We start from the raw sequence: 144,179 nt of genomic DNA on the forward strand, positions 1-144,179 counted from the left end.
ATACTATGCAAATTTGGCTCCGTTTTGCATCCCTCCCAGGAGCTACAACCAAATGGAGCCTGCTCTTACATCCTGTGTGTGTGTGTGTGTGTGTGTGTGTGTGTGTGTGTCAGAGAGAGAGAGAGAGAGAGAGAGAGAGAGAGAGAGAGAGGTGTTGGGAGGAGGGAACCGTGATGAAGGTGTGTGTATGTGTATATCGGGGCAGACAAAACCATCTATGTGTTTTGCAGATGATAATAAAGCAATTCCTAGGTAGTAAGGAAAGCTGTTCCCTTCTTCTGGTCTAAATTGTTCAGGAAAAAAGGAATGGATAAATCTCTCAGGGTAAGCTCTCTCGGAGGACGGTGTCTAATTTCCCTTTCACTTGATTAGCCTCTGAGTCTGCTCACCAAAGGCTACAGTGGCCAGAGTTTTGTTAGTCTCCTGCAGAAATGAAGGCTCCTTCGCTTGCTTGCAGGAGGCCGAGACCTCGGAGTGACTAGCTTCAGAGCCCAGAGTCACCGAAGAGGCTCCCCGGAGCAGCGCTGATGAATTCTTCTTACACAAAGACCAGAGGTTAGCCATAGTTGCAATTAGTGATTTGTGTTAATTGGCTTATCCCGGATTACATATACTCTATTTCTCTTCAGTAAGGGCACCGTGTGAAGGTGACCACATGCTAAAGATTTTTCAGGAACAGCTGCAATTTTACATGCTGTTTTCCCCCTCCTTATATTTTCCAAAGTACACTCATACTTGTCAAACCATATGTCCCATTTTTATGTTTTAAAAAATATGTTCCTTGTAACTATCAGATTATTTATTTTGCCATGGAAACACTTCTAGTCCCTGATAACCCAGAAACCAGAAGAAGAAGAAAAAAAGGCCTTACTTCTATTTACTTCACAGATTCGGCCCCAGCTCCACCCAAGCCTATCAATCCTGAGATTCCAGGCTGGAGGATTTCAATATAACTTGCCAGGTAATATCAGTTGCACTTTCTTTCTCTTCAATGAGCAAGACTGACCACACCGCTATTCATTCGTGCCTCTGATGATTCGGGTGTGCTTGCTTTTACTGGAATGCCCTCACATGCCAAGGAGGGGTTATTTGTGGCTCCCCACCGGCTAACACATGTTACCATTTGGGCTACGCAAGGGAATATGCGTAGCTCAGTGGAAACTCTTCCCCATGGTTTGGTTAATACCATACATTTGTGATGAAAATCACTGCATCCCACTGAAGAAGCAACATATTCTTCTTGGGGGCTTTCAGTAAAGATGGAGAATACGTGTTGTGGATGAGAGGAGATATACCATATTGGCCTGGCCTGTGCCATCTGGGAACCTGAAGACTGTTGGCAGAAGGGTCTGCACAGACAGGCCTGCTGGTGTCTCACCAAGGGCTGACACAGTCACATCAGGGCTCACCTGGGGTTCACCTGTCAGTGCTCAATGTCTAGTTGAGTACTCGGCATTGAAGGCCCTCAGATACCACATAAAGGCCAAGTTCCAGGCACCCACATGGAGTGTAGACCACAGAGGCAGCAAAGGCCTTCTCCATCTTTACAGATAGAATTGACTGTGCAAGTGGTTACTTCCTGAGGTAAGGACATAGGTCTTGGGAAAGCCAGCAGAGACACGATTAGATCAATTCACTCCTCAGAAGCCTTCAGTGGTCCATCATCCACTCGAAACTCCTCGGCTCAGCATTCACAGCCCCAAATACTCTGATCCCCACACACTCTGGCGACACTGCCTCCCACTATCCTCACTCACTTGCTCCCTGGGAAGCAGTATGGAAGTATTCCTCATCCTCTGACATGTCCCGAGCGCTCCTAGTCCCATAGAACTCTGCCTCCCTTCACGATTTCCTGTTAAAGTTCCTGTGTCTAGATCTGATACCGGGAGTGGGAGCAGGCCTGGCATGGGGAACAAGTTGGAAAGTGAATGTGAAAGAGTGGAAGATGGTGCCGGTAAGAAAAAAAAAGGTGCTACAGAACAATTTCATCCAGGTTCTGTTCTAAGCATTCCATATTTAGACTTTCCTTTAATATCTGGAGTGCTCACCATTCCTAAGTGAGTTGGTTTAGTGGGCTAGCATCATCCCCACTCCAAAATGGGGACGACCCTGAGCCCATAGTCTTTGCTTTTTGGCTTTCTGGTTGACTTTTACTGTCCTTGGGAGAACCTACTAGTCCTGTCTGAGTTCCTCCTTGGAATGGAGATATGAAAGGGACAGGAGTTCTGCATGGACACCTAAGTGACCAGCCCCAATGCCATGCTTCCAGGCCCTGCTTAAGTCACACCAACTTTACCAGGAATTCTTGTTCTCCTTGGGAGGAATTAATTTCTCCCTTCCCTTAATCCCATAGCATTGTATTACTTGTGATAAAGTCTCTACTTTAATATGGCTTCTACTTGATCTCCTTGACTGAGAGCTCCATCAGGGCACGAACCCTATCTATTCAGGTTTGTATGTCCTGAGTATTGCTGGACACATAGGAGACCCTAACACATTAATTGAATTACTTGAATTTAACTAATTTGTACAGAGAGCTGGGAACGTTCTAGGTCATGTCATGTGATAGATCTTTGAACTCTGTCCCCAGAGATGGTTTGCGTATGTGTGTGCGTGTGCGTGCATGTGCACAAACTTGTAGGATGGAGGCCCCAGCTGGAAGAGGAATTTGGAACAAAACTTTATGGAGATAAAACCAACTATAGGGATGCCTGGGTGGCTCAGCAGTTGAGCATCTGCCTCCAGCTCATGGCGTGATCTGGAGGTCTGGGATTGAGTCCCACATCAGGCTCCTTGCAGCGAGCCTGCTTCTCTCTCTCTCTCTCTCTCTCTCTCTCTCTCTTTCTCTCATGAATAAATAAATAAAATAAAATAAAAAAACAGCTATGACTGCCACTTTTCAGGGAGCCTGGGGTTCTGCTTCTCAAGAAACTATTCCAGATTGAGGCATAAGCTTTTTCTTGATTCAGTTGTTGCTTTCCTCCTGGGGGCCTCAGAGTCTGATCACTCTTAGCACAAACAGAAACTTCTCAGGACCATCATGGTAAAGACTGGAGTTCTAGCTGAAGCTCCTTCTGGCACCCCCCCGCCTTCCCCCTGTGCTCTTGGCACATCTCTCCTGTGTCTCTTTCCCTATCAACTCGTCCCTAAGTCAAGTTTCTCCAAAGACTCCTGGGGCAACAGTACTGAAGGTCCACCGGCCTTTTGATGCCAAAGTGGGCTGTGGCTGCACAGTCTGCCTCTTCCTGGTGAGCTCTGGAGGGCTATGATACTCGAGTGTGCCATGGGGAAGGCTGTGAATGTGGACTCTGAGGGATCCTCCTTCATCTCTTGGGCACAATTGTCATGCATTTGACATCTCAAAAATGACATATCTTTATTGAAAACACTTGTATCAGGCACTGTGCTAAAATCTGGGGGGAATAGAGCTGAGATGCAGCCCCTGTTCTGGAGGACCCCTTAGGGGGAGACAGATGCACAGGCAAATAACTGTGGGACAATATAACAAGTGCAATAGTCAACGTGTGAATCAAGACACAAAAGAGGAAGGGTGACCGAACACAGGATGTTTGGTGTTGGAACTAAAATAAATGCATTGCGTGTCCAAAAACAGGGTAGCATTGATATGCAGTTAGAACCAGAAGAAGCATGTTGCTAGCATGGAAAGAGTTTATCTGCAGAAGTATTAACTGGGGAGCTGAAGAACGCCAAGTACTGAGTACGAAGTCAGGTTGAGCCCTGGCTGTGCTATCGAGGACCTGGGTTCGAACCTAACTCACCATGTCCCAGTTGTGAGCCTTGCACAAGTCCCTTATACCTTCTTCAGAACTTCAGTTACTACTTTCCTAATATGGGAGCAATAATGCCCACTCTGCAGCATCCATATGGGAGTAAGATTAAGACATGGAAGGAAATGTCCTCTGGAGTCACCACAGTGATACACACATGATAGGTAGCATTTTTATATCATGGGAAGGGAGGGAAAAGAATAGAACCTTGAAGTGTGAGGCAGGTGGGTCCTGTAGACTGGGGTTCCACTGGGAGGAGTTTGTGATTAATGTGGATGCTGAAGTTTCCCAGACGCAATGGGCCTGCAGAGTGTACCGCGTAAACACATCATCCTTGCCTTGGTCTGGGGCGCTCAGAGTTTCCATGCTGTAGAGTTGGCAGTATGGCTGTTGACAGTTTAAGAATGGTTGCCTCTCTTGGAGATTGAGTAGCTGTTGAAAACTAAAGTACAATTTGATTTTTGCTGTCAGATAGAGTTAGACCAGGAGAAATTTTCTGTAAAACACATGTGCAGTTTGGGGATGATTTGTGATCATTGTGGCTTCAGGTTTTACATGTTTTGCACTTGCCATGTTGATGTACAAATTCAATTTCAGTTCTGACACTCAGAAGACACAGAGGCCTAATTGTGCGTCATACTCTTTATTAAACTTGTTTCCTGATGATGCCGAGAGCTTGGAGCTACTGATTTAAATGTGTTCAGGTATTACTGGTAACAATGAATGGAGATACATCCAAGGGGGTTACTTGCCTAGGGTACAAGCTTGCCCTCTGCAGAGCAGGGTGCGTGTGGGTTTGTTGTCAGGCAGAGGAACCCAGCATCCGAGCAGAACTGGGTGGCATGAGGCCCCAAGAGACCAAAGCCATAGAATAGGGGAAGAAAGTCTGAACTTTAAGCAAGTAGAGAAGCAAACAGAGGGTTATTGTACCTGAAGCTTACAATGAAATGAATCAAGAGGTTAAAAGGTGCTAAGATTCATTTTAAGTGTGAGCACAGAGTGTGACATGTGTAAAGGAAAGTAGAAGGGGGAAGGGAGGGGGGATTTAAGCTGTGGGGAACACAGGAAGCATGGGGGGCTTGCTCTCCTTTTAGAGCCACTGCACCTGCAGGGGTGGACCTGACTGCCTGGAATACGGGTGGAGGCGGATCTAGTTCTAGAGAGTGTTTGAAATTTCTCCAGGAGAAGTACATCCTTACACTCAGCATTAGTTCAGCCAATATTTCTTGAGCATCTATTATGCAGAAGTCATTATCCTAGACTTTTGGGATACATCAGTGATGAAGGAACCCCCAAATCCCTGCTGCTGTAAGTTAGCATTCTAATAGGGTATGAAGATAAAGGAAAATAAGTCATAAGCATAATAAACAACTAAAGTATGCAGTATGTTATAAAAGGACCAGTGCTGTGGAGGAAGAAAAGAGAGTTCAGGGTTTGGGGAGAGTATGGGAGTGGGCACGGGATGGGGCCAGATGAACTTTGCATTAGAAAACTAGGGGAAGCCTCTTTGAACAATGACTTGATGTAGTAGGGGAGTGAGCCAAGGAGCCTTCCGAGGAAATATTGGTCAGGTCTGAAAGAATAGCCAGGAGTAAGACTCAACTGGGCGATTTGGTAAGTAAAACATTTGGGCTGGAGGGGAGTGAGTGGGGAACCTGGATAGCAAATCAGTAAGAAATGAGGTCAGAGAAGCTGGGGAAGAGGACAAAGTGCTACAGGGCTTATAGGAAATTATAATAGGGATGTTGGCTTTTACTTTGAGGTCAAGCATTGACTAGTTGGAGCATTCTTTCTTAGGTACAAATGTCCCTAGGACAAATGTGTACCTTGGGTGACCAACTGCTAATTAGGAAAGCATTTGTCAAGGAATGTCCATCTTTGTTGATAGGATGGAACTAGAACTTTCAGAGCTTCCTCCCTGTGCTAAACTGATGAAGAGGAATGGAAAGGTAATCCTGGGATATCTAACCCAAACTCATCTAGCTCACTTGCATTCATATCTCTGGAATGAAAGCGTTGAAGTCCCATTTAGATTTCCTTTCATTATTGATCTGCATATGGCAGGGTGCCTGTTGATGGAATGTTGCCTCTGTAGTCCTCTTGCAACTGTGCTTCTCTCTCCCCTCCCTTTCAGGTCGGGAGGCACTGGAGCACTCCAAGAGGGACGGGGTGAAAAAGCGTGAGCACCAGAGGAAAGAACTGGCAACCAGCCTCTGGCAGTCCCAGGAGCCTAGCAGGTCAGCACCAATCGTGTCTTCCTCCCTCTACCCGAGATGATCTCCACACAGCCAGGGGGAAGAGACAAAGACAAATAAAGGACTTTGGACCTGCTGTTTACTTTCAAGGTGTTGCATTTGGTAGCCTGTCAAAAGATAATTTCCTAGGAGGCTTGATCCAGGAGGACAGAAAATCAAACTTGGGGTTTGTGGGGGGATCTGGATGTCTGGGGGAGGGGGGCAATTGAATCCCCAAATGTTACTGGCTGGACAGCTCATTCTTAACCCAAGTCTGGAAAAATGTTTTTCTTTTCAAAAAATGTGTTGGAAGCCTCTTGCCTTGCTTATCTAATGTTGTTTTAAGGACAGAAAATGCCAACTACATGTGTGTCTTTAGGAAATTCTGGGAAATGAAATAGAATATTCCAAGTCAAACTTAATGGTTCCAAGTTGAGGCCAGGCATTCTCTTGGGAAATCACCTTGTTCATCTCTTTGAGATTAGGTAGGACTGAATCCCTCCCAAGCTGGAGGGTGTGAGAGCTGTGTGTGTGTGTGTGTGTGTGTGCACGTGAGCACACGCATCCGCAGGTATATAATAAAGCCATCTCCCAGACTTCCACAGGCTTCCTCACTGGGAAGACTTGCCTCTATCCAAACGAAGCTTCTTTTGCTCATAACCCCTAGTAAGCAGAGTTTCTAATGGAATAAATGCAAAGCAGTAGCTTCAACCTTCCTTCGGATGGGCCTGGCTTCATTATATGGAGTCGAGATAGACGATAGTCTACACACTATTATTTGAGACACTCCTAACCCCATGTATTTCCTCTGTGACCTATTACAGTGCCCCAAATAGCATTACAAGCAATTCATTTCTTTGCTCATTGAAGCCTCATTAAGAGACAGGCTATTAAAATGTAAATATCTGCCAGATAGTAAGCTTCAGGTAATGCCTTTTTGCTCTGTTATGACAGCTAGTTTGGGCTGATGAGATTCTTTAGGGAAGAAGTCTTTGAAATCCTGCAGAGGTGGATTAGAATCTTGGTTCCACTATCTAAGAGCTGTGTGATTTCGGCAACTTCTATAGCATCTCTGTTTTCTCTTCTGAGAAATGGGGGAAAATAATCCTGGCCTTCACTTTTGCCTGAAGATGGAATGAAGAAATGAGAATAACACATTTTCCACAGTGCTTGAAACATAATAAATAAATAACATCAGTATTATGGTTAAGTGCTTTGGGATGGAATCTAGGATGATTGGGGGCAGGGTTACTGGGAGCAGTACCAAAGCTCCCAAGGAAGAAAAGACCTCCATCCTTCAAAACCTTTATTTTATTTCCTTGGCTGGCCCTCCCCAAGAGCCCCGTCTGGAAGGTGTATGCAGGAAAATGAATGAGTAGAGAAGGAAGGATTCAAGTTTTTGTTTCCTCCACGTCCCTCAATTACTGTTCCCTGAACATTACCATTTTTCCTCTCTCCTTACTTTATCATGATTTTCTTGACCTACTACCCAGAGAACACTGAAGAAAGAAACTTGGCTTTTAGCACGAGGATCCCATCACGTGGGCAACGGGGCAACCAGATGCCATTCTGAGTGCTGCATCAGAGTGGGTGAGACTTGGGCCTCATAGCCCTGGCACAGCCCAGACTCCATTGTGCCAAGGCTCATGCTGCGTGATCACGCTGCTTCCTCTTCTGAAGTCTGCTGTATCCACAGATTTAGGAACCAGCTTGATGGAAGAGAGTGGCCACTGGGGAGTTTTGGAGCATCAATCCGTGCATGCCATCTGTGGCTAGCTTTATATAGTGCAGGGGAAAGGGACAGATCGGGATAGAATGGTTGGCTTTGTTTGACTTTGATGGGAGGGAGGGGGGGCAGGAGGAGTGAGGATGCTAAAATTGCCTGGGAGTGGGAGATGATCATCCGTTCTCCCCCACTTTTTTCCTCCACTGTGTTGGAACCAAAGTAGCCTCCAGTTTCTCTGGAGAGGAAAGCAGAGGCAGTCACATCTGGCGATCTGATGGTCATAGGAGATAGCGATGTGGGCTTGAACTGGTGGATTGTGAGACAATATAAGAGGTTGCTGTTATTGCTGGATAATAGGGAGAAAGATAAGAGGCAGGATGCTACTGCTGGGGGTCATCAGGTCATCCCCTGTCTCCACAGGTATGAAACAAATCCAGATAGCTGGAGAACACTTGGGTGGAGATCTCTCTTCTTCATGTACTGCAGGAAAAAGGCTGCACTCTGCAGGGCTGTGTTTCAAGGGGATACGTTTACTCGATAATCTTAGGACCATTGGATCTCAGCTCTGCAAATGAAAGTATTAATTCTGTGCCACACAGGAGATAACTACTCTGCCTTTTTGGTCAAGAGATAACCCAAGATAAAGAGTTCCAGGAACATGCTTGAGATCTAGTGGGTAGAACTGAGCATTGCACCTGTCCTGAAATCCCAGCTCTTACATCTCCCTTTCTGAGTGGTTTTCTCCACCACTGGGAGTAGTAATCGCTCTCCCCTCTTCTTCAGGCCAACTGGATACTTCTGCCATCGTACAGGGTACGATGCCCTCCCTATTAGACTGTGAGACCTTTGAGGGCCATGTCTATTCTATTCATCATCATATCTTCTGTACCCTGCTCTGTGCCTGAAGGAAAACAAGTGATCTCATCTCAAACCTTCCCCAGGCTTGTAGGGTGGGGAGGGGAGTCCACGGCAGAGGGGCCCCTGGACTTCCATCAAAGTTTAGAGCAGCTCGTGCTAATGACATTTCAGCCTTTCGGGAACATTCTCTCTCTTTCAATAGATTCAGAGTCAGAACTGTTGTTGGTAAATGACCCAGTGAGGTTTCCCTGGAAGGTTATCTTGAAGTTGGAGGGTTCTCTTGGTCTCTACAAGAGAGCCTTCACCAGGATCAGTTTATTCTTTCAACTTTCTAACCCTACTTTGAAAAGAAAGGCTTCACATTAAAAACTTGATGGAAGGGGTTCCCATTCTCAGTCCCTGTTTCTAGAAAGGATGTTACTATTCTTTGAAATATTGCTTTCCTTATTTTTTTCTCCTTTCCAGAAGGATTAGTGAATCTCTAAGTCCTGGCATGTGCCTCATGTTTTAGTAGGTTTCCAAAAAAGATAATTATACTCAAAGTGCAGCAACATCTGTGAAGGTATTCGGTTTCTAGATCAGTATAGGTAAAATCATTCTCTCCTTCCCCATACTTGCTCCTTCTGGAACTATCAACTGGTGCGTCTCGTTGCAAGGAGACATGTGGTTCAATCCAGAAAGAGTAAATTATATCAGTTTGCAATGATGTGTCTTTGGGCCTTTCACAGGAACTCAAGGCTCAGTCAGTATGGAGTAAGAAGCTGGTGTTAGTATGAGGGGAACATGCTCTTAGCTTAGTGCCTTCACATATTACCCTGGTGATCTCGGGCAAGCCCCTTAACCTCTTTAGACCTCAATTTCCTTACCTGCAAGTACTGCGATAGCAAGTGCTAGAGCCACCTTGCAGCACAATTGGGGATTAAATTTACATGCTTCCCAGGGGCACCAGGGTGGCTCAGTTGGTTAAATGGCTGACTCTTGGTTTTGGGTCAGATCAAGATTTCAGGGTCCTGGGATTGAGCCCAGTGTTGGGCTCTGGGCTTCTGCTCCCTATCCCCCACTCTCTCTCTATCTCAAATAATTAAAAAAACATTTAAAAAACACTTGAAAAAGATTTAGATGCTTCCCATAAACCTGGTTAATGCTCCAACAGAGAGGGGACAGTGTGTTACTTAGGAGGCAGTGTGCAATGGTGTACCCTACATGGGTTTGGATTAATTCGTTCAGCCATAAGCTTGGATCCCAGCTCTCACCTATTTATTAGCTCTGGAAGCCAATGACCTTCCCTATGTTTCATTTTCTTTGGTTATTAAATGGGGATAATGATATAAATGTCTAAGAATTGGTGTGTGGGTGACTGGTGGTAGCACATGCCCTCCACCGATGTTTCTTTCAGGTACCATCCCATTTGTGCCTGTCACTTGAACTTGATTCCACTAACTCTTTAGATCATAACTCTTTCTGTTTGGTACAGACTAACCAGTTGTGGGTTTTGGGGATGCTTTATCAAAATCTACAGGGCATTCAAGTGAGTTCTTCCTATACTCTTTTAGAAAGCACATTCTAAAGCCCATTTCTTGGGCTCACTATTATTCCATAGGTCTAAATTCATAGACTTTACAAATCATAGGGATCTCAATTCAAATTCCTACAGAGGCCAGGAGACAACCTAAATGTGTGAACTGGCCCATGTAGCAGACACTAGGAATAATGAGGTCTACAGTATTCAATTGTCTCCATCTAAGGGCTTTCAAATTAAGATTTAAAAAAAATAAAAACAACTAGAAAAGTACTCTTCAAGACAAACTGCCTGATTTGGCTCAAAGGAGACTAGTTCGAGACTCATATTTTACCACTCTTCAGTTGTTTAGGTTAACCCTAATGTTGGAGGGGCTAGAGTGATTGGTACTCCTATACACCGCTGCTGGGCACACAATTTGGTATGACCATATCTTATAACACAGTGTGACATTATTCTGTAATTAAACATTCACTTTCTCTATCACTTTGCAACTGTAATGCTCCATATACCCAAGAGATACTTCTCTAGGGGGATACCAAGATGTATGTATAAGAATATTCAAAATTTAAAAAAAGGGGGGCTCCTGAGTGTCTCAGTTGGTTAAATGTCTGCCTTCTGCTCAGGTCATGTTCCCAGGGTCCTGAGATTGAGCTCCACATCCTGCTCTCTGCTCAGCGGGGAGCCTGCTTCTCCCGCTTCTCCCTCTCCCTCTAACTGCCACCCACCCTGCTTGTGCTCATGCCTCCCTCAAAAAAAATTCATAGTAACACTGTTCCATAACAAAACTGTAAACAACTCACGTACCCACTGATGGAGAAGTGGGTGAGTGAACTGTGATAAAGTTGGTCATATGTGGAATAATATCTGGCAGATAAGAGGGATAAACTACAGTTCTGGGCAATAATATGGATGAAACTTAAAAATATGATATTAAGTTTTTAAAAGGTAAGGCACACATAATTTATGTAGCATGATGCCAATTTTATATAGTTAAAAACTAAAACAAAACTATGCTTTTTAGAAATGCATCTAAAAGAAAGCAGATGGTTTCCTGTAGCATGGGGCTTGGGGTGTGGGATGGGGAGTGTATGGAACCAGAGAAGACTACAACACTGAGAGGTACAAGTTTCCGTGAAGGTTCTAATTTTTTTGTGTTGTCTGTGGGCACATGGCTGCTTCTTACATTATTTAAAGAAAAAACAAGACAAGATAAAATATTCTTTGTACCTTTTAGAATGGTGTCAGAAACAAATGAGTACTTTAATGGAAAAGTGCTTTGTAAACTCTAGCATACAACATAAACGTAAGGGGTTATTATGATAAAGAGATTGCTAACACTGATAACTCCTTGCTGCATTCCTGGGGCGTTATTATGGGTTATGCATTTGGAGGAGTGTGTGTCTGGGCAATTTGCAAGACCAGACTCACTCCTTCCAACTTCTTGCCATTTCCTCCCCTTCACTCTCTGTACTAGTGAGCATGCTCCCAGGGAACAGACACAGACACACAATCAACAAAAACAAAGGTCAAATTATAAAAGTAAATCTCACACATAATTGCACTTGCCCCTTCCCTACACACACACACACACACACACACACACACACACCTATGCTGTAATCCAGCTAGACATGACTTCTGGATCCTCTGTTATTTTGGGTTATTGATGACACTGTATTTCTCTAATAAAGCAGGTAATAATCACTTTCTGAACAATGATTGATTCTGCTCCCCTATTTTTTCTAGGTTGCAATTAAATAGCCATGCAAATAGTTATATATAATATTACTAAAGGAGAGATGACTACTTTAGGTGAGAGAGAGAAAGATGTTTGGTTACTCTCTATTAGGCATCTGTCTGCCATGTGCCAGGCACTGTACTTGGGGCTGGACATATGGTATGAAAGCAGCCAGCCTTTGGCCTAGGGGGAGCTCGCTGGCAGGTGGGCAATGGGATCACTCTAAAGGTGGTGAAACATCTTGGCTAAGGGGTCTCCTCGGTGTCCTGAAAAAGCACCGACAAAGGAGCCTTATCCAGCCTAAAGAGTGAGGGAAGGGAACCTAGAGGAGGTGAAAGCTAGCTATGAAGTAGGTGAAGTTGGAAAATTGAAAGGATGGACAGCAGGGGTGCCTGGGTGGCTCAGTCAATTAAGCAGCCAATTGTTGATTTCAGCTCAGGTCGTGATCTCAGGGTCCTGGGATGGAGTCGCACTCCAGGCTCTGTGCTCAGCAGAGTGTCTGCTTGAGATTCTCTCTCCCTCTGCCCCTCCTCTCCATTAAATAGATAGATAGATAGATAGATAGATAGATAGATAGATAGATAAATATTTTAAAAAAGAGAGAGAAAAGGTAGGGCAGGCAATGAACAATACATTGAGAACATAGAATACAAGAGTAAAGAGAGAGTATGGCTACTGGGGGCCAGTGGAAGCTCCTGATGGGTGGACTAGAGGGTGTGTGGTTGGGGGAGAAGGGAAGGGGTGAAGCCCGTGAGGAAGGCAGGAGCCAGTTAATGAAAGGCCAAGGCCTTTGGATTTTATCCTAAAGTCAATGGGGAGTCATTTAAGGATTTACCAGGGGAATGACATAAGCAGATTTAAGTTTTAGAAAAATCACCCTGGCAACAGTATTGAATTTTAGGGGAAGGGACCAGAGGCAGCAAGACCATTAGGCAATGGTTTCCCTATTCTTTCCAAAACATTGTCACTCCTTTGGGTCAGGGCAGGGGCCTAACCAAAAGATTCTGTGGGAAGTCATCTTTTATTCATTGCTTAAAATATCAGGTACGAGGCTGCCTGAGTAGCTGGGAGTAGAACAGTGAAGTTCTATTTCAAGTCTTCCTACTGCTTTGCTATCTTGACAAGTTCTTCCCTGGACCGCAGATTTCTCTTCCGTTATATAAGGAAAGGCATTTGCAATGCTTCTTTCTTCTGGAAGGAATACGATGGCAGTTGCTCCTGAAGGTGTCTGAGTTTGTTAGAAAATGGAACCACCCACATGCCATTTATTATTCCTATTTTGGAGAAACATTCAACGTTGCACTCAGGAAAGGAGGACTTCTAGGTATGCTTTCTTTCTCCAAGCCGGGTCACCAAATTCTCTTCCTGCCTCTCCTGATGGCCTCTGCTTCTGGCTCTGAGAACCGTGGGTCCCCAGGGCTTTGTGAAGTCGTGTCTCTTCTTTTTAATAAGATTCATGGTTAATTAACAAATCTTTGGCCTTACTAATAAAACAAGTTTGGGAAGAGATCATTCTGCTTCATGACTCCCTAGGACATCAATGAGGGGACAACAGCTTGAATTGGCTCTTTGGGTCACTTTCTGATGTTTGAAAATAGCCCCTTCCTGTGATCTTTGGCCCAAATGCTGGATTTCTTGAGGTTGGTCTCATTTACAGTGGCTGTGGTATCCACAAATTTTCCTAGTCCAAGAGGACTCCCTGGTCACATCCAAGCCCACCAGCTGTGGTGGTAACCTTGGAAACCAGACACCTCAGGGTGCTTCCCCAAATGATAAGATGTGGCACAAACTCCCATCTCTCTGGCATAGTTTAGACCACTTTTCCATGGAAGCAGGAGCATAGACAAGTGGACGCGGGATCATCTTGGTAGCCTAAGGATCCTTGTGTTGAATTCTTTGGAGTCAAAATAATAGCATGATTGGCACAGAAGGTTGGTTTTCAGAGAAAACATATCTAATATTTAAGGAGTCATAACCATGTGCCAGGCACTGTTTTTGAGCAATTTACATCTATTAACTCATTCAATCCTCATAATAACCCTATGATAATCGGCACTTTACAAAGAGGTGATAAATGACTTGTCCAAGGCTCTTCAGCCAGGACACGGAGGACTTGGGCATAAGCTTCCTTCCCGTTCTACATTCTTCACCTTGGCATGAAATTGTCTCCTGTATAGACTCACAGGCCCAGGATTTTGAAATGACCTCAAGTGATCACATGCTCCAGTCCCTATCTCTAGGCAATTGAGGTTTTGTCATATGTTTTCTACTTACAAAGCAACGAAGGCCCAAGGGGTTAAGTAACTTGTCAAAACATGGAGATATTAAATACTTGGAGGGAAGGGAGTCCCCCTTAAAGGGTCAGAGGAGCGCCACTCCTTGCTGGTTCTTTCTCTTTTATCACATGCCAAGCAAAACATGCACTCCCATTCCTTCTTCAGCAATTCTGCTTTTCTTCCCACCCAGGAGTCGGCTTCATTTCCCCTGATTCTCCCAAGCAGGCCACTCAGACCCAGCTCTGGGTTTATATTTGTTTTTTAAAAAGGTTTTTAGAGCCCCACCTGCCCCTCTTTATGACTTATCGACTCTAAAAGTCCTCCGAAGAGGACTTGGCCAAGGATTCCCTCTGTCCCACGACGAGGCCCCCGTGAGGCAGCAGCCCGGCCCCCGAGTGCCAGGGTCTTGTGGGAGGACCTGCTTGCGTGATGGACTGGAGGTGCCAGGCACTGAAGGAAACTGAGTTCCTGAAAACTGTTTCAGTCAAATTTTTACCACCCACCCTTCTATTTTTGCTGCAAATCAGAGGCAAGTTTAGACATCCAGGATCTAGATGAAGTTATTTTTTCTTTCTCTTCATTCAAGGCAGGTAAGGCATATCCTTTCCATCTAAAGACAATGGCAAACCAGCTTCTGCTCTTCATTCTCTTTCCCAATTAAACTCCAGCTATCCTTCACACACACACACACACACACACACACACACACACACACAGAGTGTGTGTGCCCATCCTGATCTTATGGCTCATATCCCTCTCGGATGGGATAAGGTCAGTCTACAATTGCTGGCAAGGCCATCTTCCAACTTTCTGTGTCCAGCACTTTGCGTCGTTGTCTCCCTCCAGGTACTACTCTCTTGTCAAAGCTACTCCAGAAGCTGATTGTGCCAGGAGGCCTCAGGTCCAGGGGAGGGGTCATCCATGCTCCTGGCTCTCTGTCCTTCCTCTTGTGATCTGTCAGGGTCCTCAGCACAAGAGAAGAGCAGGAGAAACTCAGACTGGTTACCTGTGCTTCACACTCAGGGATATCTCTGTTCTATGAAGCAAAACCGAATTCACAAAACCAAGCTTGTGTTCCTATGGCATTACTCAATCCCATACCCAACCCGTTAGTGGGTCCTACCTCCAGAATAACTCTTGAATCCACTTGCCTTTTTTCCAGCCCCCCCACCCCGCCGCCCAGTCCCCACCTTAATCCAAGTGACCATCATTTCCTGCTTGGACAACTGCCGTAGTCTTCTAGTTGGTCTTCCTGCCACCATCTGGAACCCCTATGATTCATTCTCCACCCTGTAGCAAAGTGAGCTTTTTCAAAAAACAAATCAAATCAGTCCTTTGCTTCAAAAGCTTCACTTGCTCTTAAATAAAACCCACCTCCTTAGCATGGGGCATCAAACTCTGTGCGATCTGACCCTACCCTAGCCTCTTCTCGCATGTATCCCATCCCGTATGCTCCTCTCATTATGCACCAACCGTGGCGGCCTCCAGTTGGGTCCTGGCACAGGCCAGGCTTGCTACTTTCTGTCCCAGAGGCCTTTGTGCTTGCTCTCCCTGCTTCCTAGTGCTGCCATACCCATGCTCGTAACATGGATTCCCGTTTATCCTTTTGGTCTCAGATCCAACATCATTTCACACTAGAAATCTTCCCTAATGACCAGGTCTACGCTGGTTGCATCTTGGGCTTCTATCTATCAGATCATTCTGTGTGTGCCCTTCATAACATGTGTGCCCACCTAGAATTGTCTTGTTTAGCTATTGGTTTATCTATCGTTATCAGGCCCTGTGATCATTTTCTGTATTTAGAAATAAGGTTAAGAAAGGCAGGGCCAATGTTTATTTGTTTCCCCGCTAAATCCCTTAGGTGTAGAGCTTAAGCATTCACTAAATATTTGTTGAATGAATGAATGAATGAATCATTTTGACTCTGGACAAATCGAAGTTCTCAAGTTTTGGAGCATCTTTTACACTTTGGGTCATCTATTACACAAGCCAAAAGTTTCACATAGTCTTCTGCACATGGGGACGTGTGTGTGTGTGTGTGTGTGTGCGTGCGCGTGTGTGTGTGAAGTTCTATAGAGTCTGGAGATGCACTTGCTCCAGTGTCTGCCCAGGCACCTCTGTCATTGCCCCCAGGCACCTCACCACCTCCCTCACCTGTGGACTTGATTTCCTGCTTGATAACACTCCTTACAGGAAAAATGAATTTGTTTCTGACTCCGGCAATGAGCATGATTAATGTGTTCTCCTTTGAGTTCAAGACCTCAATTTAAATCCTTTCCTGTTCAACTCGATCAGGAAAGGTTGCATTCTGGATCTGTGCAGAAACAAATCCCTGCACTCACAAAGAGTCAATTATTTCTTGTGCCTTGAGGTCTGCCAACTGAATGGAGCATCCCCGTGCAGTGTGGGATCTGAGTCCACACAGGCGGAGGAGACCTTGAATTTGCTCTTCTTTCCCATTGCCATGGACATCAAATAGATTTTTTTCCTCCTGTCACAACTTGTTCTTAGGTTGTGACTTCTTCTTCAGGCTGTCCCTTAGAGTTTGTTGGCATTCATAGCTGACTCAGATACTATGCATCTGGGTCGTAAAATACGTGAAATTCAGGGAACTCATAGATGTCCTAGGACATTCCAGTGACATGGGAGCTCAGAGGCTTAGTTCAATCTCCTAATTTGTACTCGTGTTTTAGGCTGGAGTTAGGCTGCCTGTGTTTAAATCCCAGAAATGAACTCTTGGGAAAATGGCTTATTTCTCTGAAACTCTGTTTCGTCCTCTGTAAGATGGGAATGGTGATAATAATCACCTCATAAGGTCATCACTAAGATTAAGTGAGATAATATGGCTCGGAGAAAGCTCTTAACATCTTTAGCTATTCTTGCCATGGCAATGGAAGAGGACACAGAAGCAAAAGTCCCCAAAAGTCAATCCATTAATGGGAGTCATGACTGTTAGAAAATAAGGCCCTTTGAAGCAGAAATAGTCCGTCTTATCATTTCTTCACTTTGGTTCCAACATGTGAAAAATGGATATAAAAGCATTACCCACCTCAGTAGGTTGTTCTCAGATTTAAGGTATCTGATAAATACGAACTACTTGGGATGGTACTCAACACACATTAATCACTAAATAGTAGTAGTAGTAGTAGTAGTAGTAGTAGCAGCATTATTGGTCTATCATATTTGTTGCTTTTTTATTACTTTAATAGTTATTTTAGATTTTCTAGAACTTAGTACAGGGCTTAGAATCTGGTAGCCTCTCAATAAATTTGTAATGAATGAGTCTCTGAACCAGGAGAAGCCATGCCTCGTGGCCACCAGTTCCATGGCCTTTTCTCCAGATCACACGGCCTCAGGCCTTCCAAAATGGTGCTATTCCCGTGGTGGAGTTAGCTTAACTCAGGTTTAAAATATTAATTAGCACCCCCGAACTTCCCAGGCATTTTCCCTGCAACTGTTCTGTAGCTCAAAATCAAGCCTTTGCCTTTGAGATAGACCACTGTCAGCTTCCGGGGGCAGACTACATTGGTGGCCACCTACCTTATCAACTGCCTGCTGCCTTCTGGCTACTTCCAGTAAATATGATTCGCTCTCCGTTCCCTTTTGTGCATTTGGTCAGCACTCTTGGTTAATTCTGACCCATAATTGTCCAAACTCCTGTCTCCTTTCTGTCTTTTATTTTTACCTCCCCCTGGCTAATTCCGTAGCCGCATGTGCTCTGTGCTTCATCTCTCCCTTGGGTCCTGCTAGACGGGGGCGTTGTTGCTCTGTCTGGGCTCTTCTAGCTAGCTCTGACCAGACCCTAGCCTTCTCAGTCACTCTCCTGGACCCCTGTTGTCTCCTCCGTGTGCCCTTATTTCTCTGACCGTGCACCCGTTGGCGTCATAATTCCACCCCTGGGCATCACTCACTCTCCTGACCCAAGCCCTTCCTACCCCCACAAGCCTAAATATCACTTTCCTCCCAAATTCACAATATGCCATGTGCACAGAAAAAGGCAATCCCCATCTGGCTCTGGGAAGTTTTTAGAGATTTTCACTTAAAATATTTAATTGCTTAAAATCCCATAATTCACAGTCACTTTGGAGAGGGGGAGAGCTTTTGCTATTTGGATCTTTCCGTCTTTTATCTTCCACTCTTGCTATTCCAAGTGTGCTCGGAGGACCAGCAACAGTGACGTCTTCTCAGAGCTTGTTAGAATCGCAGAATCTCAGGCCCCACTCCAGACTTACTGAATTGGAAACTGCCTTCCAACAAGACCTCCTCGATTGAGTTGTCTCCATGTTAAAGTTTGCAAAGTGCAACCACCTTTCTCAAACGTCATGGTGAAGGAGATTCCCCAGGGTTCTTGTCAAAATGCAAATTGCGGGGTTCTACAACCAGAGAGTTGACTCAGTGGGTCTGAGAGGGCACCCAGAAACTTGCCTTTTGTCACACACCCTGCAGGTGGCTTTGATCCAGCTGAAGACTACACTTTGGGAAATGCTGCCCGCGTCTAAAAGCATCCTGGGTCTCATGTCTAGCTTTTCGAATGTTGTGAGCAAAGGGTAGGCATTCACTTAAATCTTTATTGCATCAAATTGAATGTCTCTTGTTTATCCTTGCTTTTTTTCTGGACTGAAAAAGGGGATCTGAAGGCAATCATTTTAGTACTCTGGCTGCTGGTTGAGTATATTAATCCTGTGTACCTCGATTAAGGAGCTAAATTCCTGGGGCTTCCCTGAGATCTTTATTAAACCCCTATTTTTGCATGGGTTCATTGTTCTGCTGAGTTCTCCAGTTTCCTGCCAGGTAGATAATGATATCAAATAATCTGACCAGCGCCCTACCTGGTTTTTCCAAAAGCCTACCTCAAAGCTTGTGGGTGTGAAGGAGCTTCTCCCAGACTCAGGGTGTGTGTGGCGGAGAGACTCCAGGGCGGCCCCGTGATCCCTGCCTCCTGGTATTCACAGCCTTGAATGAGTCCCTCAGCTCCAGGGCGGGTGGAACCTGTCACTGCCTGCTAACCCGCAGAATGTGGCACGAGTGCTGGGCTACCCCCTGTGTAATAACCAAGCACATAACGTGATGACGTTACATTACATGAGACTCCATCTCCATATTGACTCTAGACGCTCTCCTTGCTGACAATGAATAAAGTGGGTCATGTTGAGGAAGGCCTCGTGACGAGACCTTGTGGGTGGCCTTTAGGAATCCCAGCATAAAATAGTTGTGCGGATACGAAGGCTGCCCAAACCAGGTGAGCTGGGAAGCAGATTCTTCCTTGGCTGACTTCTGGGTGAGAGGCCAGCCCTGGCCAATGCCACCATGACTGTCACCATGCCAGACCTTAAGTCAAGGACCCAGCCTGGTCAGCCTTGGATTCCTGTGAGATGGCAGTGCATGTTGTTTCAGCTTACAGGTTCGTGGTAACTGGTTCCACAGCCCTCCAGGAGGAATACTCTGGTAATGCCCACTAAGTTGACCTGCAAGAAGACAGCTCAGTTGGTTGGATTAGCAGGAAATGGTAACCAGTAGGCGTGAGGGTGGCAGCAAGAGGGTGGCCTGTACCTGGTTTTCGACTTCATAGTTCTCAGCAAATGAGTGAGATTGCAGTGGTCCGTTGAGAGTTTCCCTTCCCTTCCCCAGGGGCTATTTTGTCTGTCCTTCCACAGTGCCTCAGTTTCCACCCCTAGCCGTAATCAAACATGACGTTTCCACTTGGGTTAATAGAACCAAGGTGACAAGTGATGCATGACAACATTTAATTAATACCCATAACCTGTTTAAAGACTGGGATAAAAACTGCTATATAAGTGAAAAGTGGTTTTTTTTTTCAATTAATTTTTTCGCGTGGCACACATCATTTCTCTAAGCCTGTCAGATGTGTTAGCTTTCTTCTGAAATCTGCTGATTCAGGCTTCCTTGGGAAACCAAACAAAAGGAGATACACAGAGATGTAAATGCATTTCCCATCCACCAAATAAATAGAGTTTAGAGCAAAAAGGTTATCTTTCTTAACCCCGTGAAGACCGCACCAGATGCAATCTCCCCCTGGCTCGGGATGCCAGACCCTTGCTCCTGTGTGTTTGTGTATGAGAGCAATCTTGATCAATAATTCATTGTGAAATGCTTCCTCTTTCTTGGTACTCCCCTTGCACATCCTTTCAAGAACACTCCAGTCACTGTGGTATGTATATTTAATTGGTTCCAAGACAAGACTTGTTCACCTTGAAAGCAAGTGGCTTTCAGAAGTGAAGGTCAGAGGATAGGGAGCAGAGTAGGGTCTGTCTTCAGCTCTGCTTAGATTTGCCAGAAAGGAAAGGATGGATGCCGCATGCGGCGCCTCTCTGGTAGGACTCTGGAGCTGTGACCTGGCTTGACAAAAAAATAAATTTGGAATCTGCTTTTCAAGTGGAAAAGGTTAAGTGCTGCATAATGCCAGGTGAAAGGCTTTGTCGTGGGCATTTTAGGCTGGGGCATAGCTTGCTTCTCTCCAATCTTTTGTCATCATGTCCCCTGCTGATGAAGAAGACTGTCTGAGCGGGTCCCGTCTCCTCCCCGCCCCTCACTAGAATGCTCTGCAACGAGAAGGGGAGACAAGAACTTGAAAACCCAAGTTCTCCAAACGTGGTTTTATGACTTCCATAGTCAGCCTAGGACTCTGAGGTGGTGTTTTACATTATGGGTTGCGTTTTAATGATACACAGGCACAAGGGGGGCGGGGAGTAGCTGGAAGATTTGGGGAAGAGGCTGCTGGAGAGAGTGAACCACTGACACATTCCTCCGCATCCTCGCCCTCCTGATAAATGTTTCCCAGTTGCATCCATCACCCACTTCTAGCCCAGACTCCTACTGTATCCCATCCCAAGAGGCAAAGTGAACTCTGTTCTGGCAACGTCCACCACTGCAAATGCACTCAGAGCCCCCATTCCTCGCTTTCAGACTCAGAGTTGCCGTTGAAATAAAGCAAACATTAAAGGCAACGCAATGCAACCACACTTCCCAGGCTCAGGTATATTTCTGCCCATGTCACTGCTGGAGTCTTCCAAGGCCTTGGTCCCAGCCCAAGCCCCCTGCATGCGTAGGCTCCTGGAAGGCTGTATGTGGGATGAGAGACAAGGAGATGTCAGGGTAAAAGAGAAAACCTCGGTACGAGAAGGCCCCGTGGAAACTGTGGTCTGCTGATACAGTAGCTTCGTTCCGTTCACAAAATGATGCAGCTCAGAGAAGAAGGAAAGGCAAGATGTCATTGACTCTTTTCCTCTCCATCTTTCAGGTTAGAAAACTGAGTCTCGTTTCCCCACCTTTAAATGTTTCCTTCTATAATGTAAGAATCCGCACCATAAGACATTTTGCAGGTTTTCTCCAAGAGTAATCAAGCAGGTATTTAATGAGCATGATTTGATTATTTCAAATTCCACTAGACGATTTATAAGAAAAGAGGCATGTGGTGGGGTGCACTCCCTGGAATCCAGGTCCTGCCCCCAGGGCTGGGAATGTTGGGGAGAGTCACACCCAGGAAATAGGACAGCGTAAGACAGAATGGAATGGAAACCAGGAAGATGCTATAGTTTCTTACTGTGATTATCTTAGATGTTCAAGGTGCCGAAGAGTAAGACAGACGCCACAGTTAGCTAAGTCTTGTGGAGAACAGAGGATGGAAGACAGACACAGGTTAATTCCCAAACCAATCGCTGGGATGGAGCTCCTGGCTTCCCGGGGCTATTTTTTCTTCTGTATTCTCCTCCTGCATTTTGTCTTTGCTGCTTTCGTTCTGTGCTTCCAAACACAAAGTTGTCAGTTGTCAGTAATTTGGGGCAAATGGCTCCTGTCTGAGCATTTTTTTTCCCACCTATGAAAATGAGAACATCAACCAGTCTTCCAACTCCAATAGAGTACATGTCTCAAAAAGCAAAACCAGGTCCAAAAGAAAGGAGAGCCACCAGTGCAACTCTAGAAAGCATACTTCTCCCAAACATTGGATGAGTCCCCTCCCCTTCCCTCTCACTTCAGCCCTTTCCTGCCCCACACACCCTCTCCGGATGGTAAGTAAAGCTTGGCTGGGCTTTCTAAGGTCCACAGAGGTGTTGTGAGCCTAAGGTCTACAGGGAACTCAGGATTAACACAAACTCTCTCTCTGAATTTGTCTCTGTCACTAACTCTCTTTGTGGCTCCTGGCAAGTCATTGAATGACACCCTCTGGTCTCCGATCCTTCTGGAGGCCAGATGACTCTCAGTTCCCCAGCCTTAGAGCTTTGCCAGCCTTCCCTTTGTTACTGAAAATCAGCACAGCCCTCCATTTCTGCCTAACTGCAGAACGTCGAGCCCCCTACCAGCTTGTCCCCTCCACATTTTTTGAAGGGAGGCTTGTCTGAGGAATGCTCATGTGTTCCACAGACCCATCCTCTTTGGTCCTCATCATCGGCACAGCTATCTTGCTCTGGATCTCTGCTGTGTGGATTGTCCTTACCATCTTGTAACTGGTTTGTTTCCCCAGACTGCTCTCTCTCAGGTTGACATGTAGAGCAAAACTGAGGTTTGAGGGCAACAGAAGGAAATTCCAGTTTAGAATAGAAAATTTTAAAATAGGATACTAAGCAACTTGGGGTCTATTGCTTATAGCATAGGAGTCTTATTCTGGAGCTCTCGAGGGCACACACTCTCTGTCTCTCTGTCTCTCTCCCATGTTATTGGGGTTAAGTACTTGCCTCCCACATGAGTATCTTTGTTCACATTCTCTATTGGAGTCCAGGCCCTTCAGAGTTCTCTGAGGTTTCAAGGGGTGGGGAGAACAAATAAGAAATTGATTTCTTCATCACTGGCCCCCTGAAACACAGTACTAATTTCCAGAAATAAAGATCCATCCACAGTGAAAGCAGAGGCTGACTTTTGCAGAACAGATGAACTTCCCTTGTTTCAAGCGTCTCTGTTGGCTATATATATATATATATATATATAACCAAAAGTTTCATAAGGTGTCTACCTCCTATCGACAAAGAGCTCTCAGACCCCATATATGAATATGTAAATATCTAATTTTTATCTAATATGAATAATTTCTTACATGGCTGAAATATTAATTTCTTCTGCTTCTGGCCATCAATGATTCAGGAATATTGAGGTTCTTTAACAGAACACCCCTTCAGTGCACGGCTGTATATCATCCTCACAGGATCTTCCTGGCTCTGAGAGCCTATAAACTCCTGATTTCTGTGAGGTTTTCCATTTGGAAGAGTCTCTTCTTTTGTCTGTTTTGGGGCGAGCCTCCTTCCCTAGGGTGTGTAGGGAAGTGATAGAGGGTGCTTTCTTGGGAGTCACTCTTGGCTTCTGTGCCCAGTGTCAACCTAAACAAGAGGCAGACATCCAGGCTGCCATGGTGGAAATCCATTCACGGTCTTGGCGGTGGGGTGCCTTGGGAGCCCATCACTTGCCTGCGCTCATTGTCTTTGCTTTTTACCTATTTTGGGAGCAGTCAATCTTAGCCTGTATTTGCAGCCCCAGCAGGGAGCCCATTTCCATCGAAGAGAGAGGACTCCTTTAATAAATCTAGCTCATTTGTGCAGGAGTGGTACAGCCATTGATTAGAGGGCTGATTGGAACTGTGACTTTCTTAGGAAGAAAATTAAGAAAACAGATTAAAGGCAAATGATGGGCAGCTTTGTCATCTTGGGAAGGGGTAAGGGTGATTCTCCTTATACTCTATCTCACCTATGCTGATGCAAGTTTTGAAATATTCTTCAAGATGAATTAACTCCTTCGGGTCACTGTGTTGCCATCCTATACAAATTTTAGAACTGCAAGGGATGTTGGTGGTCACTTGGCTCTGGTCCTTTATTTCATACATGAGGAAACGGAGCATGAGGGGACACGGACATGACCTAGGTCACATGGGCTCCTGCGTGCTGTCCCTCCAGGCGACAGCAAATCGCTGTCCGTGATACAGAAAAGTCTAAAACAGAAGTAGACTGGGTCTAAAGGAGAAATGGAAAGTTGAAAGTACTGATGGTTCTTCCACCTGGTATTGTGGTCGCTCCAACCTGGGTTTCGGCACTAGAGGACAGAAGGACAAAAGAAGGTGGGCGCTTTTTGGCAAAGGGGCTGCTCTGGAGCTGTGGGGCACTGCTGACCTGGTTTCACCCACACTTCCTGCTTGAAACTTGCCCCTTGCACCCTCTAGTCTACCACCGCTGTGGTCCTCCTTCATTCTCCCCCCACCTTTGTCACACATTAGCGGAGCATCTTTTCCTTTTCAAAGTGTTTTGTGGACACTTGGAACCTCAGGAAGCTTCTACAGTTGCTCTGCACAGAATGCCTGGGTGGCTCAGTTGGTTAAGTGTCTGCCTTCAGCTCAGGTCATGATCCCAGGGTCCTGAGATCGAGTCTTGCTCAACGAGGAGCCTGCTTCCCCCTCTGCCTCTGTGCCCTCTCTTATTCTCTCTCATAAATAAATCAATAAAGTTGCTCTTCACTATAATTTTTTTTATGCTAGATCCAACTATAAGGTAATGAGATAAATGAAAAATAAATGTGAGCTTTCCAGTCATGTCGTATGGTAAACTTTCAGAGGGAGAGGAGCTGCATGCATTTGAGTTGGTTGCCCTGAGTGTGACAGATTTTGGCCCTTCTAGGTACTCAAAGAACATTTGTTGACTGACTGACTGAATGGAATGTATGGACATGAGATTAGCCACTTAGAGGTGTCTCTTTGAGAGCTCTACAATGGTGCTATTATTCTTGCCCCTATTATAAGGACTTCAAAACACTGCCTTTAGGTTTAATTTACTCGTCATTCCACATCTTTTACAACAACAAAAAAACAGTTTAAAGTTGACAGTTTGACTTTAAGGCTTAGAGAGCACTCTCACATATATTATCTATTGTTCATAAATAGCCTGCAAAGGAATAGCTACCATTTCCATGTCACAGATGAGGAAACCAAGGCTGAGAGAGTCTATGGACCTACGTTAGGCATAGGGCTTATAAGTATCTGAGTGGGAAATAAATCTGGATCTTCTTACCTTTTAAAAAAGATTTATTTATTTATCTGAGAGAGAAAGAGACAGAGAGCATGTGTGCAGATGTGAGTGCGGGGAGGGGCAGAGGGAGAGAGAATCCTCAAGCAGACTCCCTGCTGAGTGTGGAACCTGACCCAGGGCTCAATCCCCCTAAGATCATAACTTGAGCCAAAATCAAGAGTCAGAGGCTTAACCGACTGCCACCCAGGCATCTCTAAATCCACATCTTCTGACACAGAATCCCATGTCCTTTTCATTGCAGCACCCCGACTCCACATGGCAAGGACTCATGTCCCAGGCGTGTACTCCAACTTTATCCTCCAGAGCTCAGAAAGACTTCTGCCTGTTACCAAAGGCCAAATCAATTCACCCTCAGAAAATGAAGATTTGCTACTGTTAAAGTTACACCGAATTTACTGGAGTCCTAAGATCATACTCTGGATGAGTTAGTTCTGTAAAAAGAGTCTTTTGAATAATGACAGCTCTATGGTTAGAAAAATGTAATTTCCCAACCACATGTATGATTTTTTATAGGTATGAATATGTGAAGTTGTGTGTGTGTGTGTGTGTGTGTGTGTGTGTGTACCTGTTTGGGAACTCTCAGAACCAGAGAATGGGGACTTTAATAATGTACCCTATTTCAGATCTATATTTTCTATTAACCCATGCAATTCTCTCACATGGCAGCAGATGAGTTAGCGGAGACTCAAGGAGACAGTGGGAGCACCCAGATCTCCTTTCTGACTCCCAGTCCACAGCTGACTCCTCTGTGATATAACATCCAGCCTTTATTGCTCCAGGGAGGATAGCGGGGTGGGGGAAAGAGAAGGAAGGAGGAAGTTCTAAGCGCATCTCCCTGCTTGCCCTGGGTGTACGCAGTGCTCCCCAGTTTGGCCAGGATGCCTGAGTTCTGTTTGCCTTCTGCTAATTGGGCGAGGGCTGGCGCAGAGCCTGTGGTATGTGCAAGAGAGGAGTGAGCAGGAACAAGTCACCCTGATTCTGTTTATATTGGATAAAAGCTTCGATGCTTGAGAGTAATCTGTATCTCAGCTCTATTTACTTTGCAAATAGAATAAAAGCCTTACTGCTTGTGCATAAGAGAGACGGGTACTAGGGTGAAAGGAAGGGGATAGGGAAGTAGGGGTGGAGAATGATTTTGGTGTGATGTAGGCAGAGAGGTCTTAGAGCGGGAGCCTTGCTTCCGTCACTGTGCGTGACCTTGTGCAAACCACTTTCCCTCTTTAGGCTACAGTTTTACTGTCTGCAAAATTTTGGACTAAAACCAGGGCTCCCATATTGGCAGCCAGCTGGCACAGCTCAGCCTAAGGGCATTTTTTTTTTAAGCAAAGTGTTTTACAAAAACAATTTAGGCTGCTCTCACACTCCACAATTCATTGGCCTCCCCACACCTTGCCGGATTTATGCATAGATGTTACTTACCCATTAATATAGACATTTGAGATAGACACAGTTTGACTACTTACTTTAAAAGGACCTAACATTATTTGATTCTATTGATAGACTAAACCTGTTGATAATAGAATCCTGATGACCTTGAATGTAGGAAGTAGCATAGTGCCCCGGCTAAGGGTTAGGGCTCTAGAGCCAGTTGGCCCGAGTTGGCATCCTTGCCCGCCACCCGCTAGCACATTACCATTCTGATCTGCTGCCTCAATCTCCTCATCTGCATAATGGACACACTCCTGCGAGGATTCAATGAATCGATTTCTCTAAAGAGCTCAGAACACTGCCAGGCACATTTTATGACGGTCAATAGTAGTTGGCTGTCACTGTGATTATTATTAGGTCTTTTTATGAAATATTTACACAATCTTGTCTTGAGTCACAAGTAATCTTAAAATGTTTGGCTAAAATTTCCGGGACAAAAGTGAACTGAACGTCTGATATTATGACATGTGCATATTACAAAACACACGGGGCCAGAGGTGGAGGACTGTTTCAGAAAGACTCTCTAAACTAGTTCATGTAAAGAAATATAAAACCATTTGGCTCCCATAATTCTTTTTATCCACAAACTTTCATTTGCCAGTGTCTCATTCAATCCCTGAGACGCCGGGGAAGACTGAGCATGAACAGAGCTTTCCTAGGCCCGCTGGCTGCCTTCTTGAGTGCTCGGTCTTGATCTCCATGGAGGGCTGGAGCCCCCATCTCTCCAGGGCCACCAGTGTTGGCTTCATCTCTGTGGCTGGCCTGGCCTGGCATCGGGGGGCTCCGAGAACACTGGTGTCACTTCCATGGGAGCAGCAGGTGGGGGGAAGAATAAGAGAAAACTCATCAAAAATAGCAAGTAGCTCCGCATCCATTTTTCATGTGGCATGAAATAAAAGTAGATAAGATTAGGAAATGAAGGTGAAAATGATGTGCATGAGCTCTCTGCGTGTCACTGCATCCCTCTCAGGGCTTCAATAATAAGCATGTTTATTTGAGTAGTCAATTCTAAACTTCAGACTCCTACCAGACATATTTATAACCCCGTTAATGTGGCCAGACACAGTAATGTGTGCAGAATCCGATGACTGAGCGATGGTTCTGGGAATACTTGCTTCGGGCCTTGACTCCCTAAGGGCCCACGCCAAGGGAGCAGGAGGCTTTTTTTGGAAGCAGGACAGGAACAGGGGGGCTGGGTCCGCGAGGGTAGCGTTAGTAGAAATTCTCCCTCTGACACCTGTGGTCCTTAAGCTGAGGGAGCGGACAGGATGTGTCTTGGGCACAATGACAGGCAAGCAATTAGCCTCACAGAGAAGAACCACAGTCCTCAAGAGAAGGGAAGGAGGACAGGGAAGGAAGAAAGGGAGGTGAGAACTCCCAAGGAGTGGACTGCTGCTCCCAGCACAAATGACCCGGGCAGGCCCCGCCGTCACCTCTGCATTGTGTCCCTTGCTCAGGAAAGGCCACAGGCCGCCTGACGTCCCCTCTGATCCTGGAGTCAGGAGCTCCATGAAGTGCGGGACAATGTCCTCCTCCACAGGGGCTGTGGCTCCTGGAGTTTCCCAGGCTGCACAACCGGCCCTGCTTCTCCCGGGCGGACTCTACTGTGCGTCCTGTGTGTTGGAGTCTTGGGGTGACCAGCGGTCTGTGTGGGTCAGGGTAGGTGCAGCACCTGCCCCTGCCTTGTGGCTCCATCTAGCGGGACTTCTTGTCAACCCCCTCTCGTGTGTGTGTGTGTGTGTGTGTGTGTGTGTGTGTGTGTGTGTTACTGGCACTTGGGGCAGAGCTGCTCTTCACGATGTGCCAGTGTCCCTCGTGGCACAGCAGAGTGAGCATTCCCACTCCCCAGGGCCATGAAGTAAGGATGGGAAGGGTGCGGGGCACGCCAGAGCAGTGCTTCCGCCAGCCCTTCCTCTCTCCTCCCTGGGGGAGGGCAGCGATCTCTTGCTTTAGTTGAATTTGGGTGAAGGAACCAGACTCAGCCCTTCTGTGTCTCACTTTCCAGCCAGCTCACCCTCGGGGCCCGTGTGTCCTGTCCTGCTGTCCCCTGAGCGGGCCCTTCCTGGGGGCCGATGACTTGTACGCTATAAGCAAACCATGTCGGGGACGAGCTTGGATCTCGTTTTCCATGCAGCTTATCAAAGAAAGAGGCAAGAGTTTGATCTCTAGCCGTTTTGGGAGCCTTCTTTCTTCTATGCTGGAGACGGGGGAGCAAGGGCATCCCCTCTTGAGCACCCAGAGTACCTCAACAAATGTGCCTTGGGCTTCCCCACTTTCTACCAGAGTGTCTTTGTCCTCCTCTGTTCGTGGGAGACTGGCCACTCTCCCCTCAGTTGCCAGGGAGAGGAAGGAATCTTTAAAAGTGATGTCAAGACTTGGGCTCCTGGGTGGCGCAGTTGGTCACGTGTTCAAATCTTGATTTGGGCTCAGGTCATGAACCTGGGGTTACAGGATGGAGCCCCTTCTGGGGCTCTGCACTGAGCAGGGACCCCACTTGACATTCTCTCTCTCCTTCTCCTTCTGTGCCATCGCCCCCACTCATGTGCTCCCTCTTTCTCTCTCTAAAATAAATAAATAAATGAGATGTCAGGACAGTTGAGTGTCAGGTACCAGTGAGAGGCTTAGCCTCTGTCCTGCACAGACTTGAGAATTCTGGTTCCAACCTCTGTTCCCCCCACACAGAGCCTCCCTAGCCCACCTTCCCCACCCCCCCACTGCCTCCAGGGGTAAGGAAGAGCAACCTGGGTTTAGTGGGGTCAAAAACTCTTTTCCTCATTCTGTAGTTCTGTAGGTGACCTCAGGAGCAGACTCTTCATCTGGTAGGGGACACAGATATGATAGAGTCAAAGGAAGGCCTGCCTCTTCCTGGGTCCTCCGGGAGTGCCCTGCCCAGGACAGAGCACAGCTCCCACCACCCTGCACCCAAGGTGTGTCTCTAACGGGGAGCAGGCAGAACTGAGTGGCGGTTGGAGAGGGATGGGAAGTTGCCCAGCCTAGGGCTCCAGAATGATTTTGTCCAGTCCAGGGCAGGAGAGCCCTGCCACTAGCAGTGTTTCCTAGAAGCAGAGCTGCAGATGGAGGATCCTGGTTCAAATGATTTTTTTCCCTCCAGATTTATTGAGATGGAATTGGCATATAACATTGGGTAAGTGTAAGGGGTACAAAGTGTTGGTTTTACACACTTATATATTGCAATGTCATTACCACCATCGTGTTAGCTAACACCTCCATCACATCACAGAATTACCATTTCTTTTCTGTGGTGAGAACATTAAAGATCTACTCTCTTAGCAACACTCAAGTATACAGTGCAGTATTTTTGCCTATAATCACAGTGCTGTGCATTGGACCCCCAGAATCCATTCATCTTCTAAGTGGATATTTGTATCCTTTGACCAATATCTCCCCTTTTTTCTCACCCCCTGCCCGCCCATGGTAACTACCGTTGTACTCTCTGGTCCTATGAGTTCAACTTTTTGAGATTTCACATGAAAGTAAGAACTTGCAGTATTTGTGTTTCTCTGGCTTATTTCACTTTAGTGTAACACCTTCAAAGTCTATCCATGTTGTGGCAAACAGCAGAACTCCCTCTCACTCTTGGCTGAAGAGTATTCCATTGTGTGTGTGTGTGCGTGTGTGTGTGTGTGTGTGTGTATACACACCATGTTTTGGGAGGCATGTTCATGGGGGAAGGGGAGTGGGGATGGAGCAGGAGGAAAAGGCTAAGCAAGATTATGTTCTCTTCCAGATACTCACTTCAGCTCTGATCCCTCAGGGAATCTTTGAAGTACAAATCACCTACAAAACGTGATGCACCTGAGGCAAGGCTTGGGGTTTTGTAGCTCTGGAGATGGTCGAAGAGCATAGTCTCAGAGTTAGCGAAGCTCCGGCTTAACCAAAGGCAGATCTGCAGAGAAGTGGGTACATACCCAGCCAAGGCACAGCGGTAGGAATGGCTGCATGCACAGGTGAAGGGTGGACGCAAATAGCATCCATTCTACTGGGGGGTGTGGGGGGAATTGGGGGGGGGGTGGTAGCAATTTGAACAGCAATGGCCAGAGAGTGTCTTTTCACATCGAGCAGTCCCAGGAAGAGGGCTAAAGGGTCTTTTGGGTGGAACTGTAAACTGCATACAGTTATGGCTCTTATCAAGAGCAGCCAGGCATTCATGCTTGGGCCACCGTGGGCACACACAGCCCGTCAATATTTTCAAATTGTATCTCTAAAAATCTCTTACAGTTGTCATTCAAACATGGCATTTGGTGCTCAACTGAAATTGCAGCATTTATAAGTCAATTCGATTGTCTTGCTTATAACTTAAAGCCTACAGGCTTTACCCATGGCAGGGAGGGTCCAGTGACTTCTGGGAAGAATCTTAAAAGGCAGTCTTCTGCTGGGAGGGTGCAAACCTTACATGGTAGGTCCTCCCTGGGACCCTCACTAATATGAGCAGACTTCTCTTTTGTGTTTGCCTGACCAGGGGAAATGCCAGGCCTAAGTGATGTGAGGAAGCCAAGACACTATGGCTGCTGTGCTGGATGCTTGCTGTTTCATAGATGTCTCCTATGTATGCAGTCTAATCAGATTCAGGGAGTGACCCAGAGCCTCTGTGGCCAATGGCATCTCCTATAAGGATCCCATTACAATTATATCTTTCTCCAGTGGTCTTTTATTTGTTTTCTAGAGATAAGTTAATGGTAATGATATTTTCAGAACCAGACTGAACAAAAATGGAGGTGCAGTATTCATTTTTTCAATGTGCTGACTATCTCATTTGGCTGCCTTCTCTCTTGCAGTGTCCTAGGGCACCCAGAGCTCTTTGGGTTTCCATTCCACTTCATCCCCAGTAGCTGTGTTGCCCCCTCATCCATTAGCTGCCTTATGTAAGGTTTTCCCTTATCCTATCGGAGCTGGTCTGTCCTGTGTCCTAGTCCCTTAGGGTCTACTTTCTGCTAATATGATGATACGTCACAATGTGTTTGCATTCGAACAAGACCAGCTCCCAAATAAAATGCTCCCTCAGCCTCCGCTCAGGACTCTTGCCTTGGTTAACATTCTGCGAAACGTGGCTGTGGAAAAGAGATATGCAAATGTAGTTGTTTGCAAATGTAAATCGAATAAACATACATATAAACATAAATATACATTGGGCAAACCATTGCTCTAGAAAAGAAAGGGGGGAAAAGAAATGTTTTCTTGTGAGGGGTGGGAGAGGAACTAGAACCCAGTGTCCAGAGGAAGATGTCTGAGGAGAGAACCTACATAAGAACAGGGATAAGAAACAGAAACTGAGAAATGGGATGTGAGGAGGCTTATTAGATAAACCAGGAAGGTCAGGGGTTATGGGCATGACATATATAAAGGGAAAAGCATGACTTGGGAACCAAAGAAAAATAGATATGACATTTTCAGTCTAAGACGTAGGAGCTGTGTGACCTTGGGCAAATTGCTTAATTTCTCTGAGACTCTGTGTTATCTTGAAGATAGAGATCTTGTATATTAGGAGGATACTAATAACCACCCAATGGGCTATTAGGCGATTGGATGAGATGACGCGTGAAACTGAAGAATGGCTGACACACAGAGGGGACTAAATAAATGTTGTTTTATTTCCTTTCCCTCCTCCCTGACCTTCCCCATTAAATTCAAAAGTCACAGTGACCTTCATTTCTTTTTGTTGTTAGTGGTGGGTGTTCTTTTTTTTTTTTTTTTTAAGAGTTACAGAAATCTAGGTAGTAAAATGCTAAATGTGAAAACCAGAGAGAGACTGGTGGTTTTTTTTTTTTTTTAGGTTTTTGTTTTTGTTGTTGTTGTCGTTTTAAAGAGTTATAGAAATTAAGTTAAGAAAATGCTAGATTTGAGAACCAGAGAGCCTGGTCAATCTTTTTCCAGAACAGAACATTGAGGAAAAAATAACTTCCACTTGAATTTGGAGTGGTTTTTGGAAATTGCCATCAAGATGTTACCCCTTAAAGGAGTTTAGGTAGATTGGGCAGGAAGCAGAGTGGAGCTTAGGTCAGAAAGGAGCTAACTGACCAAGCTGGTCTCTGAAGCTAGGAAGAGTGAACTCCAGACATGAGGTGCATAAGGGTTGGAATCAGATTGTTTGTGTCCAGTCTCCTCTTGGCAACAAACTGCTGTATGGCCTCAAACGAATGGCCTAATCTAGGTCTCCGTTTGCTCATCTGTAAAATGAAGACAATTAAAGTCTCTATCTTGTAAGACTATTATGAAGGACACACGAGATAGTATGCCCAGTAATCATCGTACATTGGTGGGCACATTCCAAATGCTAAAACTATTAGCTATTTTTATTATTTACATTATTCTTGGGCATTGATGAATCATATGTAACTCTTTCTTGGCTGCATCATCAGGCCATAGAGCAATTCACCGATTTCAATTTGCAGGTTGAGTGCGGAACTTGTTGAAGAATCACCAAAGAGAGGAAGTTCTTGACATGAGGATCTGGAGTGGGAAAGGAAAGAAATCAGAATACACGGGTGGTAGAAAGGAGGATGAGTAATAAATTCCAGTTTGGACAGCCAATGCTTCTTTATCTATTTGTGCATTGACTAAACAAATGTGGCTGTGTACACATCATGTGTGAGGTGCTGGGAATGCAGCAAATAACCAAGAGAGTTATGATCCCGAGAGTGAAAGAAAGAGTAAAATTGTGATCAGGACCGTAAGGGGCAGGAAGATGATGTTAGAATAAAATATGAGGAAAAATCCTTCTGCAGAAGTGACATGAGAGCAGAGACCTGAAGGATGAATAGGAATTAGTTGAGTAAAATTTGGGGAAAGAGGACATCATATACCAAGGCCCTGAGGCTGGAAACACCTTGGTGTGTTGGAGGGCTGAATTAAGACCAACTTGCCTGGAGCAGAATGAAGGAGGGAGGACCATGTATGAAAATACCGCTGATGAGGCAGTCATGGGCTGGATCATATCAAGTCCTGGAGCCAAAGTTAAACAAGCCAATGAGAAGTGAAGAGGTAAAGAAGATGCCTTCTGTTTAGTTTTATTTACATGGCTAGATTTACTTCCATCAATCTTTTGAGTGTTGCCCTCAAAGGTTCAGCCAGCTAGGTCCTTGAAGGGAGGTGAGGATGGACGTCTTCACCGCTGGTTCTCTAGCACACACTGAGCCCTGGGCTCCACGGGTGATGTGGTCAACACATCAGCTGGTGGGAGATTCTCATCCTCAGGATTGGATATGAATGGTCCCCTAAGATGAGTCACAGTGTCCAGACATGGAACAGGGAGCAGAAGGAATTAGATCTGAGGATGTTTTCATATCTCTATTCAAAAAGATCTAAAACAATCCCAGAGAATATTTTAAATCCACACAGAAAATACATCAACAGAGTAGCCAGCAATTGTTAAAAAGCTTCCTCTGTATCCATAATTTGATTTGGAATGACCACCTCACGGTAAGTGGCATGCAATTATTCAGTAACAGATTTACGGAGCCATTAGCCATCAACTGTTTAACCACTTCTTTTGACAGATAGCAACAACAGTCCTAATTTACTGAATACCTACTATATCCCAGGCATGGTAATAACTGTTTTACATATATCCTTTTATTTAATCTTTATAGCTATCTTGCAAATTAATTATTATTAACTTATGGATGAAAAAACTAAGGACTAGAGTAAGTGAATAACTTAAGAAGAAATAGCTCATAAAGAGTAGAGCTGGGCTTGAACCCAGGTTGACCTGGTTCTCTGGGTATTTCTGCCATATTGCCTCCCAGAGGAAGACCAGCAGCCCAGGAGCTTGAGGCACTTACAGGAAATAGAGGTTTGAACCTAGGCCATATTAAAAAAAAATCAAAGAAATAGGTAAAATTAATTTTAATTGTATATTTTATTTGACCTAATATTTCTAAAATATCGTTTCAATGCTGAGTCAATACAAAAGTTGTCAACAAGATATTTTACATTCACTTTTTAAATTTATTTTTCGAGCCCAGTGTATACTCGGTGCACTTAGGATGTAACACAACGGCCTACTCACGTTACAGTTGCTTGGCACTTAGTAAGCCCTTTGGAAATTTTCTGTAGTTCCTACCCTTCAATCACAAAATACTGAGGATATCTACTTGGAAGTCTTTTAATGATCCACATTAAATCCAGGAAACTTAATGTATACAATTTAAAAGTGTATTTCCATTTTGCTTTGTTATGCATTAATACAGTCAGAAGGAGGCATATTTTCTTACCTATGTTCCATAGATCATAATTCAGAAGTGATTTTTCCTTTTCTGACTCAGGGGCACAGGAGACCCTAAAGCCACCTAGATGGCAGGGTGAATAGAGCCTGGAGAAAGAGAGAAACATGTTGCCTATTCACTGACATTAAGAGTTGATGGTACATTTACCAATGAGAACAGAAGCAGATGATAACCACTCAGTCCTCTGGGCACCAAAAGAAGAATTAATTGGTTGTATGGATCTTATTAGCAGAACAATTGGAAAGGAGCAGCTAATTTCTTTAGGAGGGAGAGCTGGTTCCAAGTAGAAAACAGAATGAATAGGGAAATGTCATTTTTATTAGATGATTTGCTTTTTTTTTTCTTTAGAAATTATAGCAGAAAACCAGGGAGTTGGCTGAGATTGGACACTGAGCTTGAAAGTGATACTTTGGTCTCTTAACCCAAACTTGCTTACTGGTTCTCCTTCATTCCCTTGTTCCTCCACTTCATTTGTGAGCTGATTTCATGATGGAGCAGAAATGCCAATCAATCGTTTGGCCATCAGTAGGAGAGCATCCCCAATCTACATTAGCCTGCTGGGCGGACTTCCAGAGCATCATCTACTACACATGAATTATTACCGAAACATTACTGCTGTCAGCACATTCTGCTCTATACAACTTCCTATTATTATTTTTTTGGCGGACAACACTGAAATTTTAAACAGTTCAATCTTGCTTAAGTAATGTGAATTTGGTGGCTCTGGAAACAACTTTTTGCCTCCTTAGTGACGATCCGCCCACGGCAGCAGTTGGGCCGAGACACAGGTAGAGAGTGGGTCTGGCGCAGATGGAGACCTGCAGACAGCTTTGATTTGTTTTCCTCTTTCTGAGTTCATCCACTTCCCAGCATCACTTCTCTTTCCCTTTATTGTCAATGGCAAAAATGGGGCTTTTGAGCTCCTGATGTTTGGGTAACAGAGTAGAAGCAGATGGTGATAAATCAGCTTGACACCAGCAGGGTCATGGAGCGTTGCTTAGGTCTTCTCTCACCGAAGGACTTATGTGCTGAGCTACGCGGAGTATCACTGGGCTGTCTCTGTGATTCATTTGGACTCTATGCTATGATGGGGATAGTAGATCGAGCTTGGAAACTCCTGAATAGAATTAGACAGTTTTTATCTCTTTTAAAAGTCTGTCATTAAATGGGTCATTTATCATTCTGGAATGCGGTGTGTGTGTGTGTGTGTGTGTGTGTGTGTGTGTGTGTGTGTAGAGTTTGGGGAGCATAGGGTTGGAGCCGAAATTCAGACACTGATACCTGGCAGGAGAAGGCTGTCAGGTCAGGTGGGTCAGCCAAAGTCAGGTTATACCTGGCAAAACACAGCAGCAAGTGAGCAGACGGCCAGATCCAATCATATGAAAAAAGATGCAAAAGGTACAGGAAAGAGAAAAATTTTAAATCTCGGGCAAAATGTTAAAAACCCGTGGATATGCTAAAGCTCAGAGATGGAAACTTAGGAAGGAAAAGCAGGGTTGTGTGTGTGTGATGTCAGTAATAAGGACTCTGGTTGCTGAGGCAATCTTTGGCCTTGATACCTGCCCTCATCCCCTCTCTGTGTGGGCGGGAACAGGGCAGGCTGGTCTAGGCCTGGCAGGAGGAGGTGGTAAGAATCCCTGCCTGGGGCCCCCTGGGGAGGCAGGCCGAAAGAGAGCTGATTCTTGCTACTGGTGTTTGCATCCTCCTGCTCCCACCCAGAAGGTTGAGGGCTTTCACCCAAGACAACTAACTCCAGGAACTGTGGCCTTTCCTCTCGATTTCTCTTTGGAACCCCACATACTTAGTAAGTTTAATCATGATGATGCTTAGACAAATATTTGGATGATAGACTTCTTCTCTGTAGGGTCCCGTGATTTTGCAGGACACATTTTACCTACAAGTCAGCCCCTGTTTCCATTGCTCTCTCCCTCAGGTAAAAAGGTTCATCTAGTGAAGACTCTCACTCTCCAGCTCCTGAGCCTGTTTCAGGAAGATGGGCAGGACCTGTGGAAATAGTCATTGCTTTACAGTGAGTTGATGGTAGAGAGAATCCATCTAATTGAGACCTTGGATCAAGAGGTGCAGCTATGCAAAAAAAAAAAAAAAAAAAGAGGTTCAGCTATTCAGAGTCCTAGTCTCCCATGGGCTCTCTCTCCTAAATGGATCTTGGATCCTAGGACCTTAGGAGTACCTGGGGATTGAAGTCGGCCTTCAAGTTCTGGAGCTTCTCAGGCTCTTCCCAAGTAGATTTGTCCCACAGGGGAGGCCTCTAGAGTCCCTGAGGCTTGCCTGAATCCTGAATCCAGCCCCATTCCCATGGGTCACCTCCAGGGCTGTTATCAGGGAAAAAAGTCTTTTTGAACTTGAAGGGAACTTTTCCTCTGGCAGTTTTCATCGGGAATGTGGGGGAAGGGGCATGGAAGTGGAGTCTATTCTCTAGATCAGCACCTACTCTAACCCTCAAGTCCAAGGCAGACCATTGCAGCTTATCATCACCTTTGATAATCGTTCTGATTTAGACGATGAGTATTTATGTTTTCAATGCAAAAGCATAATAACATTCTTTGCCAGCTCATCTGGTTATTGCCTTGGTAATCCTAGAGTCTTTGTGTAGTGCCCTGGAAAATGAGGCTGGAGGCAAAATTTATGGCAAATGCTTTATTGTGTGTAAGTGGAAGAGGCAATCTGAGTGAAGCAAGATGGAGGTAAAAAGGAACCAAGGCAGGGCAGGAAAAAAATCAAATGCAAGGCAGTGCATGGTGAAGCAGGCCATAGTTTCACCAGAAAACACAGCTGCATGTCCCAACCAAGATCCTGGAATTAAGAGTATATTTGCTTAAGATAACTTTCACTTTTGGAACACCTGAGTGGCTCAGTGGTTGAACATCTGCCTTCGACTCAGGGCGTGATCCCAGGGTCCTGGGATCGAGTCCTGCATCGGGCTCCCTGCTCATTGGGGAGCCTGCTTTTCCCTCTGCCTGTGTCTCTGCTTCTCTCTGTGTGTCTCATGAATAAAATCTTGAAAAAAAAGATAATTTTAAGATAATTTTCCACTTTTGAATGCTCACCAAAAACAAAACAAAACAAAACAGTCCTTTATGTGTATTACCTCATTTGCTCTCCATGGAAATGGGATTCACAGCCCTGTTTCATAGCAGAGGAAACAGATGTAGAGATGCTTGAAGGTAGTTGACATTTTTGAACCCAAGGATTTTGACTTTAGGGCTTATATACTCAACTACTCCATCATACTGACTTTCAGTGCAATGAAGTGTTTTTATGCATTAAATATTCGTTGGGTATTTATCAAAAACAGCAGCAGCTATGGCAAAGGGATTCCTAACAACCTACCGGAGGTTTATTTAGAGATTTTTCAAAATTAACATGCTTAGGAATTAAATTCTACCAGGAAGGTAGGCCTACCTAGGTTTTGGCTTAGGCATGTGTAGGTTAGAAATGTCCCATGAGTGCGTGAGGATGGAGAACCATGTTTAGATCTCTCCACCTAGATCTAAGGAAGTAAAGGTAAAATAGATATCCCAATCTACTTTGTAATGGGCTAGAGAAGGTTACTCCTAGCCTTTTGGGGTAAATTTTACACCCTTTTTCTTAATCTTCTGTTTGGCAGCAGCCTTTTGGTACTGCTGATACTGTGTGTGTGTGTGCATGTGTGTGTGTGTGTGTGTGTGTGTGTGCATTTCTTTCTGGCCTCCCTCTGTTTTGCTTACTACAGTTCTCTTTGGATAAATAGATATTCCCTGGAATGTCTCAGGGAACATAAATTGAGTATGTTGGATTTGACATAATATCACAAATATTTCTGTTCATATTGGAGTTCATTATTCTCCTTAAAAATCTACATGGCTCTTAACACACAAGCCCCTCAAACTTTACTTGAGAAGTTATTTGACAATGTTTCTAATATTTAATAAATGTTATCTAGACCCAGTGCTGTTCTCTAGTAACATATTACAAAGAATGTCTTAAATGGCATTAGTAATACATTCTTGACAGATGACTCTGTAACAAGCTGTTCCTAAAGCAGATTCATTATAACATAGAAATAATGTTCAAACAGCAGATTTTATTCTCATCAAATGCACATACCAGAAGGAAAAACAGTTAATGATTGTGGACGCTGACGTGTGTGTGTGTGTGTGTGTGTGTGTGTTTGTGTGGATGCTTGTGTCCAGAAGACATATAAACATTTCATAGCTATTGAAAGCCTCCAAAAGAGGTGGGGAGAGGAATCAGATCCTTGTAGGTAAATCCAGCCACCTATCTGGTCATCCTTGGCAGCTAACCTCTTAAATCACTAAAACTTTGAACTAGAATAGATCCCATCATTGTACGGATGAGAAAACTAAGACTTACCTTTATCCTCCATCTTCTAACAGCTAGCCGGGCCTTGATGGTAAATCCTTAAGGTGTTCAGGAGAATTCTTTGAGGCTCAGGCTCCGCTTCTCGGTCTGGCTCAGTAATCTGTTTTAAAAATGCAGACAATTCCTTGGACCCTGAATTTAATGTGCAGGAATACACTTTTGGGCCGTCTTGACACTATCATATGAAGAAATGGATTAATAGGAAAATACTGTCCTCAGTTTTACAAAGGGGAAAATGTGAATTATAAAAACTATAGGCAAGTGATCTATTGCTCACTGTTGGAAGAATGCTAGAGCATATTATTAAGTGGATGGTCTGTGATCACAGAAGAAATAAAGAGGTGGTCACCAGAAACATCCACGATTTCCTAGAAGTAAGTCATGCCAAATAACCTTAGTTCCTTGTTTGACATCTTTATTAGACTCTCAGACAGGGATGGTAATGGTAGGATAGGTAGTGTAGACACACAGAATAAGAATAGACTAAGAAAAAAAAAAGAATAGACTAAGGCTGGAGACAGAGTTCCCTGTGACCTAGAAAATCCAGGCTGTGCGTGGATTTGCAGCTGATAGAGCAACACCATTCAAGAGAGAGTTGATCTCTAGAACGATAGCCATAGGGAGGGAGGTCTCCAGGCAGCAACTTAAAGGGCTTCGTCTACCCCTGTCATGTTCTAAGTATTTATCAATGACTTGAATGAAATATTGAGCATGTGCTTATCGAATTTGTGATGACATGAAGCAGAGGTCAACTGATATGACAAATGATATAAACAAATTTCAAAAGATCTTGGTATCTGGAAAGATGGGTTGAAACGAACAAGATAAATTTGACAAAGATAAAAGTGGATTCTGGGTTTTAGGTCTGAAAGAAAGCTTAATTTCACAAACAGAGAATGAGGACGGATGGGTTTGAGTGTAGTGCACCAAAGAAATATCTGGGAGGGGTTTGGCTGATGATAGACTTTACCAGGCTTTGTATATATGATGGATGTTTATATAAATATGCAATATATAAAATATATATAGTCACACATATATAAGCTTTAAGTACCACGTCATTTATTTATATATGAATAATGAGAGGGTTCTACCTACAGAGCAAATTATCCTCATCTCTCCTAGCCAGAGGTCCCTTAGAGCACTGTGGTCAGTTCTGGACTCTCTGTTTGGGAAGAACACTAACAAAGAGAAGAATGGAAACCAAAACACTCTGAACAGTGTCTGGACGTCTTGTCTACAGAAGATTGATTGAGAAAGTTGGTGATGCATTTAGGAAGGGAACACTTGGGGAAATAATAACAACCGGGTTTAGACATGTGAGTCTCATGGAAAAGATGGATTGGATTATTCTGCAGTGTTCCAGAAGGCAGCGCTGGGGCCTATGACTGGAGATGAGGAATTGGAGAGTGCCTCAATGTAAAAAAGATTGTAAAAAAGTGGTATCTATATGCAGGGGAGGCCGACTCCTGAGTTAACCAAATCTCATTGACAGGCTTAAAAACAGAAGCTAGGTGACCCCCTAAGGATCAGGATGCTTGAGAAGATTCTAGCACAGAATGGGTGGGTGGGCAAGGGAATCTTCATGATGATTTCCAACTCCAGGATTACAATCTGGTCTCCAGGCCATGTACCCTTTACTAATTCCTAAGTGGGGCAGGGCACTAATTATGGGGGTCCCTGGTCACATTGCCTCCCCTTCTCCTTCCTGTCACTCTGTGGGAGCAGACTGAGAAAAGGAGAACAGGCTTAGGGAAGATTGGGTTTGTCAGAAACATCTCTTTCTTCTAGGATCTTGGCTCCGAGACCTATAGAAGGCAGCAGTGGCTCCAAGCAGCCCAGATGCCAGAGAAGATTCCTATACTTCAAATGAAAAGGAGGATGGCCAGTCCTTTGAAGTACATGTATCAAAGCTTTAATAAGAACTAATAAAACTGTTATGTGGAGTTCATATCTCCTGAGAACATCAAGTCAAAGACTACCCGAGGATAGAAACTGTTATATAACTATTCTTACGATTTTCATTTTTTCCAAAATTAATCTTTAATTAAAAGATCACAGTAACTATTTGGTTATTAATTGTAGAAAGTTCATTAAATTTTAATTGATCTGTTCAAAAATGTTTTTTGTTTGTTTTTATAGCAATGAAGGCATTGCAGAGTGGCTAAAACTCGCACACAGGATAAGGCCACCTGAATGAAACACCTGGACATGGACAGGTGGATGCGTGCCCTGGGCTCCTGGGAGTCCTTGCTGTCCCAAAGCTTCTGACAGTGGCAATAGTGAATTCTTTCATCTGAGAAGGGTTAACATTTCCAGAATGACTGTACACAGATAGGGACAGGCCAGTTCTAGGAGGCCCCAGATGTCCTGACCACTTGTCTTTGGAGCAAAAGAGTGAAGGTTAAAGGGTATGACAGGTAGTCTGTACACCCAGCACCAGCGACAGGGAAATAATCTGGTACCAGGCACTCAGTCAGCCAAGAGAGATTTTGTGCAAGGAGAGGAAGCCTAGGAAAACCAATGGGGTTTTGTGCCAAGTACCAGGCTAGGAAGTGGATATGATTATCCTCAATTCCCAGCTGAGGAATTTAAACACAAATATTACATCCAATGGTTGCTCAAGGTCACACACATTTTAAACAGCAGTGCTGGGATTTGAACTCCAGCCAGGTTCTCCTGCCCGATGGGTTCTTATGACACTACGTAGCCTCCAGGGGTATATATTCTCAGTCCACGAAGGGGCAGCCAATGGGACCGTTTCCAGGTTGGGGCATATTCACTCACCTGTGAAGATGTCTCAAACACCAAGCAGCCATCTGCCATCACTGGTTCCCCGAGGAGAGAAGGCGTGGTGTGTGCAGCCAGGCAAAGAGGGGTTAAAGCTAGAGAGGAGGAGGGGAGTAAGCTCTCACAGGGACAGTGGGGTGCACTCACAGCCGAGCGGAGCCACGGAGAGGCCTCAGGCAGGGCGCAGAGCGACGGAGCAAATGGCAAGGGTGGACCAGGATCTCAAAGCCGTCTGGAGAGATGGAGACGGAGAGCACGGCTGCCTGGTCTGAACCACTCGACCAAACCTTCAGACACACAGACACCCCCTTTGCCCTGATGAGCCAGATTTCCTTGCCAGCAACTTTCCCGGGTCAAGGAAGTGGGAGGAAGAAAAGGGGAAGCTATGAGCATCGAGCTGTGTGAGATGGTTGTTAGAAAGCAAGCCAGGGCACGATGGATCCTGCTCTTTCCTAAAAAGCAAGAAGCCGCTCTTGGTTCTATCTTTGTTTTTGTTTTTTTAATATTTTTTAAAGATTTATTTATTTATTTATTTATTTATTTATTTATTTATTTATTTATGAGAGACACAGAGAGAGAGAGAGGCAGAGACGCAGGCAGAGGGAGAAGCAGGCTCCATGCAGGGAGCCCGATGTAGGACTCGATCCCGGGTCTCCAGGATCACACCCTGGGCTGAAGGCAGTGCTAAACCACTGAGCCACCGGGGCTGCCCTTGGTTCTATCTTTGATTCATGGAGAAAAATCTGAGCTTATGTCACTTGGCTGTTTTCTGTGCCTAAGGATGAAAACCTGCTACATCCTTGGGAGAAAGCAGGAGTGCAGGCTCTGTTCTTGCACAGCAGTCGGGGGCCCCTCCCTAAGCAGCGCAGCAGGAGAAAATCCCAGGGAAGGTGATTCCCCATTAATCCATCGCCTCGCCCTTGGCCAGGATTGGAGCTACGACCCCAGGCAGAGGCACATCTGGGGCTGGACGGGGGGCCTGGGATCCTGCATTTTCACCACTCTCTCAGGTGCTGCTGCTGTTTCTGAACCACATTTCGAATAGCAGGTGGTCAGTCTGCAGAAAAGGAGCTCGCATCTGAAGCTCTCACGTATCCACTATCCACAGTCAGGAGAGTACGTCTGTCTATCGGACGGAAAGGTGCAATGGGCAGCTTGCACTTTTGCTTCTGCTCACAGCGAAGGTGCAAAACAGCTGGCGAACACTCTCTTTATGTCAATGCTTTGAATCTTTCAAATTTCCTAAGTGCTAAGGGTCATCTGGGAAAGAGTGAACCATACAATTCTTCAGAGTCTGGAAAACTGGTTGATTCCTGAGCGTTCCTTGCAAGCTTGGCCCCATGCCGCTCTAAATGACTGATTGCAAGGACCAAGGCAAAACCCCCTGGTTTTCAGGACCAACACGGGTGGAAATAATGATGAAAGGTAAGAGTCTGGAAAAAGTTTCCAAGTTGGGTCAGTTTTTTGGCAACATCTGCTCCTTCTGTGTGTTCCATAGCCTCTCCCATGCTGCTGCCGGGGGAGCAAGGCACATCTGTTTCCTGGGCTATTCTTTGTGCTCAGCTGTCTGTTGTCAGACATCGACTCTTCTTGAGTAGATGCCATGGTCCAAGTGCATAGTGTGTGCTACTGTGTGAAGAGTCCCAGAGGGCTCCAGTGCTGTCAGGTGGGCTGTGACTTAAGGACCCATCTGCCTGGGGGAACTACTTCTGAGCTCATTTGGAGCAGAGGCTGAACCAGACTGTACTGTGAGTACAGTCCCTCCTTTGCAAGCTTCTTGGAAAGATGGCAGCCTTCCCTCTCTTGGTTCTGCTTGTCACCCCCACAATCCCAGGTCATGGAAATTTTCCTTTGTAGCTCCCTAAAACTATGTATTTTCCCTCACAGATCTCAGTGGGACCCCTCTCAGCATCTGGCTTATGTTATCTGTAAGTGTGACAGATTTCGCCAAGAAGAAATTCCTGTCTGCTCTCCTGGCACAGAAAGGTGTCTTGGATGATGATCCTTCAACATGGACGGGCCATGAGAAAGCTGACAGCCTGCAGTGCTAAGAATGCTTCAGGTAGTTACCACCCAATGGACCTCTTCCTCTCTCGGGGCTCCTCCAGCTTTCTTTGACATTTATTATGAGATAGGGAGCCACTCTGCCCTCATCCTTAACATCCTTGAATATCTAAACTCCAATCTTCGGAAAGAGCTGGAAGGAGGAACTTGTGACTCAGTATAGAAAGTGCTAGAGGCTAGGGTTCTAGACCAGACTCGGCCAAGTTGTGAGGCCTTCAGTGAGCAGATTGCTTGACTCTTTATGACTCTGTAGCATTTCTTTAAATTTGAGCCTATTGGACTTGCTCGTTCATTTATTCATTCACTTAATATATACTAATTTAACATGTATTTTACATCCGGGTGCTATAAAAGGCTCTATAGCAAATACAAAGGGAAGAAAAAAAAACCCCACAATGTTTTGAAGCATCCACTAATATATGCCTTTCCACTCAAAATATGCCAAATACCAGCAGCATCGACTTCATTTAGAAGCCTGCTAGAAATGTAAACTCTTGAGTCCTCCCCCTCTGATTCTGATATGAATAAGAAACTGCATTTTAACAAGATCCCCTAGGTGATTTGTGCACTGGTTAAAGTTAGAGAAGTACTGACTACACAGATAATGCCGCATTCTCTGCATTAGCACACATCATTTCATGATACACAATCCTCTCTTTAAGGAGCTCATAATCAAGGATGAGAGAAAGAGATCCTGACAAATCCCTACTCTACAATGTGGTGAATGTCTTTATAGAGATGGGAATAGAATACTACGGAAATTCAAAGGAATGAACGATTGATTATGCCATTCATTCATTTATTCTAACAATACTTAAACACTTGCTACACGCCTTATACTCTTCTGCCAGCTGGGAAGTGCAAATAATACCAGAAGCAAGAATAGCTTCTTCCTTTTAAGAAAAGAGCAGGATCTGTTGTGTCTCACCTTTGTTTCTCACAACCACCTCATTCAGCTTTCTATCTTCAAGGAGCTTACCTTCTGGTGGTGAGAAACATGTAATGAGCAACTTAAAAATATATTATATATGTATATATATGTATATTATATTTGTATATATGCATATATATGTATGTGTATATATATGTGCGCATGTGTGTATGTGAGTCCGGATTGTGATGAGTGTTGTGAAGGGACATTAAAAAGAAGCATAAAAAGGATGATATGATAGTGACTGGTGATGGGAGAGTGGGAGCTACTTGTGGGTTGGTCTAAACAGGCCTCTCTGAGGAGCTGAAGTTCAAATGATGAGGAACCAATTATGGGAAGATCTGATCTGTGGGAGTTGAGATAAGAAGGCTATATAGGGAGGGAGGACAGCAAATGGGAGGCTCCATGGAATGGACAGATATGACTTCTTTTTGGTGCAGCAGGAGCTCAGGAGAGCTTGACAAGAGGCGAAGGCATAGCACTACTGGGAGCCAGCTCATGTAGGGCCATATGGGCCATGGTAAGTGTTAGACTGAATTTTACTCTGAGTGCAATTACAGTAGTATGCATGGATCTATACTCCAAACACTTCCTTTGGGTTGTTGTATGGAGACTAGACTGTAGAAGGTAAGAGTATAAACAGGGAGAGCAGGTAGGAAGTTCTTGAAGTATTGCGAGTGGTGATAATGGTGACTTGGACTAAGATGATGGAATAAGGTGGGTGGTTTTGGGAGTAGCACGGAAAGTATCTGGAAAAGATCTTTTAGAGGAGGTTATGGGGTGATGAGATGGACTTTAAAGAATAAATTGAGATTTACTAGACATTTAAAATTCTAGATTTAGAAGACCAAAAGTATGGAGGATTGCATTTAGGAAGCATACGGTTCACTTGTAGTATTCTTCTGACCCAGCCAAAGGAAAAAATAATACCCAGAAGCACATATTTCTCATGGATGTGCAAATCTTCCCTTTCACAATGGTAGCCCTCAAACATGTAGTAATTTTCCTGGTTTCTGAGCAGGTGTCCCCAGATCCCTCTACCCAATTCCATAATATGAAGGTCTAGCTAATCACTTGGGAGAGAAAAAAAATCTCCTCTCTCTTCTAGTAGACCAGGCATTGGTCCTGGATATGCTCATGTACACATTCTTTGGAAGACGCAATTTTGGTCTCCTGAGCAATATGCTTTTAGCCCCAAACTCCAGAGCTGTCCCAGAAACCACTCCATCCAAGCAGGAAAATAAATGTGAATATCACTAACTCAGCAGCCTGGCAGCTGCAGACGATCCCATTATGTCAATCACCATCAGCAGTTCACTGTAACTGGCGGGCTGTCATCCTCTTGGAGATTAATTGCTGGGAAACTGTTGTATGTATTAATAGATCATTTATTCAGATTGATCTCTCACCCATTGATCTTTAGTCTCTGCACATGACCAGGTTTCTTGTGATCTGACTTCTGGGGCCAAACTTTACTCTTAAAGACTCTCCTGGGATTTGTTAGAAAGCACAGGAGCCCCATGCAGGCTCCAGGACCACTAACGACAGCTGCAGTCAGTCTTCTTCCATCTCTAGAGAGCCAAGGTATGCTGCTGCTTCCTACACTCCATAATTTTATTTTTAATACCTTAAGTTCCAAATCTGCACTCAAAGCACTACTGTTAGGCTGTGATCTGAATCCTCCCCTGAATAGCTTTAGTACTGTATCCCTTAGAAATTTGAGCTACTTTCTCATTTTTTGACTAACCTGTCATCATTGGACCAGATACAGTACCTGAACTCACCCTAATCCTTCAACTGGCCAACTCTTACCCATCTGTTATGGGCTGCATGGTGTCCCCTTGACCAAATTCATATGTTGAAGCCCTAACACCCAGAACCTCAGAATGTAGCTGTATTTGGAGTTAGGGTCTTTACAAGATAATTCTGGTAAAATGAGGTCATACAGATGGGCCCTAATCCAATATGACTGATGTCCTTATAAGAAGAGTAGATCAAGTCATAAACATACGTACACATGCAAGAAAGACCATATGAGGATACAGCAAGGAGACAGCCATCTGCAAGTCCAGGAGAGAGGCCTCAGAATTAAACCAACCCTACTGATACCTTGATCTGGGACTTCCAGTTTCAGACGGTGAAGAATAAATCTCTGGTTAAACTACCCAGTGAGTAGTACTTTATCATGGTAGCCGTAGCTGATGAATATGGCATCTTTCAAGTCTCACCATGAATAGCACTTTTTCTGACAGGATTTCCCTAGCTCCTGGATTAGCTATAGGTCATCCCACTCTCTGCTCCCATTTCTCCATCTTTTCACTGCCATAACATTCATTATCCTACATTATAGTGTTTATTTAATTTTCATTTCTAAAAATCTGTCAGCTCCAAAGGCCAGGGACAAGTTAATCTTGTTCAATGTTGTATTAAATATGAGAATCCTAATTATTATAACAAATAAACCTCCAAGTCTCAGTGACTTAGCACAAAAATCTATTTTTTATTAATATCACAGTCTAACATGGGTCCAGGGCTCAAGGGCCTGTTTCCATCTGGGGCTACATCTTCCTCCTGGGTCCCTGAAGAGCTTCCAATTTAGCTGGTGGCTGTGGAGTGAGAAAGTCATCATTTGTGGGACATTTCTAAGAGTCAGACCTGAAAGTGGAGCCTCTCACTTCTGCTCACATTCTATTGGCCAGAACTCAAGTTACAAGACCTCACTAGTTGCAAGGGAGGCTGGGAAATGTAGTCCCCCTGAATGCCTAGGAAACAAAGGAGAAAATGGACATTGGTGAACACTAGCAATTTATGCCTTAAGTGCTGTATCTCCAGCACATGCCATAGTGCCTGAATCATAGGTACTTAATAAATATTCTTATCAATCAAAATCATTAACCTCCACGGGTCACACACTTAGCCTTAGGTACAACTGGGATGGGATGGTTTAGAATTGTAGGTGCTACTCTATATGGGGTAATTTTTAAACAAAATTACCTCATTTGTGCACACTTGAAAGATGAAATCTCCCAGCCTCAAAAAAAAAAAAAATCCCCGTAAAAATAGCAATCTGAAAGAAGGCAGTTATTTCATTTCTAACATTTTAACAAAAACAGGCTGCTCAGTATGTGTTTTTGCTATCTTGCTACAGTTATTTGACTCTAAGTTATTAGACTCTAACCTCCTGGAGAGCAACACATTAACCATCTGGGTAGCCAGCTTCAAGCCCAGTGTCTGATACATCTTCAACTTCCTTTCAGCCTACATTTGTTGAGCATTTACTATATGCTGTGCTAAATGCTTTATATCCCTTAACTCATTAAGTTGCTCCATGAAGTAGCAACGATGATTGTCTATTTTTTATATATTGAAATCCAGTGCTCAGAGAGAGTTTATGAGAACTTGCTGAGGATCACAGAACTAGCATGTAGTCAAAGTAGGATGCAGAGTTGAGGACCTGAGATTTCAAAGCTCATGTTCTTAACCACTATTCCAAGCTGCCTTTCCTGTGTATGCTCACTGCCTTGAATGGAAGTTTGCCATGGCCATCCGAGCTAAGTTCTATGATCTTGTGAGGAAACAAGGGCTGTACATCATGCTCATGTTCCTATTTTTAAGAGTGTGTAACTTTTCACTTCCTTGGGAGCAGGAAATGGGTTGCCTTTGTAGTCCACAGAACACTTGGCACAGAAACTTCTGCACAGAAGATTCTCAACGTCTGTCTCTATTCTATACAAGGTTAATAGACCAGGACCCAAGGGAGGAAAGAACTGGTCAACCTGCCATCCCTGGTAGGTAGATCCTTCCCCAAGCACCACTCACATACTGTCCTTATCTCCTGCTCAGCTGCTGTACACAGAGCTCTTCTTGGAAGACATTTTTTCTTTATCTATATACAACAGGGACAAGTGGTGGTTCCTAGTATCCTCTGGGAGTGAAGGACTTCCATCCTTCTCTGCTATTGATGATGATGGTAGAGAGAGAAAGCCAGAGGTTTCTGGTGGCATTTCCAACTTAAGGATAAGACAGAAAGTGAGTAAACTTTGTGGCAAGTTGAATCCTTTCAGGAAATAATAGCTTTCTCTCCAGTCATCCTCTTTCATTCTTCTAAGCCCCATTGCATGAGAGTCCCATGTCCCATTCTTCCAGGCTGTGGATTTCAGAGGTAGCAGTGCTTGGTTTCCAGTTCCTAGGAATCAGAAGCTGAGGCCTATCCTAATCCTTTCTCAGATCCTTCTCGTAGTCTGCTTCAGAAGGGAAAAAAAAATCCATTTGGATGTGGGTAAACTTCCCTTAGTTTTTAGTTCATTATTAATTTTTTTTTGTATCTTTGAAAATGACATTTTTCCAAGGGTATTTTATCAGTGGGCTCTCTTGGCAAATAATACACTAAAAAGAAAATAAATAAAATAGTGTTCTTTTTGCATGCATTTGGCACAAGTGAAGACCCTCTACTGTGTGAGCACTTGGTTGAATTATTTCTGCCTACTTGCTTTCCTGTTCCCACAACAAACAAGGCTGCACAGCTTCAGTAAGTGGATATGGGGAGGTCAGGGTCCTTTGTCTCACAGATCATCATGGCTCGCTCTTCTCCTTTGGGTGAATGGGATATAACTTACACAATAAGTATTGGGGGTGTTTCAGTGTGGTAGAGCCATATGTAGGTGATGATGATGATTTTTTGGTAGAGTGAGAAGATGGAGGGCTTTCAGCCTCTCTAAAGGAAACCTGATTTTGTCTTTGGCTACTCATTATAAAAAGAGAACTGGCCACCATCATCCTCAAAAATGTTTCCAATGCCCCCCGAATTCAAGTCTTACTGCTTAGCTCCTACAACTGGCAGGAGCCCCTTGCGGATGGCAAATAAAAAAGGGGGCTGAAGAAAGACATTCCCCAGTCACCCCAAAGTTCATTTCCACTTCAGTCTGAGGGCCAAGGGGAAGCTCTGTCTCTTCTGATTTGGTTCGAATTGAGGCCATCCATCCCAGGTGAGCTGCATTCCAGGCCTTTTTCTTGCTGGTGTCAAAAGCCTGAATGTGGACTTCAGGAAGGCTTGAGGGCTGTCTTGCCTGCTAACACTGATTTTATGATATGCTAAACATAACATTCAATAGCTATTACTTCCACTGTCAGAGAAACAACTTGAGCCATCTATCTTCCTCCTCAGACTATATTACATTTCTCCCCACAAATGACAACGCATTATAATATCTTTTATTATAATATTACTTATTTATCGCCAAAGGTTTTCCAGCATTAATGCTGAGGGCCCTCATCCTTTATCTGCTTTTTGGTTTGTTTGTTATGAATGTCACACTTTATTTATCAAGATGGGCTCTGTTCAGAATTTGTGGAGACAGGACTCCTCTGATTTACTTCTTATGCAAACCTGAGCTTTTATCTCATTAGGTTTCTCAGCATGCCGGGAGGACAGGATGGACAAGATGTTCTGCTTTCTTGCTTTGTCAAAGGATCCAAAGGGGAAAGAGCAGGATTTAGGATTATGACACTTGAGCCTCAGAAGAGAGCTCCTGGGGTCACATGTGGCAGTGCCCCCTCTCTTTAGGCAGGGCTACAACCTTGACCATCCTATTTCAGTAGGTTTTCTCTGCAAAAGGAGCTCCCAAAAATTGTTCTTGGTAATGTGTTCCAAAGTTCAGCAGTCTTCCTTTCCAAGAATCTCTTCTTCCCCACCCCCAATTAAACACACTCCCTTAACTTCAGTAAAAAAATGTGACATTCTCCGGAGATCTTATTTCTGTAAGAAGGGTACTTCTTACTCTTGTAAGAAGCCCCTTGTAGAAAATGCTTTAAATGGCATACACTTGGAGGCAATCATTTGTTTTACAAAGAATAAAAAAAAAATGCTTCCTTGAAGAATGATTCCTCTAGTTCTCTTAAGTGACTGTGTATACATCATTAATGACTGGACAGAAAGGCTTTTTTTTTTTTCCCCAGTTGGGGGTAGGTGGATGTGCAGGCAGAGAAGATAAAATTAAAGTGCCCGCAAACTAATGTTTACTGAAATTCTGACAAATGCTATTATGGTCCTTGTAAAAAAACAGAGATGTTTCTACATTGATACATTGATATAAAAACATCACTTTACATTCTCCTTGGATAGAAAGAAATATGATTCAATAGGACTTGGGAATGAACGTTTGCCCTGCTTTTCTCTCAAAATTTCTCCAGCACCTAAAATCCAGTGGTGACTGAGCCCAAGGTCAAAACTGGCCCTGAACAAATGGCTAAGAGAGAGGGACAGAGAAGTGGTTGTTGTTTACCTTTATTTGTCTACCTACCTTTTCTATTAGTGCTCCCTTCGCATTGTAACCTAAGACCTAACCTACCCTGTCTTTCCTCACCTAGGCACCCTGTACCAAAATAACCCTATCTTTTATGTCCTGTCCAGTATGTCTCAGCTTTGCTAGGTAAAAACCCGAGAGGTTGATGGCTGGTTACAGCCTGAAGCCAAAATCCTTATCAGGCTGGTTCATGTTTTAATAACAGATTTTTGGAAAGCAGTATTATTATTCAAATAATGCTACCATTAGGGCAGAAATTCAGACATCACTGAGTACTTACTGGGGAGATACTTTGGACTAGGGCCGAAAGCACAGGGGACTCTAAGGAAGTGCTTCAAATCCCTCCAGGGAATGGACTCAAATTCTCTGGCCCATGAGACCAGCTCCAAGTGTCTGGCGGGCTGGTCCTTGCCCTTGCTCCACATCCCGAGGCTCCCCTTTCCTTCAACAAGCCAAGCATAGGCCCAACGTAACAGCGCGACTTTGGGAACATGCAGAGCGGGATGTTTCATATGCACACAAAACAAGACTCCATGTACTTTTAGCTGTTTCCCCTAAAACAGATGATGAGCTGCAAGGCTTGTTCTGAGTGGGAGAATGGCTCAGATGACTCAGATGGCTTCCCATTTTTTGCCACATGCTTGCCCACCTTCCTCAAAAGGGAAGAAAATAGTGTGGCAAGGAAGTCCTCCCTGATTATAGAGGATTTCAAAGGGACATTGGGGAGGGATAGAGCAGGGCAGGGCTGGGGTGGGTGTTACAGGGCCGCTTGGCTGACTGGCAAGAACTTGGGTGCTGTTGGAAGCTCATATTGATCTGCTCTCAGAGTCCTGCACTCTGCATGGGGCCCCCCGAGCTCGCAGTGGCCAGTCACCGGGCACTTGATCACTTGATAAGGCTTGCTGAACTCTTCCTAAAGTGGAGTAGACCTCTTCCTGAAATACAAGTGTAGACTGGGAGAGTAAAAAAAAAAAAAAAAAAAAGGGATGCTCAGACTTTACATTTTACTAGAACTGACCGCTTGCCTTATATCTCACCCTTTAGTATTGTTTTGTGCAAAAAAAAAAAAAAAAAAAAAAAAAAAAAAAAAAAGAAAAGACAAAATAAAGACAGTGAGTTGAAAACAAGGGCTGGGGCAACCCCGGTGGCCCAGCGGTTTAGCGCTGCCTTCAACCCGAGGTGTGATCCTGGAGACCTGGGATCGAGTCCCGCGTCAGGCTCCCTGCATGGAGCCTGCTTCTCCCTCTGCCTGTGTCTCTGCCCCTCTCTCTCTCTCTCTCTCTCTGTCTCTATGAATAAATAAATAAAATCTTTAAAAAAAAAAAAAGAAAACAAGGGCTGTATGTCCAGATGAATGGACTTACTTTCTTTGAATGTCCCAGGTTCTCCCACTTTCCAGTAGCACAACTGTTTTCCTTTTTCCTCCAGCTTATTAGGATAAGTTCAGTTGGTTTGGGTAGATTTGTTACCTCAGACCAGCTGAGGCCCCTTTGCATCCCAGGCAGAAGGAGAAGGGATGAGGCCATCTTGCTCCTAGTGGCACTTGGGCGGCTCTTAGAGTGGCCAGGGCCCTGCGGTGCGAACTCCTCCTGGATGCTGCTTTGGATCATTAATGGGCTGAGTTCAGGATGACTTAGAGAGAATGCAGTGTTGAGCACTGTCATCATTTTAGTACAGTACTTAAGACGACAAATACCATTATTTGTAGGCTAGGGTTTGTGAAATGGTGCCATAACTCTATTTGCACATCATTTTCTTTTTTTTTTTTCTTTTAAGATTTTATTTACTTATTCATGAGAGGCAGAGACATAGGCAAAGGGAGGAGCAGGCTCCCTGTGGAGAGCCCTATATGTGATTCGATCCTGGACCCCAGGACTATGCCCCAGGCCGAAGGCAGCCACTCAACCACTGAGCCACCCAGGTGTCCCTGCACATCATTTTCTATGAACACATAGACCCATGGTCATGTTCTATGAAATAATTTGTAAGCTCTGTGGGGATGGAGAGAAAGATCCTTCTGAAAACCCAGCCTCTCAGGATCAGAGTCTGCCATGGGTACAGCCCACTGATTCTTCTTCTTCTTCTTCTTCTTTTTTTTTTTTTTAACTACACAAGTGATGCATCCCCATTGCCCCTGGGTGATCCTGACTGATCCCTTTAACACCACACAACTGGCTTCTAGGGGGAATGAGGTTGACTAGATGCAGCGGACATGATTGCTCACCAACTTTACTCTCTCAGTGTCATGGGCAAAGGAAAAATATAGTGAAGATGGTGCTTCTACTCTGGTTCAAAGAGCTCCAGGCCCCATCTTCCTCCCTTCTCAAGGACCTACTTTCCCTAGCTAACTGATTGGGGCTGGGATTTATTGATGCCCACCTTCCCTCTATACCCATAGTTTATGCTTTCAATATTTTTTGCTTGGATTAATGTGAGAGTCCTCTGGCTGTCCCCCCCACCACACACACACCCTGCGCCCAGTCGTGCACCTATTCAGTTCATTCTTTATAATTTAGACACAGTGACTCTTTTATTTATTTATTTTTTTAAATTTTATTTATTTATGATAGTCACACAGAGAGAGAGAGAGAGAGAGAGAGAGGCAGAGACACAGGCAGAGGGAGAAGCAGGCTCCATGCACCGGGAGCCCGACGTGGGATTCGATCCCGGGTCTCCAGGATCGCGCCCTGGGCCAAAGGCAGGCGCCAAACCACTGCGCCACCCAGGGATCCCACAGTGACTCTTTTAAAATGTGAATCTGACCATGTTGGTTCCTTGCTTAAAATTCTCTTCACTTCAGGATAAAATACAAAGTCCTTTGCAAGCCACAAAAAGCCCATTATGGACTGTTCTTTCCAGTCTTACCTCTTACTGTCCTCCTCATCCTAATCCCATGCTGACCTACTTGTAGCACTCATTCCTCACCTGGGAATCTTTTCAATGTGCTCCTTCTTCCCTGTAATAGTCTCTCTGAACCTGCTTTCCCTTATTTGGCTAACTTCTACTTGACTTTTAGGGTTAATTCTGAGATTTCCTTCATTCGGATGCCATTCATAGTTGATTGCCATGGATCAAGTTTAAGATCAAGTGTTTGTTCTTGGGGTGTCTATAGCCTTTGGGCTTGCTTCTGACATAGCAGTATCTCCCTGTTTTTTATGTGTTTTCTTTGCTTGCCTGTCTGCCTACAAGAAATTCAATTTTTGAGTCAAGGACTATGACTTAGTCATCTTTTTAACTCTGGTATTTGATCAATAGAGTAGGTTCTTAGCAAATGCTAGATGATAACTGTCTCACATACTAATATAGGTAACTGGTCACAAGTAAGCTGCTTCCTTCCTTCCCTCCCTCCTTTTCTCTGTTCCTCCTTCCTCTCTCCCTCTTTCTTCCTTCCTACTTCCCATTCTGTTTCTTTTTTCTTTTCTTTTATATTCTTTTCCTTTCTTTTCTCTTCCTTTCTTCCTTCTTTCATTTCTCTCTTTGTTTGGAATGTTTTTCCCTTAGTGCTACATATGGTACTTCACTAAATTTAGCAGGGGGTCATTTAGTGGATAGATATCACCCCTGCAGTCTCTCCCAGGTAAGCCTGTTTAGAGATTTAGAGCCCTTCTCTAGCCCCCTCTCTGATTTTTCTACTCTTATCACTAAGATAAGATACACACACACACACACACACACACACACACACATATTTGGTACACTCTTGGCATATATGTACATATATATATGATATATATGATTATATATACTTATATCATCTATATCTCATGCCATGGCCTGGATATCCCCATTCTCTCTTGCATTCTCTAAATATTCCAACAAAAATTTGGTACATTCTGCTCCTCCTTTCCCTACCATCACAGCATCAGAATCCTTTGTTTGTTTCCCATGGTAGGGAGCAATGGTGAGCATGGCAGTTAGAGGAGTAGGGGTGAACCCAAAGTGCTACATCCACTAGGTGGGGTTTGGTAGGGAATCGTTCTTTTCCCTTTCTGTTCTTCGTCCTTCTAAGGCCGGGGAATCCACAGTCCTTGGTGGTCATTAATGTTATCCATTAATATTTCCCAGACTCATGGTAGGATTGCACTTACTTGGCTAAGCAGAAGTGAAAAAGTTGCTTCAGACAGAAGCTCCTAGAGCTAAGATGTGGTTCACCATTCTCAGATGGTCACTGCTTTGTCTCAGAGTGGGGACAATGATGAGAAGTGCCCCCCTGGCAAACGTACCGGACATGTACTAGTATTGAGAAATAAAGCTTCATATGTAAAGCTGCTGAGATTAGCAGGTTATTGGTCACCACAGCATAACCTGGTTTCCCCAGCTGATGGAGTTACTGAAGTGACAATTTCCTCTTCACTAGAATTCTCCTTCTGGGGATTCCATAGGGAGAGGTGGTTCAGCATTATGGACACTGACACTTCTGCAGCTCTGGCTGTCCCTGATCTAACCCCTGTGGGTGGAGGGCCATGATTTTTCCTCATCTGCTTTTCCACGGCATTCTCATTAGGAGAGCCACGAGCCTATTGCTTCACCACAGCAGACATCTCTTGCTTGATTTCTGTAGCATCTTTCCTTTTTTCTTCTGCTAAGATCAATTCCTACTTTCTTTGGGGAGCTGTTCCTGCCCCATGATAACCTTATGCCTACGATGGGTTGCCCATCAGCATCAGGTACCCCTGAACACAAAAATGGGCACATGATCTGGGGCTGACCATTTGTCATTTCACAAGCAGTTGGCATAAAAGATGAAATATGACCCAATTTGGTTTAATCAGAGAACGTGTCTGCTTTATTAAAGTGGGAAAGTAAGAGGCATCTCTTTCCTTCAGGTTCTAAGATAAGAAGACTTGAATGCAGAGTATGCTTCTTGCTGTACAGAAGAACTCCATCTGCCTTGGAACAGCATTGTCAACACACATAGAACTAGAGACGAGTAAGAGAGAAACCTGCTGATTTTGTGAGTTAATAGATCCTTCCCACCTTGTTCCGAAATTAATCTATGTTGTTTATCTGACAGTAGCAGAAAGAATTCTTACTAATTTACCAGAAAATATTAAATCTTCTTTTTCTGAGTGATCCTATTTATCCATTTCCCTTCCTTCCATGCATTGGTTTTAAATATACGTGTGACCCAATTCCTTGGACATGATCATCCTGGTGAACAGACACTCAGGCCTGAGAACCTCAGAGATATGCAACTGTTGACTTCACTTAGTAAGAGGTTGGATACAGACCACTCTCAACTTCCTGAACATTGCTGCATGACTGGACCAGAAATAAGTAGAGAGAGGCCTCTGAGCAGAGAAAATATAGTTCATATAACTCACATTCAATCTCATGAATATTACTCCAAGGATCATCTATTCAGGAAACTCAGAGTTGATTTCCTCTCATTATATTTACAATTATAAGACTTTCTCAATATTCTCCTACCATAGAATAGAAGTGGAATATCAGGAAAGGTGAAAGAGGGGGTGCTTTGTGTCCTATTGACAGGAAGTGACATTTGATAGCCAATTCAGAGAGAAGTCGGAAAAACCATAAATGGCAAGCAAAATGCTTCAAGGTTGGGGCTGTCAAATGTCAGGTCCAAAGCGTGTTTTACCCAAGTGGAGACCAGAGCACATCACTATTTATCAGTGAACCACACATCACTGCTTCTAGGCTTTGTGCAAAAGCAGATGCTCCTAATGTTACGCTGAGTCAATACAATGTTCAATTACCTTTGGTATCCTTGATTTATTAAGGCAAAGGTCTGTATAATTCATTCCAAAAAAATACTGATACTATTAATTGTTTCAAATGCTGACCATTCAAAGAGTTAAGTCCCAGTTTTTCTAGCAGATTAATTTATGTAGAACAGCCCTTTCTTTAATGATGCGGGGTCGATGAGGTGTACTGTATTGTTTATCAATATCCATAATTTGCATTAGGGATATATTTATTTTGTTTGTATGCACACTTCTTAGTATGTGATCACATTTGTGTTTTGTAAATACTAAAACACAATACAAATGTTCTTTGTCACCATGGTCCCTAGAAGCTCTGAAGGACACTGACACTCACTGGCTCTTCTCTAGGAATCTCTAGGGAATCTCCATTCTCAAAGTTTTATGTACATAAAGCTCTTCCAGGGAACTTGTTCAAAGTGTAAGTTTCTAAGGCCCTTCTCAGATATTCTGACTTAATGGCAGAATTAAGGTTAGAACCCAGAAACCCACGCTTTAAAAAAGGACCCCCTTCCCCCAGTGACTCTAACACAAATAGTCTGAAGTCTACCGTTCTATAAATATTGCTCTGTGATTCTCTAGAGCCTCCAATTGCTCTCAAATGCTTTCCTTTTTCACAATGGGCTTGAGGAGAAATTTCCCCTCCTGTACCGTGTCTAAAGTCAGGACATAGATCTGAATCCTTGAGCAAGGCCTAGAAGTCATAAAATAAAATAGGATTTGGTTGAGGTGACTGAAATAAGTTGAAGTAAAAAAAAAATAAAGACTTCCTAGGTCATGTTTTAGATGGTGGTATATTTAGAATTATTATCCATTATTTATGTGGCAGATGATGTTCATGAGATGCTTGATGAGTCCATGTTAATAGGCAGTGTCGTTGCTGAAGGGGAATGTGACATTGGTCTATCCTTTCTCTCTCTGGCTTCCCTCTCATTCTCTCTCCTGTTGAGCCCCAGCCAGTTCTAATAGCACTTCTGGTTTGGCACCTTGTAGTAGGAACTTGTGATAGCGAAGTGAAGTACAAAATTCAGTCTTTGATTTAGAGACTGGTGACCATCTTTCTGAATCGTGCCCATTGTTTAATGTAGTTATGGCTACCACTGCCATTCCTTCACCACCCTCTGTGTGAAGCATTTGTCATATATGACCTCATAAAATTCTCATAACAGCCTTGCAAGTAGATGTTATCTCTTTTAAAATGAAGAGGCTAAGGTTCAAAGAGGTTAAATGATCAGCTCATGGAAACACAGCCAATAAAGAGTGGAGCCAGGTGACCCTGAGTGCAACTCCCGGGGCCTCCCCACCACTTGTCAGAGTACTGAAGCCCTCAAAGGGAGAAGAGCATGCTAGTCCTTCTTTGTCTTGGTCTGGGTCTGTTTAGTACTTTGCTCTCATGATGGTCAATGATGCTTCTTGCCTGCTTTTGTCAGATTTAGTTAATCTTCTCTGGGTTCTTCTAGCATCAAGACCCAGACTACTTACTAAAGAAGCTCTTTTGGTAGAGTGAGATCAATCTTAACATGAAGATTTCCAAGAACAAAAAGCACTTGATGCATATTATCGTAGGTCTGTGGATAAACCGCATTAACTTCACAACTGCCTTTGCTGTGACAAATTACTTTTTTTCCCCTTCTTTGACCTGGATATAGCCTTTCAAGAAATCCAGACCTATCATGTGAGGTTGGCATGTCCTAGGAGAAAGGGGAAATGCAAAGTTAAGCATGGTCTGTCAAAACAAGGGGCAATTGGGCTTGAAAATCCCGCTCTTCAGGGGCAGTGATATCCTGGTTTAGTGTAATGAAAGTCCTCATACCCAGTGTCCTCTAACAATCTGACTTTAATGGGGTTACTATAGCTGGGGTAAAGCATTTTATATGGAACCAGGTTTACATTATCCTACTCTTTAGAGATCTTGCTTGCAATGCTGTTCAAATCCTTTAATCCATAAATAGGATTCCAGACAGCGCTGGGCTGCCTTCCAAAACTGTAATCTTCCAGTATATGAATTATTACCAAAAGATTAGGGTGTTTCTAGTAATAACATTTCAAATAAATCAGCTTTCATGGAGGAACAACAAACTAATATTGGAAATAACAATATAAAGACATTTATATAGCCACTTGCTAGAATAACTTCCCTAACCAGGGGCTTCTTTTCTCATTTACATTCATTCTGTTTGAAAAGTCTTTTTTCATTTATCATCAGCTGCTGGCTTTAGCCTTAAAGCATGCCACATGTTCCCCGAGTCCTGGGTCTCCTAAGTCCCGTCTTTGATGCTTCTGAAATCATCAGGTGTATTTACCCAGGGATGGTCAGAGGTGTTGACTGTTGTCCCCAGAAACTCCAGATCCCTTTGACCTTTCTCTCTTTGGTTCCGGGCAAGTGTGGAGGGGAAAGGTATAAGTAAATTTCAGGCTGAGAAATACTTTTTGGGGGCTTTGTATCAAAGATTGTGAATGAGACTTGGGAGTAGAAGAAAAGATTCCTTGCCCAGCTTTAGATATTGAATGATACAAAGATCTCTGCTGAGATTTACCCTGAATGCATCTATCGTGATGAAGACCCCAAGACTGTGTGATATGAGGTAAGAACACGTGCTTTATCTCTGGATGAATTCTGGCTTCATCACTCACCAGTCTTGGGCACTTGGAGAAATTCCTTTGCCCCTTCTCTCCTCCTTATCCTCATCTGTAAAATGGAGATACTTCCTACTTCATGGGGTTATGGAGAAGATTAAATGAAATACCAGTGGCACCATCAACACAAATACAAAATTTTCTCTCCTTTTTACTGTTCCTTTGAACCACTTGAGTTCATTCTAAGGTGGTTGATGGGAAGTAAAGAGACTCCCTTTTTTAGTGGTGACAGATGGCTGTTTTGAGAAATGCCTCCAAGCTAGAAGTAGAGATGCCAGGTTCAACTCCCATTTCTGTGGCTCACCTGCTGTGACCTTGAGGGAGCCATCACACTTTCGGATTCCCATTCCGTCTTTTATTAGGAGAAAAGTGTCTGGCTCCTCCTTACCTTGTAGGATGAGAGACTAGTAAAGCCTATATTCTTATATGATGTCACATTTTAGGAGACATTCCATAGTCATAGAATTTTAATGCTAGAAGAGGTGATCTAGGAAAGGAGGGAATTAACATTCATTAAAAGTACTCACCACGTTCAAAGTGCTTTATATGCTTCACCATATTTAATCCCAACAACCCCATTAGGGAGGTGGAGTTATGCCCACTTTACGGAGGTGGAAGCCAAGGCTCAGACAGTGACTTTTAGGTAGCGCACCCAAGATCACACAGCTAACATATGGCAGGGGCGGAGCTCAAACCCAGATCTATAGGACCCCAAAGCCCATGGTCTTCTATTTTACCATGTTTTATCATTCGTAATTCTCCTCTTACAGGTGACAGACCGGGACTCAAGAGATATTAAATCATTCAACCATGGACTTCTCTGGTTGGTGAAAAATCCAAGACTAGAGCCTAGTTTTCCTGCTTGCTATTCCTGAGAGCTCCCCCCTCCAGAAAGTATTGGTATAAATTCCCTAACCTAACCCTCTATCTTCCATTACTATTTCAAAGGTGTTTTTGTTTTCATTTTGGATAAATTTTCAACAGACAGAGGCACCTAACATTTTAGTTCTCAGACTCCCTTCTTATATGAAAAGGTTAGAATAGTTGATTTCTTTGGTTCCTTCTAGCTCAAAAATTCTATTATTCCTATGACCCTCCATTCCCCATAGTAGTTAATGATCTGTAAAGAAACACTTAAATGCACAGGTTTACTACCTTCTCGCTCTGCAAGCTAGAGGGAAGCCAGCTATTATTTTTCTTCTTCAAAAGGGAGATCTGAGACCCACATTGCTTAAGCAACTAACTCAAGGACATAGCTGATCGCTGGCTGAGCCAGGCCGGGAATGCTTGAGGGAGATCTGTGTTTTATTCACCCTTTAACCTCGATCCTTAGCAGAGGGTCTGGGACATAGTACGTGCTCGTTTAGAGGTGAACAGACACACACTCATGCATTAATGGATGAATGAGGTGAACCCAGGCTTCTCAACTTCCAGTGTAAACTGCCTATAGTAGCTCTCCCCCTCCCTCTCTCTCTTTCTCTCTTTTTTCCCCAAAACCTTTCGAAATGGGGGCAATCTGCCTCTTTGCTAAGTGCTTCATGTATTGGGCTTTCCTAAAACAGAGTAGACCTGTAGTGTGCATTTCAGAGCAGGAGGGTAGCAGGTGTGAACACAGAGTGAGGAGGATGAATGAGTGGATTTGCACACACCACCCAACTACTGTGGCTCAGTTGTAGGCAGCATTAGTGTATTATTAATGGGATGGGAAAGGGGACGCCCAGAGAAGAGATGTTTGCAAATTGTCTCCTCAGATTAAAGGATCTTTGAAATGGAAAGCATTAGCCCTCTGATTGAGCCCTGCACTTTACATTTTGGACTTCTAAATGAAAAGGAAAAGAAAAGAGGGGGAAAAAAAAAACCAACCCACCACTGTGTTTTTGGAAGCTTGTGTCATTTTTTTGTTTCTCTTTCCAGCCCTCCGCTTAGCTGCCCCCAAAGGCAATGATGAATGGAACGTACTCCAAAGGGGAGCCGGCAGGCACCCGGGGCCTGGTGCTGTTTCTGTCAGGACGGCTCAAAGGGAAGGCAGCGCCACACAGCACGTCCCCCTCTCCTCCCTAAACAAATGTTGTTTTTACTGAAGTGGTGACAGTCTGATTTAATTACAGGGAGAAAGGGAAAGGGAACGTTCATTCTGTCTAGTGGGAGAAGTGAAATTGGAAGCTGTGAGTAGGATGGGAACCAGAATTTGCCAGTCCCCGGGGCCTCTTGCTCAGTGATGCTTTCTGCCTCGGTTTCCCCATCTGTCTAAACAGAAACCAAGCTCTCCTAGCTGTTTCAGGCGGTGTGTGGAGGGAGTACTTTGTACAAATTGATTTGAAGGCAGAAAGTGTGGGGAAGGTGGAAAAGAGGTATGAAAGGTGCTGTGAAGGCCAGTGGTGCCAACTTTGTGCGTTTGTTCCTTCCTTATGAAGTGGGATGGGCTGAGTGAATGTGAGAACTGAGACATGGTTCTTCTTGGGGAGTGTTAGGGGTGAGCCAAGTGCCCCCCCCTCCCAATCACATGCAGAGGTACTTTTGCTTAGATGACACTTAACTTCAGGAAAGCAGAAGGATGGACTTGCTGACTTACAGAAGACCTTCCTCAGGCCGTGACTGTGGGGCACCAGGCTTGGGCAAACAGGTCTTGGCTTTGGGAACTGAACACAATGCATCTTTGTGGAAAGCACCCCGTCCTTCCCTTGGCCTGTGGCATAGGGATGGTTCCACTCATCAGTGGGCTGGCCTCTTTCTCAGGCACTGGCCTGCTCTTCTGAAGCAACTATTGTCTCCTTTTCTGTTCAGCTGTCAACTCCTTGCCCATGATGCTGTTGACTTCCAGCCTGAAAAGAGCCTTTTCCCAGTGGGGCAGTGAGGTGAGTCTCATCGGAGGGAGTTGTGGTCCTTCCTCTGTGCCAGAGGCAGAGCCGATATCTGACAGTGATCTTAGCTGACCCCTGTGGAAATAAGGAGATGGGAAGATGAGTAAACTGATAACTCTTATCTTTATTTCTAGACACGTTTAGGGTTGGGTGAAGAGGTTCTGTGAGGCCAAAATATGTCAGCTTAGGAGTTGCAAAAATGCAACCCCATGAGAAATCCACCCAGGGTTAATTGGACCATGCATTTATTTTTAGAAATTAAGCAAAAACCCCAAGATAGCATGTAGCATCACCTGGAGGGAAGTGTTAGGACTAGAAGTCCAGATATTTAGGTTCTGGTTTCAAGTCTGGAGCTAACAAATTAGCTTATGTGAATCCAACATGCTGCAATGCTAGTGGATAATGGTAAATGGCTTGACCAGTGGATGAGCTTAGGTGACTCTGTATCTGCTTGAAAATTGTTCTGCTCATAGACATGTAACATTTTATGCTGTCTAAAATAGTGGTAGCCTTAGATTTGGGAAATTGTGAGGTTTCTCTGGACACATTTTTCACTGATGTAAAAAGTATTTACCCTAAGTTTGCTTTTTTGTTTCCAGTTTATATTAAAACAGGCTAGAAAGAGAGAATGTAGAAAGAAAATACTGTAATTCTGTACAAATTGGAGTTTCAATGATCATTATTAAAGAAATACTCCCAAACAATGAAAAATGATACACGGCACCCCCAATACCAGTCACTCTTTCTCCTTACTCCCAGGGTGACTCAGTGTGAACCTTGTTTGGAAGTTTCAAGAAAGGACAGACTAGCTCCAGAATTGCTGTGACATCTGTCTTCGGGTTGCTGGTGATGGAAGCAGGCAGAAATTCTGGCTTGGGAAAGATGGCAAGGTGAAAAGTTCATGAGCTATTTGAAGCTGAAAAAAAAATTAAAAATGTGTATCCATTAGAGGAAAGAGAGGAGGGAATTTCTAAAATTGCTAATGGGACTAATTTACCTGTTCTCCTTTGAGAGGCAGGTTGATCCTACACTTCAGGATGTTATGGATCTCTTGCATTTTCCTGCTGTCTTATGAATTTTTTTTGTCACGTGGCTTCTCTTTTCTCCTTTGTTTTATTCTTTGGAATCCCTTTTCTTCTACCCAGGCTTCTGGATAATCAGCCCCATGATGCCAGGTGACTTGCTCCGTTCAGCATAATTGAGTCTTCACATTCGCTTGAAACTTGGGCCCCTTTGGAGCCAGCCAAGCCTGGTAATTAAAATGTCCCCTTCATCTTTAATTGCTTCATTTAACATCTAGTGCAATGGTTTAGGAGCACTTGTGCCCTCTGCAGCGATCTGGAGTGCCCTGGATAACTGACAAGCAGCACCTCTTGCCCTTGGCTCAGACGTATCCGTCTATTTTGGGGTTGCGTATCTGCAAACCCCAGCCCTCCTTTGATCATGTGCTTTTCTCACTTGTTTAGGAAATGTATTTTTACTTTTCTCTGCATTCCTGGGTGTCAAGTGGGGCCAGTCCCTGCCCCAACCCTACACAGAGAGAGGATATGGCGTCTGCCAGTAAACCTTACCATCACACAGGTCACACATTCTTACCTGAGTCACCTGAGTCAGGTGCAGGGGGATAGGGAGAAGCTCTGGGCTGGGAAGAGCAAGGTCAGATTTGGAGTATCAGTCCTACTGGTTCCATCCACCTGCATCTCATCGTGAAGTTGGGCAAGTTCCTTGACTGAGTGCCCTCTAGCCCCACTTTCCTCACCACGCCATGTGGTCACTGTAGGGACTAAATGAGGCAAAGGAGGGAGGTTTGATAATAGAGAAATGATGAAGAATTGAAGTTATGATTTTGGCACAGAGGCAGTTGGGACCTTGAATGTGATGAGAAGAGACTATGTCTCACCTGTATCCTCTCAATGTGGCTGGAGGAGAGACGTGACTATTAAACACCCGTAGACATGAGTTGTATGTGGCAGGAAGGGGTGATATTGGTTACTGGGGAGACACTGCCACAAGAAGCCTTCAGTTCATATTCTCTACCTCATTTTCTCTAGATTGTTTTTCCCAAAGAAAACATGATTGGGTAACAGGGGTAGTTATCTTCCTATTGGAGGGATTCTATGATGTCACAGTGCCCTACTGAAGAAGGATGGGTAGCAATAGCTCTTGCTCATAATTTGAAGAATTGCTCAATGTAGCAAACCAGGGATGCATTTGCTGAAACACTTTCCCATGTTAAGGAAAGTCAAACAAAGTGACCTTGAGTATCCTTTGGGAGCAGAGAAAGTAATGTTGGTGATACTGAGCCTGTCCCTACTGAAAGTGAAGAAAAAGGTCAATGTATTGCTATGTCCACCAGTATTTTTTTTAAATGAATTTAATGATGCTTCGAATCTAGCAACTTCTACCTCTTAAGCATCAAAAAATATTAGGGCTTCCTCTTGATGTATGTGTGTGAGTGTGTGTTTGTGTGCATACATGTGTGTAGGATGGGGTGTGGGGAGAGCATGAGATTCTGTATGGGATGAGCTGTCATGAGAAGACAACTCTAAGAACTGGATCTTTTGGATTGAACTGTTTTTTTGTGGGGGGGAAACCTACTCTTGGTGATTGCCAGATTTGGCAAATAAAAGTACAGGGTGTTCAGTTGGATATGAATTTCAGATAAACAATGAGTTCATTTTTAGTATATGTATGTACAATGCAATATTTGGAACATACATAATAAATTATTTGTTGTTTATCTGAAATTCAAATTTAGTTGGCATCTTTCATTTTATGTGGCAACCTTACTTGGGCTGGGGTGGTAGACATTATCAGAGTCTCTTTGGATTGTGAAACAAGCATACAGCTATTATTGTTCTTCCAGGATTTGCAGTGCCAATGAGATCCAGAAACTTGAGGGTAGAAGGTTCAAGGCCTTGTACCCAATCAAGTATTTTGAAAAATATTCTGCTGTATAGTTGAGAGCAATAGGTATGCTGAGAAAATCACCTGGTTGTTCAGCACAGGGTCTCAGAATTTTGTGTTTACTCAAGATCTGTATTTCTTGCCCTTTCATTTGAAAAGCATTTATTGAGCACCTACTGTGATCCAGACATTGTGTTTGGTCTCCGGTAACTACAATAGAAAGCCAGTTGTAATACCATATTGTTGGACTATTTAAGTTGGAAGGAAAAAGAATGGACTTACTCAAGAAAGCTTAAAAAATAGAAGAATAATTTTTTCTCTTAGATATTGCATGTTTATCTCAGATTTTCTCTAAATTTCTATTCTGTTCTCCTTTCCACCAGCCAGATTTTTCTACTTACTCATTTTTCCATATGGTCTCAAATGGCTACCCTGGTACCTAAAATTACATAGCCTTCCAGTGCCAAACCGACTTCAGTATTGGCAAGTATCTCCATGTATCTTAGTTTAAATCCTTGAAGAAAATTCATTAACTAACTTGTCTTGTAGGTAGTAGTCGTAAGATGCTCATCAGCTTATGGATTCATTACTCTCATGTCAAGTGTCCTCTCATAGTTCAGTAAGTTGTGGTCAGATGGGGGAGTGGGCAAGAAGCTCCGCTGAATTGTCTAGTACATTCCATTCCTTGCTTTCTCTTCTTCTCACACATTTAGTTCCAGACACATTTCTGCCTAAATAAATAACTATCTTTAAAGCTCAGTAGTGAAGAGTGTAGACTCTGGAATCAGACTGACTGTGAATCTTGGCTTCACCGTTTTAGTTTTATTATGTCCTTAAGAAAGCTACTTAAACCTTTCTATTCCTGAGTGTCACTGCTGATAAAAAGGATATAAGAACAGCAACCATGTTGAAGAGTTGCTGCCATAAAATACATATAAAATATTGAGAAGGGATCAGAAGGTGAATGCTTAATAAATGGGAGCTATTATTAGTGGTATTGTCACATATACGGGCACACGTCTGGGCTGCCTCTTCCCATTAGGAGACTATGTGATGTCACAACCTGCTGCTGCATCCAGAGTTAATGTCAAAAGGGCCACTTTAATTTCCAATCTCTAGGTAATGTCCATTTGTCCCCTGGTTACATTCCAGTGGACCTAAATGGCAAATTTAATCAATACAGACTTAGAGATTCAAAACTAGAAAATTCTGATAATGAAGAAGTAGAATTAATACAAATCATCATCATGATCCCTCTACAAAATAAGAGGGAGAAGAACATTATAGAATAACTATCCCATCTTACAGGCTACCCTTCAACCTTGCAATACAGGGTGTCCCTTCTGGTCTTCTAAGTACAGCTGCTCATATTTGTAAGTGATAAAACATGGGCAGAGGTCTGAGTAGCCTGTGTCTCCTTCTAAGACTCATTCAGTTCGTGTATGAAAATTCCAGCATGTGTTAAAATAGGACTGAGCATTTAAAACATAGCCTGGTACCTTTAACAAAAAAAAAAAAAAAAAAAAAAAAAAAAATAGCCACCTGCCGGTGGACACAGTCACAAAAAGCTGCTCTGTCCTACAAAAGTCAAATCCCACATGACCCATGCTGAACTGAAACATAAAAACCTGAAGTTCCTGCCCCTGCTGCATGGAAGCTTCAACCTCTCTGTGTGTTACTTCGATTCCCAAATGAAAGTCGGTGCCTACTTAAGTTTCTTAGTGTATTAATTGTTGGGGTTTTCAGGTTGATCATTTCTCTCAACCCTTGAGTTCTCACTAATTTTGAATCAAATGAAAAGTAAAAAGTAGAGGAAAACATATGGGTCCAAATGTAAGCTTTTATTTATAATACCGGAGTTGAAGATGTGTGGTTTGGATCTATGGTCAGACTTACCTAAAATCATTCTTTGTTGTCTGTTATGCCTAAAAGTAGAAACTGAGAATCATGAGGCTCCAGGAACCATGGCTCTAAGTTCATCAGAGACCCCACCCCTCATTTGGAAACAGGAGCAGAAGCGAGTGTGCTGTTCTGTGCACAGTTTCAGAAACCCAGAAGGTGTTGAGTCAAGCAAACCCAAGTTCCTGACTCCCGTGTTAAAACACATTAGATGGTCAGTTCCATTTGTTTTGGAAAGAATCGGCTAAAGATATAGAAAGAAGAGCAGAAGCAATTTTTGCTCAAACTTGGGAAATAGTTGAACCTCCTCCTATTTTTATGGAAAAATAAAACCTTGCGGGTGGGGAGAGGATAGTTTGTTAACTTCCTTGGCGGTGGAGTGAATACATTGTTCAGCTGGGACTGTTTGGAATCCTATGGCTCCAAGACCTTGCACTTGGTTTGGTACCAATGCAAAATGTTGCTTATGCCTGACCTGAGGCAGAGGAGACGAGCAAGTTCCAAAGGTCCCTGGGAAAGAAGATGGCAGAGTCAAGGCTGGATATTAGGAAAAGGAAGAGTGCTCCCAAAGCTCTTCTTGGCTTTCCCAAATCCCCTTCATCATCCACAAAGGGGAAGGATAACACAGTATCTTCCAAATTCCTAGGGTTTGTTAGTAGACATAGTGGGGAATCAACATAGCCACCCGGGTTTGGTCCAGTATCCAACTGGTCATCGAGCTGTGAATGACATCTGCTGTATGTTACAGGAGTTCCCCTACCTGGACCTCAAGAAACTTTGGTTCCACGGGAACAGCAGGCACCCACACATGCACATATACACACACACGGCACACCTGGGCTAGGAAATGGGGAGGAGACTTTTCATGCAGTGAGATTCCTGAGAGGAGAACAATGATGGTTTTGTCAAAGCAAACCATTGGGGAAGGTTTAATGGAGGTGACAACATTGCCTGCCAGATTTTAAATGATCCGGGGAAGGAGAATGAGCATGATAGGCAGGGAGTGGGGACAATTTGGAGAGAGAGGACGAATACGTACCTTGTTATTCAGTAGAGAATGAACAAAGTGTGTGTGTGTGTGTGTGTGTGTGTGTGTGTGTTTGGTGAGGAGGGAGTAAAGGAAGAGGTATGTAAAGATACCAGAATAGAAACACACACACTTTCCCCACAGCTATAAAATCAAGGCCTTTTCGTGCCTTTCCTATCTGACCTGTCTTGGGTATCCATGGTGCTGCGATTAAATTTCCATACTTCGGGAGAACATAAATTCCACAAATGCCTTTTCTTTACACACACAGACTCTCCATACCCATTGCCAACCACAGAAAATGCTGTATTAATTCGATTCAGGAGCACCTTTCCCGATAGCATCTTTTCCAAACTGGATTCCATCTCCTCTTTTCTCCCTTTGATGTTTCCCCCTCAAGGGACTGAGGAGGAAGCAGACCCCTCTGTGGGCTCAAGGGCCCCTTTTCCATTGTTCCTTTGTCTCCTTCCCACTTAACACCTTCCTTCCCTTCTCCCAGTGGCAAGTCCAGCTCCCTTCCCCCTGTGAGAAGTACGCTTGTCCGTATGTGGGGAAGGGGTGGCTCTGTGACAGACGTTCAAGGAGGTGAGCCACCCCATCTTTCCACACCACCTTCTCCTGCTGCACCCTGCTAACTGGCGCTACAGAGGCATCTGTGTTGGTCTCGGTAGGGTCTCTATGAGAGGGGCATTGGCAAATAAGGAACGGGGACTTTGTGGTAGTGATTGTAGGTGAAAATCAGGGGAGACCAGACTGGGATGCAGGGGCGAAGGAGAGCTACATGGGGGAAGTGGGATCTGAACTGCATTTTGGAAATGGGGGGGGGGTGGATTTTGTTAGCTGTAGAAGAGGAGGATGGAGTGTTTGATGCAAATTTGATGGCGCTTGGGCCCCTGATGATACAGTATTGGAAATGTCGGTAAAGGGTAGAGATGTATTTCACTGCCAAGTTCTTGGCTCAAATACCTTGAGATTTAAGGGTATCCCAAATAGGTTTCTTTCTCCTATATCCCATTCCCTACTGGACTAGCCATCTCACCGTGTCAGGCTATAAAGAGATTTCTTTCAGTAAAGAAAACCTCTCCCTGATTCTCGTGCTTTCTGAAAGGGCTGCTGGTAAGCAGATCCCCTCCCCTCCCTTTTCACCTCCCTAGGATTTTTCCTCCCTCTTCTCTCCAAGTTGATGGGTTCCTGTGATGTAAGAGGGAAAGAGAACGGCTGAGGAGTTGTACACTGTGCCTCTTCATCACCGTCTGGGCAGGGGAAAGGTGAGAGGCTGACTCAGTGGGACACGGATGGGGAAGGGTGCGTGGTTGGTGTGGTTTTAGGAGAGGGTGGTGCTAAATCAAGCGCATCATTCCCGAGGCGCCACCAACCCAAATCAGCTCTCAGTAAGTCTGTGGTAAAGGTTTCAAAGAACATTTTTATTTATTTATTTTTTAAAGACTTTACTTACTTATTCATGACAGACACACAGAGAGAAAGAGGCAGGGACACAGGCAGAGGGAGAAGCAGGCTCCATGTGGGGACCCTGATGTGGGACTCGATCCCCGGACCCGAGATCACGCCCTGAGCCAAAGGCAGATGCTCAATCCACTGAGCCCCCCAGGCGTCCCTCAAAGACCATTTTTAATGATGAAATGAACATCTTTGAAACTATTTAGCAAGTGTTTGAGTAAAATTCCCTTGTGAGAAATGTTTGGCCTCAAGTTCTTGAAAATGCGTCCCCCCCTTTTTTTTGTTCCCAAATGGACAGAAGCACAAACAGCCTCTAATCACAGGGAACACAGCCCTCCCTCCCAGCCTGTAATTATGGTGAGAACCCGGAGAGACTCTGGTTAAGGACTCTGTCAACTTGTCCATTAAAAGAGCTGGAGCTATGTGGGGGTGGTGTGTGTTTTCGTTCCTTTTTCTTTTTCTTTTTCTTTTCTTTTCTTTTTTGGTCTTTCCCCTGGAAGAGTTCAGATCACAACCATTTCCAGAGAGGCCGAAACTTTGACACTGATTGTCAGTGGGAGAGCAAATCATTAACAATAACTTTACTACACTTAGGAACAAAATGAATACAGCTTTGATTTGGAGGGGACCAAACTGGCTCTGTGACCTTACTGTTTGCGAGGTTCCTGCTGGTTCGGAGACTGGGTTCGTGTTTGCTGTAGAGTTGCCAGGGAAGACAGAGGCGCCTGGTCCCTTGCTTTGAGGGGACAGAAAACACACTCCAAGCTTTCCTGCCTCTCTCTGGAGCTAATTTATCCTCCACCCTCTTTCTTCACCATGCTCCTATATTTTTCTTCCTGATTCCCCACTGTCCTCAACTTGGGGGCAATGCCAAGTTTCCAGATGAAGTGTTCCTTGATTCTAGAAAAATGGCAATCTGAATGCCAAGGATTAAACCCAACTGGGGAATGCAGGCACTGGAAGGAGAAAAGGATGGAGAAACAGGGTGATCATGGAGCAGGCTAATCTGTGGTCACTCCCGGCCAAGTGTTACCCAAGGAGGAAGCAGCACTCAGTGGCGAAGGGAAAACTCTAAAATTATTTTAATAAGTGAAAAAACCGAACAGGGAGCCAGCTGGCATCTGGTGGCTTAGGTGATGCCTGCCTTTTTTCCTTCTCAAAAATGTCAGATCACTCTGTATCATCTGAGTGGAGTACAAGCTCCTGACCCTGGGGTGGGGGACCGAGGACAATGTAAGTCAAGGCCCCATCCTGCCTTCGCAGGTTAACTTCCTACTGCCCCCCTCCCCGCACCCTGCAGGCCAGCGAAACTCCTTTCCTCGTGCTTTCTAGCGAGAATCGAAGCTTATGTACAAGCACAACTGGGGGGATACAGCAAGTGATTGCAATTCATAGTAGTCAGAAGTAACTGATCTAATTTTATGTTGTTAAAAACACATTATGAGGGACACCCGGGTGGTTCAGTGGTTGAGCATCTGTGATCCCGGGTCCTGGGATCGAGTCCCGCATCCGGCTCCCTGCAGGGAGCCTGCTTCTTGCTCTGCCTGTGTCTCTGCCTCTCTCTCTCTCTCTCTGTGTGTCTCATGAATGGATAAATAAAATCTTCAAAAAAAAAAAACCCACACATTTTGATGGGGACCATTGCTCTGGATGACTGAATATAAAAGATAAAGTGTCCTAGAGAAGGTGCAGGATCCGTGGGTGACTGATGAACAAACCAGACCACTCACAATTTAGCCTCGGGCCAGGTTGGAATTACAGATTCCTCAAATCGGGAGCAACTTCAAATTTATCCTGCCCATTGTCCACATCCAGGCAGGTTCTGAATTCCCTAGGCAGGGCTGGTCTGGGTGCCACACAAGGGCTACATCCCAGCTACCCTGCGGCAGGGGCCTCTGACAATCTACCTCCTGCTTTATTCGTTTACTAGAAGGCCTTGATCCATATTTAAAATAAAAGGCCTCAATTGTTTCCCACCGTAGTGAAAAAATTTAAAAAGCAGTATTTTTTCCAGAAAGAGATGAGAGAAGGGAAACTCTGAGGCCATCAAGACACTCAACGGGAGAAAAAAAATAAAACCTCCTTTTGCCTCGAGCCCCTCCCCGCACCCCCACAATAATCTGATGTCCGCATGTACCGCAACCGGGTGTTTGTCTTGTAGCCCTCATTGGCTATGCTTCCATCCTTCTGTAAAGTCCCCACTCCCGATTCAATTTCAAATTGAACTCCCTCCCACTTTCTCTTATTCTAGCCCAGAGGAGATGGAGAACAGCTGGTCACCATCTTCCGTATGATAACCCTTCATATGGTGTAATTTTATTTCCTTAAATTAATGACAGCGTGTTGGGTGTCTTCCATCCCAGACACATTTTAATAGATGTTTTTAACATACGGAGGGCCGAGGGAGAGAAAACAATGCCTCTGTCGTGTTTGGGCACATCCTAGATCTGAACATGGCTAAGGTTCAACAAAGCTGGCGTTTTGTGATTGGAGACAAGATTGAGAGGAATTTACACCCCACACCCCCACCCCTGAACCCCTGCAAGCAGTCAGGATGACGTAACCCAGGGCCATGTGCCTTTGGGTGAGGTAGGATGGATTATACAACTCCAAAACCACGAATTCATTTGAGATCAATTATTTACTAACTTGATAATATTACTGCCGTGAGGGAGGAGCCCTGTAGTGAGAAAAATGATTCTCCACTTCCCACTCGACAGCATTTTTCTCGCAAGGCAAGAAAAAATAGCCCTTGGGTGGGTTTGAGCTCCTCGCAGAGCCCCGCTCATCATCGTGGCCGTGTTGGGGAGTGGGATGGCATACTGCGGAAGTGCGGATGTCTCAAAAATTTTAAAAATTGCTCCCCAAGCTTGGAATCTTGGGATTCAACTCTCCCTTCATCTCAACTACATCCGGGTATTAAAGTCTTCGAGCCCCTCTGCTGTGGGCTGACCAAATGTTTGGGTCCCCTGCTCCCAAAATTCATATATGTTGAGACCTAATCCCCCAGGGTGATGGTATGAGGGCCAGTGGCCTTTGATGACAGGTGTTCAGGTCGTGAGGGTGGTGCACCCATGAATGGGATTAGTGCTCTTCAGAAGAACCCCAAGAGGCTGTTTGAGGACACAGCTAGAAGAGGGCTGTCGGTGAACCAGGATCCAGGTTCTCACCAGAGCCAAACCCATGCTGGCGCCTGACCTTGGAATTCCAGCTTCTAGAATTGTGAGAAATAAATTTCTGTTGTTTATAAGCCACCCAGTCTATAGTTCCTTGTGATACCAGTCCGGATAGACTGACACAGCACCTTTCCAGTATTATCCATTTCTTCCCATTCCTGCAGCTACTCCCTTTCACCAGATTTTTATTTTATTATTTATTTAGCTTCCTCAGTGGTCTCCCCTCCTCTGAGATATTGAAAAGCTTTTCTTTGGTTTTCATTTTCTCTCATTTTCTCCCTCCTCCTCCTCCTCCTCCTACTCTTCTTCTTCTTCTTCTTTCTTCTTCTTCTTCTTCTTCTTCTTCTTCTTCTTCTTCTTCTTCTTCTTCTTCTTCTTCTCTCTTTCTCTTTCTCTCTATAATTTTTTTCTTGTCCTTTGTCTCTTTTGCTCCTCGGTCTTTTGCTTAAAGCAGACTCTGGTCTTGTCATTTCCTGGCCAAAATATGGGCTGCAGGGTTTGTACACTGGCCTGTCATGGTTAATCCTAAAATATCAAACTGGAACATGTAATAGGGCATGTATTGTCATCCCTACTTAAAGATTTGGAAATTGCATATCTCAGAAACTTGAACCGGGTACTGCATAGGACTCCTGCGCTGGATGCTGAGGATAGAAAGAGGCCATCTGTGAACTCAGAGTCTTGAAAAGAAGGAAGACAGAAAGGCAGACAAGAAGGAGCCATTACCACCGAGCATGATATGACCATACCTGTCGTCATGAGCGTGTAGCAGGTGGGGAGAGTCTTCACGGAGGGGGTAAGGATTCTAGAATGGGAATGCTTAAGATAAGTCTATTTTTTTTTAAAGATAAGTCTTAAAAGATGAGTAGAAGCAAGAGCAAGAACCCAGGAAGCCTCCACTTCCAGCCTCACACTCTCTTTGGGTAGACGAGTGCCCAAATGCAAAATTGTTTTCAAATTACCCTCCCAGCTGCAAAGAGCAGTAGGTCTCGTCTCTGTGTTGTGGGAAAGGGCCAGGGCCACAGGCTGAAATATGGAAATGCACAGGTAACTTTTTCAGAAACAATTCAGGGCAAAAGTGGGGAGACAGAAAGTTGCCTCCGAGGCCACCCCCCCACCCTGGCCCCGGCCTGGCGCTGCTGTTTTGGGAGACAGCCATTGGAGGCCAGGCTCCAGCTGGCGCAGTTCTGTTTGCTGGGTCTGGGCGGCTGCGGTCCGGGCCGGGGAGACAAAGGGATGAATGGTCTGAGGTCTGGAAAGGTGGGAAAAGGGAGGCGGGCAGAGGAGGGGCTGGGTGGCGGGGTGACGGACTAATTGCTTTGTTGGGTGGCAAGGCTTTTCAGCAGCCAAAACAGCTCCTTGCAGGCCCGTTGTTGCTTAAGTGTTTTCACATCATTAGCTCCTGTCATTAATGCCATCAGCTGCTCCCCCCCCCCCCGCCCATTGCTAGACTGGGTCCAGGGCGAGTCACAGACTGGCTCTTGTCTGCGGCTCCCCCTCTCTGCCTTCATCCCCAGCCAGGCTCTGCTCCTCTAAGCTCTCTTTCTCTGGCCATCGGTGCCCAACCTGTTCCTATATTTCACGGGGCCATCTGTTAGGGGGCTCGCTGACGGCTGTCCCTTGCCATTGGGGCTTGGCCTGTTCTGTGGAGGGAGGAGCTGAGTCCTTGGCTCCCTGCATCAGCCCTGAGGCCTTCTCCTGGGGTGACTCCTGTCCTGCCCTCTGACCTGGCACCGCATCTCTGTCGGCTTAGGTCCCTGCTGTGCCCTGGCCTCAGGAGGACACAGGATCCCTGCTTTATCTAGGTACCTCAGAGAGAGTGCTTCTTCCCCTCTCCATCTGAGTATGCCTGGGCTGTATCAGGACCGCCACGGATCATACCGAGAGTCATTAATTGAGAGCTGATAAGTGCCAGCCAGCTAGAGGGCTGGTAGCTGTAGGTGTATTTCCTCCTCTAACAAGGTGGACACAGTGTCACCTCCATTTTACAGAGGAGAAAACTGTCTTAGGGAGGCCGAGAGACTTAATTCAGATCACATTAGCATGACCCCAGTTTTTATGACTTCAAAGTCATGTTCGGAGGTCACTTTGTGTGGCCAATTACTTTATTCCTTAACTGGCCCTGGGGAAGGGTCATAGGAAGGCCAAATTTGGAATCAAACAGAACTCCCACTTTGGGCACTTAAGAGGTGAATGACATTTGACCAATCACTTAACCTCTTTGGTTTTCGGTTTTCTTATCTATCAGATGGAGATTGAAATCGACCTCATTACCATTGTTGAGAGGATCAAATGAGATCATGTATGAAAGTGTCTGTAGAGAGTCTTCAAAAAACAGTAGCATTATGTAGACTGTAATGGCTAATATGGATCACAAATGGGAAAAACCAGTGAGCTTCTAGGTGGTTGTTTTAGTTGAACTATTTTACTTGCATCGCTAGCTCCTCCATTTCACATTTGTGTTTCGTACTTGTTTATCAGTCAGAATAAAGCGGGGTATTCTGTGCTAACAAAAGGGCCCTAAGTCTTACTGGTGTACAGCAACAAAGGTTTATTCCTCCCTCTGGGTGATGTGCCCACATCTTGAGCTGACTGGTGCTCTGACCCAAGGTCATCTTTATTCCAGAACTTGGGCTGAAAAAGCATTCCCTGGCGAGGGTAGCTTGGGTGGTGCTGCCAGAGGGAAAAAGACATGGTGCACCCTTTGAAAGCCTCTGCTTGCAAGTGACACCTGTCATTTCTGCCCCCATTTCACTGGCCAAACTAAGTCCCATGCTCACTGTAGAGCTCAGCAGTGCAGGTGTCCTCATCCTCCCTCTGAGAAGGACACTGAATGGAGTTGAAACCAGAATTTAGCCCCACATGGAGCTGTAATTGACTTGATTTCGATAGTCTCAAAACTTACTGATTTGGGTCTTGGCCTTATATACCGCTCAGATTTGCCCAGGAATGCTGAGGTTTGTTATTGTCAGCTTTGATGATCGGATATATTGCCTAAAATAACAAAATACACTGAGACTTAGTAAAAACATTTTCATTGCTGAAATTCCTGCAGGAAAAAATAACTGCTTTTACATATCAAAAGTCTCCAGCCCCAATCTTTTTTTCCCCCTATTAGAATAATTGTTTTTGTAATTCAATTGTCGATGATGTGGTACTTTTTAGGGGTGTAACCACTGTTTCACAGTGGAAAATAATGCTGAAATAGCTTTTCATTGCCCCTTGTTCCAGCAAAGGGAGAGAAGGTGAGAAGGAGCAGAAGGCTGCCCCAAGAAATGTCATTTTCCCTATCACACATCTTTTTGCCTCCCTCTCTAAGGTGACATTTATCCTTGTTTGGCTTTGCTTACAGTGTTTACTTGTTTGTTTCTTTATTTATCCTCATAGTCTGCTACTAGATGGTCAGGTTCTGGAGGGTAGCAACTGTACTTTCTTTTCTTTTCTTTTCTTTTCTTTTCTTTTCTTTTCTTTTCTTTTCTTTTCTTTTCTTTCTTTTCTTTCTTTCTCTTTCTTTCTTTCTTCTTTCTTTTCTTTCTACTTTCTTTCTTTCTTTTTCTTTTTGCAACTGTACTTTCTCGTTTGTGTCTTTTCTGGTTCCTGGTTCTTGGTTCTGCTTTAAATAAGGTTTCTTGAATTGAACTGGGTGGAGGCAAGAATTACTCCCAAACATAATACAAAAGAATAGGCTATTTTCCCTCTGCTCCTCAGCTAAAAAGCTATAAGAATGTTTTCTCCTCCATAGAAAATAAAGTAGGGTCTTGGTAGCTATTCCTAAGAGTTATGCCTTTAATTGGCCTCAATTTGCTCTTCCTAAGCCCAGTGCCAACTATGCAAGCTGGACGCTAATATGTTTTTCTTTTATTCTCACTCCATCAAATATTTACTCATGCAGCCCACATTAGAGATGGTCTGTGCTCTGTGGGGTGGGGGACAGTTGGCAGGGGGACAGTGAGAAGGAGAGAGGTTTGAGAGTCACAGGCAATTGCAAAACAAGGAAAGAATTGTATACCTTGCTATTTGGGGTAAAAAAAAAAAAAAGATAAAATACGTGAAGCCCTGATCGAGCCTGCTATATGAAATTGAGAGGAAAAATTTCTTTCTCTGATTTTTCTGGCTGAGCCCTAGGGTCAGTGGAACAGAGCACGATGCTGGCTGGTAGCTGATTTAATATTCAACTTTTGCCTAAACATGAGAGCTGGAGACAAAGGCTAGGTGAGTAGTACACAGAGTGATCGCTTCCCCTCTCTGAACAGCAGGGTTTGAATAAGGAGAATTCTACGGGCTCAGATGATAATGAGTTCGGCACAGCTCCTTTAAGAGTCGCATCGACTGCCTTGTTCACCAAAGCAGTGCTTGGAGTTCAGCACAGAATTCTGAGGACCAAGTGAGCACACGCAGCTCTTCAGGGTGCCCCACCTGGGAGCACGCTCATTTCCAACGCCTGGGATTCCTGGGTGCTCGAGGGGTCCTGGGTCCTCCGCGAATGTGTCCAGACTGCTATGCCCTATTTGCTAGATGCCCCAGTTCTCCTGGAACCCGCCTTCACGATGCCTCCCACTGTCATGAACACATACACGCTCCTCTTTATATTTTTGGGTGTCTGGGCTAGATGAAGTAGAGGAACGCTGCCGTTAAGCTTTCACATGATCTAAAATTATTTTGGCAGCCAGAGACAGACAGGAGTTAAGAGAGGGGCACAAGAAAGGAGGAGTTGGTTTGGCATCTTCTCCTTTCCATTCACATAGTATTTTGTAGTTTCCCAAAGCCCTTGTACATTCATTTTCTCGTGATGGTACAGCAGCAAATAACCCTGCACTGCAATCCAGACACCCGAACTCCAGCCCTACTTCTGACTCTTTTAACTCATTTATTAAATATATTTTGAGTGCCTTCTACACTCTGCAAAGCTCTGGGGGATACAGAAATGAAAAAGCCATCATCCTTGCCTTTGAAAGATTCACCATTTAGTAGAGAAGCATGTAAACACATATAAAAAAAAAGGTGATAAAAATACAACGTGATAATGCATGTAAAAGGCATAGTACATGGCTTTGGATATGGACTCAATAAATGTGAACTCTTATTGGCATTATTGCCTTATCATTCTGAAGTACTAACAGAGGTGTGTTCGGTGTGCTATAGGATCACAAAGGAAGGTTTGTACGTGGGCTGTTAAATGTGGGCACGGGGGTGAGCCTCGTGTGGGGGGGTTGCTTTTGACCAGAATCTGAAAAGAAGGATGAGAAATTCATACCTAAGCCAACTTGGGATGGGAAGCTGGGTGGGGGTGGGTAGGGGAGGGGAGACAGTCCCTGTGGCGGGAACCATCTGCCCAGTGCAGGAATGCATGGGGGAGGGGTGTGTGGCTGTGTGTGTGTGTGTGGGGGGATTGGGGGGGGATGGCTTGGCTAGAGTGTAGCAGGAAGCCTGAGTGACGAGAAGTCCACGAAGGGCCTCTTACACTGGTTGAGGAATTTCGATCTTATCTTCTAGGTTGTAGGAATGAAAAGCATTTCACAGATTTCAACCAGATTTTTCATTTCAGAAAGCAAACTCTCTCTGTCCCTGGGTAATCATACGTCAGTGCCCAACTGACAAACATCTCGAGAGCTCAGTTTTCTCGTGTGCAATGGGCATAATGACTGGTGACCTGCTCAGCAGATAAGCATGCTGCATGCATCAAAATGACAAATAGGGTAAAGGTCTCCTTTTTCACGGGGTTACCTTTGTCAGGGCCTTTGCTTCTACAACCTGCCTCTTCCTTTCTTCACAGCATAGCTGTTTCCCGTCTCCTTTGAACTTCTGCAAGCTGTCAGCCTCTTCCTCTGGGCCCTGCTCAAGTTATACCCACTCTCAGAAGAAGTCTTGTGCGTGTGCTTCTTACACAGACTTAGGGGCTTACGACGCCCAGTCGCTGCAGGTCAGGAGTCCAGGCACAGCTTAGATGGGCTCTCTGTTCAGGGTCTCGTAAGACTGACATCAAGGTGTCATCCAGGTCTCGTTCCTTTCTGGCGCTCGCGGTCCTCAAGCTCACGAGGCTGTCGGCACAATTAAGTTCCTGGTGGTTGTAGGAAGGAGCTCCCTACTTTCTTGCTGGCTGTCAGCCAGCTGCCTCTCTCAGCTACTAAAGGCCGCCTTCCATTTTCTGCCACGTGGTCCTATCTACAGCATAGGAGCTTTTGCTTCTTCAAGGCAGACAGGAGAGCATCTGCTGCAGCTTAAGATCTCCCTGACTTCTGTCTCCAATCTCTTAATCCTTTCTGAAAGGGCTCACCGGATCAGGTCAGGCCCACCCACACTCAAGGAGAAGGGATTGTACAGGGCATGCGCAGCAAGGGAAGGGAATGGTAGGGGGGACATGTTAGGACTCTGCCTACACACCTTCCCAGATGACCCTGTACAAAAATTCTTGACTTTCTCAAAATTCCTAAAGTTCCCATGTGGTCTGTTACCATCCATTGCATGTAAACACTCATTTGTACTCTGCTTCATATTGCACTTGAGCTGTTGCAGGGTTAGTCTCTCCAAATTCCAGAACCAGAATGATGCATGTGTGTATTTTTTGTAGCTATTTGTCACCCCACTCATTGTTGTGGAGCAGCTTAAAAGATGCTGCTATCTAAAAAAAAGAAAAAAGAAAAAAATTTTATTTGTTTATTCATGAGAACACAGGGAGAGAGGCAGAGACACAGGCAGAGGGAGAAGCAGGCTCCCTGCGGGGAGACTGATGCAGGACTCGATCTCAAGACCCCAGGATCACAACCTGAGCCAAAGGCAGATGCTCAACCGCTGAGCCACTCAGGGGCCCCTTACTTACTTTTGCATCTTGTCTTGAATGTTGTTGTACACATGTTCTTTATTGGCATGTTAATAATGTCCTGAGCAGTGACCTCGCAATGCAAAACTGTTCGAAGGCCTCAGAAGAACCCACCGGAATTCCATGGCACACTATATCTTTGTGGAGGCCGTCGGTGAAGTCCCGTAGATTGGAAATACTGAATTTTGGGGACTTGAGGTTACTGGAGAAACAGACTTATTTGTGAACAGAAATAAATTCTCTGCTTTAAAAACAATAACAACAAACAAACAAACAAAAAAATGTATTCGCTTTCTGCTAGTGTCTGGTGGGAGCCTAACTAAAGCTTAGGTTTGCTCTGATAGGTGATCCAGCTCTATACTCAGTTCCTATTTTTTTCCTTTGGAGACTGAATTTTAAAGGGGAGCGACTTGGTAAGCCCCAAATCAACCTCCAAACATTTTATCTCTCGGGATTAACCTTCCTGAGGAGGTATAGTGTGTTTGGAAAACAAATGTGTAGCAAATGCCGTTTGAGGCAATCCGTGTCCACCCAACTAACCAAGCCTGACAGGTCCTAAGCGATGATAAAGCATATGAACTACTTTCCCCACAGTAAGTGGAGCTTGGAGCTTCTCCTTTGTTAACACTACCTCTGGCTATTGCTCAGCACGATCACTCAATAACTTTTGATGTTGAGTTTGGGGAGGAAAAAAAAAAAGAGTCTTGTCCCTGTTTATTTTTTTCACATTTGCTATAATGGTAGATTGTCAAGACAGGGCCATTAAATATATGCGGGTGCGTGGCCTTGTCCCAGTCAGATCCAAACTCAACCCACCCACATTGTGTATACAGACTGGTGTTTGAAGTTTGAAACTGTCTGTGTCTGTGCAGGGCAGACAGATGTGTGGTGTATAGAGAGAAAATGTATACAATAGCCTGCATTTCAATGTATACACTGAAAAATACACATTAGACATGGCTATTGGGGGAATGGGGTAGCAGAAGGAGGCTGAGGGGCTCCAATCTTTTAGAGCCTAATGACGGCTCTTCTGAGCAGCAGAACGTGCTTGGTGGATAGAAACCCATCAATTCCTCCCCGACTTAATGGTTTTATTATCTCCCTAGAGCCACATAGAAGAATCTAGACAATGTGGGATAGTTTGTCACCCGTTCCCAGCTGGTCCCAGTCATACTCTTGGTGTGGTTCAAAGCCACAGACTCCGTGCCAGCCGGGCATGCCCCGCACCTGCCGAGGGAGCATGTTGGTGGGCTGGCCGGCCAGGGAGAGAGGGGGGTAGGACATAATGAAGACTTTATCAGAATGCACAGGACCTGGGAAATGAAAGCAATCCCAGAGATGGTCTCACCAAATCTCTCATTTTGCAGACGACAGTACCACTGACATTCGGACAAGCTACAACAGCTTACTCAGGATCCAGTCATCAGATGCTGGCTAAGTATAGACTAGAGGCCGTCTTCTCTGATTCCTTGCCCCGACTGATGCTCTTCCACGATCACTCCTCACTCATGTGGAAATGATGTGGGGCCATGTGTTCCCCAGGCAGAAACCCACGAAAGATGTCACTTGCTCCACGTGGCGAAGCAATTTTCATGGGACAAAGGAAGTTTCTCCTACTTACCCCCTGGCTTCGCCAGGAGTTCCCCCACAGTGCTCTGTGCCTGGGCTTCAGACTTGGGGACTTACTAAAAGGCAGTTGTCTCCAGAAGGGCTGTCACCTTCATACTTATTTAGCCTCGGGCTGAATGATGCCATCGGATTCTCTTCGGAGACAGAGAAGGAGGAAGGCAGGGAACCCCTGAGCATCTCAATGAGTGGGGAGGAACTGGAAAGAAGGTTGGTATGAGGATGGGATTGAAGGACAAATTTCACTGAGTCATGGGCTTTCTGGGCTCTCAGCCCAAGAGTGAAAGCTGTCCCATGGGGTCCCCCAGGGTGCAGGGAAGGGAGGGAAGGAGAGGCTGTAACAGATTGCACAAACGGCCTGCTGGTCCCTCCCTTCAATCTGGGTTGCCTTTGTGATGTGCTTGGGCCAATAGAATGTCGCAGAAGTGAAGTTGTGCCAGTTTGAGCTCAAGCCAGGAGAGGCCCTGCATTCTTCTTTCTCTCTTGGGGTATCTGTAGCTGCTGTCATGTTGACAAACCCAAGCTAGCTCTCTGGGCATTCGGTGACCACGTGGAGCAGAGAAGAGCCATGCCAGCTACAACTTCTTAGACCTTTTGACCAACAGCTTACTGTTGTGGGCTGAACCGTTTTGCCACCCGCCCCCCCAACCCCCGCCCCGAAATATGTATGTTGAAGTCCTGGCCCCCAGAATCTCAGAATGTAGCTCAATCTGGAAAAGGTCTTTAAAGAGGTTATTAGATTAAGTTGAGGTCATTAGATTGGGCCTGAATCCAATACAGCCAGCATCCTTATTGGAAGAGGAAATTGGGACATAGACGTGTGTGCACAGAAGGAAAACCAAGTGAAGGCACAGGGAGAAGATGGCCGTCTACAGGCCAAGGAGAGGGACATCAGGAAAAAAAAAAAAAAAAGAGCAACCTTGCTGACATCTTGATATTGGACTGCAAGCCTCCAAAATTGTGAGGAAATATATTTCTCTTGTTTAAAGCACCGAGCCTTAGTAGTTTAAGGCAAACCAATATACTGGCCTGGCAGTTAATCATAGATGCATGTACCAGTTTCTCTAACATCAGCCAAACCTAGCTCAGGGTAGCAGAACCACTGAACGGGTCCCAGCCCAAATTACCCACCCACAGAACTGTGACATAAACAGGTGGTTGTTCTTTTAAGTCTCTGGGTTTCTGAGTGTTTTTTTTTTTTTTTCTCACTGTAGTAGATAGTTGATATGAAGGTTAAGATGCACCAGATGTCCTGCGGCAAATGCATGCATGCTGAGTTGGCCCACAGAGCTTATAGCATCTCCTCATTGGTCCCTGTGGGGGGTGTGGGTATGGAAGCCTTTACAGAACAGGGTGGGTGGCTTAGGCAGTTAAAACTCTGCCTTAGCCCCGGTGGTGCAGCAGTTTAGCGCTGCCTGCAGCCCAGGGCGTGATCCTGGAGACCTTGAATCGAGTCCCACATCAGGATCTCTGTATGATGCCTGCTTCTCCCTCTGCCTGTGTCTCTGCCTCTCTCTCTCTGTCTCTGTGTCTCTCATGAATAAATAAAAAAAATCTTAAAAAAAAAAAAACCTCTGCCTTTAGCTCAGGTCATGATCTCGAGGTGCTGGGATTGAGCCCCATGTCCGACTTCCTGTTGGGGGGTGGGTGGGGGTCAGCTTTCCCTCTTCTTCTGCTCCTCCTCCTGGCTCATGCTCTCTCTTTCTCTCTCTCAAATAAATAATCTAAGAAAGAAAGAACAGAGTTTACTCTGTATTGATTTACCCCACTCATCTTTTCATCCCAAACACCAACACCATCAGCAAGAAGAGCTGAGTTATTACTGCTGCTCTGCTGTTCTCTACCCTTTCTAGGATGTGCTCACTGTCACCTGGTATAATGAGCTTAATGGAGAGTCAGACAACTTACCTAAGTTGTGCCAGAGTGACCGTCAGAGGCTGTGAGTCAGGACTGCTCTGGGAAGAGTGGCATGACGTGGTGGTGCAGGATACTGCACATCGATACTACATGCTTCCGGATTATATTTTAGGTCTGAGACTGCGGTGTCTTTTGAGGAGGTCTTCAAACTGATGTGTCCTCGTGTATGCAATCTAGATAATAATATGTACTTAGAGGGCTGGTGTTACATATGAGGCATTCCTATGGTGGAGTGCTCAACTGCAAGTGTCCTAGAGTTCTGTACATGGTCGACTGTCAGTGTCCGTTTTCTTTTTTCTCTAGTCTGCCACCATTGAGAGGCTCACATTCGTTTATTTGCAAATGCTTGTTGAGTTGCTAACAAGTGCCAGACGCTATTTAGGCTCTACTAAGACAGCAGTGAGCCAAACAGATAATGATAATGTCCCTGCTCTAATGGAGATTAAATTGTATGGGAGGTTTGAACAGGTTAAAAGTTCTCTCTCTCATCTATCATCTATCTATCATCTATCTATCTAATCTATCATCTATCATATCATCTATCACGTCTATTATCTATCTATCAATCATATCTATCATCTACCTATCATCTATCATCTATCTACCTACCACGTATCTATCATCTATCATCTACCTATCATCTATCTATCTATCATCTATCATATCTATCATATAATACCTATCATCTATCATATCTATTATCTATCTACCTATCATCTATCATCTATCTATCTATCTATCTATCTATCTATCTATCTATCTATCATGTGTCATATCTATCATCTATCAATCATATCTATCATCTATCATATCTATTCTCTTTCTATCATATCTATCATCTGTCAATAATACTATCATCTATCATATCTATCATATAATATCTATCATCTATCATATCTATTATCTATCTATATTTATCATGTATCATATCTATCATCTATCGATCATATCTATCATCTATCATATCTATTCTCTATCATATCTATCATCTGTCAAGAATACTATCATCTATCATATCTATCATATAATATCTATCATCTATCATATCTATTATCTATCTATCTATATCTATCTATCTATCTATCTATCTATCTATCTATCTATCTCTATCATTTATTGATCAATTGTGGAGGGCTCACAGGGTAGTGGGAGATCTGCTTTCACTTCATTATCTTTTATAAGAGTAGCTTCTTGTCTATTAGAGAAATTGGACTTCTGAGTAAGGTTTGGTTTGAAGAAAAGGTTATCTACTTAGGAAAAAAGAGAGAGGGAGAGAGAGAGGGAGAGTTTTGAAAACCACTCTACTGTCTCATTTGCCATCAGGGAATTCTATGTTTTTCCTTACATAAATGATTTTCCAAGTTAACTCAAGCTTACTACTTTGACTTGAAAATGTTATAAAAATATATAGCATATAAAAAGAAAATTTTAAAAGTATATGCACACTTCTCCTTTTAGAGTATGTTGAACATAGGATATGTTGAGCATAATGCACACTTTTCGTGATGATTCCAAATTCTCAACCTCTCTGAAGCATTTGACAACACTGACATCCCACTCTTTAAAACTTTCCTAGGCGTTCACAACACTGTATCCTTCAGTTTTCTTCCTACTTTTTTGCACCTTTTTTTTTTTCTCAATTTGCTTAACCTACTCTTATTCTCCCTTCTACTCGTTAAATGTCATTGAATTCCTTCTTTTGTGTTCTTCATTCTTTAACAAAATGATTCTATTCCCCGGTCTCAACAGTCTTCTCCTTGCTGATGGCAGATAACCCCTCATTTCACATCTCTGAGTCCATAAACCCCAGATAACTCAACAGGCAGACGCTCAACCGCTGAGCCACCCAGGTGTCCCAATACTTATTCATTTACTCAAAATAAATGAAAACCTATGTCCTTATAAAAGCTTGTACCTAAATATTCATAGCAGCTTTATGTATATTAGCCCTCAACCGGAAACAACCAAAGTGTCCATCAGGTGATGACTGGTAAACCGATTTTAATATATTTTTAAAAAATGGAATTCTACTAGGCACTTAAAAGGAATGAACTACAAACCTATATCATAACATGAATGAATCTTAACATATTATGCTGAGTGAAAGAAACCACATATTAGAGATATGGTATGATTCTGTATTTTATCTAAAATTCTAGGGATCCCTGGGTGGCAGGGACACAGGCAGAGGGAGAAGCAGGCTCCATGCACCGGGAGCCCGATGTGGGATTCGATCCCGGGTCTCCAGGATCGCGCCCTGGGCCAAAGGCAGGTGCTAAACCGCTGCACCACCCAGGGATCCCTCTGCCTCTTTTTATATGCCACACTTTTTGTATTGTTCACGTACCTGAGACTAGTAAAATCTATCACTCCCCCCTACGCTGCGTCCAATCGCTTCCATTTTATGAAGGCCAAGGAATTATGTAATTTGCTTTGTTTGAATTTTATCTGAAACAAGAGTAAACAGGTTTGAGAGAAGGCATAGAGAGTTTTCCTATAAATAAAATTTTACAATTCTGGGGCAAGAACCTTTCTGTGATTTTTTTTTTTAATTGAGATATAACAGAGTCACTGCACAAATCATAAATACATAGTTCCATGAATTTTTACAAAGTAAATATCCATGCAACTACCACTTAGATCCAGGTATAGATAATTGCCTGCAGCCCAGAATCCTCTTTTGTTTTGGACAGGGATTCTTTTTTGACACATATTATAATTCAGAGTTCTTCTTTGCTTATGCCTGTGTTCTGGATGGTTGCATTTCTGAATAAAGTAAGTTAATATTATTCACTGATTTTAATAGTCTTATTTTTTCCCACTATACTGCATACCCCTGCCTTACACAGATAATGGACAATGCTTTAGACCTCTCTTCATTCTGGAAAGCATGTTGCACAGGGGTAGGGGCAAGAGGGACCAGTACGTAGGGGGACTATGGGGCTGCTGAACTCAATATTCCCGGAATTGCTCTTTTCTGCAGAACCAACTCTCTCAGGGTGACACTGCCCCAAGCTCCAGACTGCCCTGTGTCCGTGTGCAGATTTCTGCATTTCCCAAAGATGGCTTTGGGCCACACTCTTTCCCAGCCCCCAAAGCGTCCCTGAAAGCAGCTAGTCTTTCTGTGCGGGGATCACATCACCTGCTCCTGCCCTGTGACTGTGTCTCTTTCATGCTCACTGTGTCCCTTTGATCTGCTGAAAATGTCCTTCTCTACACTTCTGATGAACATGAAATTAAACCTGGGGAGCAGAGCAGGGGAGGCTGGGGCCAGAGCACGACTGTGTTGCCTGAGGCCCTGGTTGGGCTGTATTCCAGCGATTGAGAGACAGCTCTGGCCAGTGGCCTTTGGAGAGGCAGCCCCAGGAAAGGACTGTCTGATGAGCTCTGTGAGAGCCCCAGCTCCCAGGGCTGCAGGGGCTGGCCAGCAGGCTGCAGTTTCAAGATTAGCTGCTGGACCCACCCGGGAACTGAGAGGGAGGGGAGTAGTGAGGGGACTTCAGAGAGACTTTTATCACCTGCTCAGCCCTTCTGTAGATGATGCCTCTCATGCTTCTCTCTCTCTCTCTCATCTTTCTCTCTCTCTCCTTTCATCTGATGGTTAGGTGGTGAGACAAAGAGCCCTTGGCAGAGTCAGGTGTATATTAAGTAAACCATCTCTATGGGGCAGGTGTACTCAGAAGCTACCTGGAGAGATCTCACTCCCTTATGAGTTCCAACCTCAACCCCTGACAATTAGCTCTCCAAAGGGAACCTTCAAGAGGGAGGGGCCACAAGCCAAGTGTTCGGGAATCCTCAGGATGTTGGGCCTCCCATCTGTTTGGCTTGTGCCGCCTGTGTCTTCTTTAGCCCAAGCTGGGCCCAGATGCCTTCCTTGGGGCCCCTGCCCTCATACAGACAAGCTGGATCTTTGGAAAGGCTTTACTAAACTCTAAGAGAGAGAGATCAAGAGTGCAAGAGGTCTGGGAGATAGAAGACATATTTAATTTTTTAATTTATGTTTTTTTTTTTTACATTTTTAAATTTAAATTCAATTTGCCAAAATAGAATATAACACCCAGTGCTCATCCCATCAGGGGCCCTTCTCAGTGCCCATCACCCAGTTACCCCATCCTCCCACCCACCTCCCCTTCGACAACTCTTTGTTTGTTTCCCAGGGTTGGGAGTCTCTTATGATTTGTCTCCCTCTCTATTTTTTCCCATTAAGTTTCCCTCCTTTCCTTTATAATCCATTTCACCATTTTTTATATTCCACCTATGATTGAAACCATATGATGATGTCCTTCTCCGATTGACTTATTTCACTCAGCATAATACCCTCCAGTTCCATCCACATCAAAGCAAATGGTGGGTATTTGTCCTTTCTGATGGCTGAGGAATATTCCATTGTATAGATATACCCCAAGGTTCATAGCTGCAATGTCCACAATAGCCAAACTGTGGAAGGAGCCACGACGTCTTTCAACAGATGAATGGATAAAGAAGACGTAGTATGTATATAGAAGACATATTTTAAACATCGTGGCTGGGGCACCTGAGTGGCTCAGTGGTTGAGCACCTGTCTTTGGCTCAGGGCATGATCCCAGGGTCGAGTCCCACATCGGGCTCCCCGCAGGGAGCCTGCTTCTCCTTCTGCCTCTGTCTCTGCCTCTCTCAGTGTCTCTCATGAATAAATAAATAAAAACTTAAAAAAAATAAAATAAACATCATGGCTCACTTTGCTTATGGGTCCCCAGTGGGACCACATCCTGCCGAGAGGGGCTCTGCTCCTCCCCTCTCCCCTCTGAAGGCCTTGCAAACCTCAGAGGGCCCTTTGCCCCGGCTCCTCGCATCTTCCAACTTAGTCTGAACCTGTATAGGGCGGTGGGAGGAGGGGGGGCGAGGGATGAGAAGGAGAATGAAGCACCTGCCCTTTATTAATCTATACACATTAAATAATGGGGGGAGGGGGAAGGGTCACCGCTGTGCAGACGGATTTTATGTTTTACAAAAGGCTTCAACATAAGATTCTTTTATGGAGCAAACGCAGGCACGCATTTCAAGTACCCACTGATTTGCACACAGTCTCTCAGGAATATGATTTCTCTGCCTGAATCATCATTGTTACTGTAAGAGCAGCCACCACTTACTGAACACCTACTATGTGCCTCCTGCATTAATCCTGCATCATTTGTTCATCACAATGTGGCAAAAAGGTATTATCTTCTTCACTCAGAATTGAAGTGATTGAGGGGACGCCTGGGTGGCTCGGTGCTTGGGCATCTGCCTTCAGCTCAGGTCATGATCCCGGGGTCCTGGGATCGAGTCCCACATTGGGCTCCATGCAGGGAGCCTGCTTCTCCCTCTGCCTGTGTCTCTGCCTCTCTCTCTGTGCTTGTCATGAATAAATAAATAAAGCCTTAAAAAAAAAGAATTTAAGTAATTGAGATACTTTCCACATTTACAGACATCAGGGGTAGAATGGAAGTGCAAACCCTTTAGAGACCACACCTCTCCCCATTCTAGATGAACTTGGTGATAAGAACGTGTCCTGACAACCTCCCTCACCATCATATCATTAGCACAAAAAATCTTTTTTCGTTCTTTTCTGAATGGGGCACTGAATGTCAAATATTTGTCAATCACTGATCAAATATCTTATTTGAACTCTCTTCTCCTTTTGCTCTCATTGAACTGTTGTCCAAAGTCACCAAGCCCCACTCAAATCTCACTTCCTCAGTAGTCCTGGAGTGGAGCTGGAGTGACTCTTACCTGTGGCTCATTCTATCCCCCCTCAGTATTCTTGGTTGAAAAAATTCAATTGACTTCACAAATATTCCTCGATGGCTTAGCTCGTGCGGCTCCCTCAGAATATAATGAGGAAGGAGAAAGACTGTTCCAGGCCCTCAGGGATCTTATATTCAATTGGCGGTTGTCAGGAGTTAGATAAATAATTGTGCGAGTTATTTATTGAATTAAAATTGTGATAAATGCTACCATGGAGAAATACAGTAAAAAAAAAAAAAAAAAAAAAAGAAGAAGATATAATCTCAATTCAGTCAGTGTCTGAGGAATACATGGGACTGTTCAATGTACTTTATGAACATTAGCTTGTTTGATTTTCTCAATAATCCTTCAAGAGAGGTCCTATTGTTATGCCCATTTAGGAGATTAGTAAATGGAAGCACAGACGGGAGGTAATGGGTTCGAAGCTCCAGAGCGAGCAGGCGGTGGAGCATTTGGCTCCAAGAAATGTGGTTCCAGAGCCTGGATTATTAACCAAAAGCTGTAAGAAATGAAGATGGAGAGTAGTGACCCCTGAAAGTGGTGGACACGGCAGGGGGGATGAAGAGGGGTGAGAGGAGAGGGCGGGCGGGGGGAGCCCACCTCACAGCCCACCCCTGCCTGTGCTCTTGCCCGGCTCCCCGCACCCTTCCTCCAGCCCTGTTCCCCTGGGTTGCTCCTTCCACTTCCACTTTTCCAAAATATTCCTCTTTCCTGCTGCAGTTTCCAAAGCCTATGAAAATTCTGTGTTCCCACTGCCCAAAATCAAATAGATCAAGAAATGGCAAAATGAACAAAAGGCAGAAGCCACGGCAGCCTGGCCCTGGGTCTAGCTCAAGGCCCGCCTCCCTCAGAGCCAGCTGCACCTGCGCCCCCTCTCCTTCCACCTGGGCACCTGTCCGGGCACCTGCCCTGTCCCCCGGCTCCGAGAGGCCATCTCCCGCATCTTATGGTGACCTGGTCTCCACACCCAGTACCCTTCGCTTCTCACCTGCTTCGACCCTTGTGCGGCAGGTGATGCCGTGACCCCCTTCCTCCTGAATCCTTGCCCTCCTCCGCTTTGGAGGTGGTGGCATTTCTGTTCGATTGTCTTCATTCTCTTCTCAATTGTAATCGTATGTTTGTTCTTTCATGTTCTCTTCCTTCATCTACCTCTTAAGTGCTTGGTTTTCTTAGGTTCTTACCTGACGAGAAAATTGCAACTATTTCCAGGCTTCCACCTGCTTCCCCGTCCTGGTTGCTCACGCACGTGTGTACCTGCGTCCCCAGCCTGGACCTTCTGTCCAAGGCCCAGTCCGCATGCAACCAGATGCCACCACCTGGATGCCTCGCAGATTCCTCACATCCCTCACATCCCACACAGACCAGGTGACTTCCCCTCCCAAACTGCATCAATCACCCCACTCTGCTCATTCAGCTCAAAATATGGGGCTCACCCCACCTTCTTCCTTCTCCTTTACCATACGCCCACCTAAATAAATATGAAATTCTGCACACCTCACCTTCCGCCCCGCTTCCCCTCCCTCCTCTTTCCTGACATCCCAGTAGCTGCTGCTCCCCATCCTCTTATCTGGTCTTTGGCCACAGACCCCTATCCATAGATCTCTCTGCCTCCAGTTGGCTCCCCTGGCATCTGTCACATACGCTGCTGTTCCCAGGGCCATTTTTCTGAAGCGCAAACCATGTCATTCCTTGCTTCAAACTCCAAGAATAGCCACCACGGACTGAGAGCTAATCTCCTCGGCATATCCTACACGGCCTCTTAGGTCCTAGCCCCTACTCACCCTCACCACGGCCCCCTCACTGTAGCCAAACTCCCTAAGGTTTTCAGAACCCGCTGGATCCTTTTATACCCCTGGGCCTTTGCACATGCTGCTCACTCTACCTGATGAGTACCTCCCCAACCTAGAGGCCCGTCTTCTCCCTTATTCTAGCCTCTGGAGCAGTTTACATCTTGTGTTTGTTCATGTGTCAGCTTCCACTAGTCCCACTCATGAGGGCCTGCGTGTCTTTCTTTCCCTTTCTCTGGTGCAGTCTGTGCCTCAGGCAGCACGTGGCATGAGGCAGCTGTTTCCCAAGCGTTTGTTGAGTGAATGAAAGAACGTGTCTTGAATGAGCAGAGAGGACCTGATTTTTCTGGGTCACAGTAGATGGTAACTTCTGTGAAGTTCACAAATCGCTCTGAGGTCAGTTGTCTCATCAGTGAACTTTGCATTTGCATCAGCTTCCAGGCTGAGAGAGGGGCTAGATGGTATTTCGAGGTTGCTCTAGGATTAAGGATACTTTTAGTGCGCTGTTCACCGAAAATGTTGAAACCCTGGATAGTGTTGACCGTTTAGGATATGTCAGTTCAGATTCTTCTCCCTGCCTCAGAGTTTTTTATTTATTTTTTATTTATTTTTATTTATTTTTATTTTTTTATGAGAGGCATTTTGAATCATACTGAGATTTACTGAGTACTAGCTCTATTATGTGCTGGTCTGTTAAGGACCTTGAGAGGGTAACTGTGTCATCCTGACAACAATGCACTGATGAGATGTTCTCATTTACCCCAATTTGCAGATAGTGAGTGTGAGTCCCAGGGTCGCAAGCTAGTAGATGGTGGAGTCCAGATTCAGACCCAGTCCCTTCCACGGGGATTACCCTGGGCCATCCCCCATGCCTGTGTACTATCTCAGTTTTTGAAACCGGTCGGGGAGCCAAAGTTTCATGTTATTATAATATAGGCCAAGGGTAGGCGACCTTTTTCTCTGAAAAGCTAGATGGTAAGTATTTAATTCTTTGCTGTGGCATATTCTTCTTTTTGTTGGACAAGAGGGGTGTCTTTTTATTTTCAGAATCCTTTAAAAATGATAAAAACCAGTTGTAGCCCACGGACCATACACCAACACAAGCCAAATGGCTGTGCCCTCAGTAGGGTTTGCCTTCTGTTTGCCTCAGCTTACCAAGTCGGGACAGCTTTTCCTCCGGACTATGGAAACGATCCATGGAATTAAGTAATGTTTTAGCAATTCTTGTGAGCTGGAGATCAAGCGGTATAATTCCACAGCAAACAGACTGACAGGCCCAGCCTCCTTTGCAGCTGCCTCCAAGGGTTTCATTAAATGCTGACCAGCCAGACCACTAATGTCAATTGTCTGCTCTGTGAACGGTTCTGTTTTATAGAATGTCAGGTACTGGTGGGAGCAAACATCTCAACTTTTCCATTCTGACCTCAACAATTTACATCAGGGCCCTCGCCCAAAGGATATGTGATGAAGCAGGGGAGGGGGCTTAAGACTTTTGACTGTCTGGTCTTAAATCTAAATCAATCAACAAATAAAGAGTCTCCTCCACGCCTCCTCCCTAACTTCCAGGGCTAGGTCTGTGACATAACAACAAAAGCTCCCCCAGGGAATTTGAAAATCAAGAGAGAAGGAAAACCAGTATTTCTTAATTTCTTAATCTTTTTTTTTTTTGGGGGTGGTGAGACACCCCTCTGAGTACTGCAAATCACTGTAGAACCCTATCCCTCTTACGGCTCGGAGGAGAGACACCGCAGCTTGGTAGTCGTCTGAAGACTTTTTAGTCTCCCAGAAGGCTAGGCACAGGCTCACTTTAAAACATCTTGCTTTAAAAACTGCAGGAAAACTAAATGCTTAAGTGTGTGGTATTGACTGAAGAACCAGACCTCTTCTGAGGCAGCCGTGTCTCTGGAGGAATGTGCTCTCAGGCTGCCGCCCACCTGTTTCTGGGTCACTGCCATCACTCAGCCACCAGTAGAAGAGATCCATTTTCTTGGTGTTTCTGTCTGTGTCATTCAGGGCACAGCAAGACCCAGTATGGAGCCCCAGAGGTTTGGTCCTCTAGGTCCCCTGTTCCTTATCTCTGCGCGTCATGCTTTCTAGCTGGCTCGCTTAATGGGAGGCCATGGCTCCCTCGTCCGCAGTTTCCTGTGAGTGTTTTACCACAAGTTCAAGATAGCCCTCTGGGAAGAGGGAAGCATGAGCTGTCTCCTCACACTCCTGCTCAATGAAGCATGTGTTCACAATAAATTTTATTCTTCTTTCAAAATGGTGCCCTTTGGAGTGCACCCCCCTGATCTATACAGAGAGGCAAAGCTGGCACACACTGGTGTGAGGGCCCCCGAGTGGGCACCTGGGGGGTTGTCATTGTTGCTGAAGTGGTAGCCCAGGTGGCTGCTGAGCTGGCCCCTCTGAACCTGGCGTTAGGTTCTTGCACGGTTGTTCTCTTGGCAGCTCCAGGGGGTTGAATTGTGTCCTCCAAACACCCATGTCCACTGGGACGCTTAGCATGTAGCCTTATTTGAAAATGAAATTTTGAAGGTGTTATTAGTTAAAGGATCTCAGCTGAACTCTTCTGGGAGTGGCCTCTAAATTCAATGGCTGGTGAACTTGCGAGAGGAGCTACACACCTGAGGAAGGTGGTCACAGGAAGATGGAGGTGGAGATGGGAGCTGTGCTGCCACAAGCTCAGGAGCTGAGGAGACACAGGGGGATTCCTCATTAGGGTCTGAAGAAAGAGGAGGATGGCCTTGGTGACACCTCGCTCTCTGACTGCTGACCTTCAGAGCAATGAGGGAATGCATTTATGCTATTTTAAGGCACCCAGTCTGTGATACTTTGGTACAGCAGCCCCAGAGGACTAATGTGGCTGCTTTCTAATTACATGGCTAACCAGTGGGCCAACCTCTTCATGGAAGGAGACCCTGACTCCTGGTGTGCCCTGGATGCTGCTCGTAGAGAAATGAGTGAGGTCCCAGAGCCTCGGATGTGAGGGACCTGCAGTTCTTGGATGTGCTAATTTATTGAAATATTCAGCGAATCACTTGACCTTTCTGTATGTTGGTGTCTGTAGTCTGAAATGGAGCCAAATCTTCCCTACTTCTGCTTTTCCACCAGAGTTTCTAACAAAATTTCAGAAATTCTAACTGATAACTTTATTGTCGCTACTGTCCAACCTTCCTCGGCTCCTTTCTATCTTCCTTCGGTGTCTTTGCTCACAATTTCTTCTCCATCTGGGACCATCCTTCCCATATTCATCATCCCAAATGCTAAATCCGCAATGAGCTGAATGGTGATTTGTAAATCTCTCTGATCTCCTTTACCAGACTGTAAGTTAGTTGAGATAGGGATCCTTCATGCTCACTTCACAGCCAACTCGAAGTACAGCATTTTGTAAGTCCTCATTTATAATTCATGCTACACACAATCCAGTATAAAGGAATAGTTTAAATTCAACGTAAATGCTAAGGGTAATGTACTCATTTTGGTATTTTTAAATGGCAAAGAGCCATGTTTTTCTTCATGTGATTTTTCTCTCCAGTCTCTGCCCAAATGTCACTGAGTTTGGTTAAAATTACAGATCTGTAGCATGGTGTTGTGGGTAGAAGGAAGGCTTTAGAGTTAGATTAACTGGGTTTGCATCCTCATTCCACCATTGCCTTGTGCAGCCATGGGCACAGCTAATGCTTGGCCTGTAGCTGGTTTCACAGCCCACTGAGGAAAACCTACCCCACTGAGAGCTTAGAGGCTGCACGAGTCCTGTCAGACAGATGGAAGCTGCTGGATGTGAACTCTCTTTATCCCCTTATCTATTTTTATTGGCTCTTTTTGTTTCAAGACGGAAGACCAACCTAGATTCGATGCAAAGCCTTTCTTGGTATCTAGACATCATAGAGAAGACCTATATAGTTCCATCGTGTGTCAGGCAATGTGCCAAGCACTTGTGTGTCTTAACTCATAAGGGAGGTACTATTATTTTTCTCATTAAGGTGAAGAAACTGAGTCATGAAAAGTTTAGGTAACTTGCTCAGATCTTCTCAGTTTCCCAGAGGCAATGTCAAGACTTTATTCCAGGCAGTCTGGCTCTGGAATCTGACTTGAATCTCTACACACATTGCACTGAAGTTAATTGAAGTAAACAGACAGTGAAACATATGGACTTCCTGAGTGGCCCAGTTGGAACCCAGATCTGTTTTCTACACATTCTAATCAGTGGCAGATTCTTAATAACTGACCTCACTGAGCCCTTTCTATCAAGAATGGGTACAGGGGTGTCTGGGTGGCTCAGTGGGTTAAGTGTCTGCCTTCGGCTCAGGTGATGATCTTGGGGTCTTGGGATTGAGTCCCGCATTGTGTTCCTTGCTTAGCAGGGGGAGTCTGCTTTTCCTTCTCCCTTTATGCACTCTTTCTCTCCCAAATAAATAAATAGAATCTTTTTTTTTTTTTTAAAGAATGGGTACAAATGGCAAAAACTCAGAAGAATTTAACAGTGGTCAAAATTCCCTTCCATTTAAGACTTCCCTCGGAAAAACAAGTCAAGAACAATGGTTCACCACAAGAGTTTTGGTAACAGAACTGAGTTTGAAACCACTCAGTAACCCTCGGGTTTGGGCTGGGCATGTGTTAGTCTGTCTGAGTTTCCTCTCTGGTGAACTCCTCACAAGGCTACGATCAGGATCAAGTAAGACAATGCGATGAACCTCAACTAGCAGGTGAAAGCAACACCTGATAAATGCTATTGTGCCATCATGGAAACCACAGATGCAGTGATTCTAAGTCCGTTGTCATGATGTCCTGGCATGCCACAATCCCTCGTGAAGATAGAATTCCCTTAAAATAGTAACAAGAAGGTCAACATTTGTAAAGGATAAATTCTTTATTTTCTGCAGATTAGAGTACAACAAATGTTATCTCTGTGTCAATGCTGCTCTTGCCTACATGTTTATATGGCTTCTGGAGGAGGGAGAGAAAGGTAGAGCTAATTAGTGAGGAGGGATTGTGCATGACCTGGGTATATGCAGGATAGTGTCAGATGCCAAGTGTGAGGTGGTGGAAAAAAAAAACAAAACAGCAAGAGCCCTCACCACTCATCTCATTCTCTACCTTAGCGGTAAAGAATCTACCTATGAGCTATGGCCCCTGAGAGAGCCAGAGATTGTTCTAGATGGAGTAGGCTAAGCATTGCTTTCAGGAAGAGTAAAAGACACGTTTTACTCTTACTTGTACAACTTCTTTTCAAACATACATGTGTGTATGTGCGTGTGTGTGTGCATTGTTGGTATGTGTGTGTGTGCTGTTGGGATTAATAAAATAAAAAGTCATTTAGAGACTTAATTGAATTCATAGTAACTCCTCGTTATTATGTGTCTTCCAATCAGCAAATAATCAAAATACTAACATATTGAAGTGATTTTTTTTTTATAATAGAAAGGGTGCCATATACCCAAAAAGACTGAGACATACTCACGGGTGAAAGGGTCTAGCACAATGTCTTGTGCGTTCAGTTGCTCCGCGATCATTTCCATCCTTGTCCTTGCAGCAGTGGATCATGTTGCTGGCTCTTGTCAGGACAGGGACGTGAGCCAAACCACTGGCCAAGAAGTAGGAGGATCAGAACTTCAGGTGATTCTAGACTAGAGTAAACTCCGAGGCCACGGGGACATGGAGTTGGAGGGTGGCTTTAGACAATACTTCCTTGATAACTGCATTGTTCTCAAGGAGATCAATTCAAATTCATGTTAAGGCTATACAGCTAGGCCTCTCTCTAGGAAAGAGCTAAACCAAGGGGCAGAGTTTCTGGCCAGTTGGGCTAGGGTTCGAGCTTCCCACGGGTGTTAGAATTGGTTTGAAGACAGCAAAGGATACAGTCAACAAAACTCAAAGACAACCTACAGAATGGGAGAATATATTTGCAAATGACATATCAGATAAAGGGCTAGTTTCCAAGATCTATAAAGAACTTATTAAACTCAACACCAAAGAAACAAACAATCCAATCATGAAATGGGCAAAAGACATGAACGAAATCTCACAGAGGAAGACATAGACATGGCCAACATGCATATGAGAAAATGCTCTGCATCACTTGCCATCAGGGAAATACAAATCAAAACCACAATGAGATCCCACCTCACACCAGTGAGAAGGGGGCAAATTAACAAGGCAGGAAACAACAAATGTTGGAGAGGATGCGGAGAAAAGGGAACCCTCTTACACTGTTGGTGGGAATGTGAACTGGTGCAGCCACTCTGGAAAACTGTGTGGAGGTTCCTCAAACAGTTAAAAATATACCTGCCCTACGACCCAGCAATTGCACTGTTGGGGATTTACCCCAAAGATACAAATGCAATGAAACGCCGGGACACCTGCACCCCGATGTTTCTAGCAGCAATGGCCACGATAGCCAAACTGTGGAAGAAGCCTCGGTGTCCAATGAAAGATGAATGGATAAAGAAGATGTGGTTTATGTATACAATGGAATATTACTCAGCTATTAGAAATGACAAATACCCACCATTTGCTTCAACGTGGATGGAACTGGAGGGTATTATGCTGAGTGAAGTAAGTCAGTCGGAGAAGGACAAACATTATATGTTCTCATTCATTTAGGGAATATAAATAATAGTGAAAGGGAAAATAAGGGAAGGGAGAAGAAATGTGTGGGAAATATCAGAAAGGGAGACAGAACGTAAAGACTGCTAACTCTGGGAAACGAACTAGGGGTGGTAGAAGGGGAGGAGGGCGGGGGGTGGGAGTGAATGGGTGACGGGCACTGGGTGTTATTCTGTATGTTAGTAAATTGAACACCAATAAAAAAATAAATTAAAAAAATAAATAAATAAAATAAAATAAAATACATTCTCCACTCCCAAAAAAAAAAAAAAAAAAGAATTGGTGTGAAGAGCCAAGGAGCAGAAAAAAGGGAACTTAGCTGGTGCCTCCCTATAGTGGAGACAGAAAGAAAGCTGCAGCCCAGTGCCGGGGCAGGGGTCCCTAGCAGCAAATCCTACCCTAGGTGCAGCTGACAACATTTATTTGGGGAGTGAGCTCCTACAGACTTCCAGAGTGGGACCTCAAGTTTATAAACTAATAGCTCAGGGTCAGCAGGAAGCAAAAGGTTATTCCTCACAGCTGGGCAGATCAAAGGCAGTCAAAAAAAAAAATGTATGATTTCCCCTCCCTCCCAACACCCTACATGGGTGGTCATCCATTCTTTGCATATACATCTTTAGTGATATCAGTCCCTTTAGGGGTCAGCAGGGGGTCACATTCCACTCAGGGGAAAGTAGACCTGTTTATTATTGAAGATGGGGTGTTGCAACTTGTCCCAAAGGACTTCTTGGAAGGAAGTGAGGTTATGATGTCAAATGGCAAGTTTGTAAGGTTCCAAGTTAGGATCTGATTATTTTTGCAGAAGGTTTCAGTAGCACATTTGAATACAAATAAAATTGTTCTGTGGGGGGTAAGTGTGTGTATGTGAGAGAGAGACAGAGACTGGAGGGTGAAGAGGCAGGAAGATAGATGCAGATTAGAGAGGAAAGAAACTTTTTCTTAAGTGTTGAAAAATATGGCATCCTTTCAGGAGGCAGGACCTAAAGCACAAACGTTTGAGGTCCACACTTCTGGAATTCTCTGTCTTTCCTTTCTGTTGATTTTGGTTATTGTTCCAACTGCTAATCATTGTGCAGCTATGCTTTGCCAGGCACTGGGCTCAGTGATTTCCATACAGTGCAGTACGTACCCCTTGCAGCAGAGGCAGTATCTTCTCCCTTTAAAGTGAGGAAAACAGGGTTCGAATTCATTAAGCGACTTCTTCAAGATCACAAATTCATCCAAAGCCTACAGAAGCCAAGCCTTGTCAGCCACCCCTGTGCACATCCCTCATCTCCATACTTTCCTGTACCCGAGCCTGCCTTTCATTATTAGGATCTCAGAAGCTAGAATTAGAAACTTGGAATTACCATTCAAAACTTTCTTCCAAACTGTGCGTAATGGGATCACAAATTTAACTCCCAGCTTCACGCAGATGTGCAAAAGGATAAAATATGCAATTTTACTTTCCTCCATAATTAACTGGTTCTTTCTTCTGAACTTCCACGGAGTGCGAAAATAAATTAACTAAATGTCCAGTCTTATATAACCTTAGCCCAATTTTAAGTTAAATAATGCCTTCAGGTAATGTGTTAATTTCACTCTAGGAAAAAAAAAAAAAAAACTCCGAGAGTCATAGAGTTTTGCTCTTTCTTTGGAATTTGGACATAGGGAGGAGGGGTGTGTGGCTTGGCATAGGGCAGGTATATTAGGACAGATAATGCTAGCTTCTAGCAAGCAAACCCCCTCAAAAATTTTTTTGTGTGTGTGGCTTAACACAAGCAACGTTTATCTCCCCTTCGTGTCACCTTTGATATGGGAATGGCCGCTTTTCACCAAGTGGTGACTTTGATTCAGATTCCTTTTGTTTCTTTGTTTTGTTTTTCCTTCAAAACATCCCTTTCTCTCCAATACGTGACCTTAGTGCTTTTCCAGGAAGAGGATGCATAAAGGGATTGTGCATGGGTGAACATTAATAGTGCTCACGTTCCATTTATCAGAACCTGGTCACAAGGTCTCAGCTGAACTGAATGGGGAGCTAAGAAATAGAGTTTTCCTATGTGCTCAAAAGAGGACACAGGACTGGCAGGATCTAGACAGAGTCTGCTGCAGTGATGAATTTTCCCCTGAGCCTTGCATCTAGTTCTGTCTGCTAGTGCTGGCTGCCAGCGACCCTCTCCGCCTAGTCACTGGGTTAACGACCCTTTTCTACTTCCGATGCTGAAATGGGGGGCTGAGGTGACTCAGTGTCATTTGTCTTGGCTCGGCCAGTGCTTCCAGTGGGGCTTGCTGCTGCTTTGACCTTGCATTGGCTCCCACTGGCACTTACCACTGAGCCTCCCACTGTATCTGTGGTCAGCTGGCCGCCCAGCCCCTGTTGTGGGGTCATCTTGCAGGGCTGTCGGGGACCCAGTGAAGCTCAACTCAGCAGCCATAGCACCCAGGAACTATGGGGGGTTGCAGTCAACTTAAACTCAGCCTGACCACACTCTTGGAATTATCTTTGGCTACAGCTTAGGTTGGTGGGAGGTTGCCTGTTAGCAAGATTCTTTCCCGAGTTCCAAAAGGGTATCAGGATAGATGCCTCTCCCCATTAGTGCTCCTGTCCCCTACCCAGTATACCTCCTTCTCTGCACCTAAGTCCAGATCAAGGAAGTGGGTGTCTGTGCTGTTCCCTGCACCCTATCCACCTTCCTACCTTCCCCAGGATCCAACTAGGAGGGTGGACTTTTCTTCCTCCTCCCTCTGCTTCAGCCCCTCCCTCACAGAACATCCTTCATACTTACTTAGAAAAACACTTCAGATTGAGTCTGAGGGTTGATTGAAACCAGGTGTCCAAGGGTTAAAGAAGATAAAGAGATTTGCATAATCCCGTCACAGGACCATAACCTGGCTTGCTGGTTACCGTAGAGCTTCGATGATCTAGATTTTGACTTTCAGAATTGACTATTACCTCAGGTTTTTTTTTTTTTTCTTTATAGTCATTCTATAACAATTTCTAATCTTTCCCAGGCAGGCAGATGCTGAGGGTGGAGAGTAAAGGCATGTGTATTCAGACAAAAGAGAAGCTTCATTTAATTTGAAATGTCTTAGTTTAATGAGGATCCTCTTAGGATTATGGACCAGGATGCATTCATTTAACAAATATTTATTATGTTCTGAACACTGTTCTAGGTAATGGGGATACTGCAGTAAAGAAAGCAAACTGCCCTTGAGAAGCTTATATAGAGGTGAAGTGGAAGGACACAAAGTCAGTGAATATATATATATATATGTATATATATATATACATATATATATATATATAATGCTAAGTAAGTGAGGATCTATGTATATAATGCTGAGCAGTGGTAAGTGTTAGGGGAAAAACACGAAGGGAGAAGGGATATGCCATACTGGATAAGATGCAAGACAAGATGAACAGGGAAAATCTCGCTGGGAAGGTAGCTTTTTTTTTTTTTTAAGATTTACTTATTTATTTATTTGAGAGAGATAGCAAGAGCAAGCATGAATAGGGAGAGGGGCAGAGGGAAAGGGAGAGAGAGAATCCCAAGCAGACTCCACAGTGAGCATGGAGCCCAATGTGGGACTTGATCTCAAGCCCAAGATCAAGACTTGAGCCGAAACCAAGAATCAGATGCTTAACCAACGGAGCCACCCCAACACCCTGGAAGGTAGCTTTTGAGCAAAGACCGGAAGGAAGTGAGAGAATGGGATATGTAGATTTTTGTAAGAAGAACATGGCAGGCAGAGAGGACTGTGAGCACAAAGATCCCAAGGAGAGGTCTTCCTGGCTTCCTGGAAGAATATGAGGAGCCAGTGAGGACAGTGGAAAGAAACGAGGGCAGGGGTAGTGGGTGTGCAGGTGATGTTGAGCCTATGCTTTATGCTAAGTGTGATGAGGAGCTACAAGGGGTTCTGAGCAGAAAAGGGATTTGATCTGACTTCCATTTTAACAGAACAGCTCTAGGCTAGTATTTTTTGTGAGGGTTTCAGGCCACAGTGGCTCATCTGGAAACCTTTCCATGCGATCTCAAGGATGTATTCCTATGCGTGGAAGTCCATAGAGGTGAGACCGGCTTCATTGTCGGGAGAATCTTTTCTCTTATTCAGTTCCTATAGAATCAAGGTTGCAAACTGTTGCTTCCAAGCTAAATCTGTGTCTGCCTGTTTGTGTAAATAAAGGTTAATTGGAACACAGCCATGCTTATTTTGCTGATTTGTTGTCTGTGGCTGCTTTTGAGCTACAATGGCAGGGTTGAATAGCTATGACAGAAACCATATCATCTGCAAAGCCTAAAATACTTACCAACTGGCCTTTTTAGGAAAATGTTTGCTGACCCCTGCTATAGGAAACAAATACTGGAAAATATCCAGGAGAGAAAATCAGACATATGAAATGTGGGAACAAAATATATTGGAAACTAGAGGATGTCAAAACACGATGCAAATGCATTGGTACCAAAAATATGTCATAAAATGAAAAGGAAATAGGAATTTAGTTGAAATATAACTTCATAGAAGTTGGGAGATCTGGGGATGTCAGGGGTGAGCTTAGTTAGGACTGCTGCACTGGTGACAGTGTGGGTGGAAGAGTTACCTGCCGAATACCTGCTTTCTCCACTAGAAAACTTAGTGGATCACAAACCAGTCTGAAAAATTCCATCAGAGGTTAGAGGATGCATCTGCATTTGACCTGATTTGCTAATTGCCTTGCCTTTTTTTTTTAAGTGTCTTGCTTAAGTATATGCCAATTTAGTCTAAGAGATCAGCAACCCCTTTCCATTATCAGCTCCTATATATTAATGTCAGATAATAGCTAGTAATAGCCTTAGTTCTTTTAGAAGTGTGCTTAATTTTGCAAAAATAATGGGGGCTTTCTTCTTCTCTCAGACCCCGTTCCATGCTTCATTCCCTTCTGCTTAACATCACCAGCTCAGCCTAAGGCAGTCGTGGTGAGAGGACATTTCCTGCTAACGTAGGACTGTCGGGTGCTGGGTGGACAGCTCCCAGCTCGCTTCCCACCTGAGCCCTCTGTGAAGCCGCTGCCTGGCTGCACCAGTATAATTGGTTCCGCTCAATGCATGCATAGTCACCAAGACATTTTCCAAATTACTTATAATTAATGCTCTAGTCATTACAAATGAGTTGTCTCAGACCAACTCCAATTCCCTATTCAATGGCCCACACAGGTGGCGTAGTCAGAGCTGGGGTCACAGGTACCTCAGCCACCTTAGAGGAGGATGCCATTGCCTAGTCATGCCTGTGGCTGCAAATAAAGTCATGCTGATAAGTGGTTTTGGTATGGATGCCAGCTATTATCTTTCGCAATTTTGCATAGAAGAGTACTTAATCAGGTATTATCTACCCTAGGGTCATTGATACTACTCCAAGAATATGTGCTTTTATTGCAACATTATGTGCCTGTACCCTGGGCACATTATGTATCTTTACCATTGTCCTCTGGAAAGTTAATACCATCACCTATGTTCCCAAGCACCCAAGCACCACAAAGAGTCTCTGTTGCCAAGGTTGGATCCCATGTCCATGCAATGACTTTGTAGGATTGCCTTAGCCCTGCAGAAATTGAAGCTTCAGGGACATCTTTGGTCTTGACTCAGCCAACTTTGTCAAAGTTTATAGTGATTCAAGAGCTCCCTGTCTAGAGCTGAACTGGGTTATAAATAGAGTGTTTTCTTTCTTCTAGGAGCTTTGCGTGAGTGTCAGGGCAGTGGGGCAGTAAGTTCCTGCTTCCTGCTCAACCCTTGGGTCTTATCTAGTCTATACCCTCATAGGTTGGTAGAAACTGGAGTTCAGGAGTGGACTCTAGGTCCTGGAGGATTTGCATATTTAGAACCCAGGAAAAAAACAGAAGGACATTTGTATACTTAGGACCAAGGGAAAATAATCAGGCAGAGAAGAAAACAAAATTTTCAGGGTTGCAGCCTCGGTCACCCAACACAGTATGGGAGACTAGATCTGGCCCAGAGCACACTCGATACTCAATACTGAAGCTCCCAGCTAGGATGAGTTTCTTCTGTACCACTCTGCTAGGGTTCTCCAGAGAAAGAGAACCAATAGCATATACGCAAATATGTAGAGATTAAAAAAAAATGTGTGGTTGGCTTACATGATTATGGAGGCTGAGAAGTTCTACAGTCTGCCTTCTTTTATCTGGAGGCCTAGGAAAACTCATGGTTTATTTTGGGTTCAAGATTAAAAACCTGTGAACCAGGGAACCAGGGGAATCAAGATGAAATACATCCCAGGCCAAGTCCAACAGCCTGAAATCCAGGAATGACAATGCTCATGGGTAAGAAAAGATGGCTGTCCCTGCTTAGGTAGAGTATTCATCCTCCTTTTGCTCTTTTGTTCTATTTGAGTCCTCAATGGACTGAATGATGACCAGCCATTGGTGAGGGTGATCTTCTTTATTCAGTTTACCTAATCAAATGCTAATATCATCCAGAAAAACCCTCATAGCCACCCAGAAATAATATTTTACCAGATGTCTAGACATCCCCCAGCTTAGTCAAGTTGACATAAAGTTTTGTTTTTTTAAAATTTTTTAAAAATTTTATTTATTCATGAGAGAGAGACAGAGACATAGGCAGAGGTAGAAGCAGGCTCCATGCAGAGAGCCCGATGCAGGATTTGATCCTGGGACTCTAGGATCACGCCCTGATCAAAGGCAGGCCCTTAACTGCTGAGCTACCCAGGTGTCCCAAGTTGACATAAAGTCAACCATCGCAACCACCAGGTTGGTAACTCAATGGATATACTTAGAAATAGTGATGTCATTATAGTTACCAGGTGGCATTTAAGCTGGGCTATGAAATATATGGAGCTGAGGAGGGCATTCCAGGCCCAGGGCATAACTTGGACAAAAACAGGGAAGTATAAGAGTAAGGGAACTTCCCAAGCAAGTGTTTCATTGGCTGTAGTGTTGAGTATATGAAAAAGAGCGGTGAAAACTGCTTTTGGAAACAAAGCACATTGTGTACCAGGCTCTTTCTTGGTGCTATGATTACTATAAAGAGAACTGGAAAATAAAAAGATAAAATGGACATGGACCCTGTCTGCAAGAAGTTTACATGTTGAAATGAGCTTCCATGTTGAAATGAGCTTCCATATAGCCTTATGGTAGCAGTAGGGTTTGCTGAGGCAGTAGCATCTGGAGAGATGCTATGTGCACTATAGCTAAGACCTTCTTATACCTCCAGGCCTTGGGATACCCACCCATGGTGATTGATACTGTCACAGTAAAGGGGCTGGTAGGTGGGAGTTCTAAGCTATGATGGTTAATTTTATGCATCAACTTTACTCGGTCATGAGTTCCTAGACTTCTAACCAAACATTATTCTGGGTATGTCTGTGAGAGGGTTTCCGGAAAGGATTAACATTTGCATTGGTAGACTGAGTGAAGCACACTGCCTTCCCTAATGAGGGTGGGCTTCATCCAATCAATTGAAGACCCAAATAAAACAAGAAGCTTGAGTAAATGGAGTCACTGCCTGCCTAACTTTTGAGCTGGAATACTGGTCTTTTCCAGACTTCAGAATCAAACTGAAACATTGGCTCTTCTTGGGTCTTGAGCCTGCTGGCTTTTGAATTGAGGTTTACATCATTGGCTCTCATGGGTCTCAGTCCTTTAGACTCAGACTAAAATGACATTATTGATTCTCCTGGTTCTCTAGCATGCTAATTACAGTTATTGGGGTTTTTTTTTGGCCTCTATAAGGGTGTGAGCCAATTCCTTAAAACAAATGCCCCTCCCTCTCTCTTTCTGCCTACTACCTGCCCCCACTCCCAACACACACATCTTATTAGTTCTGTTTCTCTAGAGAACACTGATAGAAACCCAATTGGAGTTCAAGAAAACTTGAACTTTTCAAATTACGTGGTGTGGTGTGCTCTCAGCTCTAAAGAGTTCAGGGCATGTCTTTTTTCATCCTCTGCTTGGCCTGGAAGTCAGAAAACTCCCCTTACAGGGAGAGGGTTGGGGGTTAAGAGGATAGGAAGTCTTCCCTTTTCTGACTCATCAGCCCCTTTAGGCTACCTAAAAGTCCCTAGAGCTTCCTCATTTCAGGATCTTTTCAGAAGAATTCTATGGCATCAATTCCCAGGGCCCAGTGGATCATCTGGGAAATGAGGTCTTCTGGCGCTGCAGGGAACTGCTGTCAGATACACAGCACCATAAACAAGCACCAAATAAGAAGGAGAATGATTATCCTTCATTTTTTCCCTCTTCTTTGCTGTCTTATCAAAAGGTTTTGCTATTAACCAGAAATTTTTTCTTAAAGATTTTTCACTTTGTACCAACCACAGTGAATGAAGCTGGGGGGGGGGAGGGGTGGCGGACCTCTCCAGGTGCAGGAGTATCATTGGCTACTCATACAGCAGCTCTGGCTCTTTCTGCTGAGTTAAGCGGGATTTGTGTATACTCAGCCCCACCAGCGTATACTCGTAGATACACACAGGGAGGTGTGGAACCCCACCGAAGGATATTTTTATATGATGTCAGAAAGATGTGGTTTCTATCCAACATGGAGATAAAAATCCTTTGTATTTATAAATTCTTTCATCTTAGCCCAAAGTGCTATTCTCCATCTGCTTTATCTCGTTTGTCTACCCCTCAGCCCATATAGTCAGAGTAGTAAGGATGATCCCCCTCATGTGGCATATGAAGACATTTAAGGCGAGGTGGATTAAATGGTTTATTGTCAGTCAGACCTTGAGGAAGCTGAATTAGAAAGTGGGTTCCTTCCTCTCTTCCTTTGTCTTTCATTGTCCCTCCCTTCTTCTTTTCTCCTTTCCCTTCCTCCCTTGCTTCCATGCTTCCGTGTTTCCATATTCCTCTCTTTCCTCTTTCATCGGCTCTTTGTAGGGAACCTGGAGGTACTTTCCTAGGTGCTGGTGATGCAAGGATGAGGAACATGTAGCTCCTGCCTCCGAAGCATGCTCAGTGAAACAGGAAGCATGGGCACGGTCAACACGTTGGGAGGTTGCATGTTTGAAAGGAACCATAGATGTTTAAATAAGGCACCGTGGGCATCCTGGGTGGGGGAGACTGAACCCTCCTGGAGGATTAATAGAAAATCTTCTCTGAAAGTAGTATTTGTGTTAAGGCTAGAAGGAAGCGTTGAAATTTTATAGATGAAAGGAAAGATGTAGGCAGAGGGAAGAGCTTTTGTAAAAACATAACCTCGTGTAAGGTCATCCTGTGGCCAGAGAATTGCAAGACTCTCAGCGTTATGGAAGCACAGGGAGTTCCCTTCTGAGCAGCTCGTGCTGACTTCCAATAGGAAATACAAACCCTAACCCTAGCTCAACCCATTCCTGAGGCCCCAAGAACAGAGTCCAGGAGATATGTCATAAACATTGCCTGACGTAGATTAATCCTGCCTGCCTGTTGCCAGCCTTTGATGGCTGTTCCTCTTTCTTCAACAATGAAAAGAGCCATGTCAGTCTAATGACTGTCATATTACCTCCCATTAACTTCATTATTGGACACTAACTGTTTCTAGTAATAATTCATTCACTGGTAATGACTTGGTGTCTGATTCCTGGATAATTACTGTCACAAATGCGATCAGACGGGCGCTCCGAGTTGCTTTCTCCATCTGGGATCAAGGCACAAATCAACTGAGGGCTCAGAGCTTGTAGGATTTTCCCTGATTTGACAGAGGGACGTCACCTTATAAGTGACAAGAACAGAGATTACTCCTGGGGATTCTGGAAACCCAGGATTGATTTTTCCTTGCTCTTGGGTTTGTGGACAGCCATAGTGGGTCTGGGTATGTCTGTGTGGCTATACATAGCCATTGCTTGGTAGAAACATCAGGCCTATTTCTCCCTCAAGAAACAGTAATTGATACCTGGCCAGAAGCTTCGGTGGGATTAAATTTTATAAGCCACTGACACACAGAAGCCTTGACTGCAAATTACTCAAACTTTGCTCTAAGTGTTCACCTTTATTTGTGAGCAGAGATATGGTGCTTGTTTGGAAGTCCAAGAAGGAAACTTCTGAAATCATGGGTGATTGGGGGTAATGTTACAAAGAGGAATGGAATCTACTATAGAATCAATGGGCTGGGCTGTTTCAAAATATCAAAGAGCAGAGGGAAGGAATGAGAATAAAACTGGAGAAGGAAGGAAGATGGACAGAAGTCAGTGAGGAAGACTGTCCCTGGGCCTGAGACCTCATGCCAGCCCACTGAGCTTCCCCACCAAGCCTGTTGGGAAAATCACTTCTATAGAAGTGAGGCTGAGAATGTGAGGCCTGGTCAGGAGTAAGTATAACTTGCATCTTCCGTGCAGAATTGCACCTTCGCTGGACCAGAGAGTGCTCTCAGAATTTCTTGGAGAAATAGTTACCCAGTATTTTTTCCTGTGTAATATTCTTTGACTTCAGATTCATATACCTGAGCTGATGGGCATCCTCCATTCATGACACAATATTGATATCACCCTCTATTATCCTATTCCATTATCTCTGGCTGCCCTGTTCCCTGTCTTCACGTCTCTAGCCCTCCTTCTACAAGCACTGATTCCTGTGTGTATCATACATAATCTGACTGGCTGTATTGGTTTTCTGTTGTTGCCTGAACGAATTACCACAAACATAGAGGCTTTAAACAACACAAACTTCTTATTTCATGGTTTCTGTAGGTCAGAAGTCTAGCCTACTTGGCTGCCCTCTCTGCTAAGGGTGTCAAGAGGTTGAAATCTAGGTCTGTGCTGACCCCGCATCTCATGGGGGGGGGGGTTGGGTGGGGCTCCCTCTTAGCTCATTCAAGTTGTTGATTGCATAGACTTCCCTGCTGGCTGTTGGTGGGAGTCATTCTTTACATCTAGAAGCTGCTGCATTCCCTGACTCATAACCCTCTCCATCCTAAAGCTAGCAGAAGGTATTCAGTCCTCCTGCGATTAGAATTTGTCTTCTTAGACTCTCTCCAATTTCCTTTCCTCTCCTATTTGCTTTGCAGGAAAAGTTGATCCTCCCTCAACGATACAGGATAATCTCCCTATTTTTAGGTCACAAGATTAGTAAATTTACTTACATCTGTGAAGTCCCTTTTGCCATTCACATATTCACAGTACCAGGGATTAGTGGGTGTGATCTTCTTGGAGCTCTTAATTTTGCTTCCTATTATGACCCAACTTTCATTTGCTTGTTTATGAGAATAGCCTTCAAAAAATGTGTTGTTTATGTATACTAAAAACTTAAAGGGGGCACCTAGATGACTCAGTTTTCAAGCATCCAACTCTTGATTTCGGCTCAGGTTGTGCTCTCTGGGTCCAGAGATTAAGCCTCACGTGGGCTCCGCTTAAGATTCTCTCTGTCTCCCTCTGTCTCCCCCGCCTCTGTTCCCTCTCTAAAAATAAAATGATGATTAAATAAATCACAGAAATAGTTTTGTGCTTTAAATCTTACCTTCTTTTACTTGAAATCATATTTTTAGAACTTTCCTGTTCATTACTTCTAACCAATATGTAGTGTTCTTTCATAAACATATATGAAATATATTGCATTTTATTTATCCATTTTCCTAGGATGAATACCTACATAAACAGAGCTGATGTGAATATCTGTGTCTGTATCTCATTATGGTCCTATGTGGAAATTCCTGTGAGACATCCATCCATGAACGAAATTGCCAGGTAAGAGGGTGAAGCATATCTGACTCCACAAAGGACTTCCAAATTGCACTCTAGAATAGCTGTCCCAGTTTGATTTCCCATGAGCAAATACATAAATGCCCATTTTACTGCATCCTTGCCAGTGTTTTTTACACCAGTATTCAGTCTTGGCTCTGCCACTTTCTCGCTAGTAAACTTTGGTTATAATACTTAACATCTCTTTCCCTCGGTTTCCTCACCTTCAAAATGGAGTGACTCTAACTAGCATCTTCTTCACAAAAGTATTATGAGGATTAAGTAAGTTTTGCAAGAGCAAGGCCTGGCACATAATAGGTGTCATTTTTTAAGTTTATTTTCGAATGTTTACAGTATAATAGACATAAAGTAGCATTTTTTTGGTTTTAATTTGCCTTTTTTCATTATTAGTGGGGTAGAGCATATCTTCATATAATTAGCTGTTCAGATTCTCCTTTCCCATTTTGTGACTTGCCTAGTGTATCTTTGGTGAATAAGATTTTCCAGTGTTTCGTGGCCTATGTTCATCCCCTCAAATATCAAAGCCAAGTCCTCCATATGTCTAATATTTAAACTTGCTTTCATACTGTGAACTGTGCAGGAAGGTTCTGTCTGTGGAAGAGAATCACTGATAAATAACAGTTCTTGTTACACACTGGTGCGTCTCATGAGCATCCCTACCATGCGATCGTGCTCTGCTTCTGTGTCGTCTTGTTTGCTCCCTACCAATAGTTAGCCTCATGCTTACAGATTATCACTGTTGGGGCGTCATCTGGGTAGCTCCGTTGGTCGAGTGTCAGACTCCTGATTTTGGCTCAGATCATGATTTCAGGGTTGTGGGACTGAGCTCCACTTTGGGGTCTGTGTTCAGTGCAGAGTCTGCTTGAGATTCTCTCTCTCCCTTTTCCTCTGCCCCTCCCCTGACTCACATACACACAATCTCTCTCTCTCTCTCTCTCTCTCTCTCCAGTAAATAAATAAATAAAATCTTAAAAAAAAAAAGAGAGAGAGAATATGGCTGTCATTAGGGGTGTGGATTTGGTTCTGGTCTGGTTATTTCTCAGTTTTGTTCAATCTGTGTGCCTCAGGGGCAGCAAGTCTGTTGCCTCACCATCGATTGGACCCAAAGGGAAAAATATCAGAGAAGTGAGAGTCTGGCTCCCTGTCACTCCATCTCAATTACCAGAAACACAACAGAAGGCTTGGGTGAGCCACACAAGTCATTATTATGCAGGGCAAGGACCATTATAAATGGGCTAGTCCACAAGCAAATTGACAAGTGGAACTTCCTTATGTGTATAGAAAGCATGATTCATAACTTAAAAACAAAAGGAATTTAATTTACTGAAGCTTTTCATGGAGTTAGAAATTGGTGAATTCAAACCATCAAAATAATGAAACAGTCTCACTTTGTAACTCAAATGGATTATTTTTCACTTCTCAATTTTAACCTTGTTAATTATAAAGGTTATTGATACATTATTTCTGAAAGGTTAACAAATAGGCTATAGTCTGTCTGTGGTTTTCAGCACGTTCAAAGGGCAGTGTATTCTTATTATTGTTCAGCATTCTTTTTTGTAAAATTTTTCAAGTTAATGTTTATTGCTTTGGGAATCTTTAATTAAAAATGACCACATCGCTCAAGGGACAAACTCCCTAGAGGCTAGGCCCTGCAGGTGAGAGTGAATGATGTTAGAGCAGATGGCAGGTTGTGATCTGCTGGGATGGGAAATCATGTTCTATGGTTTAAAGAGGTCAAGATTAAGGAGATCTGTTGTTTTCAAGAGTGAAAAGATCCCTGCTAAACCAACTGGTGTTTGAAGCCAAAGTTTTAGCTGTTTTGGGATAATTGATAAAGAGGTTCTCTCCTAAACAAGTATAGACAGCACAACACTTCTAAACCCATGGTGAATAAAAGAGTCTCCCTCTCAGGCTATATAGTATTGGGAAAAAAAATTGGCATTCATTGATATTTGGCACATCTATAAAAATAGTTATAGGTAATAATGAAGCACCACAGAGTGTGGGTTTTTCTTCATCTTACCCCCAAATGTCACAGTGAATTGTGAAGTCAGTCCATTTCCACTGAAACAGAGAGGAAATGCATCTGCATTTTCTACCTTTTCTGCAAATGCCTGCCATGGGATTCTCCAGAATATGTCTACCTGTAAGCAGCTCGCTGGGCCAGTGAGTTGTTCCAGCTCTTAGCACATGGCCAGTATCTGTGGAAGTGAGCCTTATAATCTACATGATGGCTTTTCCAATTGAATCAGGCAACAACTTTGAAGTCAGCAGCCCTGTCATGATTGAGAACACTTGGTAATTTCTGCTCTGGTCAGGAATTTGTGTAACTACTCCATTTTGGAGGATTTCCTTATGTTTTCATTTTGCTCACATTTCCCAGAGACATTCTGCTAACCAAATGTACCAGAATATGGCAACAGGAAACTTTTGCCTTTATTTTCTGTATATCCAACCTTAAGAATAATAAATTCTGGAGTGAAATCTCTGCTATGACTCAGAAGACTCCAGTTAAAAGAGTTATTGGTGGCAGGTCATCACACAACAGAGGGAGTGTCCATAAATTACAATTAAGAACAATAATAGCTACTTACACTTACTAGGGATTACAAATATTTTTGAACATTATGCTAAGCCCCTTAAATGCATTATCTCAATCCTCTCAATGACCCTATGATGTAGATATTATTATCATTATTTCCACTTTACAATGAGGGAATTAAATATGAAGAAGATCTCTAACTTGCCCAGGCTGGTAATTAAAGAGCTTAGGATTGAGCCTGAGTTTATGTGATTCCAGACCCCCAGCCATCAACCACCACTATACTAACTGCTACCCCAGTTAAGAAAGTTTAGATTTCATCACCTGCTATGTATGTTGTGAAAGATGCAAGAGGGATTGCACATGTTTATAATGAGGCTCAAGACAGTGGTTCAGGCCATAAGTACTCAGTCTTTGGCAGAAGAGAAATCTCTGTGGGCTGGAGTTGTCAGGGAAGTAATTATGTAGTAGGTGGGTCTGGAAAAATGAGAAAGGATTTGTCCAACACTTTAAAGAAGAGAATGCTTTCTAGATAGCAAGGTAAACTAAATAACCACCTCTCCTCACAGACTTATCTGAAAACATTAAAAAAAAAAAAAGACAATAGAGTCATATAACAGAATATCTTCTGACCAGTGGCTAGGGTAATGTTATGAAGTCCTATGACAACTCTTGCTTTCTCAAGAAAAGCTATTATTGTTATCACTTATTCCAGGAGACAGGGAAAGATCTATATCTAAAAGGCCTGCCCTGAAGACCTCATTCTAAAGCCTGGTGTAATGAAGCTAGTCAGATACCAAGGTTCTTATTACTTTTCAACACTTGGGAAGATTCCAAAATGGCAACTGCTTTGACAGACCCATGAAGTATTAATGGAATTTTGTCTAGAAGGAAATAATTTACTTAGGCATGCCAACTCAGAAGCAAAGATCAAGAAGAACTTGAGCAGCTGATAGGAACATAGCTCTCCTCTTCTGAATGAATAGGTGATGTGATGGAAAGAAGAGCTTGCCTTTTGTTGGCTGTGTCCTCTGGTCCGTGGTATGGTCTTCTCCATCCTGAATTATTGGGTGACATAACATGTACTCCAGTAGAACACATTATTATTATTCAGGAGCGAGTGACTTGAAATTGAAATGCTCACACGGTTGTGAACTCCAACAGCGTTAAAAATAAATCCCTTTATCTGTTCTACATTCCTGGGTTGGTATTCTTTTCCATTGGAGCCCCCTTTAAAAGATGTGTGGCCTGCACGTTGAACAAGATCGAATGTGACTTTGCAAAAATAGAATGCCTGGTCTCTCCTCTTTCCCTCTCCACTCGACAATGCAAGATAAATTCACTCCACGGGAACCTTTTGTGGGCTGTACTGCTCAGGCAATTTGCAGTTTGCTGGGGGAAGGCAGCTCACGCTACATTTATCACCCCCTGCCGCCGGCTACAATTCAACCCACTTCGAACCACTGAGCAGAGGTGCTGATGGGGGCTCTGGCATTAGAATTCCACATCATAATGGAAGTGCAGGGAAGCAAAAGACAAATGTATCAGGGCCACTCCAGGTCTTCACTAAGGAAAGGGTCAAAAGTATGACACTGGGTGATGGGGACCAAAGATGAGTGTTTTGCAATAATAAAAAATACGATTGCATTTTCCCTCTTCTTTTATATTTTTCCTTCCAGTAATCCTTGCTCAAATAGTGCGTTTTCTATTGTTATCAGAATCATCAACTCATATCATGAGTGGTAGCCTCAATTTCACTCTACAATCTCTATATGACTCAACATTGCCCAAACAAATAAAAATACAAGGACATGGTCTGTTTTCGTTTTCTTCTTCTACTTCACCTAGGGACTTGTTCTCTAAAACAACCAGAAAAACAATCCAAAAGAACGACAGAAAATGGGGATAGTTGGCTGGTTGGGTGGGGTCAATATATTAGTCAACATAGGTTAGGTTATGCTGCAGAAGTGAGGAATTCCCAAATCTCCTCAAACCAAAGTGTATTTCTCATAAAAGTCAAGAGAGGAGTCTGCATTACATGGCTACACAGGGACCCAGGCTGATGGAGCACAAGTTTGTTGTGGTACCATCTAGAACACACAGACTGATCAATGATTCTGGCAGAAGAAGAATCTGCTGAAGGGTCTCCCACTGGCAGTGAAGTTCCTTGAAATGCATCCTTTCCAGTCATAGTTTATTGGCAAGAACCAGTCACATGGTCTGCCTCACAGCAAGTAATTGAGGGCATATAATGCTCTTATGTGCCAAGAAGTAAGGGAGAGTTGATAATGGGTGAACCCTAGAAGTCTTTACTACTGTTTTATTATGTCTCTACTATAGGTTGTATTAGTGGATTAGAACTAAATGAAATGATGGTGTTTGTTTGTCTTAAATAAACCCTATACACTTACCATTTATTTTTAATCCCAGTGATAGTGATGTTCATAAATGGTCAGCCATTGGATTTCGGTAGCAAAAGGACTAAATCAATCCCTTAATTGAAAGGTTAGGAAGACTGAGGCCTGGAGAGGTTGTGACTTGTTCACAGCCTCACCACTGTCATCAGAGACAGGTTAATTTTTCAGGCTAGTCTCCTTCTCTATGTCACATTGCCTTCTTGTTGTATCCCTTGCATAGAATCAGGGAGAGTGTGATATCAGGAGGCAATGTGGTGCAAGTTTGACCAATAATGAAAGTGAGACATGATGAAATTCAGTCACTAAATGGACAATATATGACTTGACTTTTAGCATTGCCACCCAAGATACTCATTACTCCGTTTAGAACTGATATATTTTTACATTATTGATCTATTTTTCTGTCTGTTTTTATTATTTTTGGCTTGTTAATTATCACATTAATGACAAATTTTTCCCTTCAATTCACTTCAAGGTTCATTTTTGGTCCTAGGGCCATGCCTTGATCCATGGCAAAGCATCCTAATGTTCTTATGCCGCAGCACACGTAGAAAATGTTAATATTGGATAATATGATGGAGTAAAACCATCCTTGGGACAATTGCTCGTAAGTTCTGGCTGCTTCAGATCCCAGCCTGGCCACCTGAGGAGCCTGAGGATCAATACCTTGGCATACCAGTTGCATAGGTTGAGAAGCTCTGGTGTTCAGAAAACAGCACTGAGCTGGATGTAAGATTCTCTTTCACACTGGTTGGATATGAGGTCAGAATTATATCTGTATTTATCTGTGCTGATGTGAATACTCAGAAAGGAGTATTGGTTATAAGCTATTGTTAGAAGGAAAAAAGTCACCTCATCTTGACCCCGCTTGATCGGGGAAGCCTTCTTAGAAGAATTAGATTTTTAGCAATGTTTAGGGAATGGCTACCCATACCAAGTTGGAATTCACAGACAAGCTTGTAACCCTGGAATGTTATTTGGGGCCATTTTGGAGGTATAATGAAGCCATTTTAAATAAGGGATATTTTCAACATAAAATGCTTAACAGATCAAATGCCTTTAGGCTTCTGCAATTTTCAGAGGAGGCAGAATGGAAAGCCACACTGATGAAACACTGATAACAGGCAAATGTTCCCTTTTGGCTTGAGGTGAGCAGCTCATGGGGTGTAACTTAGGTGGGAGCTCTTTGGTGGCCAGCTTAGGTAATGAGCATCTGCTGGGAGGACCTTATAAGCATTATTTGTGCCAGTGTCTGTGCAAAAATATCCCTTCCCTTTATGGTGTGGGGTTTGAAAGGAAAATGGTATCCCATTGGATAAAAAGGATTTGATCACTGTCTAGCCCTATCTTTTTGGTCCTTTATAATTCTTTTCTATGTCACTGTTTGACATCTATCATTATAATGCTGCCAGACAATTTTCTCCCTCCTTTTCTACTACATGGAGGTCTCTTTGTTAAAAACAGGATGCTAACGTTGTTTCAACTGGGAGTGTGTGTGTGTGTGTGTGTGTGTGTGTGTGTATGTGTGTGTGTTGAGTACAAACATACTTGTTTATGAAGCATGGACAGAAGGCAGGAATTTCATTTTAACATATTCACTGACTCTCTGCCCAGCAACCCAAATGCTGTGGAATAGACAGAAGTAGGTCAGGGCAGGAATTGTCCTATCTCAGCATATTACAAGGTGGGTGTGACAAGTGAGTGAGCTGTCAGTTCAGAGACAGAAGTAGGAAAAACCAGAGATGGGTAGGGTGACCATACGATTTATCATCCACACTGTGACACTTATGAGAATGAAAGGGGGTGCTATTAATAATTATACTGGGACAATGTGTGTAAATTGGGACTGCCCTAGGCAATCTGAGTGAATGTGGGGATGGGCTAAATGTCAAAATGCCAAGAGAGGAGCAGCCACATCACAGAACCTCCTCTTTCCTTTGGAATGGAGTCAAGAGCATGGCCAATGCTACACTGGAATAGCATAATGAAGTTGCAAAAACTGAATGGGTTTGGTGAGAGAATCAAGGTCTTCTATGGTTAATACAGGCTTAAAAGTAAATAAAAGCTAACAAGAATTGTGCTTGGGAGGTGGAAGCCATGTGGACCTGGAGTAATCCAGGGCAGTGGGTCGTTAGCTCCTTTTAAAGGCCAGCAACTATCTCCCTTCCACGACGGAAATCTTTTCATCCAGCTAAAAGGCAAAGTTCCTTATACTTGACATCTGTTGGCAACAGGAGATCTACTTTAGGAAGAAGCAGTCTAGCACTGCCATATGTAAGGATGAAATGCTAGCAGCACAGGGGACTTCTGTGGAACTCTCAGTAATGATGGGGATAGTCCATTCAGGAGACACCCTCTGTATTCCCTTCCAATTTATATTCTACACACAAGACTAATATTGGATGCAATAAAGTGAAAAATAAAAGCCCAAGAATGTCCATAGATGAGGTCTTCTTCTTCAATATGATACATTTGGAGTGGCAAGAGTTTGCTGAGAATCCTAGGAACACTGATCTTTCAGGCAAAAGCACCTGATACTCAGCAGACTTCAGATTTATTCATTCATTCACTCACTTAATAAGTATCTATTATTTTATTAATTGAATACCTACTAGTAGGTAGGCCCATCCATGAAACAAGGGATATGGAGAGAAATGAAACATGGTCCCGACTTTGGAGGAACAGTCATTCTAGTAGGAAAATTGTAAGAAATTACACTATAATAGGAAAGTGCCGACATAGGAAGGGATAAAGTGTTAAAGAGAGTCAAGGAAGCGACCATTTAGGCTCAGGTTTAGAAGGTGTGTTGGACTTTGACAAGTATAACAGATAAAAGATTTCAAGCAGAGGAAGTGAGATAACAAAAAGGAACCAAGACATAACAAGGACATGGAAAGGGTTCTGGAAGGGGTTACACACTTACCTGGCCCGAAGAGATGGTGCAGAGAGGCAAAGAGTGAGTGGAAGAAAAGTAAATCTGGGCTGTGTTGGGCTGCTGGGTCCAGATGTCAAAGTATAGTGGTGGCAAAGAAGGAGACTCTAAAAACCCAAGAGGAGGAGGAAGGGTATGCGAAGCTATCAATCCAACAGAAAAAGACAAAATATGTAGGAGAAACAGAGACATAGATCCCTGTGGAGAGAGGAACAAAATTCTCAAAAGCACTGTTACAAGGTCTAATAGGCACACAGTCTGACTTCCCTTAACTGCCTTTCTGGGCCAGGGAGCTGTGGCTTAGACTCGTGGTTCTGGGGCCGCCAGGACTCAGCACAGATGTTAGGGTAACGATTCCACAAAGCCTTCCCATAAAGGGACAGACTCGGCCCATGTCTCGCCTCCAAGATGCGTCTATGGGTAGACAAACCAGAGTGGGGTTTTTTGTTTGTTTGTTTTTCAAACTCTACTCTTCAAAGCAAAGACAGGGACCCAGTGCACGGAGAGGGTGAATTGGGCTCTGTGGTTGGAAGCACTGCCAGAAGCCCAGGGCTCACCCCTTGGCAAGTTCTGTGGCCAGGTTTTGAGGATGCAGTCAAGGAAAATGCTGGTGCTTTACTACAATGCCAAGGTACCTGCTGGCACAGATTAGCCTGAACAAAGGCCACTTTTATGTGAAACAAACGTGGGTCCCTAGATCCTGAGCCATGTATTTAATAAGGGGCCCTGAGACCCACTGTGGTTCTGCTCACTCATTGTCCCACCAGGCTGGTTCCCAGGCAATTCAGATAAAGATGGGAACTTGGCTCCAAAGCTTAGCTCACCCCCATCATTATGGCAACAGAATATACAAACACAGATCATCAAACAAACACACAGGCACAGGGGTATATTTCTTATTTATTCATTTTGCAATTCTGCTTCTTTTGGGAAAGTGAGGATTGTTGCCCTCAGCCCAGGGGCATGTGACTATACTGAAGGCCACGGAAAATAACAACCAGCTCTTTCAAGCCCCATGCAGACTAGAGGGGGCTGAGAGTGCAAGCAAGGGGGATAGGAGGTATGGGACCAGAGCCCTGCAGTCCTTATTTTTGTCTTTGCTTCTTCACAGAGACACATCAGTTAAGAAGGTGGTTCCTGTTGGTCACAGATATATGACTCCCACCTAGAATCTTGTGGCTACTCATTACAGGAGTAGAGACAAAAGTGCTATTCATTTGTTCAATAAGTATTTATTTGAACAATGATTACATGCCAGGGACTGCACCAAGTGCTGTGGATACAGTGACAAAAAAAAAAGATGGCTAATGTCCATCCAAGAGTTTACATTCTGATGGAAGATATAAACAATGAATAAACGAATAAGCAAAATAATTACAAATTGAATTATAATACCTAACATGTCTATATAAAGCATACTGGCCTTGTTTTAAGTCCTTATATGGGTATATTAAGCTTATCACTCTGAAATTGTTTACTTTTGGTCATTTTTGACATCCCCCCATGGCAATTTCATGGATTCAACTTAGTATTAAGTCAGTTAATCTATACAACAACCCTAGGTACTATTATGACCATTTAATCAATAGGAAGTAGAAACAGGCAAGATTAAGTAGGTTGCCCAAATTTGTGGAGTGAGTCAATGACAGAATCAGATTAAAATATAGACAGTTTAGCTTTAGGGTCCATGCTCTTAACTGTTAAGTTTTCCACACACAGGTTAAAGGGGCAGGGAGTAAGGGAAGGCCTTGTAGAATAGACAGGGAGGGAAAGTCCTCTCCAAAGAAAACATTGAGCTGAGAGCTGAAGGATGAGAATAATCCAGCCAGGAAATGACCTTGAGAAATGCCACTGTCATTTGTCCAACACTCCCAAACTTACAAGGGTACCTACTAATTTTCTTATGCCAGATGTGTAGACCTAGACCACATGCCCCTAAGTGTATCCTTCTTAAGGACCATCTCTGGGCTCACAGCCCCTCAACTGGTCTGGAAAGTGGCCTGACTCATGAACCTTTACTGATGGTCTCTGTGAACTGAAGTGACTCTAAAGGTCCCTTCTCCCTCGAGCCTTTAAATCCCTGTCGCAAGTCAGAAAACCCTAGCAGTAATATAGTCCCTGCAGGCCTCCTTCACTTGTGCATATCTTCTGTACAAAAAATGCCTCCTCAAATGCTCACAACCCTGTGGGTGTGAACTTGTCACCACAGCCTCATGGACTGAACTAGTCTCATTGCCTCACCTCGTTTCCTGTGGATCCTTGACTCTATTACTACCTTCAACCTCTGTCACTGAGGCTGCTGTCTCCACCAAGCTTCCCAAAGTCACCATGGCAGGGTGTCTGGAGCAAGGAAGTTCACAGAACTTCATTTCTACTTCACTACAGCTGGTCCTTTCTCTTTCTTCCTTCCTTCCTCTTAGCTGAGTTCTGAGATCCTGTCCTAGAACAAGGACTTAAACCATCTTACCACATCTCATGGTGGTTTAGCACTGAATCATTTTCCTTGTTATTCTGGCTGAGGATATGGTGCCCAGTACTAATTCTGGAACTTCATTTTCCCTTTCCATCCACCCCCTCATCCATGGTGCACCTGTTCTGAGAACAGCTCTTGCCTTTATCTTGTGCCCAATTACAGTTTTGTAAACCATATTAGAAAACAATAATTCTATTTTGATCCCACTCCAAGTTTCTCTCCAGCCTTGCTTTTAATTTTACTGAGTTTTTATCGTGGATAGGATGCCTTTGAATGGCTGTCCTGTGGTTGGGAGCCTGTTTTCTATTGCAGATGGCCAGATGGGACCACTGGGTATTGCTTATCTAGGGCTTCTTTTCCAACCTTCACTTACTTGCTGGGATCTGAGACTATGTAGGTTCCTTCTCACCTCCCTGCTCATTGCTTGAATAAACCAGAATTAAAGAAGTAACAGAATGTCTGAGAGTGGTCAGAATTGGACCAAGTGAAGATGATTTTGAGTTGGTCATGAGGTAACAAATCTGCAAGTATCATGGTATCACAAGCCTAGAGTGATATGTGTTACGATGGCTCTGAGTACAGACCCTGGTGTCACACAGGTCTAGGTGTACATCCCAAATCATTCACTTAGAAGCTATGTAAACACAAACAAGTTTAACCTCTCTATCCTTCAAATTACCTTTTTATAAAATACATACAATTTCAATACAAATTTAGTACTTATCAAGTGGTTATGAGATCTGTAAGAAAATACTGCTAGAGACTTCTGTTTCTGGGCAAGACGGAGTAACATGGACTAATTTTTACCATCCTGTCTGAAGCAACCAAAGATGAAAACAGACAAACTATATGAAACATTGGTTTTGAGACTTTGGACCTCAGGCAATAAAGGACTGTGATCCCTGAGAGGTGGGAACAGATGAGATGAGTGCTTTAGTTACACCAGCTTATGGTCTTGAGGAGTTTCTAGTCTGTGACATAGTCAGGGAAATCCAGGCAGAGCCCATTGAACTTCCTAAGTTGAAAAAAAAAACAGATGAAGAATTGAAGGAGTTCAAACTGGCCACAGTTGTTACAAGACAGAGAAGGGGAGAGGAGAGAGTGACACAGAAAGAGAACCCCAGAGGTCTCCAAAGGGGCCCTCTTAAGTATTTAGCAGAGTATTAATTAACACATATGTAATAGGAAAATACCTCTGGCTATGAAATAGTTACCTAAAAGTATTAGAGGGGTGCCTGGGTGGCTTAGTTGGTTAACCATCCAGCTCTTGATTTTGGCTCAGGTCATGATCTCAGGGCATGAGATTGAGCCCTACTTCATGCTCAGCATGAAGTCTGCTTGAGACTCTATCTCCCTCTCCCTTTGCCCATGGTTGTGCTCTCTCCCTCTCTAAATAAACAAAATCTTAAAAAATAAATAAAAGTATTAGAGAGAATAGTGTTGGGTGCTCACACAGTGCTTCAAATAGTGCCAGTTCCCACTACTAAGACTGGAAAAACTCATGATTAATGAGGCATACGCAGGGAATTCTTGCCTCAGTAGGTAGAAAATAATTAGACTTAGACTGAGAACTGGGCTTCTCTCACCTAACACATTATAAAGGTGAGACAGAAAAGGATCAAACTATTTTAAGTAACTCAATTCTGCCTAGAAACAAAGCTTAGGATATTTATAGGAATTTAAAAACTACAAAATCCAACAAAATTAAGTTCACAATAGAATTGTAGAATGGAATCTAATTCAAGATTACCAAACATTCAAAGAAACAGGGAAATATGACCTACAGTGAGGAAAATAAATCAATTAAAAATGATCAAGAACTGACATAGATGGTAGAGTTAGACAAGGACAATAAAACAATCATTCAACTGTATTTAAATGTTCAAAAGTTTACATAGAAATGTAGAAGGTATACAAAGCATCCAAAATGAACTTTGAACTTCTAGATATAAAAACCATAATGTCTGATATGAAAAATACACTGGACAAATTAATGGCAGATCACACATTGAAGAAGAGCAGATGTTTAAATATGAAGGCATAGCAAGTGAAGCTACCTAAAGTAAAACACTCAGAGGAAAAAGGAACTTAAAAATGGAAAGAGCTGTGGGATGACTTCAAGCATCCTGATAGACATGTGATTGGAATCCCTGAGGAAAAGGAAAAAGGAATCAAAATCATACTTGGAGACAGAATTGACAATTGTTTTTCTAAACCTAATGAAAACTACAAAGTTACAGATCTCAGAAAATCAGCAAGAATAAGGTACAATGCTATCAACCAGTTGGACTGATTTACATTTACAGAGCAATCCTATCCAATAACAGTGAGTATATATTCTTTTTTATGTATTAGAACATGGTCAAGTTTTTCTTAGGGATGGAAGCCTGCCCTTAAATGTCTGTCCTGTGGCTGGGGCTTAAAAACTACAAAATCCAGGCAGAGCCCAGCAAGCCCAATCTGCTTGCTATTGCAGATTGTTATGATGGACTATATTCTGGGCCAGAAAATAAATTTTAATAGATTTAAAGGATTCTTTAGAATATGTTCTATGACCACAATGGACTAAATGAGTAATCGGTAACAGAAAGATACCTGTAAAATCCCTCAAGATTTAGAAACTAAGTAATGCACTTGTAAATAACCCATTAGTCAAAGATAAAATCAGAAGAATTCTGAACTGAGTAAAAATGAATATATAAAAGAATTTGTGGGATGCTCCATAGCAGTATTTAGAGAAGAAATTATAGCATTAAACATCTATATTAGGAAAGAACAGTCTAAAATTATATGGTCTCACGTTTCATGTTAAAAAACTTGGAAAAGAAGGGTAACTACATCTAAAGTAAAAAGAAAGTAATAAAGATCAAAGCAGAAATCACCAAAATAGAAAACAGGCTGGCTAGAGTTTTTTCAATTTTATCAATCTCCAAGAACCAGTCACATGCACAGGAAGCAAAGAGAGAACACTAGTTACCAATTAACAGAAATGAGAGGTGACCTAACTACAGATCTACAGATATTAAACGGATAATAAGGGAACATTGTGAACAACTTTATTCCTATAACTTTGACATCTTAGATGAAATTGATAAATTTCTTGAATAGAACAAACTACTGATGCTCATCAAGAAAAAAAATAGGTAATTTGGATAGCCATACAGCAAAAAAAGACATTAAATCTGTAAAAATCTTTCTACAAGGAAAACTGTAGGGTCAGGTGGCTTCCCTGGTGAATTCTCTCCAACACTTAAAGAAGAAATAACACTAATTATACATAAAGTACTCCAGAAAATTGAAGAGGAGGAAATATTTCTCAACTCATTTTTTTGAAGCTAGTATGACCTAGATACCAAAACTAGAAAAAAGACATGACAGGTAAAACAAGAACAACAAACAAACAAACAAATGAAGAAAACTATAGATTAATATCTTTAATCATCAAGGATAAAGAGATTCTAGACCAACTTTCATCAAATCCAGTCCAACAATGTAAAAAAGGGAAAATAATATCTTAAACAAGTGGGATTTATCCTAGGGAAGCAAAGATGGTTTAACATTTGAAAATCAGTAAGTATAATTCACCACATTATCTAACTCATACAGAAAGACTATATGATCATCTCAATAAATGCAGAAACATCATGTGACATAATGTAACATCTATTCCTTAAAAAACTCCAGCAAATCAGAAATTGAAAGCAATGTTTTCAACCTGATAAAGTCCATCTACAAAAAACCTACAGCTAATATCATAGTTAATAGTGAAAGACTCAATACTTTCTCCCTAAAATCAATAACAAGGAAAATATGTCTGCTTTCTCCTCTTTTATTTAACATTGGAGATTTGTCTAGCACGACTAGGCAAAAAAAAAAAAAAAATCACGAGGATTGGAAAAGAGAAAGTAAAAATTCACTTGCAGATGGCATACTTGTCTATGGAGAGCAATTTTTTTTTTCAATCTCTGCCAGTCATTTTGAGTCGAATAATTTTTTGTTGTGTGGGACTGTCCTACGGGTTGTAGGATGTTTAATGGTAACCTTGCCCTCTATCCACTAAATGCCAGTATCACTGTCTATGCCCTGATCCCAAGGCATGAACTCAAAGTGTTTCCAGACATTACTGCAAGACCTTCAGAAGGTAAAATCTACCCTTAGTTGAGAACCACTTATACAGAAAATTTGATGGAAACTACAAAAAAGCTACTAGAACTAAAAAGTAAGTTTAGCAAGATTGTAAGATATAAGATCAGTATATAAAAATATTTTTTCATGCAAGAGCTAAGTATAAATGGAATTGAAATTAAGCTACAGTATTATTTGCAATTGTATCAAAAATATGAAATACTTAGTGGCAGGCCTGATAAAAAATGTGAAAAACCTGTGCAATAAAACTATAAAATATTGTCGAGGGAAGTTAAAGACCTAAATAAATGAAGAGATATACTTTACCATTTTCAGAAAGACAGTAGTGCTAACATGTTGATGTCCTTAATTTGATTTATAGATTTAATGCAATTCCAGTAGGATTTTTTTGTACAGTTGACAAACTGATTTTAAAATTCACTAGGAAAACAAAAATTAAATAAAATAAAATAAAATAAAATTCACTAGGTATGCAAAGAATCTAGACTAACCTAAAAAGCTCTAAAAAAGAACAAATTTGGGGGCAGCCCAGGTGGCTCAGCAGTTTAGCGCCACCTTCAGCCCAGGGTCTGATCCTGGAGACGCGGGATTGAGTCTCACGTCAGGCTCCCTGCAAGGAGCCTGCTTCTCCCTCTGCCTATGTCTCTGCCTCTCTCTCTCTCTGTCTCTGTGTCTCTCATGAATAAATAAATAACATCTTTTTTTAAAAAAAGAACAAATTTGGATGGCTAATATTATCTGATTTCAAGGTTAATAAAGCTACAGTAATCAAGACAGTGTTCTATTAGTTTAAAGATAGACAAATATATCAATGGAAAGATAAAAGAGAATCTATAGATAGGCCCACACAGATTTGGACAACTTATTTGACATAGCAAGCAAGTCAGTAGTTCGATAGAGAAAGGATGCTTTTTAACAAATAATGCTGAATAATGGGATAATGGGATATTGATAGCAAAAAAAAGAAAAAAAGAAAGAAAAAAGAAAGAAAGAAAGGAATTTCAATCTATACCTTGCATGATATAGAAAAGTTAACTCAAATGGATCACAGGCTTAAATGTAAGACCTAAACTACATAACTTCTAAAAGAAATCATAGTATGCAGTATTTGTGATCTTGGATTAGGCAAAAGTTTCAAAGATAGTATACCAAAAGAATTAACTATAAAAGAACATATTGATCAGTTGAACTTTATGAAAATTAAAACTTCTGCTTTTCAAAAGATACTGTTAAGAGAATGAAAAGACAAATCAGATTAGGAGAAAATATTTGCAAAGCAAATACCTAATAAGGAATATATGTGTGGAATATTTGCATATGTCTAGAGTATGCATAGAACTCTTAAATCTCCATAATAAGACATCAACGAAATTAGAATTTTTGTTCTTCAAAATATATCACCATGGAAGTGAAAAGACAACCCACAGACAATTTTTATGAATTATGTATTTGATAAAGGACTTGTATCTAGAATACATAAAGAACACTTACAACTCAATAAAGAAACAAATAACTCAGTTTAAAAGTAGGCAGATAATTTGATAGACATTTTTCCAGAGAAGATATACAAATAGCCAATAGGCACATGAAAAGTTGCTCAACATCATTAGCCATCAGAGAAACACAAATTGAAAACACAATGATTTGCCACTTAATAACCACTAAGATGACTATAATATAAAAGACAGATAAAAAGAAATGTTTTTGAGGATCTGGAGTCATCAGAAATCTCAAACACTGCTGGTTGGAATGTAAGATGGTACAGATTGTTAACAAACAGTCTGTCAATTTCTAAAAAAAAAAGATTGAACATGGAATTACCATATGGCCCAGCAATTCTCTCTGCACACACCCACAAATAAAACATAATCGTATTGGAAAACCGAGTGCTTCTTCCTATGTCTCCTTTACTTTTACACAGATCACTTGACTTCTGCCACTTTTGGCCACCAAATGTGTGTGTGGTTTTTTTCCCATAGCAACAAGCAATTCTCCATGATGCCAGCTGGGTGTCCTACAATTTAATTCAGCTATGACACTATCTTACCTGAAGGTAGTGTCAGAGCCCACAGGTTGAAGGCTCAGTCTGTAAAACTGATCCCTCTTTAGGTGCGAATCACAAGTACAGCGTACCCTGGAATAACACGCATTTATACCTTACACCATGCAGGTCCTCTTACATGCAGTTTTTTTCTTTTTCTTTTTTTTTAATTTTTATTTATTTATTTTATGATAGTCACAGAGAGAGAGAGAGAGAGGCAGAGACACAGGCAGAGGGAGAAGCAGGCTCCATGCACCGGGAGCCCGACGTGGGATTCGATCTCGGGTCTCCAGGATCGCGCCCTGGGCCAAAGGCAGGCGCCAAACCGCTGCGCCACCCAGGGATCCCCCCGAGTTTTTTCTTAGTAAATACAGTACAATATTTAAATGCATTTTCTCTTATGATTTTCTTAGTAAAATTTTTTCTTTAGCTTACTTTGTATATACTTATATACAATAATACCTGTATGTAAACCTATAACATAAAGAAATTCGTGTTAGCTGACTGTTTGTGTTATTGTTAAGGTTTCTGGTCAACTGTAGTCTACGGTAGTTAAGTTTATGGAGAGTCAAGGTTATATGCAAAAATAAAAATGATAATAATTTTTAAAAGAGGAGGAGTTCCCAAGTTGTCTACATCATCTGTCCAACTTGGATACAAACCAGTTTTCTATCACCTCCTTCCTCCCCCTTTGGATTCAGTTAATTTGCTAAAGTGGCTCACAGAACTCAGGGAAATGCTTCCTTGTGTTTACCTGTTTATTATAGGATATGATAAAGGATACAGATGAACACTCATATGAAGAGATGCTTTGGGCAAGGTCTGGGAAGGTCCCGAGGACAGGAGCTTCTTCTGTACCCATGGAGTGGGAGTCTATCACCCTCCTGGTCTGTGAATGTGGTCACCAATCTAGAAGCTCACCAAATTCCATACTATTTGGATTTCATGGAAGCTGCCTCACACAGACATGATTAACTATTAACTTCATTTCTAACCCCACTCTCTACTCTGGAAAATGGGCCAGAGGGGTGGAAGGAGGAGATTCCAAGTTTCTAATTATGGCTTGGACACTCTAGTGACCAGCCCCCATCCAGGAGCCCACTCAGAATCTTCTTATTAAAACAAAAGTTGCGTGGGAGTGAATGGGTGACGGGCACTGGGTGTTATTCTGTATGTTAGTAAATTGAACACCAATAAAAAATAAATAAATAAATAAATAAAATAAAATAAAACAAAAGTTGCTCCCTGTGCCCTTAGCACTTAGGAATTTAGAAGGGACTTAGGAGCCCTTGTCAATGATAAGGGCAAAGAACAACTATTAGAACAGGAGATGCTTCTAGCACATTGATCATTTAGAAAATTACAAAGGTTTCAGAAGCTCTGTGATAGGAACTGGGGGCAGAGACCAATATAGATATTTTTTATGATTTCACAAAAGTCCACACAAACGTTTGTACATAAATATTCATTATGGCATTACACATAATAGTTCAAAGGTAGAAAGCCAAATATCCATTAACTGATAAATGAATAAATAAAATGTGACATAGCCATACAAGAGAATATTATTTGGCAATAAAATTAAGGTACTGACACCTGCTACAACATGGATGAACCTTGAAAACATGCTACGTGAACGACACCAGACACAAAAGGATACTTACTACCTAGCTTAATTTATATGAAATATCCATATTATGCAAATCTATAGAGACAGAAAGTAGATTAGTGGTTGGCAGTGGCGAGTAGAGGAAGAAGGAAGGGAGATGGGGAGTGACTGCTAATGGGTCTGGGTTTCTTTTCAAGGCATTGAAAATGCTGAAAGTTGATTATGGTGATATTTCAGAATCTAGAAATATGCTCAAAATACCATTGACTTATATACTTTAAATGGGTGCATTGTTTGGTCTATGAATAGTATCTCAATAAACCTGTCATTTCAAAAAGAATAAACATTGAGGGAGAAAGATGGGCCCTCCAAAAGGAGGTGGGACTTTTTAGAATGATGGGAATGCTCTTTATCTTGATCGTGGTGGTATTACTGGGACTTGCAAGTTTTTCAAACCTCATTGAAACCTATGTAAACGAATCCACAACAAAGCTGGTCCTGTAAAAAAAAATCTCAGTAATAAGGCCAGAACAACCTCATTTTAAGCATGGGCAAATATTTGAACACACGCTCACCAAAGAAGATATACAGATGGCAAACAAGCAAATGAAAATATATCCAACATCATTAGTCATTAGGAAAATGGAAAGTAAAACCACAATGATATACCACTACCTGTTAGAATAGCTAAAATTAAAATGATTGACTGAGCGTTGGCAGGGGCGTGTTGGAACTGGAATTTTTCATACTGCTGCTGCTAATGTAACATGGTACAAACCCTTTGTAAAAATGCTTGGCAGCTTCTTGAACACTCAACATACATCTACCACATGATTGGGCTATTGCAATTCTAGGTATTTACCCAACAGAAATAAAAAACATGTGTCTGTACAAAAACTTGTACATAACATAAATATTTATAAGTGGTTTTATTTGTAGTACAAAATGGAAACAATCCAAATGCTCATTAACAGGTGAATGAATAAACCAGTTGCGCTCTTTACTACCCACCGATATCATGGAATGAATTATTGACTACATGTTGCATGATTCCATTTCTTTGAAAACAGTAGGAAATGAAAACAAATCTATAGCAGCAAAAATCAGGTCAGCGGTTGCTTGGGGAGGGTACTGGGAAGGGGCAGGAGGGAGGTCACAGGGAAATTTGGGGGAGTAAATGGATGTTCACAATCTTGATTGTGGTAATAATTTTATTGGTACACACATATGTCAAACCTTATCCAATTGTGTACTTTAAATATGTGTGGTTTACTGTATGTCAACTATACCTCAATAAAGCTGTAAAAACAAAGATAATCCATTTAAAGTTTCTGGCTTGCAGTGAGAGTCTGTTTTCTCTAATTGCTCATTGGCTGCACACCCTGAAATTACAGGCAGGAGAAACCTCCCACCCTGGCCTGGAGAGGATTCCCTGTTGGAACCTAGTCCTGGCTCTCAGGGTTGCCCGTGCCCCTCCCAAAAGACATTTGTTGGAGGAAAGAGGTCCGCAAAGACTTCTCTGTATGCTCTCCAAGAAAGACTGGTTTCTTTAGTCCATAACATTTCTTTGTTCACACCAGGCTTTCTTGGTGTCTTGGCTTTAATAATTATTACTTTATTTTGTGAATTTTCTTACGGCTACCAACATGAGCGAAATCCAACTCTACCAACTTAATTCTACCAATATGTTTTCAATACTGAGTATATGTAAGACACGTGGGAAAGATGTGCAAGAAAGAGCCTATGTCTCAAAGGAACTCACAGAAGAGGAGGGTTTGGGGGCTCACAAGAGAACACTAGTGACGTATGAAGATGCAGAGTGGAGATGGCATGTGGGGGACCCGCAGATAAACTGATGTGGGGGGTTACCTGGACTAGAACGTCATCTGAGCCTCCCTCCTTGAGTTTTGTGGCTTCATCCTGACACCCCAGATTCCCTTTTGCTTTAATGGCCAGGAAAGTTGCAGATCTATCCAGTGGAAGAAGAGCAAGAGTTTCCTTGCTATTTGTCTTGCTTGCTGCCTATGTCTAGAGCGATGGAAAGTTTCTGAACTATCCCATGGTCTGGTATTTTCTATCTTTGCTTGGACCACTTTCTGCCACTTCCAGAGACACGCTCACTGAGCTTGTAGATCTGATTTATGGAGGACTTCTACAGACAACTTTCAGCTGTGTATTTGTATGCAGCTCTCTGTATGGGCTACTCGACAGGCATTCCGATTTAGGGGGGGAAGCATATGCATCTCAGAAGGAAGCAGATGCTGCATAATCAAGAGTCATTTAGAAGGAAAAGAAAAGGTGAAAAAAGGACAGACCCCATATCCAATGACATCAGAAAGTTTTGTGCCCCTACTGTCCCCTTTCTGAGGCTCCTGGGTGCTTTGTGGATCTCAAGCAACTGCACCAGGAGCCAAGGCCACATTCTAATAGCATGAAGTGCAAGTACAAAAACCACCTTACAAGGTGTGATCTGTGGGAGCACAGGTACCACCAAGCCCAGCTGCTGCCATGGGAGGGATCGCATTGTTAGTGGGTGAGACAGAATGAACCAATGAAATTACCAGGCCTACATCCCAGAAGTGAAGGCAGTGTGGCTAAGTGTGAGGAGCATGGTCTCCTGAGTCTGAGACCTCAAAAGATCACTCACAGTAGGAAGAATCTGCTTTACTGCTTCCTGATCCTGGGAATGTTGCTTGTTTACCCACACCCCCATCTTACCAGTTATAAAATAGGGGTTCTAATAATAATGCCTGTCTTCCCAGATGGTGTTAAGGATTAAATGGAATTATGTGATGTGGGGAACTATAAAAATGTAAAAATACACTGTTAGGTGGTTTTAAGTGTGAGAGTCATGGTATTTGGCTGAAAAAAGAATCTGTGGCTATGAATGATGTTTCCTTGAACCCGAGCCTGCTGGTCAAGTTGGGGCAGGGGACAGTCACAGCAACAGTCACACCCACAATGAAAGGGACCATCCTTTCAGATTGAAACCACTGCCTACTGACAGCTTGTCAAGGAAGGCTGCCTCCCCTTCCTACTTTGTCTTAGTAAAAATAAAATATTTGCTGCCTCGGAAAGAAGGGCTCAACTTTAGGCAAAAAAACAAACAAACAACCCAAAAAACCCCCACAACCTCCAGGTCCTGGAATGACTTGGGTTCACTAGTTGTCTACAAAAATTAAGATATTTGGGTACCACAGTCTCCTTAGTCAGGAGAGGGGGCAGTGCATAAAGGAAATGTTCCTGGGACACCATGCTGCTCTTGTTGAGAGGTAGAGCATTTTCCTTGAGTGCTGAAGAAAATGTCTCTTTACGGGACTCGTGACCTTGTAGGTTATGTACCTTATACCAAGCAAACAACCATTATTAAATTATTCTCTTCCCACTCAAAGAATCATGCCAAGATTCATTCATTTCCTGAAATTTCTACCTGAGTGGAAAAGGGGAAATCTCTGTGTTATCTTGTAAACCTACAGCTTCTCCAGCTTCTCTCAGAGTTCCTAACCCCAGGTTTGTTGACAGGTTGCCCTTGTCTCTCTTCCTGTCATTGCTGCTCACTGGTTCTGTTCTGTTCTGGTTGCTGCTCCACATGGCTTCTAGCCTCATCCGCCATCACTCATCCTCTTGCTTGTCTACTGAATGTGTTATGGTCATGTCCACCTCAGCTGGTAGTGTTCTTCCTGGGAACTGCCTGAATAGTTGCCCATTTTGGACATACTTTTGTTTTTCCTTTCATTGAAAAGCTAGAGGTATAGAACCATGGAAATGGTTAGGTAGTGAGAAAGGAGGGTTGCAGGCCTCTCCATGCAATGGTGCTCATATATATTTATCTGCAGTTTTAGTTTGTGTTGATTAATGAATGAATTTTAAAGTATCTAGGTGAGTACCTAGGACCCACTAAGCATTACACACTTGCTTGTGATCATCATTCTTATAAAATATAGGACCATGAGACACACTTCATAATTCATAGAAGTGACTTCATGGATTATCCTGCTTCATGTTTTAGTGTTTCCAAAGCTTACCAATTTTTTCCTTATGAAATATAGAAATGTTCCATTAGTCTACTGGGGTGGGATAGACAGGACTTCTAGTATAGACATGAGCACTTGGGCTGTGAGAGCAGAATAGACCCCTACTGTCCTTTCTAGATGTGGTGCTTAAGACATTCTGAGGAACACTCCTTGCATAGTGCCTGGCACATAGGAAGTATCTTATGTATGTTAACAGACTTACTTCTTGATTATCCCTTCCCATGGAAGTACTGCTCTTAGAAGCGTGAGCCCCAGGTTCCATCAAGTAGCTCTGCCCTTGGGGCCCAGTCGAGCCCCATTCCCACAGCCACCCTGGGGCTTCCTATCTTTAGGCTCACACTCCTGGAGGAAGTGAGTTTAGTTGTCCCCAAATAAGCAAAGGGATTGTCCTTTATCCTCTAATTCTTTCTCCTGCCTCCAATCTAGGTAGTTATTGTTTCATCCTTCAGCAGGCTTTCTCTCTGCTTGACAAGCAGTTTCTAATACTCTTTCCCTTTCCAGATCTTTTGTTTTACAGATAATGATCATGATAACAACAATCTCTCTTGTATTGTGCTTCATAGTTTTCAGATCACTTCCTCTGCCGTGTTCTTTTCCCTCAAAACAACTGGGTGGGCAGGCAGGAATGTGCCATCATTGGTCTCATTTTACAGACCAGGGTGGGGCACTCAGAGATGCTTATACTTTTCAGAGGTTGCACAGCTGGGAAGGGGCAGAACCAGATCTAGAATTCAAGGCCTTACCGTCAGGCCCTTGGTGTTTTCACCGTGGCATACGATCGCCTGTGGGTGAGTGGCAGGTGAAGAAGCAGAGCTGGAAATGAGCAGGCCCTGGAGTGATGAACCACAGAAGTGTCTGTTGTGGCCCTGTTGTAAGAAACAACTGAGGATACATGGGGAAAGTCAGCATTGTTAGTCTTTAAATGGTTAGTTAGGGGTCTAAACACGACAATTTAAATAAGCAAAAAGTGTAGCAAACATTCAGTAAGAACTCCATTAGTTGAATGAAAAGAATGAATAGCATCAAAGAGAAGTGCATTCCTTAGTTTCTTTCTGAGAATGTCTATATATGCTCATTATTAATTCTTTCACTTTAGGAAGAGGAAATGCAACCTTCTGGAACAGTGGTTCTCAAAGAAAGCATTTATGAACTTGAGGGGACATCAGACAGTGTCTGGAGACAGTTTGGATCGTCACCACTGGGGAAACAGTGCTCTGGAACCCAGTGGGTAATGACAGGTGATGCTGCTAAACGTCCAATAATTCATGGAACATCCCCATACAACAAAGAATCATCTAGCTCAAAATGTCACTAGTGCCTGAATTGAGAAACTCTGCCCTTGAGGAATAAACATTTCCATATGTGCCCGATTTTTGGCAGAGAGACAATCTTGGCATGAACCTCTTTTTGGGTCTATGACTATTGGATAGGGGAGTTCTTAAGGGAAAGAGAAGAGTTTCAAGAATTGTCTTTGATTCAAAACCAAACACTGGTTCAGCTCGATATTTGTTTTCTCCCTACAACATTGACCATACCCTCCTATGTGGGTAATAAAGTGATAAAATAAGTGCCAAGTGATGCTTTAGAGTTCCGTGCTCCCAAGAGTTGGATGAGTTAGATCTGAAGTATCGATAATTAATCTAGCCAGATCCTGAGAATGGAGAGTCCTGTTGAGAATTGGAAAGGTCAAGAAAGAACTGATTTTAAAAAGCAGTGTGAAAGGATGAGAGCTCCATGGAACGTCAGGAGGAAATCTTAGAGATCATGTAATACTTTTCCTTTCCCACGTGGGGAAACTGGAGTGCCAGAATTTACACTGATGATGGCATGATGGGACCCAGACTCAAGATCCAGAGTCGTTGAAGTACAACAATGCCCAAAAGTACACTTCTGTGTTATTGCAGTGTGCCCGGGGCCAGCTCTGATGGGTATTTCCTTGGTTTGGTCAGGCAAACCAACCTTGGTTTGACCTGGATAGGGAGAAATCTAAGAAGTGCTATCCTGTGAGATATAGGTCCTTTGGTACAATGCAGACAAAATAATACTAACACTCATACTGAAAATTTGCACATCACGTTGCCCTTTCTGAAACATTTTACATGCTCTTTTTCACACTCAGTCCTCTGAACATGTAGTTCTTTTTGTCTGGATTGCTTCCTTCCCTTTTCCAAATCATCCTCTGGTTGGCAGCCCATCCATACTTCTATAAATCTTTCCCCCACTCGCCCCCTCTCCATATGTTCACATGGGCGTGCATGCACATGCACACACACACACACACCATATAGAACAGATCCCTCCGTGCTGCACTTTATTTTTATGCTTTGGACATGCTTATGCAGTACAATAACCTGCATCATGTTGGATTTTTGTGAAACCAATAAACAACACCCTCTTTATTCCCCTATTGAATTCAGAATCAGTTGAGAAATAAGGCACAGTTGTCAAACAGATGGAAATACACATATAAACTTTATTGGTAAAATTTGCTAGAGAACATGACTTAGGTCTGCAGCCAAATGTGGTTCCCTAACAATTTCTTCCAGCGTTAAACTCACCCAGCCACTCCTAGGCGGAACCACAAACGTGGGGGGCAGTGAGTGAGACAATGTAAAGACTGGGGCCCCCACACTTTCTCTTTCTGTGGATTGGTAATGTTTTCCTTCTTGGGAACAAAATATTTCAGAGTTGACATCAAAATATACAGTCTGTCTCCTCTGTTAGGCTGGGGGGAACTTGGGTGCGGGAACAGTGTATAGTCTGTCTTTGTTTTCTCAACTCCAAGTTTGGTGCCTGGTGCATAGCAGGTCTGTCCAACGAATGATGTTAGACATTCTTCATGTCTCTTTCTTCTGTCTCATTCCATTCATTTCAAACAAAAGTCAGATGCTGTTGATTCCTCCCCTACCCATGCCCAGCAGGCTACCCTCCACCGCAAACATTATACCAACCAGTGTCACAAAACCCTCATGAGGTAATATTACTCCCTCTTTTCCAGAGGAGGGAAATGAAACTCAGAGCTGTTTAGTAACCTGTTTACTGATCGAGTCAGCCACCAAGTTATGGTAAAGCCAGGGTCGGTGTGTTGGCCTCCAGAGCCCACATGTGCTGTGGGGTTCTCACTCACTAGCTCAGAGCTCACCTTTCTGTGTTCTCTTTCAAATTTTCAGCCTGTCCCCACCAAGAAGGACTTTGAATAGACTTAATTCTTAATGTAGTGAGTTTGCAGGCTTGAGAGTTAGCTGGATTTAGTGACCCAGCGACCATTAGACACTCTCCTGCTAAACCATTGTGGGATAGCTTTACTCAGAGACCACCGAGTTCTGTGTGATCCTGCGGCTGGAGCCCATTTTCCCATCAACAGTGCCCCTCTTTCAAAGTCTTCACCATTTAAGCCCTACCTTCATGTCAAGAGATTTGTCCTAAAAATAAATTTTAAAAAAATTAAAAAAAAATAAATTAGCCTTGTTGGACAATTATATCTGTGTCTCAAGGACATATTCCTTCTCAATCATTGTGTTCTGCCTACCTGGTCAGGACCTCATTGCCCATCCCAGCAGATCCACGAGCTTGCCAAGACCTTAGACTCTATTTCTAGCTTTTTCAGGTGTTGCCCTGAAGTCAAGCTCTGGTCCATGGCATCCCTAAACCAGTACTTGCCTCCTCTCAGGGGCAGGGGGCTCAGGGGAGACCCCAGTCTACTCTTTTCTTTTTCTTCCATCACCTCCTAGCAGCCAGGGGCAGAGCACCATGTTTTGAAGCTAGGACCCATCATTTGTGAGACAGCAAGAGCAAGTAGATTGTATTAATTATCCCCATTTTTGTAGATGAAAACATTGAGATCTAAGGAGGTTCCGAGGTCTGCTTGAGGTCACATAGGCTGGATGATCTGGAAATGAGGGCTTAGAAGACACTTGTATCTCTGTATGCCCAATTCTGTCTCTTAACTGTATAGCCAGACTCTCTCTCCTGGCCTCTAGGAACCCCCTCTTGCCTCTTCAATCAGGAGGACATAAAATGAGAGGGAAGAGAGAATAAAGAAAAGACAAAAATCTTTCACGATTCAGCAGAGCTCTAATCCAACATGACAAGGCCAAGTCCATCTTTTCATGGTGCCAATTACTTAAAGGGCATCGATGCCATGGCACCATTAAAGTCATCGCAAAGACGGATTGTAGGACATTGCAGATCAATGTGCTAAGTGTTGTTCAACTTGTTCAATGAAATAAAGCATTGGATCATTAACCTTACCAATGTCAATGTGTTGTCACTATCAAATTCAGCTAAATGAATGTCCATGGCCCTCATTAAAGAGTGCACTTTGAGGCAACTAATGTATTAATACCTTATTGGCAGATAATAAAAGGAGAGGCTTTCCAGGGCAGGGCAAAGAATGTGGACAGAAGCTTAGAGTATTTGATGGAGAGGAGGACAGTGGTGGATACAAATGCAGAGATGTGGACTGGGTCAGTAATTGAGAGGGAGGTGGAAGGATGAAGAAAGGAAAGCACACAGCTTTATGAACACTTGTCTCCTTGACAGGCACGTCTAGAGTACACAGAAATTGGTGATGGACTACAGATGAAAGCCTCAACTTTCCATTTTATTTTTTGGGGGGGAGGTATCCATCTAGTTTGCAAGGGGTTAACTCACCTTTTTTTTTTTTTTTTACCTTGATTCAGTTCAGCACCTCAAAGAAATGAGAGAGTGCTTACAAGAAAGCAGTGAGGGGTACAGTGTGCACTAGATGGCTGGCTTCAGAAACATCTGCCTCTTCCTCTTGCTACCCTGCCCCCACCGTCCTGGGATGGTGAGAACCTGCAGAAGAACCTTGGCTCGTTGACCAAGGCTGGTTTCTTGGAGTGGAGGCAATAGCAATGGATGAGGACTCAAGAGACCTGAGCTTTGCTTCTTAGCCCTGCTGCCATTGGCAAGAATTCTAATTTCTGAATTCGACCCTGCTAGGGGGGATAATTGTGTCTCAGGAGGGACTATTCCCTCCTGATCAGTGTACCTATCTGCTCAGGACATCATTGCCCATTCCAATCTCTGGACCTCAGTTTCCTCATTTGTAAAACGAGGACCTGAGAGGAGTATAGACAGGTTTCTTCAGAATCTGAAGCATCTGTGGGAGGACATGGAGGACACTGAGGGAGAACAAGTGCAGGGAGCAATAGGAATCTGATCTCTTCCCTTCATTTATCCAGAGTAGCTTGACTTGCATACATGTGCATTTGGCTTCTGCATTATATTTCATTGGAAAAATGGATCCCACTGACAAACAAGGCAAGACAAAAAAGCAAACAAACAAATTTGGAACAAAAACCTTGAACAATGTGATCCCCAACATTTAATAATTTTTAACACCAAAAGTTGAAAAGTGATCAGTGCAGTCTATCATTTAGTCTTTGTATCCAGCAATTGTCAATCAGACAGATTTTTCCTCCCTAACAAGTGCTCTGATTATCTTGGCATCAAGTAGAAATAACTTCATTGTGTCTCTACCATTGGTACATGTATTAATGCCTCAAGGACTGATAAAGGTCCTGGAGTGGGGTGAGAGCACTTGAAAGGGAGCCAAGCCCAGTGGATGGAAAGGGAATGAGTTCTCTGGGCTGAGAATGGGGGTGGGGGAGGGAGAGTGCAAATCACACTGGCTAAGGAGACAGAGATGCTGATGTAGGGAGGGGAGAGGACATGCTGGGCAACCAGCATGGTGGCAGCCAAATAGGATTTTGATTGTCCAGTAATTTCTGGGAACTATTTGCCCAACTGCTCCAAGTTCTGCATTACTGGCCCAAGCTGGATGATTTTTTTGCCTCCATTATGTGTACTAAGTGTCTCATCTATCATAAGTTTCTGCTGGGGATGGCTGAGTCGTACTCTTACTCATTCTCCCAACTGTCTGCAAATGTTTCCCAGAACCCATAAAAGTTATACATTATAACTTTTACATTTTATACAATATGAAAGTTTACATTTTCCGGTTTTAAGTGCAGCTCTGCAAAGGATCCTCTAGTTGGGCCAGCGTTGTCAATAGCAACTCTGGGGTTCTTTCCTTGGTTACTTGTCCTCATGTGGAGATTTCCAAGTCAATCCCTACAAGAAATGCTTGCCTGGAAATCACACAAATTAATACTAAGAGTTAAAAACAAGGACTTCTAGTTGTTTTCACGGGTCTTCTTAGAAAGCAAAGTGAGTGTCTCTTGGGCTGGGAATGATTATTTTATTTATTTATTTATTTATTTATTTATTTATTTATTTATTTATTGGAATGATTATTTTAAAGAAAGTTCTTGGGGAGCTTGGGTGGCTCAGCAGTTTAGCGCCGCCCTCAGCCCAGGGTGTGATCCTGGAGACCCAGGATTGAGTCCCACGTCAGTGCTCCCTGCATGGAGCCTGCTTCTCCCTCTGCCTGTGTCTCTGCCTCTCTCTCTGTGTCTTCCGTGAATAAATAAATTAATTTTTTTTTAAGAAAGTTATTTTGGGCACCTGGGTGGCTCGTTGGTTGAACATGTGCCTTTGGTTCAGGTCATGACCCCAGGATCCTGGGATCGAGTCTGGCATCAGACTCCCCACAGGGAGCCTGCTTCTCCCTTTGCCTGTGTCTCTTCCTCTCTTTCTCTGTGTCTCTCAAGAATAAATAAATAAAATATTTAAAAATAAATAAAGCTCTTTCACCTGGCTGTGTACTCTTTGGAGATAAGAGCCATTATCTTTATTTATTTTATTTTATAATTATTATCGTTATTATTTATCTCTACCAGGGTTTCCCAAAGTTATCTCATGATATAAATTTCTCAGGATTACTTGAAGAAAATGCATATCCTTGGGCCGCTTCCCTAGATCTTAAATCAGTTTGTATAGAATAGTTGCCCAAGAGTTTGTAAATTAAAATAGAATGAAATGCTTCAATGACTTCTGTCATCACAGAAGTTTGGGAAACACTGATCAATAAAACTGAGGGCCCAGCCAGTGACTGGCACCAAGAGTCCCCAGCAAACGTTGGCAAAGAATAAAGGACATTGAGGATGCTGGATTAATGATGCAGGCCTAGCCTAATGAGGAAGAGAGGGACACATGGGAAAAGCTGGCGCAATCATCTGTTGTCTAAGAGCTCAGCACTGGGTTAGACATGAAATGTATTTCAGACACTCACCACCCCACCCCCTGTCTACATCCTCAGACTAGCCTCATGGAGGCTGGATCTGGAGTCAGCAGATGGTCAGTTGACTCAGCAGGCAGAAATTTAGACCCACCCCTACTCCTGAAATAGTGCTCTTCATAGAAACAAGGGGTAGATCCCAAGTAGGCATCCAGACTGCTGCCCCTTCTAGGCTGTTATTGGTATCTATGCTCCCCTGCTGCTTCCTGCTTTCTTTCTGCTTGTCTGTACAAGTGGAGTCACATCCTTGTCTTCCCTTGGCCCACATGGATTTTGCCCAGATGAGCGTTTCTGCACCGAAGGAGTAAGGTTGTCTGTGGTTGTGCCATGCTTGCCTTTAGGAGACACTTTTAGAGCGACTTCCCCTCACCCATTTGTTTGTCCCAGATCGTTGACAGATGATCTGGCTTGAGCTTCTTTGCAAATATGCTCCCTCACCCCCATCCTGGCTCTCTGAATCCATGGGTTTTTGCATAATTTGATGATATCTGAGTGCTGTGCTGTGGGCGAGGGGCTGGGGATCCAAGGTGGAACATGTGTCCTTCTTAGCTTAGAATCAAGGAGATGCATGAGACCAGAAACCCAGCACCAGCCAAACAATGTAAACAGTGTGTTTAAGATTAAGCACAGGATACTATGGGAGGTCACAGGAGGGATCCTACCTTAACCCTGAGTGTATCAGGGAAGGTCTCTGGGGGGAAGTGCTCCTTGATCCACGTTTTGAAGAAGTCAGCCAGCCAAAGACGGAAGCTGGATGGGAATTCAGGACGAGGAGGCAGCGTACATGAAAGCAAAAATTTTTGGTGGGGGAGGTAATTAGATTCCTTGCATTATTATTTGCAAGTCCTGGTCTTGGACTGTATGACATTTAGAGAGAAGAGTTCTGAGATCAGGACTGTGTGTTAGTTATTTTCCACTTTTCAATTCATCACATGACCCTGGAAAAGTCACTTGTTTTCTCAGTGTCTCAGGATTATCTCTGTAGGGGGTTTGGAGAAACTACCCTTTAAGCCCCTTCTGGTGACTCTACTCTGAATCTACACACTGTACATGTTTTGTCACCTAGCATGACAAATGGTTCTATTCTCCATGTTGCATGTGCACGAGTGTGTGTTTGTGGGAACCCACAGGCACTCACGTACATACGGGTCAGTAAAGTCTATCTGTGTTGAGCTGCCTTTGTTGTGGAACTAAAGTATATGTTGGGGAGAAGACATATCTATTTTTTTATTAGGACATAATCCAGTACCTACCACACGTGCGCATGCGTGCATGTGCAGACACACACACACACACACACACACACGCACACACTCCCTCCCCCCACACTCATCCCCTTTTGAGTAGACCGCCCAAGACGGATAAGGGGAGTGGAGGGTGGGTGAAGGAGAGCAGAACATGGGGCTGTCATAGCCTGTGGCTTAAAAATGGCTTGAGTTGCAATTAAAAAAGGCAGAGGCCAAAGGTTGCTCCCTGGCATTTCACTCGGGGTGGATAATTTTAGAGGGTGATGTGTCTCAGCTTGTTGAGATATTCTAAGGGACTTGCAACAGCTCACGTCTGGCCAACCCGAAATAAAAATCAAAGAGGCCGACACATCCAGAGACACTAGAGAGAAGGAGCTCATTGGCAGGCGTTAAATGGAAGAAAAACTCCTTTTGATTGACGCTGCTCCTGGATCCTCATTTCTTGATTAATAGTAGAGATTGGATAATTTTTAAATTATTAATTATTTTTTGAGAGCATTCATGATATCAGGTGGTCTTAGGCAGCTCTGTCACTGCGAAGGTTAAATATTCTCTGTACTTGATAATTACCTAATCACCATGACTCTTTTACATTAATTCTGCCCCGAATTCATTATGACTGGGTTGGGTTATTAAAGCTTGCATGGAAAGCAAGCAAGCACCCTGTTGTTTGCACTGATTTCGCAGGGAATAAAATACCCTAGTCTATACCCAGCTTATCCAGGACAGTCTGGAATGGATACACCTGCCAGTTAGTTAAATTTGCTCCCAGATTCACCTTTGTGTCTCCACTAGCAAGAAGTGCAAAAGGAAATGCAAATGAGCCCCTACCTAGGGAAATCTGAGGCCGGGGGGAGAGGGAGGTGAAAGCAATTAAAGTAGGGATTGCCTCTCTCCAGAACGTCAGAGGCACTTCTGGAGAAGCTGCGGTTTCCCCCTCAAACCCTCTTCATGGTCCACTGCTGGCAGGTCTCTCAAGCGAGCACATCCGTTAGCTTTGTCCTTTTGGCAAAACTGTTTGCTGAATCAATGTCAGCGCAGCAGAGTGAGGCCAGAAACCCCTCACATAGCCTTGGCCAAGACAAGAATTCATGGGAGCTGCAGAAGGGGACAAATAAAATGCAGTCACAAAGGTAAGCAAGGCTTTTACAAAACTGCCCTTGGCTGAGATTACAATGAGTGATAACCCAACGGTGTGGGCGGGGAGGGGGACCAGGGAAGCTCACACAGGGCTAGGAGCTATGAAAATTGGTAAGAGCTTTCTGGAGGGCAGTTTGGCAAAATGTATTAATGACTTTAACAAGGTGTATTTCTTCTGGTGGGAATTTCTGCCTTTGGAAATGCCTGAAGATATATGTCTAAAATTTTAAAATATTAGTAGTAAACCCATATGTCGAACCATGGAAGATTGATTAGGTTAAGGCTGGTTTATTTATATAATATGATACTTTGCATCTAAAAAGACAATCATACTGTACACCACTTACTGATATTGGAAAATGACCCTGATCTATTAGTACATGTTTTAAAAAGGAGGCTGCAGAAAAGTAAAGATAGGAGAATTTTTCCTTTTATGATGTACATGTAAATGCACTACAAATGTAAGGAAACACGTAAGCCATGACGTTATTGGGTGATTTTTTTTTTCCTTTGGGGTTCTTTTTTTTCCTTTGGGGTTCTTTTTTTCAACAGGTTTTTTGCCATCAGTATGTATCATCCTTGTCGCTAGAAAATATGCAACAAACAGTACATCCGTCTTTTCAGGTTTTTTATTAAATTATTTATTTATTCATGACAGACACAGAGAGAGAGAGAGGAAGAGACACAGAGGGAGAAGCAGGCTCCCCATGGGGAGCCCGATGAGGGACTGGATCCCAGCACCCCGGGATCACACCCTGAGCCAAAGGCAGATGCTCAACCAATGAGCCACCCAGGTGCCCCCGTCTTTTCACATTTTAAGCTTACAATGTCCCATCAAATGCCTCAATAATCTCCTAGAATGTCTGTAAGAGTTAAACATCATCTAAACCGTTTAGAAAATACTCAGATCCTTTGAACAACAGCAACACTAGGGTTCTGACCACTCTGTTGGTAGGGCCTGTTTTAGAAGTGGATCAAGAGTGATTCAAGGGTCTTTCACAGAAAATGTAATCAGAAATTCTTAGGGTTCATTTGGGGGGCCGTGAAAGGGGAGAGGGCATGGCGAAGTCATTAGGAACCAAGGTTCTAGTCCTAACTCACCCTGAGTGGGTTTGAGTTTCTTCTGCCACAGGAAAATCGGGACCACATGATTTTCCAGATTTCCCCAGATCAGAAATTTTAGGATGCCGTTGTTTAAATCTCCACTGAGAGCTGCTCCTCGGTGAACAGAAAGTCAACTTCTCCTCATGTTAATAAGATATTGTGGTAAGATTGACTTTTCCCAAAAGAAATAGTTAACAGTGTATTTTTTGAACTCAGACACGATTTCCTTCTATGCATAGAAGAATGAAGAACTGAATGAAAACTGTTTTAATTCCCTGAACCAATCCCTCTAATCTCCCCCTATTTTGGTTTCAATTTAAACATCATATTTAAATAGAAAACAAACTCGGAGTATTTTTAGTTTTACTGACTATTAAATCTACATTGTCTCTGAATTGAGTCATGGTCTCTTTTGTGATTATAGCAGACACTAGAAGTTGCCTAACCAAATCTACATTTGCTGGAAAGATTGTGTGAGGAAGTGATGTTGGGATTGCGGTAGTCATGTCAGACCATGGACAGACAAACTACAGGGCAAATACCAATATGCTGACAAACTGGAAAAAAGAAATGAATCTAGAACCTTAAATCTCTAGATACCTATATGAACTAGTTCTGGAAATGTCTGCCTACGGACTTCTTATTACGTGTAGTAACAACACCTCTTTTCAGTTGATTTTCCTATTATTTGAAGCCTGAAGCATTTTAATTGACCTTTGCCTTTCTAATTACTTCTGGCCTGCATAGGGAAAATAGGTATGGCCAAGAAATTTTAAAATGTTGCAGGATAAAAAACAACCATGAATCACAACTTATCCTAGAGCTGCAGTATTTCAACAGTGTGATATTGGTGCATGAACAGACAAATAAAAAATCCAGATACAGATTATATATATATATATAATTTTATTTGTATTTTATATATATAATCTGTATCTTCCTATATTCATATATATATATAGGAATTTAATGCAAAGGGGACCTCATAATATAATTATTAAAAGTACAAAAAGTACACCCTCTGGAATTGTACTGCCTAGATTTGCATGTTGGCCCCACCGATTATTAGTTGTGTAAATACAGAAAAGTTGTTTAAATTTTCTAAGCTTGGGAAGCCTGGGTGGCTCAGTGCTTGAGCATCTGCCTTCAGCCCAGGGCATGATCCCGGGGTCCTGGGATCGAGTCCCACATTGGGCTCCCTACATGGAGCCTGGTTCTCCCTCTGCCTATGTCTCTTTCTCTCTCTCTCTCATGAATAAATAAATAAAATCTTTATAAATAAATAAATAAATATAATAATAAATAAATACATATATAAATAAATAAGTTTTCTAAGCTTTGGTCACCTCATATACACAACACAAATAATAATATCTATGACACAGTGTCACTGTGAAGATTAAATAAGACAATACACATAAGGATCTCAGTTCATCACAGAAAATGCTAAATTTTCCTGGTGCTTTGTATATCACAGAAGGTGTATTGGCACCATTTATGTGCCATTTCAAAATCTTCTTCACTTGCCTCTTAATCCAGACCCATGCTGTCCAGAGGTGGACCCTAGCCACATATGGCTATATAAATTTAAGTCTAAATTAATCAAAACCCAAAATTGACAACTGATTTTCTCCATTTCACTAGCCACATTTTAAGGGTCAACAGCCATGTGAAGTTTGTGACTACCATACAGGGTAGTGCGGATAGATCTTTTCTATCATTGCAAAAAAAGTGCTATAACTTTTTTTTTAAAGATTATTTATTTATTCATGAGAGACACACAGAGAGAGGCAGAGACACAGGCAGAGGGAGAAGCAGGCTCCATGCAGGAAGCCCGATGTGGGACTGGATCCTGGAATTCTGGGATTATGCCCTGAGCCAAAGGCAGACACTCAACCACTGAGCCACCCAGGTATCCCAAAAAAGTACTATTAGACAACACTGTTCAAGAGCTATTTGCAACAACCAGTTGCATGAATTGCAAGCTTGGACCACCTTCATTCAGATGTAGTCAGACAGCACTTTCGTCTCTGCCCCCCAACACTTAACTGTCACTTTCCACTGTGGTACATTACAATGAAATGTGGGGCAACGCAGGTAAAAATGGGTTCTGCATTCATACATGCCCAGACTGGAATTGTAGGGGAGTTAATGTCCGTG

The 144,179-nt window shown here is 43.4% G+C and overlaps 3 long non-coding RNA genes across 13 annotated transcripts; 2 read left to right on the forward strand and 1 right to left on the reverse strand.

The window, feature by feature from the left end:
- Nucleotides 1-449: 449 nt before the first annotated feature.
- LOC112648554 (uncharacterized) lies at nucleotides 450-56,314 on the forward strand. Its single transcript, XR_003129127.3, has 5 exons — nucleotides 450-555; nucleotides 889-961; nucleotides 5,923-6,025; nucleotides 43,892-44,066; nucleotides 56,128-56,314. It is a non-coding gene; the product is annotated as an uncharacterized LOC112648554 (long non-coding RNA).
- Nucleotides 56,060-64,621, reverse strand: LOC112648329 (uncharacterized). 10 transcript variants are annotated; one of them, XR_003128930.3, is made up of 8 exons: nucleotides 64,426-64,621; nucleotides 64,122-64,308; nucleotides 63,302-63,441; nucleotides 62,237-62,600; nucleotides 61,532-61,721; nucleotides 59,565-60,151; nucleotides 58,510-58,718; nucleotides 56,060-56,221 (listed from the first exon to the last, which is right to left on the reverse strand). It is a non-coding gene; the product is annotated as an uncharacterized LOC112648329 (long non-coding RNA). The 10 variants fall into 10 exon arrangements; XR_007411789.1 differs by lacking the exon at nucleotides 61,532-61,721 and having other exon boundaries at nucleotides 59,565-59,716; nucleotides 60,053-60,151; nucleotides 64,426-64,616; XR_007411790.1 differs by lacking the exon at nucleotides 61,532-61,721 and having other exon boundaries at nucleotides 59,662-59,716; nucleotides 60,053-60,151; nucleotides 64,426-64,615.
- A 60-nt stretch (nucleotides 64,622-64,681) lies between these two features.
- On the forward strand, nucleotides 64,682-83,014 carry LOC112648330 (uncharacterized). 2 transcript variants are annotated; one of them, XR_003128933.3, is made up of 5 exons: nucleotides 64,682-67,545; nucleotides 69,513-69,626; nucleotides 73,596-73,764; nucleotides 77,118-77,204; nucleotides 81,177-83,014. It is a non-coding gene; the product is annotated as an uncharacterized LOC112648330 (long non-coding RNA). The 2 variants fall into 2 exon arrangements; XR_007411792.1 differs by having other exon boundaries at nucleotides 64,682-69,626.
- Nucleotides 83,015-144,179: the final 61,165 nt, after the last annotated feature.

This window comes from Canis lupus, chromosome 7, assembly GCF_003254725.2.
Source record: "Canis lupus dingo isolate Sandy chromosome 7, ASM325472v2, whole genome shotgun sequence".
NCBI classification, from domain to species: Eukaryota; Metazoa; Chordata; class Mammalia; order Carnivora; family Canidae; genus Canis; species Canis lupus.